This window comes from Rhopalosiphum padi, chromosome 4 (assembly GCF_020882245.1).
Source record: "Rhopalosiphum padi isolate XX-2018 chromosome 4, ASM2088224v1, whole genome shotgun sequence".
In the NCBI taxonomy this organism is placed as follows: domain Eukaryota; kingdom Metazoa; phylum Arthropoda; class Insecta; order Hemiptera; family Aphididae; genus Rhopalosiphum; species Rhopalosiphum padi.
In genome coordinates, this window is record NC_083600.1 from 52,872,225 (window position 1) to 53,016,403 (window position 144,179).

At 26.8% G+C, this 144,179-nt stretch overlaps 6 protein-coding genes and 1 non-coding gene across 7 annotated transcripts in view; 5 read left to right on the top strand and 2 right to left on the bottom strand.

Annotated features, from left to right (window-relative positions):
* Positions 1-13,932: 13,932 nt before the first annotated feature.
* LOC132929580 (atrial natriuretic peptide-converting enzyme-like) lies at positions 13,933-105,443 on the top strand. The gene is given in 21 exon segments (XM_060995030.1): positions 13,933-14,415; positions 18,866-18,957; positions 19,182-19,290; positions 52,911-53,339; positions 54,923-55,231; positions 65,052-65,172; positions 65,773-65,967; positions 66,803-66,919; positions 69,752-69,834; positions 70,364-70,502; positions 71,211-71,366; positions 76,062-76,178; positions 90,095-90,190; positions 90,354-90,498; positions 91,074-91,243; positions 92,308-92,494; positions 92,603-92,768; positions 93,485-93,608; positions 99,397-99,545; positions 101,667-101,744; positions 101,746-105,443. Coding segments are annotated over 20 exon segments (3,081 nt in total). The 5' UTR covers positions 13,933-14,415; positions 18,866-18,889; the 3' UTR covers positions 101,869-105,443.
* LOC132929455 (larval cuticle protein A3A-like) lies at positions 24,392-26,765 on the bottom strand. The gene is made up of 2 exons (XM_060994813.1): positions 26,681-26,765; positions 24,392-24,997 (listed from the first exon to the last, which is right to left on the bottom strand). Exons 1-2 carry the CDS (start codon positions 26,693-26,695, stop codon positions 24,578-24,580), a joined length of 435 nt encoding a protein of 144 aa, XP_060850796.1. The 5' UTR covers positions 26,696-26,765; the 3' UTR covers positions 24,392-24,577.
* LOC132929581 (testis-specific gene A8 protein-like) lies at positions 30,724-33,262 on the top strand. The gene is made up of 2 exons (XM_060995031.1): positions 30,724-31,465; positions 32,512-33,262. The coding sequence occupies exons 1-2, from the start codon at positions 31,451-31,453 to the stop codon at positions 33,136-33,138; spliced, it is 642 nt and encodes a 213-aa protein (XP_060851014.1). The 5' UTR covers positions 30,724-31,450; the 3' UTR covers positions 33,139-33,262.
* On the top strand, positions 38,997-41,074 carry LOC132929494 (calphotin-like). The gene is made up of 2 exons (XM_060994875.1): positions 38,997-39,397; positions 39,578-41,074. The coding sequence occupies exons 1-2, from the start codon at positions 39,383-39,385 to the stop codon at positions 40,979-40,981; spliced, it is 1,419 nt and encodes a 472-aa protein (XP_060850858.1). The 5' UTR covers positions 38,997-39,382; the 3' UTR covers positions 40,982-41,074.
* Positions 83,596-83,667, bottom strand: Trnah-gug (transfer RNA histidin (anticodon GUG)). The gene has a single exon. It is a non-coding gene; the product is annotated as a tRNA-His (tRNA).
* Positions 105,444-112,833: 7,390 nt separating the features above from the next.
* LOC132930041 (uncharacterized) lies at positions 112,834-121,331 on the top strand. The gene is made up of 12 exons (XM_060995697.1): positions 112,834-112,855; positions 113,025-113,066; positions 113,240-113,331; positions 114,140-114,191; positions 114,639-114,695; positions 114,873-114,911; positions 116,119-116,145; positions 118,940-118,978; positions 119,259-119,279; positions 119,915-119,950; positions 120,442-120,462; positions 121,300-121,331. The coding sequence occupies exons 3-12, from the start codon at positions 113,257-113,259 to the stop codon at positions 121,329-121,331; spliced, it is 399 nt and encodes a 132-aa protein (XP_060851680.1). The 5' UTR covers positions 112,834-112,855; positions 113,025-113,066; positions 113,240-113,256.
* Positions 121,332-135,572: 14,241 nt separating this feature from the next.
* The window catches only part of LOC132930042 (uncharacterized), a 9,058-nt gene continuing 451 nt past the window's right edge, over positions 135,573-144,179 (top strand). Inside the window, exons 1-13 of the mRNA XM_060995698.1 lie at positions 135,573-135,577; positions 136,751-136,777; positions 136,986-137,027; positions 137,234-137,319; positions 138,398-138,446; positions 138,916-138,969; positions 139,142-139,183; positions 140,404-140,433; positions 140,609-140,644; positions 141,975-142,004; positions 143,603-143,632; positions 143,800-143,835; positions 144,156-144,179. The exon at positions 144,156-144,179 is cut by the window's right edge and continues 15 nt beyond it. Coding sequence (XP_060851681.1) covers positions 137,018-137,027; positions 137,234-137,319; positions 138,398-138,446; positions 138,916-138,969; positions 139,142-139,183; positions 140,404-140,433; positions 140,609-140,644; positions 141,975-142,004; positions 143,603-143,632; positions 143,800-143,835; positions 144,156-144,179 — 427 coding nt within the window. The 5' untranslated portion in view covers positions 135,573-135,577; positions 136,751-136,777; positions 136,986-137,017. The remainder of the gene's footprint in view (positions 135,578-136,750; positions 136,778-136,985; positions 137,028-137,233; positions 137,320-138,397; positions 138,447-138,915; positions 138,970-139,141; positions 139,184-140,403; positions 140,434-140,608; positions 140,645-141,974; positions 142,005-143,602; positions 143,633-143,799; positions 143,836-144,155) is intronic.

The following is a 144,179-nucleotide window of genomic DNA, read 5'->3' on the forward strand; positions in this document are numbered from 1 at the left end:
ATAATTAAAAAGGTTGGGAACCGCTGTCTAACGGTGCTCGGTTAAACAATAATAATAATATATAAAAATGTACTATAACTTCTATTCCATCAAAAGTATTATTTATAAAAACTGTCTAACACATTTTCAAAATATGTCATTGCTAAACACGACTGCAATATAGAATATTTCAAATTGTTATTATTTTTTTTTAACGCTGTTTTATTTTAATTGGAAAAACGTTAATACAATTTGAAATAATAAGTGTTGTTTGATAAAAGAATAACACTTATTATACTATGCATAAATGTAGTATATCGTGCACAAATTTGAAAAGCTAAAAACATTTTTCATTTTAAGAGCATTTGAAGTTAAAAATTTGACAAAAATGGTCAAAATCGAGAAAATGTTTTAACTATTATTATTAAAAAAGTGAATATGATTTGAATTATGTCCAGATTTTCTTGTTCTAGATAATAATATATATCCGTAGAATACATGGTTAGAGTATTATTCAATCTGTTCGAGTATGATTTTATTTCATACTATTTTGAGAATAATTCAACTTTCAAACGTAATATTATTATCTATTACAGAAAAATGTATAAATAATAATTATACATTATGCATAGTATGTTATTATTTTTAACATGCTTCATATTTTAAGTATAAATAGCATAATACATGAAATTATTTTAACATTAACGAAATATTGCATTTTTGTTTGATTTATATTTAAGATGCATTGCTTATTTTAAACATTAAACGGAACCGTTTACGGCGTTGCCTTGGCAAGATACCTCCAATTTTTCATTTTGATAACTATTTATTTTATATTTTTTCCTTTCCATAATATTGTATTTGATTTATTTCAACCTCAACTATAGTTTTCAATTGTTTAATAATTTATTATTATTATTAAGCTGGGATAGTAAAATTTGCAAACCAGGCTATTAAAATGTTAACTGTATATAACTATACAAGCGCAAGTGATTTTATAATGGTTAGGTTTCAATGAATAATAAAATAGTTTTATGAATTTTTCAATTGTTTACGCAATATTACTAAAACCACTATAGTTCCATTTTTTTTATTTTTAAGTGAATTACAACATTATATCTATTATTAGTTAAACTAATAAAAAAAAAAAAGAATAAAATAAATTGTATAACAAAACATTTATTATTGTTTATAAAATATTGTACTAAGATTACTTTATTTTTCTATCAATCACATAACAATATTACATAACAAAATAACATAGTAATAAAAAGAAAATATATTTTACAATAAATATATCATTATTTTGGATTACTTTAATAATATATTTGTATGTATTTGTTCTAATTATTAAAACTCGAGAATTTTAAATCATTTACCTATATTTTGGTTGTTAATTTTCAGATTAAAATATTGCGTTGTTTGATACTTTGAAACTGTGCTAATTTACTCAGGGATTTATAATTGATACATAATATATATAAATATTTGTTTATGCATTTCATTGGTTAATTTATCACTGCTATAGTTTCTTAAACAATTTCCTTTTACTAAACTTTGTGAAACTATCAACGCGTTGAGAGATGTAAATAACATTATGTAACGTGTAAGTACATATTATATTATATTATATTATTATTTTGTATTTTCCAATTAAAAGCCAATGGATTTTCTATAATATGTATATTACCCGCATATAAATTAGTCTAACAACAGTTATCATGGAAAAACAATTTGAATTCAACAATAAAACGATTCAATTAAAATATATAATTATATTATATATTATAATCTATATAATTTTTTTTTCTGTTGGTAGGTATTCTTAATAATTAAAAAAATTGTATCGTATTGCAAATTTGTAACTTTTAGTTATATTATATATAACTAAATAACTATATTATATTATTATATTACTACTTATATTATTATCTACCTACTATCCGTAATAGAATTTCCAACATAGTTAGATTAACTTTAAGATATTTATACCACGAAATTAATAACACCATAATACAGTACAACCTATAAATTACCTATAATAGTATAATTAATTTAATATCGTAATAACTAATAATATAATATATGCGATGATTTTTAAAACAATATTAGCTTAAATAACCTACTATTTACCAATAGTAATATAAACTATGTATTGTAATATTATTTTATTAGAAATAAAGACTGACAAGTGACTATATTTTAATACATTTCATATACTAAAAAGTAAAAATACATGTATGTACACAAATTTCTTTAATCCTATCATAGAGTGTTTTTTATTTAAATTACAATTTACTATAAGTAACTAAGTAATTAATGAAACGTAATACCTACACGAATAAAACTGGTAATGTATTACATCGTTTTCCTGAACACTTATCCTAATGAGCGTCGCGATTACGAGATTCAAAAAATAACCGTTTAAATTTTATTATTATTATTTTACAACTTACTGTAATAGTGTTTGTTGAATTCATTAAAATATTTTCTTAACTTAGATTTTAGAAAATACGTAGACCTTTCATTGTATGTTTTCCGTCTTTAACTGTACAACAAATGAACATAAATTTAACACAACGAAACATTTTGACCTAACTCGGGTTGAATTAACAAGATGATAATATATACATATATTAAAGATTACGAATAAAATCCAGCTACGGCTAAGTATTTCATACATATACAACTTTATTGTAAATATGTAACTATATTCTAAATATATTAATAATTAATACATTTAAAATATAGTTTACATACCTACTTGAAATTAGGTTTGTTTTTATAAAATGTGATATATATGTTGCTGAGATAATGATAATTTAAAATACTGATATCTTAAAAAAAAAGTTATGTATTGATTTTATAGTATATCCAGTATTTTCGTTTGTCTGAAGAACTAAATGGTATTCCTTTCATTGTTCGTCCCTGGATTTAAACTTTCAGAAATAATATGACTTGTTTTAAGTTCCTCTTTATGTTCTTCAGATTATCTGCAATCATTAAATATTTGTTTAATTGTCTGAACGATTGACATTTGGAATCGTTGCTTTTATCTATTAGAAATCTGTTTGTTAGTCTTATATACCCAATTTTAGCTGGATTTAATTTAATTTTTTTTTTTAAATTTACAATTCTGACATTTAGTTTTCTGTTTTATCTCATTACCGATTTTTAAATCTATTATAATTTGTTTGTTTGACTGTTTCAATGTTTCATAATTTTTTTTCATAAAAAAAAGTGTTTTATTTAATTTATTATTTAATATTGATATCTAGATCAGTGTATATTCATAAATAATATTCCAGGTAAAATGGCTTATTTATTTTGTTCACTAACAATTCTGTTACCGACTATATAAATGCGCCCTATTTTTCAAAATCAATTGTTTTATTTTGTTATTTTGCTTCTTTAAGTCTATTTTTGATTTGAAATGCTACGTTGTTGGGATTTAATTTATTTTTTACATTGATTAATGAATTAAGTGAATCAGTTCAATTGGTAATATTTTGATTATACGATGTTTGTAATTAATTTTTTTAAATAGATATTCGAACCCATTGTAGTTTTGGATTTAAGAATACAATTTATTTTCACTAATAAGTAAACTATAATAATTACTCTATTTTAGTAAGTACTATTGGGTTGTAAAATCTGTTTTTGAGCAATATTTCGATTATAAAATATATATAAATATTATATATCATTATTCTAATTTATTAAATTTGCAAACTATATTTTTGTTATTTTTAAATCAACTAGCAACTTGTCCAGTATAGTATAGTTGATGTATATAAAAGAATTTTGAGTAATAATTAATCATAAAACATACACGACATTTTTAAAAAATGTAATAAGCTATCAATTTTTAGTTTTCTAATATTATTGTTAGTAAATACATACTATATATTATTTATTACAAATTAATTAATTTTATCATTTTGACTATAAACCATTTGAATTTTATACGAATTGCTTTCCGTAAATATATAAATTTAAATTCAGTAGCCTTCAGAAACAGAAAGTTTTTATATAAACAATAATAATGTTTATGAAGTTTTATCCAGAAATATTAATGCGTCCTTTAAAAGTTTTTCTGACTTAAGTGTTATAATACCTATTCAAAAACTACAGCGTTGAATTATATTCATTCAAATTTATAGTAAGTTTTTAGTTTGATAGTGAAAATTATCTAGATACAGTTTTGTATATTTATAAAAATTATAAAAATAAAAATGTTTTAAATAGCTCATAGATACTTTTAACTATATATCTTTATTATTTTTATATTGATTAATAGGATTATTTGTAATAATGATAAACAATTATACTGAGATTATGTGGACTTTAAACCAATTTTCAATAATTACCCACTAAGTATTATTATTTCAAGGCGTTAATTAAAGTGAGATCTAGGTAAACTTCTGCATATTGACTCCACTTCACGATAGTGAAAAATAACATTATTATATATTGTTACTAGTCTTACATACTTTACATACACTCAATATTGGAAAACTATGTAGAAAGTGGAAATGTTGAATACTGGTATGTTAAGTTTTGGTCAGGAAACAAATTTGCTTTGCAACAAATAGTAGTTGGTTTTATTGAATATTCCACTAGGAAATTAGTTCGATAGGTAAATAATAGTATGTTTTACAATAATTTATGTTATTTTTAAACCTAAGCAATCATAACTCTTGTATTTGATTTTCGTTCTATATTATAGTTTGTATACGACAGTGCATTGGACAATATTTCGTGACTATGGTAAAATACATTTTTATCACGATTTGTTTGCTCTATTAAAAATCAATAATACATTGTTATTCCTCTTGCATTGCATTTCAACAATATATAATAGAGTTATATTATATACTATAGATACATAAGGTAGATAATCAAATAAATCTGCAAAATTCAATTCATTGTTCAATTGTTCTCTCGAGGATACAATATTCAATGGCAACAAAATAGTACTAGATGAATTTATTATATTACATATATTCATAGGGTGAATCCGGAAAATATTGCAACAGTATGGTTATCAGGTAGAAAAGTATCAACTATGTTTAAAAATGTTTTGTCACGGCAAGATTTGACTAAATATACATTTGGTCAGGTGTAATTTTAAAACATCGAATTATTATGATAAATAATATCGACTTAATATAAATTAATAGCTAACGAATTTTTCCAATTTTGTTTTCCATGTACAGTAAAATCCCATTACAACGAACTCTAGGAGACCAAATTTTTTTTCGTTATAATGAAAATTTCGTTGTAACGAAAATTCGAATAAGTTTTTTATAAATTCTGCTTTTTGGCAGGGAACTTATATGACTTTCGTTATAACGGTATTTTTCGTTGTATTGGTATTCGTTTGTAACGAGAATTTACTGTATTATTAAATTAATGATGCATTTTATGCATAGCTAAATTTACTTTGTCGTGCATTAAAAGAATACAGTCTTATAAATTTATCTTTATTACGATTATTTATAAAGCCAGTAATTATACTGATTTCTAAGATGATTCTGTTTTATAACAAATATTGCTTTGAAGAATAGATTGAATATTTTTTGGTTTTATAGAGGATATATTTGAAGTGTATTGTACTTATATAGGTAGACACAATTTCTGTAATATAAAATTAGATATATCATATTATGACCAATGTACAAATAATGAGTTAGGTAGGTATTATTATTTTGAAAAAAACTTACAAACTATACATATGAATTCAAAATAAAAATGTAATATAGCTTTATATAGAATATATAGAACAGTAGAAAGTTGTAATCGATTGGTTATACCGTGTACATTAAAAAAAAGTTGAATTGAACAAAGCGCGAAGCACTGAAGTGGAAATGATAATTCCAATAACGAGCGTTGAGGATGTCAAGAAACAGATAATGTTTATGTTTTGAAAATATACAATTTTGTGAATTGAAATTGATCTAAAAAAAAAACATATTTAATTTAATCTATGTTGTGTACAATAACTGATTCATTCGGAAAACAATGTTTAATTGGTGATTTCAATCCAATTATAATATTTTCCAATTTTTACACCTCTTAAATTAATATAAGTATTTTAACATTTTTAATAAGTAATTGTTTTTAAATAAAATTGTATTACACAATATATCATGCAGATTTTATATTTACATTTTATACTTTACTATTAGTATTATTAATAATTATATGTCTTATAATAATTTTTGTTATATAAAATATTTCTAAGTTTTATTAAAAACACAGAATAGCTAATTACATATACATGAACATACGTATGAACTAAGAAGCACTAACTTAAAATATAACACAGATACTCTACTGGCGATGCTTAATACTGATGTTACACCATAGTACATTGTGATCCCTCAAACGATACTTATAAAAAGTAGAATAGGTGACGCTAAAATTATCCTTTATAGCTATCGAATGAAATATACACAGAAGTCAGAAAAATCTCAACAACCAATGTCCACGCCAATACACTATGATGTAGTATTGTCACTATACAAACGAGTACTCGTGTTCGCACTCGATTGCATAATATAGTATAATAAGATATTCCGATATTCGAGCATCCTAGTATTGTTATACGATTATCTATTTTTTACTATTAAATGAATTCACTTGTAATTTTATTTCCCCGTCTAACTCAATGATGGTTATTATCATCACTTTTGTTTTAGCTTTAAAACATAATAATTATTAGCGTAATATAATCCATATACATCGTATTTATTAATTATTATATGTATAAATTAGTATTATATTATATAACAATATTATTTAGTTCATAATATTTATTACATACTAATATTATTCAGATTTAAACAATTACTCAAGATCATAGTATTACGTAAGTGCTTGATAACGTAAATTACATTAGGGTGGCATCAGTACTTGGTAGAAACGGATGGTAATAATTTATTAATTTGTACACACTTTTTTTCACTTATTTTTTTAAACTCCATGAACAATAATAATTATATTAAATATTTTGCGTTAATAGAAGTATAAATGTAGAATTTAAATCATCTTCATAAACATAAACATTTTTAGATTTGTGTGAACAGTATAGGTGTATTTTGTTCATTTTTTGTTACTGTATGTAGGCAGTATCTTGTGACGATGAACGACGTCATTAAATTTTTACTTGTACATTGTACGAATTCCGTAATACGAATATTGTTATACTATTTAATTAATATACTATATTATACTGTATATTATATACTATATTATGATATAAAGCAAGGACATTATATTGTTATTATTAATAAAATTATAACACAGTAAGTATTCAACACTTAAATTAATTAAATTTTACCTGTTATACAACTTACTATACTTAAATATAAATTATGTAATAAATAACACTGAATTCAATTTTAATTGGTGTAAAATCGCATATGCATTTCACCTTCTTATCCAAAATGTTAATAAATTGTATTATTTATTTACATAACTAATCTTTTTTTACGTACATAATATTATGATAATTATAAATTAAAAAATTATTTTTATTTTACTTACAATCGTGTCGGTTTTTGCAATTCAGTTTTTAAATTAAGATTTCATAGGCTCTTTTTAGCTCAAGTCTGTCAAAATTATGGGTATAAACAAAAGAATTCTAAAATACAAAGTGTTATACATTATAACACTATATTTAGTATATATTATAAGTTATAACCTTTTTATAATTTGTTTATACAATCATATAATCGATATGATTGAGAACAATCGTCCGACGTCAACTGAAGTTGTTTTGCCAGCTAAGTATTTTAGGATCTTGATAAGAATAATTTATTTATAGATACCTAATATAATTATTGTATAGCCTACAAAATTTATTTTGATTTTTCTACTTGACAGTACTCATGCAATCATGCATTATACTCTACTTTTTTTAAATTTTCCCTTCAATATGCAATACATTTTGAATTTTGTAAAAATATGCAATAATTATTAAATATGCAGAAACATGCAAAAAATAAAATTCATTATTAGTTTCAAACTGTAATGATTCTTAAAGATTATTGACAAAAATCTAAAACCATAGTTTATTAACTATAAGTAAATAAATATACAATTGCATACAAATCTATGCTCTAGTTATAGTTTATACATTCTGTATAAGTTATATTTCAATAATGCTATAATAACTTTAAATTACTAAATAATATACTTCATTAGCATGTATTAAATGTTTCGATGTTTGACTGTTACAACCGTTACTTACAGTTTTTTTTTATGGGTAAAAAATTTCCTAAATTATAAGCAATAATGTAGAAATCCAAAATAGTTGGAATCATGTTTATAAATTTTTTTTTTTTTTATTAACAATGCGAAAAATGACGAAATACTTTAAATCATTAAAACATTCCATTATATTCTAATACTGAAGTCTTATAATTTGAACTGAAATGTAGCAACTATAAAATTTAAACAATTCCAAATAAAACTTAAAAATCTGTTGGAATTATTCATGTCAATGAGTTTTGAAAGTCTTGAAAGAAATTCAGAGATAAATACAAGAAAGTTAAAAAAAAAATACGGATACTTGATATTATATCACTGCTCAGTGCTCATATTGTATAATATCAAGATTACATTTCATAATTAAAAATGTATAAAGTCCAAGGGGTAAGGATTATAATGTTTGAAAAAAAAATATTTTGTTTAGTTTTATCGAAAAATAGTTATCGTACTACTTATTGAAAACGCTGAAAATTTTAGAGATCTTTAATTAAATATCATAACTTATTATAGAAAACATTAATATCTATGTAAGATGTCTAACCTATAGATAAAAAGTTTATGCAATAAACGTCAATACGTTAATAGACGTAGTCTTTACATGTATACAATAATGGAAACAAATCTGAAATGTATTACGAATAAAGAAGAATAAAATAGGCATATTTTATATTTTAATAAATATATTTTGAATAAAATATGAAATTATCGTGTCGAAACAATCAATATACTAAGAAAAATATGTTTTTATTTTAATAAATGTATTGGTTTATGGACAGACCTGTGGCCCTGTAAGATACAATATCTATGACATACATTTAAATGTATTAATTTCTAAACATTTTTGTCTTAAATGAAAGTGTTTAAAATTATTATTATTTTGTAATTCATTTTTATTTTAGGTGATAATAGCCATTGACTGTTGACTATAACTTTACAGATGAGGTTTTACTAAATAATAAACTGAATAGATTTTATGATGTTTAAATACTATTTTAAATAACAACAATAAAATAGTGCCAACCTTCAATCAAGGTAAAAAAAAAAAAAAACAGTAGTTTCTAATTAACTATTTTTTAAATGTTAATCCTAAAAAAGATCAATTCAACAAGTTTTAATGAATTTCAAAAGAACATTCACTAATTGTTAATTTAAAAAAGTTAATCTAAATAGTTAATTAAACAATTTAAATTAATAAATACTATTTATATATAAACTTGTGTACGTATGTAACTAAAACTTAACTATTATTAAAAAAAAAAAAACCATATAGTTAATATGTTTAAAGGCTTCATAAATTATAAGTAAAAGTTCGAAATAAATTAAAATTTTAGATCAAAATAATGTAAATATAACTCGATGGTTTACTTTAAAAACTGAAACAATTTACAGTTATAACGTAATTTTAATACAATTAGTGATGTTGGGATGGAATAATGAATAGTATTTATAAAGTTCTTAAAAATGTATCGACAATCCAAAGAGATTTTCAGAGAACCAAACGTTTATTCGTTGTAATTAAATAATGATTATAAATAAATTAAAATAAATAATAAATAATAATTGTAATTAAATTTAATAACATTGTATAAAATAGTTATAAAAGCGCTGTATGTGCTTAGACATAAGAGACGTTTGTTTCGTATATTTCAAATTTATAATAAAACCGATAAGATATGTGACAGATTATAGAACATCGATGACTTAATTATTTTTTATAATTGTGCAATCTATAATTTGAAAAAAATATTTAAAAATTTAAATAAGTTTGAACTTCTAAATTCATTTTATAAAATATTAATTCCTTACACATTTTTAAAAAGTCTCAATAAAATAACAAGCATTTTTTTAGAATTTAACTTGTAATATCTATTTAATATTATTTAAATAAGCTACCTACTATATACCTTATAAATTTATATTAACAAATAACAATATTAAGTACTAAAAATAGAATATATTGTTTAAAAATAATTGTTTTTTAAAGTTAAATTAGCTTACTTTGTCAAGGTTAAGATAAGACAATTATTATTAAAAAAAATTAAACAAGATTGAAATTTTAAACATAATTTTGTAAAAAAAAATGAAAAATATTTGTATGTATATTTATTTTAAAACTAAATCAAGGCTATACTTGTTCTCATTTCTATGTTGTTCCAAAGTACTAATTTGTTATTATATTGTACTTTCAAGCATTTGTTAAAATAATAAACTGTATTGTAGTGTTAGCAATGAATTGAATCTGATCAGTGTTAATTCAAAAATTTCAGTCTTAAGTTTTTACGGTTACGATATCAAACCAAATATCGGTGTTTTATACTTTTATTGAATCGAGACAAATTCTTTTTTTTAAATTTTTTTAATGCCAATTTATCACAGACATAAGTTTAATAAGTTATTAAATTATTAATTGATTTCATTTTAAAATTCAATACTTTTTTTTTAACTCAACATTCCATTTTAATAAATAAGCTTAACGAATTTTTGTTATATTTGTATATCTTAAATTGTAGTTGAAACAGTCCTACAGATATTGATATTAAATTCGTAATACAATACGGTATCTGTCCATAGTACGTATTGTACCTATAAGTTCAAGTTTAGGTTTGGGTCTTAAAAATACAGAAATAAATATTGCTTTTTATTGCGTGTAGTTTCTGTAATTTATACAATCTATACAATTGACCCAATGTAAGAAAACGTGATATTTCGGTTTCGGTGTAGTATTAAAACAAATTTTTTTGAACTAACCTACGTCATTTGAAAAAATTGCGTCTCTACGCTGCTGACCAATCATAACAACTGAACTTTAATTTACATTTATATTGTAGACGATCATAGTTATATCAAATAGTAAGTCATAATATTGTCATATATCTAGCGGTATTGGTATATTGTTCATGTGTATCCGTGCGTGTGTGTAACAAAAGGTCGGTATAATATAATGGGCTCTGATGGACCTACAATATAGTCAACTACGTCAGATGCTTATATTATACATCAACGGTATTCGTTTGGATTTTCGACGACGCTATATGCGCGAGTGTCGCAGCTGCAATGAATTGAGTTGTGTGTATTTCAGCGAGTCGACTGTTTCATTAGCTCTCATATACTGGACACGGAATATTTCGAACCTCGAATAATGCAATATTGCAAGTAATTAACTGTTCACATAAAATAAGCGAATGACAATACATTTAATTAAGTATAATATTATAAAAAATTTCGTTTTATCCATTTTATAGTATCATATCGCATTTAATACTACGGGTGCGGTAGGGGTGTCTGTGAGTAATATATCATATGACAGTAATACTAAAGGAACATACAAGTAGTCACTGATTTCCTTCATTGCGATATGAATTTGTATGACAATATTTTAAAGCTATCTGTTATAACTTATAACTCAATGTCAATTGAGAATATATATATACATTATACCCGGTAACTAGTGAGTGAAAGAGTGGAGAGACAAACTATATTGGTAGGTAATACTCTTTGCAGACGTAATGATTTAAAATAATAATAATAATAATACCCAAAAATATTTTATTACGAAATAAAAATAATATTTAAATACATATTAGATATAAGTTAAAGCAGTTAAAACAATAGAAGTTTCATCGGTATATGTATATATGATCACAGGGAACAAAAAATATAATGTATTTTTTATTTTTTTATTTTTTTATTTATAGGAACTGAAGTATTATCTGATAACGACATTACTATTTACTATATGTTTATTGTTTACCAAACATAGACACTTGTAATTACCTTTTCGCATTCGTTATACTCGTCATAGCTAATGTAAATATTATTATTTATTATGCAAGTGCTCGTGTGTTATGTTTATAAACAATTAATGAAGTATATCAGCCGTACTTCGTTATTAAATTTAATGAACTGATCGCCAAAATAAAATACATTTATAATATTATATTAATTTAGTGATAGTTATCCGAGTATAGCAACGAAAATATTTATAAATAAATCCTTGTTTTTTATACGAGACGGGACTGTGTCAAATTTGAAATCATAATATAATTTTATACATTTTTAAATGTAGTTTTTGTCTGTACGATTCGTTTACCTCCGACACGAAATACTCGTTATTACAGTCGAGAAATACCGAAATACACGGTACAGAAATTCCATATTATATTATTTTAAATTCGCAGATAAATGAGAATAATAATATAGCGGTCTATCCGGTTAGGGGTGACGGTCCTAAGTCCATTACGCCGACCGTTCCGCCGGGGTGTTACCTACTGGAACGCATGCGACATCGATGTATAATGAAATACGGTGGTGGAGGTGGCAAGGGGAAGGCCGAAATCAATTCCACGCGCGTAGACGATTGAAATCGGTTTTTTTTTCATTTCGATTCCGGATTGTGGACTATTCGGAAGTGAAAAAAAAAACGAAACTCCCGGAAATCAGCCGGTCTATGCCCACGGTAATATATTATTGAGCTATAGTGGCGAAGAGAAGTATATTTATAGACGTTTCGTGCACATCTTCTTATTGCCAGAGGTCATGGCTTGGATAATTCAATATAACGTTGCGTGGTGCAATGTTTTATTGTAAATATTATACTCCGTGCGTCATTCATTTAAAGGAACCAATGGCTATATGATATACTTACTTGCAACGAGCAGTGGTATATTTTTAGAATTGCACATGTATACTGCATTGTATTGCAGTATTTTCATTGAAAAATTGTCACCAAATAATGTTTGTATTATTATTTACAGTGTACATCGACCATGAAAAAAATCTTATCGAAAAAATCGTCTAATATCATAATATATTCCAATGAACGAACTCAATAATAGTTGTCAAGCTTACATAGAGCTGGCAGCAAAATATGGCTGAAACTTCAGTGGTTTAAAAAAATCAGAAAGAAACATTAATAAATTAAAAGTTTTGACTACACACGAATAAACTTCAACCGTTGAAAGAAAATGTCAGAATATATTCGGATTTATTTATGCCTATAGGGCTGTTTAATGTTCATTCTACGCACGCAAGTATATGCAGAGAAAACAAAACACGTAAAACATACTAATAATTGTACAGTTATACTTTATACCTACCTATACGCGAGATAATAATATATTATTAGTCAATGTTTATTTGTATATTTTAATGTGTTAAATATCGAAAAATACCATACGTAGATGTCACCAGATTTAAGTCCGTAAAATGTAATTTTATCTCGTTATTTTTTTTTTTTACCAATATTCATAACGAATAATCATAACACCCGACTACTGTGAAATAATACGTTAAATTTGTGCGTTATCCGCACTGAAAAATAATATTTTGAAAGATTATCTTGTCGACGAGCTCGCGCGGCGCGGCGCGTGTGTGAATTTAGAAGTGATGGTCGTCGTGGCCGCGTATAGTGTACGCGACGATGTGAAAATAAAAATAATAACAATATTTTAATACACAGTTGCGGGGGGCGGATTACGTCCGGACTTCCGTGCCAAGCACCGGCGGTGACGGCGGAACACGAACGCGTACGACCAAGACGCAGAGGACGCCGGCGACCGTTTTTCGGGGGGGGGGGGGGGGGTGCGCTATATGAGGCGCGCGCGCACCGTTGTCCACATCCCGCCGCCGTCGCCACCACCACCGCCACCGACGCCCGCCGTCGCCGTACGCTATACTATTACTACGTCCACCGTAACCTTCCACAGCCGGCGAGCGTACTATTATAGTGCGTCCCGTCGCCACATTGCCGCCGCCCGGCGGAGCCGAAGGCACTATCACCGTCGAGCGGGAAAACGGTCGGCCTTTTCGCGCGCTCCGCCGCCGGTGACGTGGCGGCGGGACGGAGAACCAGCTACCCCCTTCCACTCCCGACCTCTCCTCGCTACACCGAGTACAGCTATACGCGCCACCCTTCACCTCCCCGAACGGTGTCCTCATAAGCCACCCGCAAAGGACCACGGTGTCGAGCAGCTGCTGTCGAGCGCGCGATAGTGTGTCTCTCCAGCTCGCGGCACGCGGTCTCTTTCCGGTCACCGGTAGCACCCGGACGTCGAACATCATCTCCTCGTCAGTGAGCGTATACGCACACTCGTGTGTGTGTGTGTGTGTGTGAAAGAGAGAGAACTCGACACCTCGGCGTGGACACGCGCTCACCACCGGGTAAGTAACGTAGTAAAATGGTTTATTTTTATTTTTTTTTTAAATTTTTTACCACACTTACCATGTGATTTGAACGTCTCGTCGAGACATACCGTTATATTTTTGTCGTCGTTGTTGTTGCTGGAAGGTTATAAAAATACTCGAGATCTTTATACGTGTAGATAGAGTAATCCGAAAGACTGTTTTTCAAGTACTCGAATTTTAAAACGGTTTTGTCGTCTAAAAATTGTATCTAATACGTCAGGTTAATGTTGTTAATATTAAAACTCTAATAAATTATCGTTCACTTGGGCCTGAGCGCACGACCTTGTCATTTAATGAGTATAACCATTAAATATTTAAATTGAAGAGAGTTAAGACATTATTGTATAACAGACACTCTTGAAAAATTAATATGTTATACTTTTTTTTTAAATTCCTATACTCTAAATGTCTGTGTATTGCAGGTGGAACATTTTAAACGTCAGTTATAAATTGGTTTCCGTTGCTGGAAACTGTTCGTACATACTAAATTTTATTCTACGATATATAGTATATAATTAGTTATTACTTCATACGATTAATTTATATTATGTATTTTAATTTTACATAGAACGAATGAGAAAAATATATGCTCAAAAATATGATGATATAGCAGTCCTTAATATTCGTACCTACCATCGACTATGGTTGAATTGATGTTATACGCGGTATAGTTACTATTTTTAAAATAAATGATTGTAAAGGTACATGTACAATAAGTTTTTTATATTTCAATTGCGTATGATTTGATCATAGTAATGATCGAGTAAAAATTGTACTAAAAAAGTGATTTGTTTGTATTCACGCTTAATAGTCATTTCCATTCTTTAAAAGTAATAGTAAGTTAACATTTTGTTTGTTAATTTTTTCATAAGAACATGATCAGCGTAGGCATATTATATTCCGTTTCAAATGTACTAAAAAATATTTATACATATATAATGTCATATTACTCATATTATATATTTTTAATACTTATTTAACTCGTTGTAGTGTATACGTAAGAAATTAATTGGGCTGTAACTTCCACCACGAAAACTGGAACTGTTCAAAGCTGTTTTAACAATAGTTTTGTCTTACAATGTTAAATTCAATAATTATGTAATACTAATTATTTACTAATCATTTTGTTTGAAAGCTATATTGAATGAATATCTAGCAAATAGATAGAATTATTATTGTGTTGAAAACAATTGTCTTATAATTTATATTATTATATGCTTAAACTATTATAAGTTTAGGAATATACTCATTTGCATCGTACATGGTACACAATGATTTTACATTTGTACGTATGTTTTTAAATTAATTTCTAATATTCATATTATAATATACATAATATATATATATATATATACAATTCACTTTTGAGTACTCTTTAATTTTTGATCTAAAGTATAACGAATAGTAAGCAAAAAATGAACAGAACAATTCTAAAAATAATTTCATCAAACTTGTTTAAGAAATAAAATCTATTTTAATACAAAATTGAGTTTTTGCTTGTTTTAATACTTGTACCCTGAATTTATTTTTGTAAAATTATATAACGATATTAGAAAAACAATAATAGTAATAGCATAATTTTGTTGAATAATTCAGTCGATACTGTTTTATCTTGTAAATGAATTATTTTTAAAACAAGTTTACAATAAATGTATTATATTATATTTTTTTCAAAGAAAATTTAGAATACAATTTGTTATTAAACTTTACAGACACCGGACACAAAACAAATTATCAAAGTAATTTTAAATTATTTAAAATAAAATTCGTATTCTATAAATATATTGTGTGGAATTATAATCTTTTATCGGGTTTTTAATTTACTGGAAAATTTTTAATCTCTATTCGTGTATTATTACATGGAAATTGATTTTTTAGGTATGGGCTAGCGTCCAACGAACTGTAAAGCGCACATGTTCTATGGCGCTTTCACACATCATAAAAATCGTACGTGTTTGTAAATTCATACTTTCATATATTATAATATAATGCCGCTTAAAAATTTGAAGTAGGTATTCAAAGTCGAACAAAATCCATAAGAGATATAAAGCAAGTATACTCGGTAACGGTTAAGTTGTTAATAAGTATGTACAATGGATAAATTGCTATTTTATCACTATTCGTAAAAATACACTCAAAGTACAATAACGGCACTGAAATTCTAACTACTCGAAAGGCTTACTCCACATGCAGTTCAACGAATTTATTTAGGCCGTCGTCATTATTTTTCAACGAATTTAATTAAAACCTTAAAGTATAGTTTATAACTTACTTATAAAACAAGTGCTCAACGAACACACACTCATGCATACACCACACAGACGCACGCACAAATTGACTATTATAGACTTTTAAAATCTTCACGGTTTTGTATTATAAATGTGATTCCGATGGACTTTTTCACATTTTTTTCCGTAGACTTTTCGTTTATGCTTTTAACTAATCACGTGTTCATTATTTATATCCATAAATATTTATATAAACATTACAGACAACACAAGTTGAACAACAAAGTGATTATAAAATATTTTAAGCAATAATATAATATGTAATTAAAATATACGGAAAAAATAGCGAGAACCTGGAGAATTATTTATGGAAATACTTTAATAAGTTTCCGCGTTCCACTCATAATTTATTACACACGCTTCTTACGATTAAAAACCAACAGAACCCTTCAGCATTATAAAGTTTTATTATTTTCTTAGGTATTATAATAATAACACTTTTATTAGAATATTTAAAAGCTTAAACTGTTGTATTATAGCCAAAAAAGAAAATCAAATTATTTATCATGGGTTTGATATGTAAAATATTTGGTTTTTATAAATGAAGAGAATAATAAAAAAAAAACATTAGAAATAAATAAAACACAAATTAGTATTTTAATATTTTAGTAGAATTATAGATATATTTTCGATGAATTTGATACATTAGTTATTAAAAGACATAAATGTTTAGATATGCATTTATGTATAGGTCACACATTTTAGTAGCTAACTAATAATAATTAAAATGAGTTTTATAATTACGGGTATACCGATATGGAGGGATCACTAACTCCACTTGTTTTAGTGGAAATCTTCCATTTCCCATTTAATTGGTTTAAAATTATCCGTCTCTCTGAGATTTTTAAATATTATTGTAAATCTTATACTAAATTAAACTTTGAATACAAACTATAGGAATATAATATCTAACTAATATAGAACCTAATAAAATATTATTTTATTCTATTTCGTACAAAATCACCTTGAAATGTGTGTTTAATAATTGTATTAGGTTAGCTTTCATAATTTTATCAATTGCTTGCTTAAAGCAAGTACCTCCCTTAAAAAAAATTCTTTAATTCTTGTATTTGATCACCTTTTCACATATACACATAACATACATACATAATGTACAATGTATATGTTTGTATATCCGTGAAGTTCAGACCACGATGTTCAATAAAAATGTTGGGAATTATATTAAATATAGATTGTTTTTTAAATAAAAGTCCAATATATAATACCTAGTATGTGTTGTTGTTACTATTTTTTAATATTTGTATTAACAGTTTTCAACTATAAGATAAGAAACGAAAATATTGTAGTTCAATATATTTTTTTTAATATCTAGAGTTTAAAAATAAAGTATAAATACTATAATAAAGTCATTACTAATAAATAGGGTTTCCTTTCCATACTTAAAAAAAAACTTATAACTGGACTCAGTTATTAATTTTTTCTATCTCACAAAACTTACTCTAGTTGAAAAAGTAACTTTCTCCTCCTCAGCCATACATTTATTGTTTTAATATAGTGAAATATATATCATCCTTGTAAAAACGTCAAAATATTCAACTAAGTTGACTTCTACATTTTTATAATTTGATGTATAATAAGTTAATAACTATCATAATCAAACAAATATAATATAAATATGTATATATTTTGGATTGTGGACAGGGTGTGATTAACCACCTTTAATTTTATTCCTTTATACGATTCTGGTCATAATACAACTATATAATAATATAGTAAAACATTTGATTGACATAAATAATAATATTAATTTAACATTTAAACAATACAAGAACATTATCAAGAGATATATCATAAAATACGAATTTCAAACATGTTATTATATTTTAGTTTATTTAATCTGTTACCGCCTTTAATAACGTTTTGAAATGTCATTATTGAAAAACTATTTTACTCTCTTATTCTTCCTTAATTAAATCAAATAATAACATTTTTTGAAAAAGTGTTTTATGTACTTTTGGCTCAACAGATGCATATTTAATTTTAAAGTTTACTTTAAAGTTTAGAACCTTGACAGTTGGGAAATTTTACAGCGTATTAAAAAAAAAATGTTTTCTTGTAATTTTCTTAATCACAACATTGTACATCAAAAATATATAATAAAACATACTTTGTTTCAGTATTTGTATCAACCAACACTATTCATGGCGTCCACAAATACACCTCCCGAAATTCCACCGCGAAGACACAGCTCAACCGTTTCACCAAACAAGTAAATATCACTCATTTTTTAATACCTATAGTTTGTTTATTTTAAAAGTAATGTGTATAATATTTAATTATAATACACATTGGTAAGTAATAGATATTTTATTTTATTTTGCCATTGATTACAAGAACACATGGTTAAACATTGTATTAAATTGTACTTATCCAAAAACTATTTATTTTTTTTCACTTTAACACAAACGTATAACTTAAACTTGTTAATTTTAGGATTGTTAATCAAAATTCTGATGCAGAGTCTAAGGCAAAACCCCCTTCCTTTCTATCACGGAGACATTCATCTTGTATTGACGATAACATGGATAATGAAACTGACACTGTAAGTAGACTATTAGTTATATTATTATAATTTATTTCGTATAGATGGTTTGTAAAATGTATTATATATTTAAATTTTATAAAATAATATAATTATACGTAGTTTAGGTTATGATACGTATATTTATAGTTATTAAGTATACGAATTTTGTACTATTTAATAGTTATCCGTTTATTTGTTGTTAGAATTATTTAAGATACAATATATGATATAAACTCCTGAACATTTATCTAGAATGATATAATATTTTAATTTCTAGTTTATATAGAAAAATCCAAATATAACAAACGTAAAATTTATAACAGCCAAATTTTATGACTACGATTTTGTACGAAATGATTACATTTAAAAAAAAGTCAAATTTTGAAGTTTTAGTACTAGGAATTATATTTTAAAGAGTCTCTGTATAATTTATTTTTTATTTACTAATTATTGTTTTTGGGAAAATTAATGGACTCTTTGTGAAGATTTCATTCCCATCTATCGTTTTATAAATATGTCACTACTTTCACTGGTTTAAATTTAAATTTAAAAATATATACGAGTAAAATTACGATATAATTATTAAAAATATTTGAGAATAATTATAGTGGACGTTTATCAATTATTACTCACACGCAGGAATGATGGTCTTATATTCTTTAACGTCTTAAAATAAAAAAAACACATAGTGTTGTTCATAATGTACACGTTACTGATAAAGAAATCTACGACCATTTTCAATGTTAACTATAATTTTTTTTGATTCGACTTCAAAATATCGTATTATAGTTTGTATTCAGTATTATTTTATTTATCTCGAATGCGAGACGACGTGTCTCTATTTTTTACAAACACAATTTTGTTCTTACAGTTTCAGTCCGAATTACACCGCATTGTTTTTATGAGCTTATACACATATTATATATTATATTATACGGTTTAAATTTTCAATTTAGTGTATTTTTGTATCGTAATGATATATACAAAGATATACTCTATGGACAGATGCATACTATTTTTCATTTTTGTTTAGCGCCGATGGAGTTGTCTTTAAAAGTTAATACATCAGTTGTCTCGTCTGTAAATCACTGAATTTTTATTTGTTTTGTTATTTGTTATTTAATCATTTCGAAATAATTATTGTTTTACTATATATTATATTTAAAATAAAAGACTATACACGTAGGCACGTTACGGTAATTTCATCTAACTTATATTGCATAATTTATGACCATTATATTATTATTGTATGCTTATTGCATAACTTTATTTCTACTGAGTTTCAACCGAATAAAATTTGTGAGCCCATTTATAGTACTATAATAGATAGTAGGTACCATAAGCACTCCGATTTATAACTAAGATTTATGTTACCATAGAACTGCTTATTCAAAGTTTTCCTCGGTAGAAAATTTGGGTTAAGAAGCATTATGGTTATGACAGAGTTGTTTAAAGTGATTAAATCATTATATTTGTATATTTGTTTGTCATTGGGAAATAAATTATTTATTTTATGTATGGTATATATATATATAAATATATAGGAATTATTATTATTTTTATAATCACTAGATTTATAGTGTTAGCCAAATACATTTTTTCTAATAAACTGTTAACTACTATTATAGCTCAATAATTAAAAAAATTTGTTTGCTATAGTGAAGTATATAATATTATGTAGGTATTGTAGGTACAACAAATTAAGTAGCTATAACTATGGAAAAACATGAAATTATTATAGCCTAAAAATAATATATTATTTTATTTTATTAATACCGGCTTAGCCCAAAGTACAGTAACAGTTATGTCAATAATTATACATAAGTATACTTAAGTCAACGGAAGCGAAACGTAACCAGGTATATATATATTAGTGTAAGAACGAAGGATGGACGTTAGCAAGGTGCATCATGACGTGGTGAAATTGATTGTTCAAACTATAATATTAGTTATTATTGGTGCGTATATGGAGTGGTGGTAGGACGGGTCAGCCGTGGAAGGACTCGAAAGTTGACGAGGGAACGGAGCGTAGGTGCTTCAGCAGAATCGTCAATGAGGTTTCGTAGGTCAACTTTTCTGTTGGTTAGCGTTAACTCATTGTTGACTAATCTAATTATATAGAATAAGTAAAATATAGAAAGATGATTTGATTGCGATATTACTTAAGGGGATTGTGATTGGCTATGGAATAAAATATAGTGGTGAAAATGGATTAAATAATTTATGTTAGGTATTAGAATTTTCAAATTTTCGGATTTATTGGTAATTTTTTTTGAGCTAAGACCAGAAATATTAAAACCATAGGCCTATTGAAAATTGTCGGGTAGATAATAATTGATGAATTTTCTCTTAAAATTAGAGTTAGAGGTATTTTTTGAAGCATTAGAAATTATTATTTTCTTTGAACATGCAAATGATTGATTTTTTCCGATAGGTGGCTTTCGTCACATTTAATGCATCTTAACTAATAATTTTAGAAGTTATGAGTACATATATATGACTAATAATTAAAAAATTGTAGTGACCTACGATGATTTTTACTCGATTCTTAAGTTGAAACTTTAATGTTTAATAACAAAGTGTTATTGTAAATATCAATATTGCTATTTTGAAATATGAGGATCACAAAGAATAAAGGAAAAGTTTGTTATTATTATTTACATCGTAGACGTGCTCACGCCGGAATGACCTTCTTCAGGCAAAATAACGACAATATCGGTACTTCGAGTATCTACATGAAAATTTTTTTTTCACAATCCTTTTTAAATTTTTTGAATAAATAATTATTTGTTGTAAGTAATAGTAATAAAAATAAAGTAAGACTTGATATTATTTGGTTAGCACGAATTTCCATTCTAATATCTCCGATTAAAAAATTTTTATTTTTTATTTTTTGTTTTTTAGTGTACACTGTAACAGTCTAAGAACTTTGACGTTATGCCCAACGTTGGTATTTATAATATTAGACAAAAATATTATAAATATCTATGTATATTTTAAACTACCGATAAGACATTTTATAATAATCAACAAATTATGAACAATATTAAGTTTGCCTGTAAAAAAAAAAAAAAACATTTTCTTAACTCACTAGGAAATTTATTCTTAAATTATAATTTATAAACTGATAAACTGAAATAATTTAATTATAAATAAATAATCTCTTTAAAAATTATTTGAGTAAAATTGATTAATACTAATTGCATTATCGTGGTATTCAAAACTAAAAAGAAAATAAGTTGTTTTAAAAAAAAAAAACCATTTTAAAAATATTTCTCGTTTATATAATTTTGGAATAAGTACGTATATTTGTCTATCATTAATGTTTTTGTAACTACGCGTATGCTTATTTTAAATTAATAATCTAATATCATGAACAGGCGGCGCTTTAAATAGGCAATTTAGCAACATCACTGTTGTGTGGGTCTATTTAAAAAAAATTAATTTTGTATTTTTTTTTTTTAATGAAAATTTAAAAATCTAATATTGAATATTTAATTTTAGTATATCTTAAGTTCTTGAACTTGATATCTCTTCACCTTCACAGAGCTGCGTAAACAGAGTAATATATATTATATTATTGTGTAGTATGTGACATTGCGTTGGCGGTGTAGTGATCTTACGTATGTACAGTATTATAATATTATAACTATAGACTTGTCCAGAGTAGTTAGAGTTTAACATACCTATATTTACTGTAATAAATGTGGTTTAGAACGTTTGAAGCAAGTATATTATTCTGCAAGTTGATACAATATATTATTATATTATATAATGTATGCGCACGAGCTATGTACCTACCCGAAATTAAAATGAGTATTGTGTATTTAGTGCAAATATTACAACATAACTCGAGGCCTTGTAACATTACGTAAATATTCGTAAAACCGTTTGACGTTGAGTTCTACGTACCTACCTTAATATAAAATAAATAAATTACATGATATATTAATCAAAATTATTTCTCGTAGCGACCAACTACGGTGTAATATTTTTACTATACAATATATGTATGTAAGTATTTTTATTTTTAATCAGACCGCTGAAACCGTTTATTTAAATTAATTGTTGAATTTTCAGAAGTGTGGTACTAGAGAACTTTTGAATAAATAAAATAATATATTCATATTGAAAACCACGTGAACACGCAAACATCACTCAAATAACACGTGCAGTTTTTCAGAATAACTTGATCGATCGATAATGATATTATGTTTTTCTTTCGGCGAATAGATGAATGAAAGATTGTCAGAATTTAAACCTTCTCAAATTTAATTCATAGAAAAGGACTTATAATATGAACAATGTTATCGAAATGGTGACATTTTGGAAATAAACGATCGCCCATAGTCTACCTGTAGCCATATTATAAAATATATATGTTAATATATTGTATTATATTCTGTATGTGGTAGTGGTGTAACCGGATATCAAAACTTGATGTATTAGAAAAAACTCAACTAGAAAACGTATAGGTAAAGAAATATATATTTATATGATTTTACTATGCAGAGATGGATACGACAGGCAGAAAAATATATTTATGTCTGAATAATATGGGAATATTATAAGGATGCATATAATTATAATCTTATGTGGAACCTTATATTATATGTCTACTTACATTATAGTTATACTACGTGAATCATTATATCAATCACTATCTCTTACTCTGTACCTATCACTTACTCACTTTCTATAAATATATACATTAGGATTTAATAAGCATGATTTCCTGCATTTTTTCATTTCATAACGTATTTATTCAAATTATGTTTGAAATTTTTAAGTACTTAAAAAAATGTCATATGTGTGCAACCAAATATTGAATAAAATAAAAAGAAGTTCATACTTGCATAATTACATTAGAATATTAAGTATATTAACTTACGAATACATTGATTATTAATTTGTTTTCAATAAATCTATAATTATTTGGTTATAATTTATTATCGAATCTAAATCTGTTCTGAATCTATAAAATATATCATAGTTATTGTAAATTATGTTTTTTTTTTCTTGAAAATGACGTGATAATATGAATAAAATCCGTTTATGGATTCGAAAAAAATCATAATCATTCACAAATGGTATCAGATAAAACGAAAAAAGGCATACATTTAAATAGCAAACAACATATTATTGTGTATTTTTTAGAATAGTGAAAAAAAGACAAAAACAAATTATATAAAGTATTATTATTACACACAACTTACAATGTTAAAGTGATTAGGTATGATTTACTAAACTGCGACATAATATGGGTTAAGCACGATCTCTGAATGATAATAATATCAATAGACGTCTACCATTGTGGGTAACCTTCTGGAGGTCCATACGCCATTCCATCGTCGAAACGTGCGATTGGGGCGGTGGGTATAAGGGGTGTGCGTGGAATTGCAGGCCATGACTTTTGTGGCTCCGCTGCTACAGCCTCCGCTGACCTGTATTTAGCCTGGCCCTCCATACCGATCGGGTCTCTGTTAACCTGAGCCGTGAAACCAGTCAATGGATGCGATTGATAGTTGACTGTTCTGACCAAACCGTCGGAATCCAGCAGCCTGTAGTAGCCCGTCAGCTGATCGCCATTCTTTGTCTCCTGTTGGTCCTTAATGTCACCGGTCGACGGGTCATTCACACCGTACCCAAAGTTATATCCGGCTGACGCCATTTGAAGCATACATAAAACTATTAGCACTGCTAATAGGAGTGATGAAATCGTGACCTGGAAGTAAAAAAAACCAAAGCAATGAGGACTGGTGAGCCAAAATGACGTATTCATAGCTTAAGCGAAGCAATGCGCCAATACTGTAGATAGTATGGAATACTAATAATAGTGTCGTACAGAGTAAAATAATCTTTTAGATGACAACAATTAATGTATTGTATTATTATCGGTATGCTAGCATCAAAATGTTGCGGGTTCCAGTGAGATCAAATCCCAGCTTATCTTACCAGATACTTTGACATAATACAGTGTATATTGTAACTTAGGGTTACTTAATGTTAGTACTTCACAAACGCCGTTCTGATGATAAAATAATAGTAGTTAATAGTGCTAGACCCATCAGAAAATTAAGATACATACCCCTCTACACTTAAATCTGTATATATATATATTTTACGAGTACTAACTAGTTTACGATACTAACCTAATTATAGCCTACGGATAAAACTATATTCTGTAATAGATTAATTTTATGATAATTAGCATTACATCAACCACGATGGTCATTTATAAGTCATTATAATTGTAAGTACATTGTAAACATAAGTTAAGAATGTCTATTATTAAAATATTAAAAATTATTTTGGTTTAATTCTGTAATTATTATACGATTTAATATTAATATTTGAACCGTTGAATTCTATTTCTTAAAATGGTAAGAATTAACACCCATTATGTATTTAATTAGTTGTTGATAAATTTAAAATATTATATTTGTTATTAAATTTATCTTATTTATAGTACTTAAAATATTAATAGTTTTATTTATATGTTTTCGTTTCATTTTATTATGTCTATATTAAAATTATAATTCATTAGAGAAATTCAGTGTTCTTAGCGCCCCCCCCCCCCAAAAAAAAAAAAAATTAAAAAATAAGTAATTAAATACATTTATGGCTATGGCACTACTAATATATCACAAGTTTATAATAATCCAAGAGGAAAAAATTATTTAATCATTATTTGCATTAAATGCTATTTATTATTGATGTTATAATATAAAGCGATTGTCTCAAATATTTTTTAATTTTTTTTATGCCTACATCTTGGGGTATAACACACGGGCTTTGCACACCTGCAAGATCCTTATAATATAGTCATATTACGCAGTAGACGTAACACGTGATTTATTACATTATACTGCTACAAAAATTAAATGCGCTTGTTGAAATTGAAAAACGAGAATTTATTTTTGACACATTTCCGAGTTGACGCGTTGAAAAAGAATATTTTTATGTGTCATGGAGCGAAAGAGTCATTACCCTGCTGGGATTTAAAATACTAATAATAGTAATAATAATAAAAAAGCCATACAGACAAGAATATACAATGAAGCCGCATGGATCTTAATTCGTATTAAATTTTAGTATTCGTAAAATATTTAGCACGCAGTTGTTGAAATTGTAGTTGAAAACAATGTATTACTATTTGTAATATTTGAGTAAAAATTAACCACAAAAATAATCAAAATTATTGTTTTATTTATATTATTATGTTAGCTATATAAAAATTGCTCGTTATCCTTATTGATTTCTTTAAAATTTAAAAATATTCTAACTAATATTCTTCTTAATTTAACTTTATAATATTATGTAACAGTCGCTCATATAGAAATTATGGTATCTGTATAAATGTGTACTACAAATGTTAAATGTAAGGTAATATATAAAATGTACTTACTTTAATACACTGCATTTTGGAGAGATATTATTACAGACAATATTGTTATACGTGTTTGAACAGTTCAATTCATAATAATGAGTCGAATGTTGTGTTTGCAAGCATTTAAATAGTCATCTAGGATAGTACGTTTATTATGCCCGTGGTAGTTTAGTTACCCGAAAACAACAAACCTTGAAATTGACTTAACAATAAATAGTTATACTACTGTTTATAAATAACATAGGTATATTAGTATTAACTATTAATTGACAATGAATATATAATTTGTTGTGAATATGATTCATACATCTCTGCAACTGAGAATAATAAGCCTCATTATTTTATTGTTCAATACTCAATATATATATTATTAGTAGGTAAATTAAAAAATACATAAATAGTAAATATAACACATTAAAAACAAAAAAAATCGGACAAATAGGTAACCACCCACCTGTATATTGGATATTGAGTATATGTCTTTGAGTGGTAGATAGATCGGTGTAATTATATGTTAAATTACAATGATAAATCATTATATACAAAAAATGAATACTGATAAGCAGGGCTCAGAAGTTGTAGCACTAAAAATGTTACTTTTTAGCTTTTAAATATGTACTTAAAAACTTTTAAATATGCATTTGACTTGAAAAAAAATTAAATGTAATTATACAAATTGTTGGGCTCACAGACGTCAGGGACTGTCTGGACTGGTTGAATTATAAACTGTTAGCAAAATTGTTAAATTTTTTAAATATATTTGTAAAAATTTACTCATAATTAAATTATTTTATATATTTACCTTGGAAATTACACTGAATTAAATGTATTTAAAATGTTTTCTTATAGTTTCGAAAATATGTGAAAATATACCCTAAAATAGCACTATAAACCCTAAATTAGAAAAATAGAAATAAAACCAGTAAATATGAAAAAATTAAATTTCATGTATGTCATTGAAGAAGTGTGAAACATATTTATATCTCACTTTGAATGTTCTAGGATGAACCAACAAAAATATGCATTTTCTAGAACTTCCAAGCTCTGCTGATAAGAGATGTTTTATGAGCCTATATTGCTGCATTACTACAATAGTAATTCATTTTATTATTGATTATATTATTACTCTTCAACTTTATCTCGATATCTAATTAATGTAGAACGGTGTTATTCACGATGACGTTAAAATTTTTATTGGTGGTAAAAAAGAGTGAACAAGACATTATTATTTTAACTAGAATTAAAAATAAAAACATTGTTTATTGTAAAGCTAGGTACATTTTGTATGAGTTAATGAAGCTCAATTTTTGATATCATCAGGATATAATTGTTCACAAACAAAATAATAATTATTCACCAAACGGGTTTTTTTATTTTGTGATTATTCGGGAAAAGAAATTGAAACTTATTTACATGACGTATATTATTTAATATATAATATTATTGTTATTATACACTATTAAATATTAAAAATAATTACATTCATTTTAAGATTTTTTTGGCATGAACCTATTCATATCGTACTACATTATTTTTTTGACTTGTATATTAATAAAATAAAAATTATAAAAGTATAATCTATTTTCCTAATCTATTGGTATATAATATAATTATACATATCTATAACTATAAATTAAAGCACCTTTCTCCATATTTTTAATTTATGATGTACGAAGCCATTAAACTCGCATAATAATTATTCATTAGTTTGTTTTTCATGTTATAGTATAATGATATGACATATTGTAATATACTTTGATATTGATATTATTACCTATATTACAATATAATACACTCGCTGTGCAATTTCAAACGAAACATAACAAGTAAACATTTACTTAGGAAGGATTATAATAAAGTCTATACCAAAGAGAATACAATGTTTGTTCAGGTAAAAAGTATAAAGAGAAAACTACACTGATTTGGTTTTTATCTTTGATTTTATATCAAATCCAATCCCACCACAAATAAATTAACTTTTGTTAATATTAAATTACAAAACTATAAGTATATAACATTCATTATTTATTTTATGTCGCGTGAATAATTCACAGTATAAAGTAACAAATAGATTACAAATAGAAATTATACCATGGATCAACCATATAAATATATTTGTTTGTATTATATCTAACGCTATACAGCCTTTGAGAATAAAATATTAACAATATATAAATATATCAACAAATTTTATGACAAGTTCTACATTAAACAATACGGTATACACAATTATATAACAGATGATATAAATACATTAAAATTTATTAGATGAGATAATGATAAAATTATTATAAAGGCATAGAATGTTTTAAAAATGTTTTGTTTTATTATTATTCAATTATATTACATTATATTATAAGGAATTTTAATCTTTTTTTTATTTTTATACATTTCTAGCATTATAATATGATATACCGCTAAGTCATATTTATACATTTTTAATTTTTAAACAAAAAATGTTATTCAATAGTTATCAATCAAAAATAAACGAGTCTAAATCTAATGTTTATATATTATTGAATATATATATATATATATATATATTAGAAATTTACTATAATTACCTAGCATGATTTGATATTAATAGTTAGGAATCTAATAATGTTATAACGTCGTTACTGACAAAATAAACAATGAATATTTTAAATTATTATAAATTTAAAAACTATTTATTAGTCGTTAGGTAAACAAAAATACAACTTGAAAATATAATTATAATTCATAACCATTGTATTTTGAATACATTTATAATAAAAAAAACATTATATTAGTTTTATTAGATCATTGATAAGTTCGTCTCTTTTTAATGTCAATCATCGATATCTTAATTAGAAATTGATTTAATTTAAATATTCAAAAATTAACTTAATGATGTAACACAATGAAACTAATTGCTTGGCTAAAATTGTATTTTAAAATAAATTATTTGTTCATAGAATAATGTTCATATAAATCATGATTCTTTAATTTAATTTTATGAATTATATAGAAAACCGAAATATTCTAATAAAATTGATTAGGCGAAGTATCGCGTTTTTTAATGGATAGGCTATCAACGCAATGTATATTCCGCTTATTAACAATAACTTCAATTATCTATTTTTTTTTTCTAGTATTATTGTAGTATTTCTTAGGCTAGAAATGGACTGCAGTCGATCATTATATAAAATATTATTTTATTTGAATTAAAATTTATAATATATTGTATTTATAGTTTTTAATACAGTGAAATACAAAATTAGTACAACGAATACGCGTGACCTTGAACCAGAAGATTAAATGAAATATAAAATCGTTAAATCGTGTGAAATAGTGTAACTGGAAATTAATATAATACTATAGTACGTGTATATCGACATCAATACATGATTCCTGTATTATGATTTGTCAGAATTTTTTTTATTGTAATACAAAACTGCAGTTCCCGGATAAACCTTTGTAGTTTATAAATTATACGATTCTCTATTATCCGGATTTTTCTATATTAGAGGAATTTATATATAATTTATAAATAATAACCACAATAATATTTATAGTTAAATTTTAGGAATATAGTTATTTATACGTACGTAATACGTATATATTAATTTGTCGATATTTTTTTTTTCATACTTTGAAGAATTGTTTTTTTTTTTTTAATTTTCTCATTATACGAATTGTTTAAGACGTAAACATTTTACTAATAGGTAGGACAGGGTGAACGATTTCAATTTTAAAATTGTGTAGTGTATTTAAAAATTAAAAACGCATAATTTCACAATTTTATTCATAAACAATAATTTGAAGACCTTTTTTATCTCTAAAATATTATAATAAATAGAAAACAGTAGACTTATTGCCATTTAAAAATGTATTTTTATATCTTTATTGTTCAGGACACGTTTAAACGTACCAATTTAGTTAACAAAATCAACGAGTTATCACACATTTGAAAATAAGTTTCAATTCAATATATTGTATGTACAATATACTTCTATATTTTTCTATATCAATTTAAATAATATAATAGATGCAAAAATGCAGCGTACTATATTATATTGAACAATCGAATACAATAAGAAGTGAAATAAGTTTAATTAATATATTTAAAATAGCATATCGCAATCAAATGTCAGTGATTTGAATTTCTAATTTCAGTAAATGTTTAGCCGTAAATGTATTGTTGAAACTTCATCGACATTTACATTATTAAAATGTTATTATCATTATTCAGTAATTTAAAAAAATAGATATTGTAAATGGATACATCGTAAACAGTAAAATAAAAACTCGGTTTTAATTTAACTATTAAACCTTTGCATTTTATAGTAACTGTAAGTATCTATGTACTTATATGTAACCAAAAAATACATATAGGCATACTGTTAAATACTTTTGTTTGTCACTTTGTTTTGACTAATCGCTAATGTATGGTCGTTAATACGTATTTCTATAATAGAAACAACGCAGATCAATACATTTCGGTAGGACATTTTTTGAAACATGAATCATGACTGCTACAAATACGTTTTTATTATTTTGTTAAGATATGTTAAAAACATATATGCGTTATTTTAACCTTGATAAAAATATCACACTATTACTAAAAACTGTGAACAATATTGTTTTCACATATTAATATTATATTAATAACCCTAGGACAAACATTACGTAAACATTCATGAAGTTTTTTGAGTAGTATATAAGCACAGGACACTAGTGTTTTTTAATCATCCACCAACTTTAGTGTTTGAACTAGTTTATTATATTTCATTTTACGCACCTTTTGAACGTACAACGGCAACCACTATGAACCGTATTCAGGTAAGTGTATATTTTTAACATAAAAATGACTATGCTTTTATTCGTTAAAAAAAATAAAAAAACTTCTATTCCATAATAATTTTAACAACTCAGTGTTTAAACACGTGTAAAACAATGTTTTTCGAACGGGTCACTAAATCAATCCAAACCAAATCAAAATCGATTTAAACGTATTATAATATATTATTATATTCGTGTATACGAGGTCTAATCAAAAAGTATCGAGACTGTTAAAAAAAAAAAAAATATATATTAGATAAAGTTATTTACATTCAATCTCCTTCAAAGTATGCTCCTTCTGAGTCCATACATGTTCTCCAACGTTCCTGCCATTTTTGAAAACACCTGTGGAAGTCATTTTTAGAAACTCCTCGTAGCTGCTCCGTCGCATTTTGTTTTATTTCATCTACATCTTGAAAACGTTTACCCTTAAGCGCCATTTTTATTTTTGGGAATAAAAAAAAATCACATGGAGCTAGGTCTGGTGAATAGGGGGGTTGAGAAACAACTGGGATACCATGTTTAGCCAAAAACTGCTGCACAACATGGGCTGAATGGGCTGGTGCATTATCGTGATGCAATTTCCAACTACCAGACTCTTTAAACTCGGGTCTTTTTCTTCGTACAGCGTCTCGTAAAACAATTTTAATCTAATCTATGTCTAATATATTTTCCCAACATATAAAGTTAGATTAATATAGCACATGCAAGTTCATACTCAAACCGGTTTACGATTAATCGTATCAGTCTCGATACTTTTTGATTAGACCTCGTATTATGTATAAAGTATACAACGTGTCGTGTATAGGTATAGTGATGACTGATGGCATCGTGTTATACTCAATTCATTGTTTTTGTTTAATATTTTTTCCGCGCATACCCATATACCCCCCGACTCGAGCGGACAGCGTCTGTCCTAATTTTTTTGCTTTGCGTTATCCTCGTATATATCATTGAACGCGTCGTCCTCATTGCCATCACAGCGTAGTGTTTAATCGTATGTATCATATTTTATTATTATTATTATTATTATTATACTTGTGCAGATCTGTTTATTTGTGGCGTTGATCGCGAGCAGCTCGCTGCTGATTTCGGCCGACCCGGGTTCGAACTACGGATACGGCCAGACCGAGTACACGAACGGCCATCCTTCGTCCTCGTCTTCGTTCAAATCGAATACGGGCTCCGGTCAACCGATCGCTGGCCGTCCCAACACCGGTCAGACGCCGCCGTACGCCCCGCAGAACGCCAGACCCGCGTACGACAGGAATCAGAACGGCATGCAGGCAGACTACGTTCCCGCGGGCAGTGGCTCGTCGTCGTACCAGTACCGCAACCAGCAAGACAAACGGTCCATAGCACCGCAATACTATTCGGCTGCAGCGGATCCTCAACACTGTTCGGACGACGTGGACGACGCGACCGCCGCCCCCCTACTGCAAGCGCCGAAAAACATTTGGGCCCCGGCCGCAGCGCCGCCGCAATACTATTCGGCTCCAGCACCCCCGGAGCCACTCCAGTACAACAGTTTTTATATTTTGCGCGCCGCACCCGCAACGCCTCAGTACTATCCAGCCCGCCCGGTCCTAGCAGCGCCTCGATACTCATCATCAGCGGCCATACCTCAATACCATTCGGTGCAGACCGAGGCCGCCGACGAACCGTGTAATTAATAGAACGGAATCGATTGACAACATTTTGTACTTTTACGTTTATTTAGTGTTTTCCATAATACTATAATATATATAATTTTATATAAAAATCAAAATGTTTTAAAAATATACGCTTCACACGAAATCTGCAGTATTACTCGTTCCGCAAGAATTTTATTTTTGTCATTAAACGAGACTCTCGACCGCATAGGCCGATCACACGAGTATATGACATATATATATATATAATTATAATTATTATATACTTTGTAATAATTGAGTATATATAATATTATACAATATACGTACAAATAACTGTGACGATACAACGATTAAGCTAATTACTTTCCGCGGTATTGAGTATTTTTAATTACGCACAAACATAATAAATAATATTATTATTTAAGTATTGTAAATAAACAGTATGTTATTATATAAATTATTATGCGCGCTCGGTGGGAGTGTAATAATAATATAATATAATAGGCGGTTATCGGGCGGTAGGTGGAATTTTTTTCGATTCTCGTATTATTCGATAATATCCCGCTCTGTTTAAAATATAAAATACTTATTTCACCATAATAATTTTAATAATTTAATAAACAAATTACAAATTTAGAATACCTGCAGTGGTATTATTCTCCACCATTTTTTTCGTGATGACATTCTAATCAAAAAAAATGTTGTCAACAATTATTATCAGGTGGTGTCACATTAGTATATTATTGCGACACACAAGTTGAAATGAACCATGACATTTACAATCATACAATTTTATGGGTACATATTTTCCATCATAGATATCACGAAAATACTGTAGTTAACTACTCTGACTGAACATTGCCATTATAAACTACTAAATTTTATTAAAATATTTAGTTTTAAATTTTAAGTGGAGTGGTAAATATATTGGTTTTTAACGGTCGAATTGTTTTCGGTTTTTTTTTCGATATATGTATGATACATTTTTTTTATGAGAAAATAATAGTTTGGAAATTTAATATAAGTTACTAAATTTAAAATATATCGAAAATATACACAAGTTTCTTATAATATACGTGTTTAAAGACCAAATTTTAACTTTATTTATCATAAATAAAATGAAATCGAAAATAATATTATGTAAAATATTTTTCAAATTAAAATATATAATATATGATTTTTAATTTTAATGAATTATTCTAAGTTTTTAAAATTAATTACTAAGGATTTCTTATAAGTTCTTATATTAGAAAGCTAAAAATTTAATTATAATTTTTAACTATTAAAGACCACCTATATAATAAATTATTTCTAATAAAACAATAAAATACTATTTCATTACAAAATTCATTAAAAATATAGATCGTTTTCACTGAGAATCGTTTTTAGTGGTACATAGTATTACTATATATATATTTATTACTATATACGATGAATTATTATTCAATTCAAAATTAACATATCTATTACCTACTTAATGGCGAGACACACTTAACACCTAATACACGCCAGAGCGATTTCATCGGTTGTTTTCAAATATTCAGTCAGAGGTATAGTCTGCAAAAGTAGTACTTATTATATATTTATATAATTTTGTACAATCTATCAAAAATGAAATAAACTGTAATGTTTTAAACTTTAAAAATTAAAAAAAACTATAAGTAAGTACGCTTTAAACATATATTTTCTTATTAATTTAAATTTTTACAAATAACCATCCATTAACCAATTAGCTCATCAATGTAATGTCTCGCGACGACGCGTAATAAATCAAGATTTAGTAACATAATAGGTTTTTATAATTCTTCAATATTATACATATAAAACGGTTTCGAATAAATATTTAATGAATACTGGTATACTCGTATTTTCATTTAAAAATAGACATTTTATATTAAAATAGTTTTTATAATATATTATAATATTGACTAAACTTCTTGTTTGAAAAAGGGTGTATTATAATATTACTTCTATTCAATTATTAAAAATTATTATTCAATTTGATTTATTTTTAGTGCCTAAGGTATCCATGGCAATATAATCGGAGTTTTTTTTGTTAATATTGATAATTTTACATTGCATTATTATTCATATATAACATTATACTAATATATTTGTAGGACATTGTTTATTTATACAGTGATGATTGCAATGAACAAGAAATATTTGTTTATCGTCAGATTTGTGTATTTTGGTTATTGAAAATGTTATATCCAATACGATATGTCTGGGATAAATTTAAATTTCTTATTTACTTGTCACTTTAAGCAAGAATACTCGTTATATATTTTGCATCGTCCTTGATAACCCGAAATCACATAATATTATATTATTTATATAAAGTTTGTACGTGTTGTATAAACGTGAATGTTTATTGTATATTTGTATATTATACGCTTCAATATAACGACGACGACGTGTTGGTGGAAAGGCTTTGCAAAAATAAAAAATATCTAATAATTTACACGCATCATAAATGCTCGTCACGTTTTAATTTTGACATGGCCATTAATCATGGGATATCATATCTCAAATATGTATATATACCTACCTAAATAATATATAACTTTAGTAAAATACAATTTACTCTTCTGAAAACGTTAAGGTTTTTGTAAAAGAGTACGCCACTTGGTGAGTACGCCGCTGTTATTATTATAACACACCGCAATACTATACTACAATACACTTTACGGCAAACGCATATTATTTTGTCTGTATGTTATATACATCGGAATGCGCCAAAGCCTAATACATTAAATAATAATGTCTTACAATGGTCAAACATATACGTTCTTTCATCACTTTGTTGTTGAATAAGTTATTACAACGCAACGTAAAATATATCGTTCATGCTCAATGGTAGTAATATATTTGAAAGCAAAAGCCCAAAAACTAAAAAAAAATGCTTGTTAGTTTATTTCGACTCACAATATTTATTGATGTGTTGGTCAAATAATATATTGTTGAATGTATTCGACATTTTTCATGCCCTTGCTTCCAAAAACTTCATCATTGTCAACACAAAGCGGGTTTTTATTAATTTTATTCGCGCCATATTTTTATAAGCGATTCGACGTATTGATTCTCAATCGCATGTATGATTATAATGTTCCTGAATTCAATATATTATGATATTATTGATAAAATGATATTCATTGTTTTTAGAGCGCAGCTCTCAATACGGCGGTTGATATTTATTTTGTCAAACGTCGCTATCTCAAATTTTTCGTTATCTCGAACTACATTAAAATCCCCTTAAAACTACCATTACACTATTAATAGCGTTTGGCTCTCGATAACTCGAATTTAAATTATGTATAATTGTTTTTTGTTAAAATCTCAAGTACACAAATAATATTTTTATTACGGTAAAAATGAAAAATTAAGCAGTATATAGGTATATTCAGTTTAGTAATAATTGTGATTTAACGCGTTCGTAGTCAATATATTTTGTAGTCATCCGTACAAAATATAGTGAAATGGAAAATAAGCATAAATTACATATCCTTACAATTAATTTTTACATTCTTACAAAAACAAAAGTAATATCAAATAAGCGTTAATGACAGATTAAAAAAAATAAATAAAATAAATGTATTCATTATCGTAGTTTATTGATATATGTACGCCGTATTAGTACTTTAAGTATTCAAATAATGCATTTAAAGCATTCAAATTATTTACCAATTTTTTTAAAATTTTTTTAAATAATTTTAATGAAACTCGATATCTCGAAATTTTTGATACCTCAAACTTTTTCCTGTTTCCCTTGAGATTCGACGTAACGAGATTCAATTTTTATATTATTTGGTACGGCTAAACTTATAACAACCACAGAATAGGTTAAAACTATGATGCGACCACAATATTATATTGACATTAATAATGTTTATAAAGGTAGGATTAAGCGATAGGCAGTGATTTTAGGGACAGCGGGCTGTAATAAACGAACAATTTTGTACAAAAAACGATCGTGGATGATGATAAATGAAAAAACATTTTTCGTCTTTTTATCGGTGAGAGAAGGTATTGTGTATACGTTCTGCAGTATAATAATCACTTTTCACAGACATTTGGTCCTTATTGAAATAATATTATTATCATACTGCAGCATAGTCTCGGTTTTCTGTGAATAAAAATAAAAAATGCTATTTATCTAATCTCGCGTGTGAAGAATACTCGGGTATGTAACATAAGCCCGTTAATATTTACGATGCAGTGCGTGTGCAAGTTGACTTTGTGAATACGCTTTTCGTATGACCTCTAATCCACGGAAGCGGAAAACTATACGAATTACGAGCCATACGCGTCACGTGTGTTACATACTTACACAGAGTTACATAATATATTACAATAATGTAGTTTCGTATATACAGTCCGATCGGGACCGAAAAACGCGAAGGGCCGTACTCGTCTTACGCTATACCAACCTGTCCGGAGTGTATCAGCTTGTTGTGGAAAATTTAACGATTTGCACACACGATTAAACAAATAAAATTATAACGATAGAAATATAAAACACACTAGAAATTATCGCACACAAATGTTACACCCGTAAAGTCGTAAACACTGTATGCAGATTAAATTAATATTTATAAAATATACCGCGAGTTTGATAATATCAATATATATATTGTAATACGAGACAATTTAAAAAACAGCAAAATTAATATTAAAATCATGCAGATAAAATGATAAATGACAATATTCAGTTAACACCCACACGGTTTTTTTCGTCTTCGAATCATAAAAAAAAACCTTTATATTTTGTTCTCAGAGAGAACTAAAAAATTATAATCTAAATCTAACTGTCCGATGGGTTCGCTTCTATTTTGTAACTTTTATGGTTGACATAGGAGCATCGTCAATATTGTTATTTTAGATAAATAAATGACCGTTTTTGATTCATATGTACAGTGTACATTCACTAATGACTATTTACAACACATACGACATACCGTGTTAATATACGACTACAAACGTTTAAAAAGTTGTTCATCCGTTAGGTTAACTTTGTATAGCAAAACACTATATTTTCAGTCAACTATCCAATACAGTTATTATTTTTTTTTTTAAATCCTTACAATTAAAATTTTTTTATTAGTGAAATTTGGTTTCATTATAGTTTGTCTACAATGTTATTTACATAATTACATAATTTAATTTTTCAAACACATGTAATAGACTTTTTTTTTATCCGTCATACGTCGAGAATATACCTGAAAGTTAAGAATGCTTTTATGTCAACTATTATGCATTAGTTAACGATTATGGCGATTTCAAAGGTTACGACTTTATTTACCAAACTAAACATGAATAGAAAATATATTGCAATATATTTGTTAATCTAATTATATAAATTGTACATTTGTACATATCATATTATTACCTACGTACAATATTTAAATGTTTTATATATATATTATATTACATGAACTATTTAAAATAAGTAATGATTTGTGGTGTATCACTTATAAACAAAAATATAAATGTTATGATACGTTTTTGTTTTTTGATCTTTTTTAGAATCAATATAAGTACTTCATATTATTAGATATATACTATTCAAATAGTTTGTGTGTTTTAAATACAATTTACCAAGTATTTAATAATAATTATAATTGTAATAATGAGCATATTCAAATGTTAAATAGGTAGGCTACTGTAATTATTCAATAATGTGGTATTTTTGTGATTTTATAAAACTTTAAAAAAATAATATATGATGTCTTTATTTTGAATACCGGAATGTTATGAATTAATATCGGATAGTATATATAGAAGCATTTTTACTGATCCAAAAAGTAATGACACACACACACACACACACACACACACACACACACACACACACACACACACACACATTAAATAAAAACACATATATCGTTGTAAAACTTCTTAGAACGTACAAGCATATAAGAGCTTAATGTCATATTAAACAATGTTTAAATGTAATACGCTTCTGGTCATGACACTACCGACGCAATGTTGTTACAATTTCGTATCGTATCCGTAATTCTAATCGATTTCATTTGAACTACAAGGTCTAGGTTAGTGTTTTCCAAATCCCCACATAAAAACTATCGGAATGTTCGTCACAAAACGTCAGTATATAAGCACCGGTTTTTATCTTTTCTATCACACTCAACATTTGGTCTCGCAGCAGGTCGACGTGAGCATCAAAGTATTAAATAGTAATACTCTGATACTTCGTAAGTGTGTGTTGTAATTTGTATCTTTGTCCATTTCAATTGAAAAACTGACAACAACGACAGCCACTATGAATTGTGTTCAGGTAAGTGGATATAATTTAAGTGCAAGACCGATTTCTAACGATTTCATTACATCCCTTACACTCAATAAAGGGAAAAATAAAAACGTTTATCGGTCACACGCTGCCATCTCACTAGGCATCTTAGTAATAACGTTTCTATCATAATATTGTATTATGCATCCGTGTGTATTACTTATGCAGATCTGTTTGATGTTGGCCACGAGTTGCTTGATGCTGGTTTCGGCCAACACGGGATCATACAACTACGCATATGGCGTGAACGATCCGATCACCGGGGACCTGAAGGATCAACGCGAGACCAAAGTCTGCAACGAACAGGTATACGACGAAAACGTGTTGCGCACAGCTCAAATCAGCCGCGAACAATTAATTCCGGTGGCCAAGAACTTCGTATCCGAACCAATCATCTCAACGGTGTCTTCAGCACCGGTCATAAACACTGAGTATGTATCCGTGACTCCGTCACCGATCTTGCGCACCGCCGACTTCGAATCTTCCCGAATTTTGGCGGCCACCCCGATTTTGGAAACAAAAGTCGAGGCCGAACCACTGTCGTACGCGCCTCTTCCCAAGTACGCCGCCCCGGTCACAGTTACCGCCGCTCCGATGTTGGAAACGAGAATCGCGGCCGAACCACTGGTGTACGCTCCTCTTCCTAAGTTCGCACCTCTGCCGAAGTACGCTCCACGTCCCGAGTATTACGCCGCCAGCCCCGCACCTCTAGTCGCCACCAAGCTCCAGACTCCGATCGTACAGTACCAAGCAGCTCCGATCAAAATCATCAAGTCCGCCAAATCGTACGGCCGCCAGTCCACGTCGTTCTCGCACAGATCGTTCGTCAATCACCCACTGACTCCCGCTAAAATCGCCGCCCCCGTCGCACCTCTGTACTACTCGGCCGCCCCCGCAGCAACAGAATATTACGCGCCCGCCCCTGCAGCTCCGGAATACTACGCACCCGCCCCCAAGGCGCAAGTAGAGTATTACGCACCCGCACCCGCCCCCAAGGCACAAGTAGAGTATTACGCACCCGCACCCGCCCCCAAGGCACAAGTAGAGTATTACGCACCCGCACCCGCCCCCAAGGCACAAGTAGAGTATTACGCACCCGCACCCGCCCCCAAGGCACAAGTAGAGTATTACGCACCCGCACCCGCCGCCAAGGCACAAGTAGAGTATTACGCACCCGCACCCGTCGCCAAGGCACAAGAGTATTACGCACCCGCCCTGACCGCACCTGAATACTATTTGGCCGCCCCGAAGGCGCAGGAATACAACTCGGCCACTATCGCGCAGATCGCCCACCCGCTGCAGCAGGCCACCCGGACCCTGTACGTGGCGCCAACGCAGTACGCGGCAGCAGCGCCGTACGTGTACCGAAGTTCGTCGGGTCCCGCGACTTCGTACCAGTACGCCAACCACTGGAACAACCGCGATCAATCGGCCGCCGGTCAACAATCGCGCTACTCCGTGGCCAGCCCACAACAATATTCGGCCGGATACCAGCCCCAGTACGATTCCGCATCACAGTCACAGAACTCGGGCCAATATGACGCCGCGCAGGAACAACCGTGCGAAAAATAAACTCGGCCGTCGTCGTCAGCCCATAATATCTTATGATTTGTCGCTTGTGTGTTTTATATGACGTGATTATATAATAATGTTTATACTACTAAATAGCTGTTTTTTTAATTTTATCTCTCGTCCGTTATAATATATATATAATAATTATGTGTGTTTACATAAAGTCATAGGTACTACTATCAGAGGTCTATATTTCATCCGCCCCGAAGGTCATATTAATGCGAACCACCCGAGCTCGGTCTATTTATTTGCCTATAATATAATATCGTGTAGGTACATAATTCATATTATGTGTCATAGAAACTGTGCCGACACGTGGACCACCTTTATGTGAACTCAAAAAAAAAAAGAAAGAATTTTACTCGTTTGCAAACTGTACAGTCATGTAGATTAGAACGGCTGTATAATAATATAGTATTGACCAAAATGCTGATGAGTGAAATAGGAATATACGAGGCCCAATAAAATCTTTAGAACGATTTGTTCGTAATAGCGTTGTAGTAGTAAATATTATATTTTCCGAAATCACATATAGACTATTGTTTGACAGATTTACTCGATAGTAGTAAGAATGAAATAAGAAATACAATTTTTTTTTTTTTTTACACTAATATTATATTATACAAGTCCCAGGGGCAATCATTAAGTGTTTGTGGTATTAATCTAGAAAACCCATGTTTCTCACATGGTCAATTGTATGTTGCCTGTTCCCGTGTTGGAAAACCATCAGATTTGTTTATCTATGCGCCAGTTGTGCAGTACGATTAGATCGGTAATTAGCTTGGTTTTTAGCATTTCTGGTTCTTCTACCTAAATTGCTTCGTCTTATAGGAGGCATATCAAATATAAATTAAATATTAAAATAAAACAAAATTAGACATATTTATGGTATCCTAGCAACCACTTAGAAGAAATACAAACATCTTTTTACATTTTAAAATCTCGGTTTTCACCTGAAGTGACTTTTGCCCAGGCAACGCCGGGTGGGAAAAAAAAAATAAATTGTATATTAAAACCTTCCCTGAATCTAGACCTATTGATTAGTGAAAACTGTACTAAAATCCGTTGGGTACTTTTTGAGTTATGCGCTTACCAACACATTTTGCGATTCATTTTTATATATTATATTAAACGATTACATTAAAAATGTTTAATGGCGAACAATAAAAGTCTTCAGATTTTTTCACGGGCACGTGTACGGTAATGAGTAATGACAGTTAATATGTTACATTAAGTATATTTATTATTTGTATACTGTTCGGCGAAAACATTGAATGTTCATAAACATATTATATTATCGGTTTTACGTGTACAAATTATATTAGCTATTCGGCCATTATAATACAACCGTTGGGTATATATTATACACAAAACGTTTCGGCGAGTAACGTGCGGCGCGTAAATAATATTATCGCCCATATATTATGCACAATACACTTGACAGAAAAGGACCATTGGAAACAATTATTGGCGCCTATACCTATGTTTGTTTTACCGCCAAACAGAGTCACTGTATAGCCCGGTGCAGAACGACGATATAATGGATGCGTTTATGTATATATGCATATAGGTTTTATATCATCATTCGGCGTGTATATATAGAACCAATATTATGTTTCGCGAAATAGAAGAGAATGATCAATGATTCGTATTGCAAACACAGTGCGAAATTACACAGTATCGCGTTCAAGTGTATTATATTTTGTTTGTTGTTATTGTGGTAAGCGATAGTGTTGCAGACTGCAGTACCTGCCTACTACTTGTTATACATTTCTGTGGACAGTATAATAGTATCGTTTTCGTATATTGACACGTTAAATGTTTCGATTTCGAATCGTATATTATATTATGGTGGCTTAGTCAATATACTCATCGTTTGTTTAAGACTTTTTGTGTAAAAATAAAATATATATATTACTTAAAACAATTATAAAAATAGATTATACTTTAATTTACGTTCAAACATATTGTAAGAAAGCACATAATATTATAAATAATGGTATTATCATTATAATATCATTATTGTTTTTTTAATTGAAAAATCGTTTCCCATAATAATAATAAAAAATACCAGAATAATATTTTAATATGTGATATAACAAATAAATAAACTTGTAAAAATTAAAATTAATACGTTACAAAAATAATAGCTTTTATTACATATTATATAGTATATGTAAATAACAAAATAATAATACTATAGCACGGGATTTTTGTTGATTCTATTTTAAGATACAGTGATCGCCGTTTATTAGACTCACTTTGGAATCAGACCATTTGAGTTCATTAACCGAATGAGTCAATAAGGCGAATAATCCCCAAAAAACAATAATAATACTTGTTTACTTAAAAAATATTTATTTCAATTTAGCTATTATGTAACATTCTGTTTAAATAAAAATAAAATATTGTAATAACCTAAATTTTTCTACCATACTCAAATCACTGCGTTTGTTCATTGTAACACGAACAAAAATATGTCAACAAAAACACATACAAATGTCTTAAAAATATTATTACTACACTCGAGTTATGTAATTACTGAACAACATAATATGCAAAATAAAATTTTTTTGAGCTGACTTAAATTGACATTATTCGTTTGGGTAACATTATAATTTATAAGTTATAATCTATAACTAACCTTAAACCTACATTACGACATTTAATAGTTTATTGTCATTGGTTATATATGAATGTTTTATTTAATCCGCAATGCTATCAGTATTATTCGGCCAAAGTTATTGGACGCTACTAAGGAAGTGTTTGACGTTAACATTAGAATTTGATCTACGGCTCTTCGTTCCAGCGTACGGTTTCCGCTATTAGATCAAGAGTGAGCCATTGGCTATTGACGAATACGCGGCGTGTACAGAGAAATGATGGCGACGGGTCACTCTACCAAGAACTGTCGTCGTCCTCGTCGCTCACAGTTCGATTATTATTGACATTGAGGAACCGTGACATTTGCATAACCACCGCCATAAACCACAAAACATTGACGATACAAGTTAACAGAACGTTTTTGATATACAAGCGACTGACTCTTAGTTTTTAATCTGCACACCGAATAGCTCTATATGTTTCGTAGGCTACACGAATGCCAATCGTAATCAAGTCAAATACAAACTATATTAGGTATAGACGGTATAGTTGCATCGTAACATTTTTAAATACAATCATTTTTGGACTATGCTATTTTAAAATACATAATAATATTTAAAATATATATTATTTATACTGATAGGCATGTATACTTATTATACCTGCATATTTTTTCTAGTAATAAAAAATAAGATTACGATAGTCAATAATATATGAGTGGGTTTAAAATTAAAATTAACAATCTTCATGTTTCACTTATCAAAGATTTTTTTTTTTAGCAACTCAATGGCTCCATGAAAAATTTTGAGAACAACTGATATAGACATTTGAATATTATGCAATAATGATATTATTACGGTTGGTCGACGTTATCGATTTTCGTGGGCAAATCACTACGACCCGGCATAACAAACCTGTGACCCATATAACATTAGTTATAATATTAGTCGTATAATGTGTAACTTAAAATTTCTACGAAGTGTAACTATATTATATCATGATCAAGTATTATTTATGTTTTTTCATGTCATTATATCTAAAATATTATAGTCGACGAGCAGCCTAATAATCCTACGTTAAATCGCATCTTCGAAATTACATTTTCGTATATAGTTATTTATTTATTTGAATAAACAGCGTATATATGGTATAGAAACTCACCCAGGTGACGCCATTGCTATAATGATAAATGGGTTTAAACAGGATTGCAGTCGTTTCAACCACTCACCTGACAAAACTTTACTATAGGAACTTCGGTTTAACAGATTTAAATTTTGAAAACAAATCTTATTTTATTGAAAAATGGAGTAACGTGTAATTATTTTCACAGTATAAGAAAAAAATAAATTACATCTTAACACGATAAAAATTTCCTTGTATAATCAGCACACCATAGTTTTGAATTAATAATGCTAAAAAAAATTAAAAATATTACTAACTGCATGCCATGAATACTTGTACCTACCATCTATATATAAGCTATACATTATATTCAACGCATTAATTTTACTTATTTCAAAAATGTTAAAGATTGTCAAATATTACATTTATAATACACAATATAAATATATATATATGTATATATGTATATTGTTTTTGATATAAAATATTTTTGGTATTTTATATTTTTACAGAATCGCAATAACTGCAATATAATGTTATAATATGTTTAATTATTTACTACCATTTTTTTTTATAATTGATAAATAACCTGCGCATCTTATTCCCGATAAAATAATAATAATATTAACAATTATTGTTGAACACATAAAATACAAATTTAAAAAGCAAAGCTGAAACTTTACAGTGTGGCTTAGATACATGTATAATGTATATTTTTGTAATAACCAGTGATTATAATATATTACCTACGTAAATCACTAACTAGTCATTTCTATTTTGGGTGTCGATATAACAATATGCATGCATGTTGTATAATGTAACCTTATTTTTTATTATATAAATCATTTATATTATAATTTACATTTATTCGCTTACAAATATTAAAACTTAGTTCATAACATTTACATAAAAATAGATTATAGATACAGCAACCAATTTAAATTCCTATTGTTATTCTTTGTAATAGTAAATAGTCATTTGTCAATATAGTTAAATATTATATAGTTATTATTGCCAAATTCGTTCTACTTGATCATTTACATACATTATAGTACTTAATCTAAATTACAAATCATGTGTTTGTATTTTATATTCACGAATAGTAAAAAGTATAGATAAATAATCAAAATCCTTTTTTTTTTTTTGTTAATATATTTTTAGATTCTGAACGAAGTGAGGAATGTATTGATTTTACAATGATGTACCTATAATGTCATCACGTTTTGGAGTAGAAATAATGCTTTGATTTTTGACTTCAATCCCTTTTTAAAAATTTAAATATATCCTACTACTTATTATCCTAGACTGACAAATCATCTTTGTTCAGAATCGTTTTTCGTATATAATGATACCTGTTGTTGCATTCAAATTTAACACATCTATTATAGTGACCTACTCCCCATCTCAACTATACAGCAGAGCGATACCCACTTGCCCACCTTTTTTAAACAGTAATATTATAAAATATATTAGGTAAAACAATACACAATTTTTAACAAAAAAACAGCAAATACTTTTTTTTATTGTTATATATTATTTAAGTAGGTATACACCATATTATAATATTTAAAACTTAAATTTTAAAGAAAGCATCTAGAGGGTTATACAGTAATTACATTTCATCTAAAATCAGAAATGTCTACGATACGAAATTTCATAATTTGCTAGTCAAAGTATATTGACAAGCGAAATTATTTCCAACGTGACGTCTTATATGTATTAGGTTCCTATGTATATATTATAATAAAACGGATTTTGGTATAGTATAATAAAATACATACGTATATAGGTATTGTGCCATATTTTTATTTAACAAACGTTACATACAAAATAAATAATAAAGTATCAATAATATGCCAGTGTTTTGTATTCAGCGAGAGAGACGAGAACAAGCTATTAGTTTTCTAACGATCGCGCGCGTACACCCATTACACACAGGCTACAGGCCGCACGTGCACTATTAAATTATTATTAGCATTTTCCCTTTTATCACAGTAACTCGAATATCATTGTCTTGCACACGAATAAATGGTACGTGTTTCCGATTATATAGTATTTCAATTTTTACCACGTACTCAACCAAATAAATTGCATAGATGAATATAATCAGTGGTAGCGTGAATAGCTATTTTATGAAGCGTTCGGTTTCATACAAAAGTAGCAAAAACCCGCCTCGGGTATCTCAATGAACTCAGGCTCGTTTATAATTTACGAATATTTTATGAACTTTTAAAAATCTGAATTGTCTGGGAGTTAGTATTCCACATTAGTACTAGAACAATTGGTGGTCATCAAGTGTTTATTTTGAATAGTTACTTTATAGATAAAAAAGTTTATGCTAACACAGCATAATATGATAATTTATATTTATAGAAAAAATAAATTTACTCATGTACATTATCACTAGGGCTATTGCCAGTATTGAATAGGAATATAGGTTTATGTCATAGTCTTATAAATATCTAATGCTTTTGAAATATGTAAATTATAATTATTAAATCACTCTCATTAATAAGATAATCTTACTCGTAAAATTCAATCGATGTAGAATAAAACACAAGTTTATGGTATTTTTTAAGGAATCTTAATAGACAATAGATATAAAAACAAAATGTTATAGTTTTTAGTTTGTTTAAAAAAAAATATGTATTTATGAATAATGTAATTTCTGCGTATAATAAATTCCTTAAAACTTAAATGGTAAGCGATACATTTTTATGTAAACAAAAAAAACTAGTTTTGGTCTCAATTATCAATTACACTGAACAATATTATAATTTATTGGTATCTATAAATATAGTTGGGTACTTACTAACTAAGAATATAAAATTAATTTTAATAATTGAATGTATGGAATAATCTAATCTAATGGGTTTAAAACAAAATGCAACTTTTGTATAAAATAGTTATTTTTTTAATCACTGCAAAAATTCTTTAATTTTCCGTACATTGATGACTTCCGGGTGTCAATAACTGAATAATAATTATATAATTCGTAGGTAGAAGTTATCCTTAAAGTCCAAGTAATAAATTATATTACTAATAACGAATAAATATATTTATTATAATACATAAGATCTCTAATACATACCATCTAATAACACATGGTTTAAATTGTGTGAAGATCCATAAACTACACATTACAGCTGTCGTAGTAAAATTATATTGTTTTGGTGACGCCTACAATTGGTAGCGATAAAAATACAAAATGTTACTACCAATATAATAGGTACCAATGCCTGCAATATCATTATTTACATATATTCTGAGTTTGAATACGAATATGCAGATATTCCATCTGCTGTTTTCACGCATAATTCAGAAAAAAAGATTGTTTGAACAAAAATGTTTAACATACACAAAATAACTTTTGACTTTGATGAAAAAAACGCGTTTTTGATCTCGAATAACATCAAAAGCTGCGACTTTATAACACGTGATTCAAACGTCGTGATACTTTCATACTTTTTGACTTATTGTCAAATGAATCAAGAACAAATATTCGATAAAATAAAAATATACCCATCAATAAAATGTTCTATACCTACATTGACGAGAAATTCTCGATGCGTGTTCATAAAACTACCAAATCAAACCTAGCTATATTGGTTATTTTAACTTAAAAATGTGCATTTTTAAAACTGTTAACTATGGATAATGATTCAAATTTTAAACATTTCAGATAAGCAAATTGATCTATTTCTTTTTAGATATTCATACTATCAAATTGTTATGTATTATTAGACCTACGAAAATCTTTTTCAATGACTTAGACTATTGGTTATTTTGAAGACATATATAGATTGCAATTTTATGTAATTATAAAAATATAAATTATTCAGTAAAATACTTTTGGCAAGTAAATAAAAAAAAAAAATTATTATATCCCGATAAATTCCAGCCATTCTTATTATATTATAACCGACAATTAATTATTACCGTTAAAATCGATTAATTTGTCTGTTTGTAGCAAAACATATTATTTGATTTATTTATTTCAAGATTAGGACCTATACATGCTAAAGTAATAATGTCCGTCGGAATCGATCAGATCGGCAATAAAACTTAATATATATGCTTTATACAACCTTGCAAGTTCAAAAGTGGAGTGTAGAGAGCCAGTGTAATGGTTCTTATAATTATTTGGAACTATCGTATTCCGAAAATTAGTTCGATTAGAGTGGAACAATTAGAGTAGTCGACGGCGCTGTTCGAATAATTAACGACAAAAATAAAACTGGATTATAGATCCGTTTTTGCCGATGACTATTAATATAAGTCAACGGCAGAGGTTACAAAACAAATTTTCCACACTCGTGCCAAACACTGGATTTCCACGTTCAACTCACCGTCAGTACTACAGCCGTATTTTCAAAGTTACATTAACTGAGAATTGGAATGTACTTTGTTGAATAACCATCGTCGGCATCACCGTAGTCGTAGACTGGAAATAAGAATAATTTACACAATTATCGGGTCAGATTTTAAATTTTCTTTTTTTTTTCCTAAGAATCTTCACCACTATAAAAAGGGTTAAGTTATAATAGACATAATTAGAAAAATAATTTTGTTACACAGTTATTTTAATTGGTACGTACACATTAAAACTTTCCCTGTATAACATTTTTTCTATAATATAGTTTGTTAATATTTTAGAGATCTTAATCAATGATATATTTTTTTATAATTTTCGTAGATAGTGAAAACATTAAAAACCACAAAGAATATAATAAGAACATAGTGAAAATTGTCAAGTTCTTGGCTCGATGTTTTTAGGTTATTTGATATTGTTTTAGTTTGTAGTAAATTTAACACTGTATACTTTAAGTTAAAAAAAAAAATAAATTGAATAAATTACGATTACCAACTTAAAATAGATACAAAGTTACCCGTAAATGTAATACGTAGTTTTGATAAGTACCTACTCGAGTAAAAGTATTCAAATACTTTTTAAGTACCTACTCAAATACGTATTTTATATACTTTTTCTTTTTAGTTTATAAATTTTATATTTGTTTACATAAAAAAAAAATGAGAATAATATGTATATCAAAATGATCGTACATTATGTTTATTTTATGTAGTTTATACTAAATCTAATTTCTTTACCTTAAAAAATAAAACAGTTGAATAATTTATTATTTACACCAAATGATAAAGTGTAAAATGCAGAATGCTTAATAAAATTAATTTAAAACATGAAAATGAAAATAAAAAATAGGTTCTGTTGATTTTTAAGTTAAGGAAACATTTTAAAACAATTGAAAGTATCTATAATTACTTATTATTTAAATACGAATTTTAAATGCTTTTAGAAATAAGTATTTGTATTTGTACTTAAATACTTTTAAAAATTATACTTTACAAGACTATTGATAAATACTTGCGTATTTTTATAAAGAAACAGAATCATAATCAAAAATAAATTACATGAAATTATTTTTCACCTTTTCTGTTTGTATTTAAAAATTCCAAGTTTACGTATCTTATATCAAACATATGTATAAATTAGCGTCATTTTAAGATTATTTGCTATGGATTATTACAATAGTTTCAGTACTAATAAATGTAATAATTTTTAAATCAGTTTTTTACGTTTGAAATATTATAATTATATTATTAAAATCATGCGTTAAATGAGTGTTGTTATGTTGTTAATAGTATATGTAATTTGTGCAATGCAATGTAGTTTTATATCTTAGTACTTGTAAAAATTTAAGTATTGCTTCTATTAAATTAAAATAGATGAGTAATGTTTAAAAAAATAAAAACTTTTATAAAAAAAAAAGAGTTGATTTGTATATATTTGTCGAAAACTAATAGTTATAAAATATAAGCATTATAAAAAACAAACACCAATTTTGCATTTCCCCAAATAGATTAATTAATTTTAATTGCGAGGTTTGACTTCAGATCAACGCCAATATTTTGTAATAACATATTATTATTTGTAACTTCCTATTACTTTGGGCTTTATAAATATCGGGAAGTTCTATATAATGACTGGAAATGTACAGATTATCCGTTTATCCATAATATATAATGTATAATATATTAATTTTACTCCAATTATATGATATTATAATCGTAATATTATTCTATTAATATTGTGTATATAATATATAGTTAATATACATAAGCACATTAAATACAATGTAATGCATAATACTGCGTATAAAAAAAAATTAATTGTCGTAAAGTATAGGTATTTGAATACTTAATACTGAATACTATTATTATTACATTATTTTTTTCTCTTTTCATTAAAAACATTAATCAATAATATTATTAAAGAACAATATTTAGGCATTGAATGCACTTTTAAGTTATCTATCAATTGCAAAACATTAAACGAATTTTTAAAGAACCTAGCTAATTCATAATTAATTAGCGTAATTAAAACAATTTAGGTATGCATACAATCTATCTTAAATTAAAGATAATAAAAAAATTAAAAACCATGATTTTAAAGTGATTGATATATATTTTAATTACAAGTTTTTTTTTGAAACTATCAAACATGTATTTGAGGATTACGCTATTTAACCAATTTTATGTAATTTTGTTGAAAAATAAAGATATACTTGTATTATATTAGTTGATGATACGTATTTATCAAGAATTTCATCTTGATGTCAAGTAATATTTATAAAAAGTTGTTTAAAATTTAAAATCAAAAAGTTTTAAATATATATTAAAATTAAGAGGCTGTTTAGTTTTTCTTCATAGAGAAAATACAAGTTGGAAAAATATCAAAAGTTTTTTTTTTGTTTACAGTGTATGTACTATTGTATTTGCACGTTATTGTTCAGAAGATACAGATGAGGTATTATATTATAAATTATAATATATTTTTTACCTGCTTTAAATAACAAAAATATATTTTTTATAAACAATTACTTTTTAAATTCTTAGCTAATGCGAAAATACCTATATTTATTTATTTATTTATTTATTTATTATTTTGAAATCACGTTTGTAAAAGTTGTTGGTTATATGGTTTATTTAAGTTTATCTTAATAAAACTGAGTTTAATATAATTTTAAATTATATAATAATATATAAAAATGTATTATATTTAATGTATTGAAAAAATAATATTATAACATTTATAACTTAGGTACATCAGTCACCAAAAATACTTCGCTGTTACTTATAAAAACATTTATAACCATTAAGATTAATAGCACACGCGTTAAGTACTTAACACTTAACTTATTAAACAAATAAAATATAATTTAAACTGAAAAGATGTAAAAATAAATATTACGTTCGAAACACATCATGTATAAACATTGAATTATATTATTGACTAATTCCGTATTAACTTATATAACTATATAAGTAGGTACAATTTCGGTAGAAAAAGAATTTCAAATAAAAATAATAACAAATGAAATGAACAGCGTTTTATATGTTATTGTATGCATTCTACTTTTCAATTTTATAAATGTGACATTTCGATTGTAAATGCATCTATAGTATAAAGACAGAATTTTAAATATATAAATAATATACGTGGAAAAATTTATTTGTAGCTTTTTTTCTAATATGATTTAGTATAATAATAATTGATAAAAAAAATACAAATTATTGGTACTTAAATCTAACATAATGGGATGCTGTGATGTTGGGTATAAGTATACACATAATATAAATATGCATTATAAGAAAAATGGTCAAATATACGAGTACTATAAATATACCGCCGATCGCTGGTATACGCCTTTTAAGATACCAAAAGAAAACGTAAATAATTCCAACGTATTTTTCAACGCTATAAAATAAACGGTTAACTGATTAAATTTCTCTATATAGACTATACAATATCGTAATTGAAATTTGATAAAATCTAAAACGTGTGATTTTATACTTTAAATTAATACTTGAGAGATTTGATTTTTGTCATTTGGCGTTCTTATATACGTTGAGTTCTTGTGCGATAATATTGCTCTTGAAATTAAAATTGTCACCTTTAAATATTAATTTATATTTTTACTCATCTCATAATGTATAGAACACGATCAATAACACTACAATATAAAAATAAAAACGAAGTCTTTATACAATGTGGGTACAAATCGAAAAATACTCCACGTCGTATAATCTCTTTACTGTTAATATAAGCCACACTGACTGACGTTTCGCTTTAATTTTGCCGGAATGCGTCCTTAAACACGTTAAACTTTTTTTTTTTTTGCAGACGTTGTACTCGATCACTCCACCGACAGGGGTGCCTTTGATTCCAGCAAGACGAAATCCGGGACCGCCAGTGATAGGTCCCCGGCCGGCCCAATACAAGTTGCCACCACCGCCGCGTGCGACAAACATCTGCGCTGGCGATTTACCGACCGACCGGCAGACCATCAGAGGGTACATCGAAGACCATCCCAAAGACGTGGTCGTTGTCCAACAACAGCCGCAGCAGCCACAACAACCACAACAACCACAGCCACCACAGCCACCTCAGCAGCCACAACAGCAACCGCAACCGCAGCAACAACCGCAACTACGCGCCAGAAGATTCAAAGTACCGCCACCCATCAAATGCATTTCTGAGCCGCTGGACGGTAGTAGCCGCGAGAGTTACGAGATGATGACACCAGCTATGACTATGTCACCTAATAGACAGGTGAGGTGATATGGTGGTAGTAGTATTTTGATTAACTTTACATTTGTCTATGAAGTAGGTACTTCCACAGTACTTATATATTTATAGCATTATTTAGGAAGGTTATTCTAAAAAGTCAGAACACTGCCTATATTGTAAGTCTTCTATTATATTGTCGGAAATATAGGTGCTTCTCTGAAAATTCATGTCTTGTTCCATTACATTTCAATAAATAAATGTTGAATAAAAATAAGGCTTGAACAATTTGTTACTTATAGATAGATACTGGATAGGTTAAGTAAAAGTTTCTAGGTTTGTATAATATTTTGATTTGACAATCGGATAATCATAACCTTTTCTTTTTTTTTATCATCTATCGGTGTAACATAGTTATCTAGGTTCTAGGGAAAGTAATCATAATATGTCAAAAGCTCTCTAAAATCTATTTTGGTTATAATTTCTTTAATACTAAAAGACTAATTTATTAAAACACTAAATATAGCATTAAAATGTTTTTATTTAATGCTATTAGATCAAAATCATAATTGGTATATTATAGATAGCACATTTGAATAGTATCAGATAGTCGGTACCCATGATAGACTAGATCGAAAAAGAGATTTAAAATTAACTATAAAAATACAATTTTAATTAAAAACAAGTCTTACTTTATTTCAATCGATTACTTTAAATTTTATATTTTAACTGGAAATATAATATAATATAGGTACGTAATAGAATATAATATGTTTCTAAAAATTATTAAATAACTAATAAAGAAATGTACACCTATTACTATAAAAACTACTAATTAAATATATCTTTGGAGGCCTGAAAATTATTTTTTAACATTTATAGAAATAAACTCGGTTATCTTCAAAAAACACAGCAGGCGAAAAGCTTTCCAAGTTAATTACAATTTTCAAGGATAAGCTCATAATCTTTAACAATTTATATTTGTTGGTTAGAATAGTTTTCAGTGAAATACTAATTTTTTAATTTAAAATAATTAATAAATACAGTTTTTTTAATTTTATTTAACATTATTTTTGACAGATATGTTTACATTTATAACCAAGTTTTTAATGGTTTAGTTTGTAAATGTAATATATGTAAATACTTGGACTATGACTATTAAAATAATCTCTATCTATAAATTATGTGACGTGGTAATCACAAAAATAAATCGTATAACGGGTAGTCAGTCGAGTAAAAGTTTTTTCATTTTTATATTATACAATAGGCAGTATATTATATTATGTGTATTGAACATATACGAATATTGTATTCAAAATTCAAATATAATTCAATGTATTTTACTTTTCCGATGATAGTACATAATAAATATATAATGAATCTTGAAAAGCGTATAATAAGGTGTATGTGCTATCTGTGGGGAATCGGTCAAATTCCTGACATAGACGATCATGCAAGCTCAAGCCATTCTAAAACATTAAGTTATACTTGTATTTATAATCTATAATATTATAATGCTAATAAAACGCGATTTTTAACAATTCTATAATCTTATATCGTGTTGCTGTTGGTCAATATTTACGTTCATATAATAATATCAATATACCGTGGTATAATAACGTTCACAGGACAGCGGTCATTGGAGTGACTCGTTCAGCGTCAACTCGTCGCCCGGTTACTCGACCAAGAGCATGGAAACGCCATTGTTGTCATCACACGCCAAAATGATACCGTCCAGGTCGAACAAGAAACGTTTCATACTAGACAGGTACGTGGTATGCGATCAATGGAATGGCCGTGCTAGGTTTTCGCCAGCCAACAGCGGTCCGATCAGCTCCAGCAGCACGGCCGAGCTGACCAAGAGCCATTCGACACCAGCCAGCCTGCAAGCAGTCGTCGAGTTCAATGAAAACTCACCTAACTCGCTGCAACACCGGGTAAATATAGAAAATCATTATTTTAAAATTCGGTTCGCTCCGAATCGAGTTCGTTTATACTATTGTCGTATGTTATCTAAGTCCCGCGAGAAAAAAAACGCTATAGGTGTATTAAAAAATAAATCTGAACATTGCAGAATTTTATAGCGAAATGCCGAAATCGTGAACTTGCTTGGCTAAGTTTTGGGATAAGAGAACCTGTGCTGTAGGCCTGTATAAGACGAATAATTGGAAACTTTTTTTTAATTAATTTGTTTCACAATTAAGAAGTATTGTTTTCTGTTGTTCATAAAAAAATGTATAAATTCATAACAACACTGTTCGTATAATTGTTCTTATCCCTCTTGTTTGAAAAAAAAAAAACATCCGGTTAAGCTGTTTCATTAAAATGATTATTATTGAGCAGGGTGGATGAACGGGGAAAAAATTACACGGCATATTATGTACTTGTATAAATAATCCTATATGATTACCTATATACGTATTTATTGAACTGTAAATATCATTTTTAACTGACATATAATATTTATAAGTGTTTGGTTTTAATTATAGGTACACAAGTGCAATTAAAATGATTATCTTTTATAATGTACATTTTAACATAACCTAACTATGAAGTTAAAAGAGTTTTTCGTATAAACTTTAGTTCCAAATTACTATATTATCCGTGTTTGATATCCAATTTGTGTAAGCTGCATCTCTTTAGGTTAATGAATCTCCAAAATATTTCATCTACCAAATAAAATCTACAGAAAAAAATTAATCACATTGAAATACATCAACGGTTACTGATAACTTTATGAGCATGATACGATTAGGAATAATATTATGCTATAGCTTATAATTATTATGCCATGACATATTTTTATGTTTAAACTTTATGAATCTACAATGTTAAGATTGATATTTTAATTTTTTATCATTTGGAATTTGGACAGGAATGAAAAATAAGTTGAATAAGTTGATATAAAATTTAACTTTAAAGCAAAATTTATATTTTTCAGTTTAACTAAACTAGTAACCCTTAATGGGCATACGTATAAATACATATTGTTTCAACTCTCAAATCTGCTAACATTTAGGGCAATCTATAATATAATATTTACAATTTTTGTTGAAAATCAAACATATTTTTGTGACCAATATGTAGTAATATTATAAATGGATTTATAGATAAATAAAAATTATAAAATATAAATCCTATCAAAAATAATCTTATTATATAATATATAATATTATCATCATATGAGTATGGACAATTATATTATGTTCCTTACCTCCACAAAACTAATAGTAAAATCAATGGCCAACGACGTCCAGTAAGCTTCATTGCTTTAGATGATGTGATGAGTGATGGAGTAAGAGAACTATATTTTAAATACATTTTACAAGAATTTTTAAGTAAAATGTAGCCATAAAATATAAAAAAAAATTCTTTATATTACAATATTACGGTGTACGAGTTTCGTTTTTGGATATTTGATATTTTATTATATTATATTCTGAGAAAAATAATAATTTGATAAATACGAGTTAGAAACTAAAAATCAAGACAATTACAGTATATGTATGTATATTTATATATAATCAAGATTTAAGTCTATATGAAGGATAATATTTTAAAACATACATCATATTATAGATATTGTTACTAATATTATTATAATTTATAACTAACAGAATCCCTCGTGATTTTAGGGTACAAAGGTCGTAAAGGACCGACAGATCAATTTTTCAAGTTAATTGATATTAATGTGTATCGACCATATTATATAGTTAAACGAAGTTTGATGGCAAAATAATTATTTTCGCTTACATAGACAATATTATAGTCATAAATCGTCTAAATGTTTAAAACTCGTTGACCGCCATGGGTTTTTTGTCATGTTACTCATAACCGCCATGAGATTCTATACGAGATCTCACAAAGAATACTATTATTGATTACTGAGATTCCATATGGGATCTCAGTAAAATTGATTTTTAGTGAGATCTCGATTAGGGTATCAATAATCGGTATTTTTTCATCAGATTTGAAAAGTACAGTGTTGCCACTTTCAGAATATATAACAAGTTTGTAAATATCATTATTGGTTTTTTTTTTATCATTTTTTGTTTAAATCGTCAAAACTGTATCTAAGTATATCTACCAAAAACGTCGTGGCGGTGAGGAAAAAGTTGGAGAGATCTCATTTTAGATCTCATGGCGGTCAATGTGTTATTAGTGAAAAGTCAACCATCAAGTTTTAACAAATTATGAAATATTGAAAAATATTTGATACACTTGTATGTGTGGTTTGCTCACATTTAAGTCTATATTTATCGGTATAAAATAAAAATAAATAACATTAAAATGTCTGTGTGTCTGGGCTAACTTTCAACATAACTAAACCGATTTTGACCGTTTTTTTTTTACAGACAGTTAGAATGATCTATACATTCGTTTCAAAAAAATTAATTCTTATTGGGCATAATCTATTTGCGATAAAATAAAAATATACGTTTTTATTAATAGTACTTTTACACCAAATTTATCTGCGTGTATATTTTGTGGTAATAATGGTTTATAATAATTAACAATTGTATTAATTTTATTTTTTTGTTTCAAAATCAAAGTAAATAATACGTTTTTCTTTATCAAATAATAGACAAAAATACATATTATTGTATATGATTTTTATTTTGCGCAAATCGGTATTACCTAGTGATCAACTCTAATTTTTTATTCAGGAATTTAAACCCTTTACAACTGTGCCATGCATATGAATTTGGTTTTTAAAATACAGAAATTAATGTATTTATTTATTTATGGACCTCTGGTTGCCATTGGTTAAAGGTTATGCAGTAAAAAACAGAGTTTTTTAAATTTAATTCGGTTGCCAAGGACAAGAAAATATCCTTTTAAAAATATTATTTTGTTCGTTTATTAATCGTTTTATCCACGGATTAAGTAGGATAGTATAGCTTAGTATTATAATAATCATGAAGATTTATGCGGCATTTGTTTTAGAAAGCGTGTCATGCATTAAATGCAGCATAGGCGGTGACATTTATAGTATCATGTATATATACGGATGATTTTGTTATTTATTCCGAAGAAGTTTGCGCTGGATCGATACAAACAATATGGCCATCTTATATATAAGTTATCTTATCATAGTCATAAAAGGTCTTTAAACAAATTTGTTTTAAATCTTTATTTGATTAGTTTGAATGGATATTTAGAACGATTATACTGTAGTTAACTCACGAGTACGTATATAGAGCGTTATAATACTGTGGCGAAATAAAAATATGTGTGGTTAAATATTTTGTAATTTATAATATATTGATCTCGAAAAATGTAAAATATATATTACAAAATAGTTTAAAAAAAATGCAACAGACAATATATTATTTTCAATTGTTTTCGGGTTTGCTGATGTTTAATTAAATTCGTTCAAAAACAAAAATCATAGACTTTTAACTGAAGAAGAGTTTTTATTTGATAGAAAAATATCAAATCCGCGTATAATAAAGTACCTATGCAATATAATTTCATATGTTTATTAATAACAACGATATATTTTCTCCACTCTATGTTTGTGTTCGGACTTCGAAATAATTATAGGTAGACAATAATAATTGCTTTACTGATTATAGTTATAGTTAGGCTTATGATTTTGGTTTACGGCGATATTGCGTTATTGTGCGCATTTCGTATTTGAAAAACGTTTTGTAATTTGTACGTATGTGTAACATACAATACATATAATAATATAATGTATGGACTACGTGTGTATATAAGGTAAATTCAAATTAATTTGGCATTCTATTTGACTACTAAACTGGACGGGAAGTGTTTCTGTTTCCAAAATATCTGCAAACATAACTTTACCAATGTAATTTTAGACGTGTTATTGGGCATTTCGGATTTCTGTCACAGAGCTAAGTACGATCCGTCGCCAAATTGTATTGTGTATAGTAGCAAACTGCTACGACGCGCGTTAATGAATAAAATAGTAATACCTCCTATGACTTCCCTTATGCAGGCTGACTTCTCGAAAGAACTGCAGATTGTTCTCTCCCGAATGCGTCTCTGGTGTACACATTGCATTAATATTATACATGTCATACCCAACGATAATGTTCGAATAAAACGCAATAATGTGGACGGAATTTACGACGTAATATTATTAATTGGACGCAATGGATGACAGCCGTAAAATGTGTACGACGATTCGGTAACGTGCCGACTATATAATATAGTTTGTGTGCGCAACAAGTGGCCGTGCGTATCACATAGTACACCGCATTTCACGTATTGCTGTTATTATTTCCCGAAGATCAAACAGGAGAAATAAGCTTTATTCTGAAAGCATATTATTATATTATTCTGCGGATTTCGCTTGTAAGAGCCTTTCGTCTTCTATAAAACGGATCGATAGACGCGTCATACAGTGCATAAGTACGAAAAGTGTTGTAAATGTTATAATATCGATACCACCGCCGGTGCGGCATACGCGCGGGCATTATATCACGATATTATTATTAATATTCTCTACGCATTTCAAGGTTGATAGTATTTAACATAATATCATAATATTATGCACATCAAACACGTGTTGTATAAATTGTATCACAGCAATGTCGGCAGCGGTTTTCGGAAGATCTGTAGAAAATTATATTAGTAATGATCGTTGATTTTTATTAATATAATGTTGATGTCCCGTTGCTTTTATAACGATTTCTTCGGTGTTTCCTAGTCGCGACACTATAAACTATGGACGATACCGGGAATATACAAGGGGGATGTGGGAACTCAAATCCACCCATATAGACTTTTTTTTTATTATAACATTGTATGAAATATTTTTTTTTAAAACACTTAAAACACTATTTAATGACTATTCGTTTGTTTTGAATAAATATGTATGCGCCATTAAATTAGATTTTTCATTGCAATCATGAGCTAAATCCACTTTATGTTATGATAAAACGTGATAGCTGCAATTGCGAAAGATAATAACATAAAAAGTATATACCTAACTGACTTGAGTTTCTATTAGACCATTGGATTTAGAGAGCTGCTTGAGTATCTTTATTTAGCATAATCAACAATTATTCCTGACACCTTTTTTGTGGGGGGAGGGGGGGGCTTAATAAGTATATACTTATTACCTACAGCTCTTTTCTAAAAATCTCGTATTTTTCCTTAACAGAGGTTACTTAAGGTTTTTTTCCATTTATGGACGGAATTCTTCCATACAATAATCATGTATATGACACTGATACGTAAGTATTTGTATACGATATTGAATATTTATTATATGCATAATTAGTAGGTATTTATTAATTTATAATGGAGTATACGTGTCTTATTAGGAACATATAATTCTTTCCCAAAACGGTACTTATAATGTCAAAAGGTCAGCGATTTTATTTTAATGTATACCAAGCTACAAATATTACAATATTAATTATAAATTTATAACACGTTCAAATTTAAACCAGATATTGATTCATTTATCGACGTTAAGGAGCCAAAGTCATCGACTGGAATATCAGTTAATTATATTTAATCATAATAATAATTCTAGTATATATACCTTATAATAATAATAATAGCAATTCGTATTCGAGTTACTAAAACGTTACGATTTACCATCATCCAATGAAAGTTTTGGTTATTATTTTTGCTTCCGCGTGCAATATTTTATTTTTCCATCACCACATTATCGCGATTTACTAAGTATTCCAACTCTGAATACACTCGCTTGCGGCAAACGTTTTAATTACTTACGTTTCCTTGTTGTTTGCACGTAACGTCTAACGCTACATTATTGTGTGTACAGCACTGAATAATGTGTGCACACACTATATTATAATATAGTTTAAATTATTTTATCGTTCTGTGATTGTATGTCTAAATATTTGTAATACTAAGTACAATAGTGTTATTAATTATATATTGTAGGCGACATAAGAGCTTTATGATTTGAATGCACACCAGTCCGATTTAAATATGTTTGAGTCACACGCAAGGTCGGTTTAAGGATCAAGTATCAATTCGCCACGAGATATCATACACTTAGTAGGCCTTTCTAACTTTAACTTTACTACATTTTTACGGTCTTATTAGGTAAAACTGTACAATTTAAATTATACAAAAAATAAATATATTAAAGACTGTTAAAGAATAACCAAGTAATAATATATTATACACATATATAATGTGTATAAAATTATCATACTACAGTATTTTTTTTATTTTTTTTTTATTTAAATTAATATCAACAGATTAATGGGCCTCACTGAGAAAAAAACTCGTGTGGAGGCCCATGGGTTATCTTAGATTACAAATAATTATTAATGTTTTAAGGTACATGTTACATTTTTAAAATACAGATAATGAGTTTTTCATAAATAAATCACATTAAATCACTAAAATAAGTGGTGAATTAGAATGTTACATACAATTTTTAGTTTTACACACATATTCATATCGTAACCAGTGGTTAATTTTTTTTTTGAATATGGGTAACGGTAATATAACCATATCATTGGGCATCAAGTTAAGTATCTGTTTGCCCAAAAAATAATAAACTTTTCGGCAACTAGTTTTAGAGGGCCAATCTAAGGAAAAATTACTAGCTGCATACCTGGTGTTCACCCCATGGTTTATAGAATCCAATTGATTATGTTTTCTCAGATATATGGTGATTGTTTTTAGGTATAAGAGTTCTATATTGAGGACATTAAAGTCTTCGAATAGTTTTTCGGTTGGAAATCTCCAATTTTTTTTGTATGCGACCCTGAGTATAGTGTTTTGGCATTTCTGGAGCGTTAGAAGGGCGTTGTTGTAGGCACCACCCCATCCGATTATGCCATACGATATTATTGACTCGAATAGTGTTAGGTATATAGTTCTGATGTCTTTGAAAGGCAATATTTCACGTAATTCTTTCATTATGTATATCATTTTTTTTAGTTTATTTGTGACGGATGTAATCTGGTTTATCCATTTCATATCAGAGCACATTTCTATGCCTAAATACTTACAGTTTTTGACAATACTAACCGAGTTACAATCACAGCTATCTAATGTATTACAGTTCGATTCGTGGATTTTTATATTGTGTATGGGTGGTAAAGTTTGCTCAGACAGTGAGTGGAGTAAGATGGTTGATTTATTGAGATTTAGAAATAAACTGTTATCGCTCAACCAATTATGGATAGATTTAAGATCGACTTCAATGTTTTTTAATACTTCATAATACAAAATTAGTATTGGTTACTAAAGAATTATAACTTAGATTTTTTCCTAGTTTTTTCTTTTGAAAATTAGTGTAAAGCTTTATTAAAATTGATAATTTACAAAAAATATATTTTTGAGTATAATTTAATTAACGATTTAAATTTTTTTTTTTAAATCTGACTTGTTCTATATTTATGAAAACTGGGATAGTTAAATATATAATCCAAGAGTGATTAAAATATTGAAAATGCATCCTGCATTGATTTTTCATAAAACCATTTAAAAAAATTCAATGCGCGGCTTTCATCAAAATGATACTTTACTTAACTCCAATTTTAATTTACAAACTTCATTATATTGTTATAAATATTAATCGGAATATGAATTTAATATTTTTTATCATTCAGTAATGTTTTAAAGTGAAAGAGTAAGAATATTTTTGTTTTATAATTAAATATCTATTAAAACAATTTTATTTTTTTAAATTCATTAAAAATAATAATATTTTTAGGTTAAATATGGGCCGCCAAAATGAATGGGCTGCGGGATAGTGCCTCTCCTATCATCTCTTAAACCGGGCTTGGTCACGTAGTATAAAATAATATAAAAGTATAACTATTACCTATTGCTTATACTACATTATAATACTGGGTAGTTTTTCGTCCAAAAATTCCATAACGTTTCTAAGATTATGAAAATTAATTTAAGACAAAAATGGCAAAAATTAATTTTATTTGTTTTTATAAACATTTTTTTTTTTTTTATTAGTGATTTAAATAATTATAATATAATACTGTTTATTTAGCTATAAAATTATATTTATAAATAGTTCAGAAAAATTAGAATCCCTGGTTTGAAAAAATCCCTTTATATAATAATTTATATTATAATGCTTTCCAGATAATACATGAAAAATATTATATTAAATTATAAAATAGATATCTTTGTGTATTTTAACAAATAATCGTTAACGTTTCTCAAAATTATAATCCTTACTTGGTTACTATATTAAAGGCATACAGTAAATGTTAAAGGTCGTAGTTTAGTTTAATATTATTATTATTATTAATGACATAAATCGGGTATTAAAACCACAAATAATATTAGATTTTCAGATATTCGTAATTCAGGTTATTCATTGGAGCAAAAGTAATACAATCTCGTGGATTTATATCGGAAACGCTCACTAAGCCGATATTTTGATTACATTTCTTTGAAAAAACGTAAATTTTTATGTATATTTTTTTCTGGTTGTTTTAAAATTATGCGCAAATGACAAACATTTAATAGGAAATTACGTTTTTATTTTCTGTAAAACAAAACAGATTTTTAAATAGTCTATAATATATTAAAAAATTGTAATTTAGTCAGTTTGTTCACTTTTAGCATATTATATAGGTATATAATAATATACTCGCAGTCAATACTCGTACCATTATAATTTATAATACGGCTCAGACCATTCAAAATTGTATTAGTTAATATTTATTAATTATTCTTAGTTATATTTATTTAAAATATTATAATATCACTCATACGTTATATATTTATTTACCATAAGTAGAGCTAAGGACTTTATGCCCTAAAATCCTTAAAATATGCATTTAAAAAAAGTATATTTGTAATAAATAATAATAATAAGATTTGTAGATATGATACATAAATAGATAGATTCGATTATATAGATTAATTTGATTAATTATCTGAGATAATTATTTTCCTTTATTAGATTTGTTTTTATCTTGCATTTAGTTGTAGTCTAAAACAAAAATTTTTATATTTGTACAAATAAATTTAGATTATAAGCAAAGAAATAAATGTATTGATTTAAAAAAATTAAATTTTTTTTGTTGAGTACATGATAACTATAGTCGGAAAAAGCTTCAATTTTCAAATTTGAGGGTCGTATTAAATTTAAAAAAATTGGATTTTTCTTATACTTTAAAAAGGTCAAAATTAAAAATTTTTTATACTTTTTTTATAATCGGAAAAAACAAACAAAAATTAAGGAAAAACCAGAATTTTTTAGTAAATCCAATATTATAATAATTAAAATAATTGGTTTGTAATCATAGTTACCAAAACTTTTATATATTATTAATTACATAGAATGGAATTTTAAAAATATGTATACTGATTTTTAGATATTAGCTTCCTATTACTATAAACGTATTCATACTGTTTTACAGTAAGGTGGTATATTGACTCAAAAGTTAATAACAATAATATAATAATATAGTTATAGTATATAGTATAAATTAAATATATTTAAAATAAACATATCATGAAGTATACTTAATAACAAGAATTAACGAGAAAATATGTAAGTTGAAAGACCGCTTTCGCTCAAAATAATTTTTCGTATACAATAATAGATCATTGAATTCAAATTTAATTCACGCTAATGCTAAATCACTCGTTAGCTAATGTACAGCGGAGCTGTACCCATTTTTTTAAACTTTTTTATTGATATAATTAACCAAAACTATTGTAAACTGTGACTTAGATTTATGTAAAATATAGAAATAAGAATAATAATTATCTATAGTAATAACATTAAATGTGTACAATATTATTTCACAGGTATTGGGGACCGAAGCCATAGATGTTACTGAAGTATTCATTCGGCTGCAAAGGCGACAAGTGGTGTACAACATCGCCATACTGATATTTATTACAGTGCTTTTGATATTTTTCGTACGAGGTAACCTTAAAATAACATAAAAATATATAATTATGCTGAACTGATTTTATTGAGGTTTTAAATATTTTTTTAGTTCACTCGTTACTTAACATTTATAGGAACAGAGAATTATAAATTACATGCATCAAATGTAGGATAAATATATTCAGAAAAATGTGCTAATTATGTAATTACGTAATAATTAAAAACAAAAAATTTAATCGTGAAAACAACCCACTCCAAACAATAACATAAATTCTAATCAGGTATTCGAAAAATTAGGTATAAAAGTATTTATAGTTAGCTTAGTTTAGATTCAGGTTTTTCATAATTTCACAGTTATTTTTTTTTTTTTTACGAGCAAAGCTGGATTTTACAGATAATATAATATATAAATATTTATTCGGACCACTTACTATAATTTACTAAATGTACTATCGATGTTGGACACAATTAATACAGTCCTGTCTTGGCAAAAGCCGGATTACCTACAACGATGTTACTTGAGCGGGTACAGCGGACACTTTTCGTTTTTCCGGTTCCGGCTTTTGCCCGCGACTTGAATAACATAACATATCATTACAGTGTAGGTACGTCCTAATGATTTTCGTGTTTCCATAGTGGGGTTGCCCAGCAGTGGTGGTGGTCAAATGTCCGTAAGCAAAACGGCGTCGACTATAATGCGGAACTCAAACGCCGCGGCCTCCGCAGTAGACTACATCAATGGCAGCAGTTCGCCATTCAAGACCATTTCCGTTGACGCTGACCTTTCGTCGGTGCACGCTGCCACCACCGACCCGTCGTCAAACATGACAGGTGAAAAATAGTATAAAATCTGTTTCACAAAATTATTATATTTACATATATCTACCACAGTCACGTATATTGTACACCACAGTGTAAAGTATAATAAACATAGCAAGGTCAGCTATCCTCCTACGCAATATGCGCATTCCCGGTTTCCCGCCGTCTAAAATTATTTTCCACCACTTTAGAACCCGAAATCACTTTAATGACAATTCGTCGTTTCTGTTTTCTATGATCCTGAACGTTAAAAATCATTCATATTCTATGTAAACATATTTTAGTTTATTTATTTTTATTTTTATTTATTCTTCAAAAAGATAATGGTCCCTCACTGAACATGTTCGTGTGGGGACCCATGAGTTCACAGTTTAAATAAATCCAATAATTAATAAATATAAAATTAAAAGATTGCAATTTGCAATAAATATTTTCACATAATTAAAATATCAGTATAGATTAGTACATATCTTTTCTTTGTTTATATAATATAATATTATAATGTAGTATTGTATAAACATTTGTCTGATAACGCACTAACACAGCTCAATTTATTAATATAATAGTATCGCACCATAAGTTGAACGTCATCGTCGATAATATCGAATTGACATTTTTCATTTTTAATAACCCAACGAGACGAGCTTTTCCGTGAATTATTATAACTACTGTGTAATATATATGTATTTATTAAGTGCACTACAACACTATACCTACTTGTGTATGTGTAAATATAATTTACAAACGTTATGCTTCCTAGTTCCGAGGTTTCCACATGGATATCGGTGATATAGGGGGCACGATGTCAACAATAATCATTTTTACTTTACGTGTTATTTATTTTCAGCATCGATTCCGAAAAAAAATTACGTTCCCATCATCCTGCCGAATCCGCCGGCGGTTGATGATATGTACGACGTTGCCATTTTCAATCCTATGTATCCCATCGTCAGTTATCCAAAAAGTAATTAAACTAAAAAAAAAATATAATATGTCTCGTGCACAAATGCACACTGTATAGTGTATATATACACAGTATAATGTAGTTGTATAATAACAAGATATTTTATATTCACTCGGATGTGCATGCAATTTTGTAATTGAAAATATAATATATATATACATATATTATAATTATTTACGTTTGCGAGTTTGGTTTGGATTTTTCGGATTTGTATCATATCATACACATATTATTATACACGCAGTCGCCGGGTATATGGTGGCAAGGCAATGTTGTATCAAAGTTTCCGTTTTCATTATATCACAGATTCGTATAATACCTTTTGGGATTTAATACGCCGATCGATTGAAAACCACCGGTCGGGTATTATAATAATATGGTATGTAGATAAAATAAAATCAAACAAACCGCTGTGTAATGTACGTTTATGTACAATATATCAATATGGTGGGTATGTATATAAGCAACATAATCACAAAAAAATATGTTCGCGAAAACCGTAAGGCAACGTCCCTGTCGAACAATAATTTTATTTATTAACGAATCGTAAACGTTGTTGCAATAATAATGATATTCTCTCGGCACAATTAATTTCGCATAACATCGGTTGAACAATAGTTTCGTTAGGTCATAAGAGGGCAAACGTCGAACACAAAAGATTTGTTTTCGATAAATTCCGTAACGCCAGTCGCGCGTTCCGGTATTGTATAAATATAAATTATATTCGTGATAATAAATAATGCATAAAATGTTGTAATTATAAATTATGATATTGAATATTATTTTCTGTTTCTAATTTAACTATGATCTCGTGCACTGCAAAAGATTCAACGACCTAACATCGAAAAGTATTTTTTTCGTATCTACATTTTACATAACAAATAAATTATCAGGTGCCTGCTACTTAAAAATAATAATCTTACGTGCCGATGAAATTAGTCCGTAATAATAACGATTATAATGTCATTAGCATTAGAAACTTAGGGTTTTCACACTTCGGTATGGTATATAATATATTATTATTATAATATAATTATAATTTATATCATACAGAATGATTCGCCAAACATGTCCTTCCTTTTCTAATTGAGTAACATAGTTATTCAAAATCTGATTGTTAGAATTTTTAAGTACCTATGTCCTATACCTACAAAGAATATATTTTTAAATGTTTGAGATTTTTTTGTACTACTTAAGGAGTGTCCCATAGAAATACAAACTTCTGTTTTTTTAAATGAGAACATCTGTTTTAAACAGTTAATTATTTTAAAAAAATCGGTAAATTTGTGTAGAAAAAGAATAGTTTTTAAGTTATTTAACTTTTTGTACTAAGGATAATAGAATCACAATAATAAGTTTGAAATATATTTTAATTTATTAATTTATATTAATTTATCAGTATATTTTATAATTTATAAGAATGGTTCAACTAGAACACGACTAATTTATATTTTTGTAAAACCAGTTTTAGGATTTTTATCCTTATAAGTATAAACATTTTAATTAATGAAAATCTACTAGTTTAAATTTCGAATTAGGTATATCAAAATTATTAAAATATGATTTACTAAATAATTTACAGTGAAGAAAAATGGTTTACACTTGAAAACCGATTTGTACTGCCATAAGATATTCCATAAGTAGTAAAACAAATATTAATGAAAACGTGGTCTTTAAAATCTTATACTTAAAAAAAAAATTAAAAAAATTGAATTTGAATAAATTAATTATTAAATAAAAAAATGGGGAAGGCAATATATTAATTTATTGATGAATCTCCATATACACTATAAGGCGTCGGTATAAAATAAAACAATTAGCAGAAAATAATATGCTCTGTATAATAGTTATTCATAAAACGATATTATACGAATGTAAACGATTTCGAAAAATCCAAACTCAACTTTTGTTTTCCTTTATTTTAGTAAAATAATATAGGTACCTATATTAAATTGTAGTTGTTTATTTAAATAATATATTTAAACGCAAACTTATTGTCATGACTCGTGATAATATTAGTATTGTCCGTGTGCAGCGTGTTTCAGTCTTTAAAAACATTGTCGTCATAATATCGCTGCCACTAAAATATAATTTACGATCTACTATTATGACCCATTACCTATAATATCATAATATTCACTAAAAAAAAATACAACGTCACGTGCCAAACTGTAAAAAACCCAACTGTATGGTAATACTTTTATTCAGTAGGTACTTGTATCCAAGACTGAGGCTAATTTTAATGAGTTAAAAATTAGTTAATTATAATCAAGTTACTGGACGGGTTACATTTCTTTCATATTATTTATAACATTTTAATATTTAACCCTCGTGAAAATTTTAATAAAGTTTTTAGTGCAAAACACAGTTATTTTTCGTTTAGTACATTTTTTTATTTCACAGAATTAGAAATAAATTATATTATAATACAATTAATGTTTTAAATTTTGTTATTATAATATACAAAAAAAAAAAAAATATATTATGTATATTATTTACCTTCCTTTTCGTAAAAAATATATCAATTACGTATAGCAGATTTTAATTAAGTCTTATTCCACTTGTCAATAAATATAAGTAAATAAAGAATAATTAAATACCGATTAATAGCTATAATTAATAACAGCTTTTCTTGCCAATTCTGTGTACCGACGGTAAATGTTTAAAAATACGCTGTACACGGTTTTACATTATATACTGTCATATTATGTTATCATTATGATTATTATGATATAATAGTAATTTAAATATATTATGTTATGTAGAATAATGAATTGTTCACACACACGTTGTATTTTATTTTTGTCACTAATGCACAATTTTACTGCACAGGCACTTGCCTACCGTCTTTTTGTCAAAACGTCACATCCACCTTACCACAGTACCTGTACACTATACCTTACAAGACAGAATACGTAATTATTATTACAAGTTATTGATATCAGATACCACTCGAAAGAGAACATATAAATAATATTGTGTGTGTGTGTGTGTGTGTGTGTGTGTGTGTGTGTGTGTGTGTGTCGTATGTGTATGCAATGTAATCAATGGCGGTGAAACCATAACAAACAGCTATCAGTTTTGGTCGTAATTCAATGAATCTTTGTATACAATTTTCAAAAGTATAAGACATGTATCAAATTGTTAACGATTTCATTGAAACACTGTCTGCTTTATGACGACTTACATTCAGTATCTATTATAGTTAGTTCGTATATTAGCTTCCAGTTTAAAACTGGTATATAAAAGTTATCGTCGTTTCAATTGTGGTTCCGGACCCCGTTGGAAATAATATAATAATATTCTTAGACCGACACCGGTTAATTTATGTATATTTAAATATTATATAATGTTCTCTTTCGATTCTAGTTACGATTGGATTGTACTTTGATGTTAAAATAAATATACACTAATTAACTAAACTTACTTCTATGGTGTAAAAAGGATCCCAGAGAGTTGATAGCACTGGAGTCTGTTGTAAATGTCCGTTGCTACGAGTTGACAGCACTGTACTTTTGTGCGCTTCTAGCGTCCAAAGGCTGTGGAGACCGCAAATTGAAGCCTTGTCAGTCGCTTTGTAAAGGTAAACAAATGTATATAGTATATACTAACAATTACCATACCTACTGTGGTTCCTTTGTACAGACAAAACTTATCATCTAAATCGATTTTCTGATTAAAAAAAACGATAATAATAATTTTTCAGGTTATTTTTTTTTATTCTTTTAATAACAAACCATATTAATTATATTAAATTTTAACTGTTTATGTTTTTTAAAATCAAAATAATTCCTTCATTAAATATAAAGCCCATTTTTATTTTAAAAAGTCGATGAATTTTTGGCCAAGCGTGAAATGAGCTGAATACTATAATAGGTACTCATTTCAGTTTTAGATACTCCCCAAAATATTGGTATTATAAATAAGAAAAAATTAGGTATGATTCAATATTTTAAATAAAATGTTTGCTTCAAAATTTAAAAACGAAGAAAGTATTAATCAAGTCACATTTATTAAAAAAAAAAAAAAAATTAAATGAACAATAAATAATAAGAAAAAGTTTAGAAGTGTATCGCAAAAATGTATAGCATTTAAACACCCTAGATAGGAACTAAAAATAATCGATCACAATAAGTACATTTAAAAAATCGCCACGTCTTTTTTTAAATTATAGCATAATTGTCTATACGTTTCCCGAGTTTTTACCATAAACTGTAACGGAAAGCTGAAAATTTTGTACAACAATATTAGCCACGAATATATTATTAATTGTCCAATTTTCAAACCACAGAGACAATTCGGAGCTGTGGTTTCTTTTTTGACATATTCGAAGCGTACCACGAACACCGGGACTGTACGCAGTTCCCAAACGACAGCAACAACCCGAACACGTTTTGCATCGGACACCGGGAAGTACTCAACGTCAGAAAAATGAAGCTCAGAGGACGTGAGTAACAAAACGTTTACTGTATTAATAATTTTACTATATTATATTAATATATTATATATTATTATTACTATACCTATGACATGCAGATTTACGCGAATGTTTTCTAACGCGAGTTAGGGTAAAGGTTATAATATAAGATTTATGATACACGAATGCTCTGCAGAGAAGCTAGAATACTGTCTACAAGTGTAACTAATGTTGAAGGGTTAAAAGTCCATTATTCTAGTTTTTTCTGTTTAAAAAAAAAATGGATTCTGATTTCGATATTAAGAAGACGTCATAAATTACAATTTAATAGTGCTCATAATTCATTTAAAAATTAAATTATTGTAACAAACCAACGAGAAAATGCTGATAATAATATATTTTGATACTAGATTACTCTAATATCTATGCTAAAAACAAAAACTGAAACTGCTGAATCTAAATATTGGTATGTTATTTGTTAGTAAGAGACAACACATATAAATATGACCTCTATTAATTTTTAAGACTACGAAAAAAAACAATTCCAATATAATTTTTAATGAATGCCAATAAAATCCATACATTTTAAACGTACATATAATATTATATGAAAGAAGAGTGATAAAAATCAAAATATAAAGCTATACTAATAATGTATACTAATACTTTTTATATTGTAGTTTATGAAAAAAAAAAAATGTCTAAGTACTAATTAATGTTTGCTTACTATTTTTTTCCAATAATTATCAAGATAACTAAATTATCTGGCTGTTAATTTATAAATTATCTTAAACTACCTAAACTAACTAGTTTGATGATGAAAGTAATTTTGTTGATTATTTTTAGACTTACAATTTTCAATATAATATCATATGATATGTAAGCGCGTACATAAAACAATTAGTATTATGTCGATAAATGTGTAGGAAAAAACGATAATTATCTCACTTGATTTTCAATAAAGGTATGATATTATTTACTATACAGTGTACTTAAACCATTAATCTGACAAAATACACCACGACGAATTGGAACGTTTAGGAATTAATTATAGGTACCTGTGCAACTACTACTGTGGTGTTGTATAAATAATTATGGAAACGGTAAGTTAACAATTCATTATATTGAAATTCGGATCTCCTCCGTTAAGGAATAGTTTTCCTACTTTAATTAATGTCGTACGAACCATTAATGTCGTAAGGCCATTTCACGCGGAAGTCCTTTCCTTCACCCGAACTTCCGAATCGGTACAAAATGAAGTGTAAACGCCACTCGCTTGCTGGCGAGGAGTGAGGGCTGTGTCGTTATCGAAATATAAGACAATACGTGCAAGATAAATTAGTTTAATATTATAATAATGTCAGCCCCATGTGTAATGCTAGAACTAAAATAATTTATGATAGCAGAAATATTTAATTATGAATTATTGTTTATAATCGATTAAAAACGTTCGTAATTTCTTCTTGCAGCAAAACTATTAAAATACCTACATATTCTTGAAAACATTTTGATTTTTTTGTATTAAATATTTTTTTTAATGAAAAACAAACAGCTCACTTTACTTTAATTGTAAATTTTATAGTAAAAATATTTTTACTCGACAATTTTAATCGTTCTTATTGTTATAAAAACAAACAATTCGTCCATTTATTTAATGGATTTTATGCTGCAAAATGTTTCTGTTCTCGCCGAGCGCTTTTGCTGCTCTGTAAGTTTAATTCCATCTGTTGTGTTCTCTTAATGTCCGTTTTGATATATTGAGAGGGAAATCAACATCCGTCGATTTCTATTATTTTTCTAAACCTGAAAAACAATATAATTATGCCACAAACACGTATTTTGAACGTTACATTTCAACACCAAGTAGGTAACTTATATACCTACAGCGTATACGAAATAAATTGCAAACGTCTGATCGAATTCTTAGGTTTTAAATTGAATGCGGTTACTAATTTTAAACATAATTATTCATTAGGTGAGAAGTTTGCAACTTATTTAACTATTTAACATGATTATCGGGATGTTTGTGTGTTTGAGATTTTTTATTCAAATACTTCATTATGATGGCGATTTTGTTAAAATAAAAATGAATTTAATTGGATAAAAAACAATGTAATTATAAAATAAAAAAGTGTAAAATATTTAAAAAAAAAAAACAATGTTGATTTGCCTACACTATGGGTGGAAAATTTCCAGGAATATAATCCGAACATATAGAAATTCACAGGAATCATACTGTGGAAACTGATAAACAAATTACAATTTACACATCGTAAGGTTCAATAATGGTTTATTTTATTTAAATATTCTAGTTATTTGCTAAATTTCAATTTAAAAAAGCACATATACCCACTGTTTAAAAATATAACAACTAAAAATTAGTTTTCGATCGGGATATAACATATTATAATGTACCTGCAGTGGTAAAATCGATGGGTTCTATTAAATTTATCCGGTTTTTATTACACTTGATATAAAAAAAATAAAATAAATGAACAATTATTATCGTAGGTACTAAATAACAATTTAATCCAATAAAACTTTTAAAACCGTTAATAATAATTCAATTTAAATACATGAAGTTTATAAAATAAATCAACCTTTTTTTTGTTTCTTTATTATTTTAAACACACAAAATTTCACTGTTAAAAAAAAATTGACTAAACCGGACGATACCACAAAAAGTTATTTAAATTATTAAATATATGTAATGCAATACGAATTTATAATAATGATTTATATTTCATAGAAATATATGGAAATTCTGATCTAGTTTTTCCAGACATCAGAGCGTCTAGACACTAGAGATTATACTCTAGTCCATATTTTATCCACACCTAAAATATACTAAACATCATCTATGGCAACTAGCAAATAGATAAAATACTTGAAACTATATGACTGAAAAATATATACTATAGTTATATATAACGTGAATAATTGCTTGATATTATCCTGATTTTACAAAAAGTAATAAGTGTAATAATCAACAAAACATTTACATATAATTATTTTTAAATTTTCCTTATTTCTCTCAAAATCTAAAAGCTATTTAAAAATATTTAATTAGTATTTGAGTAGATAGTATAAATAGTCATAATATACGTTCTTATGTAAAAAAATATATACATCAATTCAATTGAGGAACATGACTGTTTATAATAAAAAAAAAAAGAATTACATACTGAAAAATAATTTACATTTTTAATAGTTTTTGGTTCCAGGAAGTCCCAAGTACGAGAATATGTTTTTTTTTTTTCATTCCCGGGAGTTTTCTGTACAAACGACAGTTGTAGTTATGGTTATTATTAAATAAAAAGTTGTTAATAATGCTAGATTAAAAGCACTTATGTTTTCATTATGTCACAAAAATAAATATTATTTTAAAATCTATTTGTTATTTAGCTTTTTATAAAGATTTTTCACTTACAAAATTACCGATTTTGATTTATGTTACTATTATATTTAAAGTTGATGAAAGTTTTAAAACTCTATATTTTGTTATACAAATAAATTAAGTTCTAAACTATATTATAATAATGCCTTAATCGTCAAAATATAAATTATTACAATACAAATATATAATCAATTGATTTAACTTTTTACTTTTGAAATTATTTCTTATTTTAATAATATAATTCGTATCTATTACATATTTATGTGTAAAATACAAGTTATAATGAACCTAACATTTTATATTCAAGTATAGTATAAAATGCTGATGAAATTATGGTAATTTTGATAAAACAAATTTAACGATAATCTATTGTTAATTTTACAAGTACACTTTCGAGGTAATCTAAATTAATATATACTTCGTTAAGATGCTATAAATATTCATTTTAAACGAGATCAACGCTTTAACTTATAAATATAAATATTATATAATTACCTATTGTGATTATGTTATGGCCATGTGGGTCATCAATTTTGTGATGGACATAGATTTATTATTTGTTGCCGGTTATTTGACATTTTGCCCCTGACTAATAAAATCTGAAATTTGACTCAACTAAATATAATTAATGTTAATCGATGCAGATTTGAGTACTTGTTGATAATACATTACTTAAAACATTATAGTGAAGCAATGTGTCGTATATTTTCCAGAGAAATGTATTCATTTATTTAATATTAATCTTTATCGTACTTAAATAAAAAATAACACGGTTAGAACAAATAACATACGTTGAAATTAAAATGTGTATAGTTTATTTAATGTGCATTATGCTTGATGTTAGACTTATATCATTTAGACTTAAATGGTATTATACTTTTAATAATGTGAAGTATATAATGTTTTGTTGTGCAGTATACACTGAAACATTTTGTTTTAAGTGAATACTTTACGAATATCATTCGACGCACCCAAAACACATTTTCATTTAACTATTTAAATACGTTTACCAAATTAATTTTCATTATGCATAGTTTATATTGTGTAAACAAAACGAACAACTAGTTATATAATAATATTATGCTTCTTATAGCACGATGTTAACAAAACGTTTGCATCGTTGAATGTATTATTATAATTTATAGAAAATTCACTTTGATTTTTATGGATATTTCTCACTTAATTTCAGGTTAGCTTAACTTTTACATGCAAACATTTTTAAGTATAAAATCAAAGATTATTAGATTATTTACTAAAAATGATTGTTGATTATGTTTTGCTTATTAAATGAATGTTATCTATAGAAATATATTATGTTATGTTTTCAGTGTGTCATGAAGGTTTTAGGTGTGACAAAAAAAGATGTATTCCAATGGATTGGAAGTGTGATGGACATTTTGACTGTGAAGATCACACCGACGAATTGAAGTGTTCACAATGCCCAGGTATGTAACTTTAAACGGATTTTTAAAAATGTATTAACTATCATGAAACCTATAAATATCGGGCATCCAGTTCTTCGTTATTTCCTAAGTATAGAAAATACATATTATTGACAATTTAATTAGGTAATAAACATAATTATAATATATCTATGATTTTTTTTTATGGTATAAAAAGTATGATTGTAGCCTTGTAAACAAAAATAATAATAATAATAATAATAATAATAACTAATAAGCTTTAAAAAGAAATGTATACTTGCTATATTATATTTAACCCAACCTATATTTTTCAGATTCATAAATAATTAATATATTAAAAATTCAAAATTTCAAAGCTAATTATGTAGGATAAATACTTATAATCATATTTCAAGCAATTCTGTTTAAAGAGTATGGTCTAAATAACAATAAATTAACCATTTATTAATGGGTTATTAAAATAATTTGACATTAATTTAATTTAAAGTTTATTTATTTTTGATCGACCTTGTTTTGATCTCAGTTTGAAAAGTTTCTATACTTGGATTATAATCTGAACTAAAATTTTAAGAAAATTGTATTAATCGTAAAAATAAATTTTAATTTTAAGTGAACAATATGTATCACTAGAGGTAATAATTTATTAATAGCGATCACTCTTGGAATAGTTGAAAATTAGCACTACAGATAATATGTGTACAATAATTAATATTGTATCACCAATGCAGAGTTTGTGCTAATGTGCAGTTGTGCATAAAATGTGCAATTTTTTATTGAAATGTGCCGTTTTCATTTAAATGTTGTGCAATTCTTAACTATTTCAGACTAATTTGTCAAAAAAAATGTTTTTTTCATGAATAAAAAAATACAAAAAAAATAATTTAGATTACTTATTTAATTACTTTTTATAAAAAATATTAATAAAAAAAAATTTGTATACATTTATTCAAACACTTAATTAGACAGCAAATATAGGTAGATACACGCATAAATAGCATACATTATACAGTTCAATAGCTGCAGGTATATGCGCTGCAGATACTCGTAAAACAATCTTAGTGGAAAGAAAACTTATTAAATATGTAAAGTTTTCTGGCTATAATGAAATAGTGGTGAGATTTTGTTTTGGCGAGAGAAAAAAAGAATCAATATATTAATCCGATGAAAAAGTTTTTCGCGCACAAATCGCAAACACCGGTGACCGAGACGATGAAATTATACCATACCCTACGAAAGTCTATATATATATATACTATATATAGGTATACTATATCAATAGCTATAGCCATTTGAACTAAGTCGTTTTATACGCACATAAATATACAGATATATATAATATGGTCGTAACCGTGGTTATACGACCGGCGCGTGTCTTGGACAGTGGCAGAGTTGTGTGCTTAGCTCGACGTACGATTTTTCCCGTGCCAAATGTTCCGGCAAATGTCCCGATGTACACCAAACACGATGGACGACGGTCGTATGCACACGGTAGTTAGCCACGGTCAGCCGACGTTTTATACCACCGACTTTTGTGCGATCGACCATATTATAGCATACATAATAATAATAATAATAATAAAAATAATAATGATGTATCAGTAAGTCAAAGTTATTGTCGAATCTATCGACTGCGATCAGACATTTTAATATAATATCATAGTTACCGTATTTGCGTTACCGTATACCTTATGCGATAGCCGTGTAATATTTCTGTTGTATAATTTATACTATACGGTTTATAGTCTACGAAACACAAAACTTCACTTTAAACAAATGTTATAAATTTTTTTAAGAACGTATTGAACAGACTATAGGTACTTTTACAATAAATAGTTGTCCAAAGTTTCATTATTATTACGGTATCGTTAAAAGGCCTTCAAATTATTCCGTAGTCGGAAGAGATATCACACTTCTAACCGAACCCAATGAGGTTTGTTCAATAATATAACTTACAAAATGATCATACATTATTATTATATACTATGCGATTTCACGCGTGTTATTATTATAATAATAATTATTAATAATAATGGTATATAGTCGGGTGGGTTTTTGATGAGTCCTGTTGAATCCTTTGTATCAATGTGCAATAAACATTTTAATTAAACCCTTTATCCACCCGTTCTCTACACGTCACGGCTGAATCTGATTGTGCGATAGATTGTGTATTATACATAATACACGGTCCTGCAGAGGCGAAAAAACAGCGAGAAACGAATATTAGGCTAATATTATTAGCTACGGTTGATTGATGAGAGATGAGACACGACAGAATATGATGATATTTATTATGTATGATTTATATTATATTATTTATCACATGATGTTTGCGTCAATAAAACTCACTCGTAGGTATTATTGAAAATTACGACTGTCCGGAAAATATATCATCGAAGTTTCTCCGTTACACGTGTATGTCTACCATACATTGTGCGTGCCCAATATTGTTATATATTCATATTAATCATTACGTTACGAATAATATACTTATATTAATACGTAATATTACGATTTCTGTGGTTGTATTATCATGCCAGTCGTTTAAACACTGTAGCCCGTAGGTATACTATACCTAATACGCGTAGAATACGTGTTTTAGACGAGTGTGTGGTAATAATTGACTTAGGTAGATACTCGTTAGTTATTACCTAAATAATTGTGTAATGTCGATTTGCATTCCAAAAACAAGTAAAATAGTATAATACTAAAGCCCGCAATAACATTCCGTGGTATGAGAGTATTTCGATTTAGCCACGCGCGTTTTGGAGTACAATAATAATAATAATTACTGTTGTAATAGAAAGCCAATAACATTGCATTACGTTATTACTTATTATGTTCAAAAGAATGAACATTAACTTTATTTTTTTTTTATATTTTACAATTAGTATTCAAATTGTTTTGTACTGAATTAATTATAGAAGAATTATAACTAGCTTTTTATATTACATATTTTAAAATGCTTAACTCGGAATAATTCATACCAACGTAGTATATAAAATATTATAAGTAAAAGTGGCAAGACATGTCAGCAATTAAATATATATTATAATATCATAGTACTTATCTGAAAAAAATTAACTACATTTTACTTTTATACTGGTTGTAACTTGTAGACTTGTAGTTAATTTCATAATATAATGTTTTACAAAACAGTTGTTATAGATAATATTATTTTATATTTTCATTTTTGTAGTATACATTGCTACTCTAGTCATTTTAGTAATCTATCCAATAAAAAAAAACTTTGTTACAGTCATCGACATTTAAACTTTTGATCAATCAGAGTGATGTTAGCTATTGGTTTTAAGATGATTTGGACTTTATTTGTTTCGAAGAACACTATCTTGAGTATGTACGTTGAAAGTTTTTTTAAACTTTAATAATAAATCCTTATCTTAAGAGTTCATATTTTCAAATTCTATTAAATTGTCGAGAAAATTGCTGGTAACAGGGTAAAAACAATATAAAACTTCCGGGGAATTTGCTTATAAATTCGTTAACATTTCAAGATTGAAAACGATTTTTATTTGAGTATTATTGATACAAAACTTTCATGTGAAGTTTTACATTTGATTGCAAATTCACCGCCCAATAAAATGTAATTTTAAAAAAAAAACTGCAACAGATTTCTTTAATTTTACTAAACGTGACGAATGAAATTTGGTAGTAATGTCGACTGTATATTTATTTTTTATTTGAATTTTGAATGTAAATCAATGACCAATAAAATGTCATGTTTAAATCATTGATTGAAACTTAATCTAGAGTATATTTATTATAATATTTGTACAATTTATACTGCTCTTTATATACTAAACATAACTAAAAGTTGAAACATGTAGTATTATCTATAAACTATGTTCATAAGGTATTGGGTCACATATGAAGTATTCATTGACTCAATAATAAAACAAAACTAAAAATATTTGAATCATTTGAAAGAAAAATTATTGTAATATTTCATATTTATAGTTAATAGTTATTAATGTTAAATTAATTAACGTTCAATTTTGTTATAATAATAATAATAATATTATTATTTATAAGTACCCGTGTAAATTAGTTCATGTTAAATATTTAAATACTGATAAATATATAAATTACTTAAATAAAAAAAGAAGTTAAAGATAAATCTCAAATATTTTCAAAACGTTTAACATTTTATATTAACCCTAAAAATAATCAATGCTTATAAAAATATATGCTAACTCCAAAAATAGTTAATTCAAGAATAAAAATAAGATAATTATGCATTTTTAAAATTAAATATCTACCACAATATTATGACCAATTTAAAAGTATTTTTAACAATTTGATGTTGTAATGAACCCATAACAATTATTATAGTATAGTTTTCTCGAAAAAGAATTAATTAAAGTGGTCCCAGAAAACCAGAACAATTAGTATTTTCCTTTTTCCCATTTTAATTGACTTATTATACAATATTGTCAATATTGATGTGTAACAAATTATAACAGCAGCTGTTAATGCAGTGATGAGTGAATAGCTTGGTGATATGCCAATATGTATATATAATAATAATTACTGAGAACATATTATAATTAATATAATGTATAGTTATAGCGCCCAATGTCTGTACTTACTATTATAACGACTAACCTAACTGTTTATAAATACTTTTATATTATTGTCCATACTATAGTTTCGGATTTGAGCTGAGTGAGTGGCGTTTCTTGATTTTGAAGTCATTTGAATACAAAGTGTTAATAAATAATATTGAATTGTTTCTACATACGTAGGTAATATACTTATAATAGGTATACATATTATGCGAGTTTTTCATAAACGTCCGTAACGATTAATGCCGAACAAAAACAGCATTACACAACTTAACGATTAAACAATATTATCCTAGTCGCCACTTCATTAAAATACGCAACATTACACAATACATTGCTATACTATACTAGTCCATTCTTAAAACTCAATATTTGTATTTATTTTTTATCGATTGATGTAATTTTAAGTACGGTATGTACAATGCCATTAAAGGGTTATACCGGATTTGCGCATAATTTCAACATAATATTATATTACCCACGGGATACAACTTGAGCTTACCCGAGGTAGCTTGAGTGACGTCAGACTGTCAGGGACTAAATTATTTGATAATTTTTTTTTTCCCTATACTTAAGCTGAGTGATAAACGGTTTGACAAAATTCTAAATAATTGGTTTTTTTTTTTACTTTATGCGTATCTAGTATCAACGTAGGAAATTATTATAAAGTAATACAATGAATAAAATGAATAAACTTTGTATTTATTATTTATTTGTATTGTCTAAGACATTATTAATTGTAATTAATATGAAATATTTTATCATTTTAAATTTAGTTTATAATGAAAATAGATTGTAGCCACGTTGTAATTAAATTGCGCGATTTAGATAAAATTCGACCACCCTGCACTAACAGAATAGATACTCTTTATTCTTTAACACGTTTGTATATTTTGTTTTTGAATATATACGCATGCAAATGCATTAACATAATAGCTAGGTTAACATAAATTATATTTGTCTCCATTAGTAAGTTTAATATATTTTGTATTTTATATATCATTTTTATTATCATCTGTATTAAAAAATTGATCAACTTTATTTGATTATATTTTAACTGGACATCCGGTAACATAATATTATATATTTTGCGTGTGCGTGCAATTGCATAGTAACATTGATCTTATTCCACCCGGGTAATATTGACTTTACCCCTAAAGTGGGATTACCTAGAATATCATAGTATAGATACGAAATATATTATAACATTTTGCATACACGAAATACATGAAGGTACTTACTACTTACCATGTAGATGAAAACAACCATCATCTTCATAATTCCTTTTCGCTTAAATAAACGTTTAATATACGCCGGAAACGGTTTCGGGGTTGGGTTGAAACACTTTGGGTAAAAAATGACTCGCAAAAAATCAAAAACAGTACGGCGAGATAAAAAAAAATCTCATAAAAAGATATGATTTTATATAGATGCGTATCTATATTACATAACATTATGTATTATCGGGTAATGTGCTACTTATACTCACCATTGTAACCAGGTGGCCTATTATGGTAAGAGACTTTTAAGACTTAAGAGACGATTACCACTGAATTTTTATGAGGACCATTCACTCTCCTGATCCCTTGAAGGAATTTGAGGCGAGTATAATTATATTATGTGCCTGTTTGCATTTGACCAAAGGTTTTATATTCCTATAAAAATAATTTACGTCTGAAAGAATATTATTGATATGGTGTATGTAGGGGGAGCCGAGGAGGGTGTTTTAATAAGCACTAATTTAGTAATTTTGTTTACAAAATATGGATGCTGTGTAGATGACATTTTACATTGTACATTTGTACATACAATTTATTATCGATTGGAGTGATGTGCACCTGTAATAATTAATGGGTACTGGCCACTGGTAATATATGTATTTTTCAACAACACCCGAATCCGACAATTTTTAAGTCCACCATGACACCATGGCCTGCACTGCTACAGATCGTACAAGCAGCATTAGTACCTATTCGTTAAAAACCTATTTGTGTATGTTTTTTTGGACTTAGGTATATAAAATTAACGGGATCTCTGGAAAATTAATTTATTATATAAACTTCCTTATCGGGAGCAGTTTTGTCTGCACGCGGCACGGAAGCAACCACGCAAGTTCATTATCGTTTCGCCAGCGGATATACGTATACCATGGTATACGATAATAGTACTATGTTACGATAATACTATTATAGACAATATTACAAATTGCGATTCACTGTATTAATAATAATGATCCATCGATCATGATCACAATAATGCAATGGGTCTTTTGGGAATCACTTCCACACCGTTAAAATATGTTATCTATACCGACTATGCCATGTATATATGACGACCAGTCGTATTTAGTATTTAATAATGGAAAGATTTGACTTTGTCCTACTCTAAACTTTTTCGAAAGAATTGTTAAGAATAATATATAATTCTAAATAATATTATATAATAATAATAATAATAATAATAATACATTAACAATATTTGAATATATTATGTCAAAAAAAAAATTGTATGGCTAAATACATTTTTTGAAAATTATAATTTAAAATATGATGGTTTTTTTTTAAGTATTGTAAATTTGTAATATATATTTTATATTTTTATAATACTGAAACGATGAGGCTTTGAAATTGGAATACTATTTCATCCCCTTACACTCCCCATTAAATATGTTTGCATACATATGGACCTGGAAACAACTAAATACATTCTAAATTTATATTTGTTAATTTATTTATTAAATAACTACTTTAATTACTCCGTTGAAAATTTAAAATATTACGTAATACCGTTTTTGTACCTCAAACTGTGTGGATATCAAAATCAAAAATATTAGGAAAAAAATCAAAAAAATTTTGTGCCGTGACCAGGATTCGAACCTGGGTTATTGCGGCCACAACGCAAGGTCCTAACCACTAGACGATCACGGCCTGGTGCTAATTGTAGTTTAAAAATACACGTATTATACACTATATTTTATTATTTAACGATCTAGTTTAGTAGTTTTTATAAATACAAGATATTATAATAATATATTAATATTGCATATATTGCAAAAATGTTAAGATATATTATTATTATTAAAATATAAAATGGCAATAAAATTGTTTTTGGTTTTGGAACTAACTTAATAACTCAGTAGGTAGGTAACTGCATAAGTACTACTAAGTTATGACTTATGACAATATTTTTCAGGAAAACTTATGTTGCTAAGTATATTATAACCTAACATTACATATAGCTTTAAAGTTTGAAAGCTTAATTTATTGTTTAACCACTTTAGCCTAATTTAAACTGAATATAATAAACAAACTCTGGTTAATAAGTTTAATTTTAATAATTGTTTGATCATAAATATTCATTAGTTTTAAGTATATTTATTTTGATATAACATATACTATAGGTACTATGTATCAGTGGAGTACCCTGCAGGATTTTCAATGGGTATGGGTAGGGTATAGCTAAATGTGCAGGCGGATTAGGCAATAACTGCGTACCATAACAAATCTTTTTTCATTAAAAGTTTTTCAAGTTTTATATTACCTAATATATTTTTATTTTTTACACTTGATACAAAAAAATATTGTATAATTAGTAAGTATGTACTTTTTATATTATGTACATTAACATAATTTGTAATAGCGTTCAACTTTAGTAATACTTTTTATTTTTTATATTAGTGTAGGTAATTATAATATAGTTGATGATCCAATTATCTAATTATATTCTTTTGAGTGAAATTTTGAAAAATAATTCAATAAAAATATATCCATAAAGTATGTTTTAACTAGGTACTCATCATTGTTTCAAACAGGGTTAGATCTGAAGCTTGTTTAAGGGGGGGCAAGTAGGGATATTTTTGAGTGATATATAAAGAACAATAAAGACTTGACCGTTATTTAAGCAATTTATGAAAAAATAATTTGCAAAGATAATATTCTATATTATACATAATAAATATTAAATCATTTATAAATTAACTTACAAAAAAAAAACATAAAAGGGTTGATAATCGCCATGTCACACCTCCTCATAAATTTACCCCTAGTTTCTAAAACAATTAACATTTTTGAAAATATTTTTTTTTATAAAACTTGAATTTTTAATCATACAATACAAGTCATTGTTAATTGTTATACTTCATGTATAAATTGATCAAAATAATGAATGCAATATATTCTATATAGATTATAGGTAGATATTATAGGTATAGACAGATTTAATATTATAATAGATTTTAATAATAAAACATAAAATGAAAATAATAACACATTTAAATTTAATATATCTTAATAAGGAAGAGACATCACATACGGCTATGGCGTCCTATAGACGGCAATCGTTACATATATTTAAAAACAATCTACAGTTGTACTCACAGCTTATGTGAACGTGGTGTCATATATGACTCCTAAATATTTTAATGCATGTAAACTGCTTATAAATATATATATATTATACTATAAACATGATTATCGATTTAAATAAAAAAAAAAAAACGCATAAAAACGCCGTTCTTCCAAAGAATGAAAGAATGTCAACAATTCCGAGTGAAAAATCCCTGACGCACCTACATATAAAAGATACCGAGATAGGTCACGCCTTTCCTACTGGAGTCGACAAATTAAAGTTAAACAATATCAGATTATTTTTATATTATTTCTGCGTCACAATCGATTATTATTAAAAAATGCACATAATTTAATTATTAAATAATTTATATTTTACATTTATATATGTATATATTTATTATTTATATTATGCGTCTAGAAATGGCTTTCGAATTCGGAGTAATTCTACGCAGTATATTTGCAAACACTACGACGTAGGTACAATATTGTTTATATCAATTATTATTTAAAAAATAATTAAAAAATGTTATTCAATTATAATGTCTTTAATATATTATAAAAAGAGTCTTTATCTATATACATATATATATATTATGCATATAATATGCAATATATTCAACTATTAATGTAATTCTTTTACACTATTAATTGAATAATAAAATAACATAACATAGATGGTAAATGTTATATTTACTCAGAATATAATAATTATTATATTATAATATTATTAAGCGTGCATTATGGGGGCTGCGCCATAGGATGCAACAATTAATATAAAACTACGGGAGTACTAAAATCGTGGATGATATACAAAATAATATGTCGGTATTAGAAATTCCTAAATATGTACTTAACCTTTCTTTTTTTCGTCGGCGGTAGTTAACTATATGCCGTATTTTTCTAATAAATAGTTAATAGACTACGTCAATAAGCATACAAATTCACACTTATTGTACAAAATATTTAATATACATTATTTGGATATTCTTTGGAATATATACTTCCAGCTATATACATATAAACATTATTTCCGCGGAGTGTACCTATCATTATTTATTATTTATATTGTAAGCATAACTATTCGATAGATGTGTAGTTCCTTTGTATATATATTATAATATTGTATAAATAAATTGTTGCATGGAGTGGGCTATATAATAACAGTATAAATAATAATAATAATTTCGGTGTATATATACTGTTAGAGCGCCCCAATGAAGAGATGGAATGGAATGTATAAATGCGATGTAATTTATGTTATATATTATTACGATATACACGAATTGTATCAAAATCGCAGTCTACTATATTGCGGTAATTCATATTATAATACAAGTACACGACCGTTCAAAATAATCATCATTCTATGCTATAAGTATTTTAATAATTCAATTTTTGTTCGGAACCTGAAAAAATACGCAATCATACATATTATTATACGTATTACGTATATTCTCTATTTTATTGTAAACTAATGAAGCATAAGAGCAAAAATAACTGTATATTAAAATCAAGCGAAAAGCAAGCTTAAGATTCAGTCACCGTTCTAAAGAAGTCTAAACCACGTAAAATGTATTGATTCTATAAAATAATCTAAAAATATGTTAATAGTTTATGAATATGAAGATTTAAACTTTAAACATAATATTATATAATTTACTATAGTCGTAGTGTATGGTTAAAAAATAATTAAATTATATTATGTAGAGGTAGGTATTGTTTATCAGACTTCAAAAAGTTACTCTTTCGATTTTTAAGTTTCGATAGAACTAATAATGTAATAATACAATATTGACATCAGAAAACTAAAACTTATTTTCTCTGCAAGAAAAATTATTAAACGTCATCAGAAGTTTTTTTACAGTCCCGCGATTATTAATAATATTTTATAAACACGGGTTGGTTAAGTTTATTATCCGTCAGTTCACTATAAAATACATGCTAAACTTTAATAATTCGTCTGCGGCTACAAAGTTTCGACCTTTGGATTTTCGGGTAAATTTTCAAATACTTTGAGTAATTTATTATTACATACCAAACCAATTTTCCAGCAATACTGTATATTATTAAAATATTATAATCGTAAACACAGACGATCCAATAATAAGCATACCAACTATAATAATTGAAAAAAAAAATTTTAATACGGGATATTATTATTATCGTTTCACGTTAAATTAATTTCTCCGTAGTCTGCTAGTAAAAGATAGGGATATTGGACACGATGTAATTACACCTCCATATTATATTGCCTCTGAAACGCGTATCAAATCAATCTGCTTCGGCCGTTTGACTGACGGCCATTAATACAGGTATTTGTTACGAACGTCGTTTGCATTCAATTGTGACGAATCCGACGAAACAATACTATACAGACTTAACATAAACGATTTGGTGTTCACACAATATTATGGCAAGCTGGTGTACAAACACGTCATTTTATTTCCATTTGGACTTGATTGATATATTTAATAGTTTAATACTGGTACGGGTATATAGTATAGGTAGCATTACGGACGATTTTTCAGTTCTATCGTGCGAGTATTAGATATAGCTGTACATTTTGTTTCGCATCGCTTGCAATACATTGATACAGTCCACTTTTTTTGTGTGGCTCGCGTAGACGCGTTAAGATTAGGATAATAAACTTTGCATAATATAACATTTAAATCGGGACGTTTAAATGTTTTCGAAATAACGTGTCACAACTACTTTTAATTTTAGCTGTACTTTGATGTTATCGCTGTAGCCTGTAGTGGTCTGCAATGGTTATATTGTATTATTAAACAATGTTTGCATGTATATTATGTTATGACTTTTGTAAGCTAATAACAATTTGCTTAATTTATATTTTTACGAATCTTAAAAATATAAATTATAACAATTTTAAAATCCAGTGAATCAGAAAGTTAGACTAATAAGTAGGGCCACTGTGGGTGTACTATTGTTTTATTGCGTACCTATATATTATATATTATTTTTTTTTTATATTTATTTAACCAATAGCCATATAAGTTAGTATTGTTATTTTGTTATATTTCAAATAATGATGAATACCAATCGGATTATTTTACTAATGCTTTTCAACGATATCAGTTTTGAGATAATATTTTAAACAGTTGAATCGATAACTAATAAAGTAGGTATGTATAACCTATATGAATATATATAGGTAAGCGCATGCTTTGTAAATAAACCAGATAATCCCTAACTTTCAAATTCAAAATATACACACATATATATTGAATAAAACTTATATCATTGTTTCAGTCAAAGTATTGAATTATAGTATTATTATTATGATTTGTTATTATACTTATTATACTGTACCTATACACATAAACATTTATATATATGTATATAATATATGTGTATTACACACACACACATAGCCTATATATATATTAAATATTTAAATAGTCAGCTGTAATGGAATAAATTTATTTTGACGGCAACAGAGACGAGATAAAAAAGCGCATCACAACCGTATCGCGTTTAACGTCCTGGAAGAATGTATATACACTACACTATAATATTATAGGGATGGAACGATCCCACTTCACGGAGAAAAACTTGTAAATTGTAGAATGTAGGTACCATCTGCCTGCTCCAACACCTTTTATATTTTTCGACTATTTTATTCACTTATCGGCCGTATATATGTGATGTGTATATAAATACATATTAAATTATATATATATTAGGTATAAATACTATCATCGTACGAATTCGGTGCGCATACTGGTATACGCGTCGTGACTGCGGTCAATTGAATATATTATTATTATAATAATATATGTAGGTAACTAACAAAGTTTTTAATGTGTTCATAATCAAAGTTTTACGTCATGGATAATAATAATAATAATAAATTGAATAATGATTATAAACTATCAGAAATTAATAAAGATTTGGTAATATTTTAATACTATACGTGTTAGAAATTATCATCCAAAACTTTATCAATCATATTATCTCGCAAAAATTTTTAATTATTAAAAGATGAATTTATCGTCCTAAACGTAAAATTTTTTTTCATTCTGTCGTCATGGCCGTCTAAATTCGAAATAATTGCACTGTAGACTGCAGTACAACATAATATTTTGTTCTTAATATAGATTATAGATGATATTATATGTTTTACAATTTGTTTATTTTTTACGAGAGTATAATTAATACTTATTTATGACCAATTAATTCCTAATACCATTTTATTCAGAGGATATATTAATATAAAATGTCGTTCACGTAGTACCTACTATTCTATAAAACTCTATTTAGTAAAGGGCTGACATCATCAATGTGAGTATTGTTCAAATTATTCCTTTCTATACATGTATTAGGAAGTTCCAAGAATCGCATCTTTGATTACTTTATGCACTAACTTTATTATCGTATCATATTAGGTATATATTATACTATAATATAATATATTCACACGTGCATATTGAACGTGTGCTACTAAATTTAATTGTATAAGTCTATTATTATTATACATGAATAAAATTAGCATTTACAAAGTACTTGCTATTATAATCATGTTGTTGAGTTTAATAGTCATAAAAATTAAAAACACTGTTTATCAGCACGTGTAATTTCTTACAGGAGATGTCAATGGTTAAACGTGGTATATATAAATACCTTTTTAATTTGCGATAAATTCACTAATTATTAACCTCAAATACAAAACAGTACAAAACATTGCCAATAAACAAGACTGTCACGTATTATGTAACTAATATATTATGGTTTATACATAATACCATTCTTGGCTTTTTGTGCAAACTTGATTTTACGTTTTTGTATTATGAAAACACAAATCATTTAAACTATAGCACATTACGTTTTAAATGCTGAAATGTTGTGGCATCGTCGATTATATATGTTGGCCTTAGAATGAATGATTTGTCATATTAAACGTGTGAAAATTTGAAAGAAAAAAAACTCATATTTTAACTAAAGTACTATAAACCTAACTAATTTTCAACATTCATGTTTTTTGTAGATCAATTATTTTGTGGCGCTGGGAAATGTATAGCTGTAGAGCACATTTGCAACGGCGTATTCGACTGTGAATGGGGACAAGACGAACGGAATTGCGGTAAATTATTATTTTAAATAATATTCCCTGTCCCGGGAGGAAAGAAAACACATAAGCACACGCACGCACGTACACACGCGTGTGCATAATATTTTGAAATGTCACAAAAACGAGAAAACCGAGTTTTCGTGTGTATATTTATGTGCTCAATGTGTGTGTACAGTGCGACTTAGTGGCGAGATGGGAGTAATCGGCGAAGGGATGTTGGAGCTTTATTCGCCGAACACGACATCTTGGCGACCCGCGTGCATTCAGAGCTGGGATTCAGAACTGTCGGCCACCATAATTTGCAACATACTTGGATACAAGTAATATCTATATAATTTACCACCCCTCCCTCCAATTACGGATTGTATATCGAGTATATAAATCGCATACAATCTCAACATGTCCACTAAAATAAATTAATAATATATTATATAATATATATATAATCAATTGATTTCATATTGCTCTACAATAATATAATTACGATAAAAAGTAAAAATATACGATTTTTGGGTATTTTATCTTGCAAAGGTTGATTCATTTCTTTTTTGTCTGGTAATTGTCTGATTACTGACAAATGTAGTGTGGGTTGTGATTTAAATGATAATAATAACATATAATAAAATTACAATATTTTTTAGTGAACTATTTTAAGTATAGAAATAATTAGAGTTGAAATGCTAAGTAAAAGTTTCATATCATTATGATAATTTATAACATCTATATGCAGTGTGCATAATATGTTTATAGTATAAATTATTATCATATTATGCATTTGTATAACATATAATATATTTGGCCCGGTTTATCGCACAAATAGCCCTTGCGATAGCGATATTCCTGATTCGAATAAACAACTCGTTATTTGCATCGTCAATTATATTATAAATTACAGACTATCTTCTAGAAGCATGCTCGGCGAAAACAACAAGCTTTTGGCCTCCGTTAAGTACAACCAATCAAAAGAGTACTACGACGAAAACAAAATGACTGTGTACAGGGAAATCCGATACTGTCCGGATACGTTTTTGTATCCGTCTATAAGTCTCTTGTGCTCTAATTTTGGTAAGTTTTTGAATTTTTAATTAGGTTTAAATTTATAGATTGCATGACAAAATATAAATTATATAAAATATAGTATTGCTACATTATTATAGAAGGTGGATAAAAATATAACAATATAGTAAATAATAATACCAAAGGGGATATTACTTATTAGATAGGTATATACTATATACTGTATTAGTGTGATTCATCAAGTATGCTCAATCCCGGTTTCCTTAGTTAATACCTAAATTTTGATTTTCTGAATTTGTAAATACCTACTTAAAGACCATTAATTATTTACAATTTTATTCTCTAGAAAATAACCGCGAGTATAATGTACCTACATTAGTCCAAGTATTTTATCTCTTTTATATGCTATGTAAGACTATAATCAAGATATGAAAATTATTATCTTTAGTATATAACGTTTGAAAACTTAGAAATTACTTGATTGAAATTATATCTAGATTTTAGATCGGTCAAAAAATTTAAAAACTCATCTGATTAAAAATTAATAATATAAAAGGGAAGTTTTTGTTAAAAAACAAAGAAGTTTATATCTTCGCAGAACATTATTTAACTGGTATAACAAAATCCAAGAACATTAAAATAATCTATATACTTAAGTAGATTTCAAAATTTCAAAATCAGAATTTGAAAAACATCAATATTATTAAAGGAAAAAGAGTGTTATGAATCACGTTGTGTACTGTTATACCTATATACTTCAAATCTATTTCTATTTCATGTTGCTTTTATATAATTTAAATTGAATTTTAAGAGCAATCAATCGTATATTTAATTCCAGGACAGCGGTAAAGATATGGTGGTTTTGGAAAAATTGTAAAAGCGGGTTGATATTTTATTTTTTTCATGTTGTATAAAACTGAATTTTTTCATATTTTTGGTTTAAATAATATTATATCACGCAAGATTAACCATATTATAGTAACATTGATGTTTAAAAACTCCCCCTCCCATATGCATTTTCAAATTCACTACTGACAATATTCCAATCAGCTTTTTTATTCCCGATAAAAAGAACCAACGCCTCGTCAATTTGTAATTGTATAATATCACAGAGTGCGGTGTAAGGCGGAGACCGCAAACCATATTCCGCAAGACGAGGATTGTGGGCGGCAGACCATCACTGCCTGGCGACTGGCCGTTTTTGGCCGCGATCCTCGGCGGTCCGGATGAAATATTCTACTGTGCCGGAGTGTTGATATCCGAACAGTGGGTTCTAACGGCAGCTCACTGCACTGGAGGGTAAAAAAATTATGAAATTAAATATGACGATATTTTGCTCGTAATGAAAACGATGACGATACAGATAATAAAATCACGGTGTGGTAATCGGTTTGTGTGCATTTTCAGGAGGAAAATCTTGGGTGACCTTTCAGAGTGGACCATACAGCTGGGCATGACGAGGAGACATTCTCATTCGTTTTTTGGGAGAAAAGTGAAAGTGGAAAAAATTATCAGACATGAAAAGTACAACAACGGGCCCGTTCAGCACGATCATGATATCGCACTTTTCAAGGTACCTAACCTGCCTATGTTCGTATTATATTGTGGTAATGTAATATTATATATTATCGTTTTCATCGAGTGAACTGCGCCGACAATTGTATCGACCATAAACAATATCATATTAGTTGGTAAAATATTACCCCGCAGTCAAGAGTAGGCCGTAAAAACGACCATTTTGCAACGCGTGTATCGATAATATTTTTTTTTATATAAAAAATGCACTGTTTCATCGTATTTGTCACCATCGATAACAGCTTTATATAATATTTTTTAAATACAATTTGGGAATGAATATCCTTAGATTTATTATAATCACATTGTTATCATATACTATATAATAATACGACAGTAAAATGTATATTTTATTTAATTGTTGTTTATTTAGTAGTTTAAGTCGTTTATAGTAACGTATTTTAAAAAAATTGGTATAGTCAATTTATAGAGTTAATTAATCTATAAGTATCAAGGTGTTTAGAGGAATATAATATCAAGTGGGTGACTAGTGATGGCTGAGTGGGTGAGTGAATGCGAATGTACGAGGACAAACACTGCAGCGTGAATGAGACTTCTATGAGACAGCCATACATTATCTTAAAGTTGTGTAGAGACATATTAATGAAATATTGTCGTTAGATGGCCGACATGTTAGTATAGGTTCACGATTCGTCAGTAAAATAGGTATGTTATTCAATAATCTAACGGTCAGACAAACGTTTTTCTTTTCAGCTCAGCGAAAAGTTAACGTTCCACGAGTTTTTACTTCCGGTGTGCTTACCACCGCCAAATATGGTTTTGAAAGCAAATATCAGCTGTACAGTCATCGGATGGGGCAGACGCAATGGTCTCGAAGGTAAGACCAATAGGTTTCCTATACGAAATAGTATTAGTATGATCATATTAACAATTTAAACTCATCGTCATAAATTTGCTTTATTGTGCAGTATAAATTATTTACTTTTATATTAATTAATAACATAACATAACACACTTACATTATTTCGATAATAGTGTATATTATTATTATGTATACAATAATATGCACGTATACTCAATACTACAATAGTTGTTACGGAAAAAATACATTATTTACTCGAAACATGTAATTCGTATGCATTATAAATTATAAATAAGCACATTTTGGCCAGTCAAAAATTAAGTACAAAATATTAATTTTTATTTTCTATTAAAATAAAATACCTACTTTGTAACTTTGTAAGTATTTTCAATATCGACAAATCAATATTGTTAGTCTTTTGTACTGTCAGCGTTTAGGGAGTTAAATATGGTGGTTCTAGCTAGATAGTTGACGAAAAAAGTTGTTAGCTAATATCGAATATTTTTGAGTATAAAATTAATAAGTATTATTTATTGTTTGAAATATTTTCTCTAGACGTATTTTAAATTTGATTTGAATATAAACAAGTAATTTATATATTTATCGAAAACCAATGACGGAATAATGTACTTATATAAAATTAAATTTTAAAATTTACTGCATATATTAAAAAAAAAACTAAAACTAAATAGGTAGTCACAAATAGTATATAAATACTAGAACAAAAATATATATCATTTCACTTCTTTTTTTTTTTAAGTGTTATAACTTTATCATTTAGATTAAATTCATATGGTTTTGAGGACAACTTAACAGCATAAATAACTTAAGAATGAACTGAATGTTTGTATTTTTATCTTAAATCTATCAAAGTTTTCTATTATAGTATATATTTTGGCATCTAAAAATTGAACTATGAACGTAAATTATGAATAAAATACACGGTAAACTATGAACTCTGACGAATAAAAAACCAAAAATCAAAATTTAAATTTGAAATTTATACCATGAAATTAAAGTGACTATAATGTCAGTTTATTCGTAGCTATACGTATTATAGGTATAGTTCATATTATATTATTATCATACAATTTAAATGATTAATATTTTATTATTATAACAGCGCGTGGTCAGACTTTTCATTCAATATACTATCATGGTATAATAAGTGTTTGTTGCTGGTGATTTATTACATACCCACCATAGAATTTTTTATACCGATTTATTGTATATAAAAGATTGGATTAGAATAGAATCAAATCTAATTTATGGTTTAACGCGATTCGACGATTTAAATGTATAAAAAAACTCTTCCGCGATGAGGTTGTCAATGACGGATTATTCATTCCCTTTCACCTGCACTCGAATTTAAACGTCGCGTCGGGTTATGCCTTTTATCTTTTCAACTGCATGTTTGAAAGTTTTGGGACCAACGGCTATTGTTCGGTGGCAGATCAATAAATTTTTACTCGGTTTTTTTTTTTCAGCCACGCACGAATATAGTTATAGTAAAACCGCACTCTGCCACCATCGCCCCCTTGACCTACCGGAGCACACGTTCCAAAATTTCCGTAGTACTAAAAATCACGTGTTTTCATAAATTACGGATCATAAATTTAACTTTTACCGATGGAATTCAGATTATTGCCGTACAATATATTATTTATGCACACGTATATTTTCGAGTTTTTTTGTTTCCGAGATTAAACGTTTAGTTTTCTGGTATAAATGAACCAGAATTTTAGTGCGTTTCATAAACGTGTGTATATCATAATGTTTTCGTTTTAAAATATGAGAATAGACTTTACAAGGCTACGATTTCAAAGAATATATTATTTATTTTTTGTTATAAATAAATGTGTTTCGATACTAAAAGTTATTATTGTTCAACGGAGTAATAATGTTTAAATATAATATTTATTTAGTAAAATATAATAAAAAAGAAACCATAAAATGGTTACTAAAATAGAATACAACAGACTATAAAAGTTTTCGTTTCTTAATAAAAACAAGAATAAAGTCACGTTTATTACCATTATATAATGTAACATAGTACCTAATATACAATTTAGTAAACAAAATAATTTGCAACACAATTATAAACTATTACATTTGTAGACTATTCATCGTGTAAATAAAAATTTATTGCAATCCAAAAACTACTTAAATATAATTCATAATAATCGAAAAACCATACTTAGACTAAATCCGGTTTAATAACCTAATAAAGGGTTGAATATGCTGTGATAATAAATTCGAAAGCAATGATATAAAATATAAATCATCAAATTAAAAAAAAATTAGTTTTTTTATCCTGGTTGTAATGCTTAAAAACTGCACATACTTATATTACTCCAAAACCACACTTTCTTTCATTTTTAAAAAAAGTGATCAACAGAATATTAATTTTATGCAGTATATTGAGAGTATACTATCATAGTACATATTCTAATTTTTTTAATCATATTCTATGCGCTAGGTTACGATATAAATATTATCTAATTAACGCAAAATTTACATTTATAGCTTTAAAATAAAAATTTTCCATTTAATAAAACACCCATCTTGTTGAATTTTTAGTGGTTTATAAAAATATCGAATTATTTTAATTAGAATAACTTTATTACAACAATTATTTCTCTAATAAACATTACTTTTTACTTTAACTTTTTATGTATAGCACTCTAGAAATTATGTTTCCTAACATTTTCATAGAACAGGAAATATATTTTCAACACTAAACATATTTATTTTGATTTTGCTGATCCAATCTACTTGAAAAATAACTGAGTTATTTTTAGATTAGGTACTGTTCATTTCTCGATCAACCAAAACACTATTCATTTATTTGAGATGATATGTAATTACGACATAGTCTGATGGTTACTTTTGGGTAGTACCTAAATATTATTAAGTAAACTGTACCATTCAAGGCGTAATTGAAGTCTAAATATTATACTTATACCTATCTTATCATACCTGTGAGTTGTTAGGTTATTCGAATTTAGTAAGCCAGTATTTTAATTTAGTATACGGTGTAATGATGATATTTAATTTTAATCTAAGTCAATAAACCAGCACAATTTAAAATAAAAAAAAATACAATTCATAGAAAATCATAACTACTTATTTAAAATTGTATTAACATTCACTAATTTGTAACTTTATTTTAGCATTCGAGTTTTGTGCGTATGTACCTATTTTCCTTGTTATTATTCTTAAATAAATTACTTCTATTATCGATTGGTATATGTAAATTCAAGTATATTTTTCCGTTCTATTCACCAGTGTACGTCATATTACGAGTATATAAACCAATTTTAATTGTATTTTAAAATTTAAAAACGGTATCAAAGCTTACAAAGTAGTATTAATAATATTTATTATTAAAATTTGACGGGATATAAATATTAAATATAGCGGAAAATCTAGAATGTAGTGGAGTTAGATTCTCTCTTTCGACATTTGTTTAACGAGGTAGATTTAAACCTAACTGAATATATTAAAATAACTTTTAGCAAAGAATTATAGTAAAGAGTAGTTACCTAAATTTGTATTATAATAATTTGTATGGATATAATTTACTTTTAAAATAACAAAACAACATGAAACTCTTCAACGCTATTAGATAAAACGGATAATAGTGTAAAACAAGCTTGATAAAAATCTATTTATCATGTTTCTTTTTTTTTTTTACGAAACACAAACTAGGGAGTCTCTAGATAGAGTGATTTTAGTTTTCGTATACTTAAATATTACATTGTTTTTCCATCGTTAAGTTGGAAAGTTTAAAGAAAAAATATAACAATTTCAAATTCCTGAAAACTTATACACACACAACATTATTATATTTACAAAGGAGATAGGGTATGGGACTGGTAAAATAAACATGTATTTTTCATTTCAAACATGTGTCATCTGTTTTGAGGCTTAAATTATATTAAAAAACGAGTGTAAAACAAGTTTTTCAGAGTGATATTTGAACTCATTTATTTTTGTGAAAAATCTTTGTTTTTTAAAAACTGTATTCATTAATTTACTTATCGATTATAGTTTTAACAAATATTAGTTATTTGTTTTAGTTCTAAATATACTTGTTAAATAATAATTTATTTTATTAAAAAAAAAGTTTTTACTAAAAAAATAGTTAAAACTACTATATTATATTGTTGAAAAGTAATGCTTTTAAACCATTTTTTTTTTTTGTAATATTTATAGTCTTAGAATTTATAGGTTTACATAGGTAACATTTATTCACCAAAAATTCGTTTCAAAAATCCATTTTAACTATAATAGAATATTTAAAAATAACCTTCTGTAAACTACTAAACTATATTTTAAAGTTATTTTACATGCTGAATACAATATAATTATACAGTCACCTTTTTATTTGTATTTTTATTAACTGATTTTCCTTTTTATAGTATAGAAATATACCATTCATATAATAGGTATACTATATATTATGAAATAATTAATTTTCATAATATGTTAATAATGAAGTATGTATTAATAGATATAACACACGTAACAATAATTATCTTTTTTTATTTTATCAAACAATCGAATAAGCTTACAAAAAGTTAATTTGACAAGTTATTGTTCTGCAATGTAATACTCGCTCCATAGTTTTTTACAATATAATAAATGCAATTTAAAGCGTTGTAGTGTTTCAGTGTTTATACTGTACATTGTTGAGTGTTGACCTAAATTATTATTTCTTTTTTCTTTAGTATTTCATCGTATTGTATTATAAATACATTTTTATACAGTAAAATCAAGAATGTTGACTTATGATTTAAATATATAATAAGTGTAAAATGTTTGAAGCAGACCAACACTTTACACCACCTTTACTTTTTACTAAGAAAACTACGATCTCAAAATAAAATTACTCTCGTTATTTCTAGTCAAATTAAATTTCCTTTCTTTGATTTTCTTCTACGCCAGCAGTAGGTATCTACTATTTCTAGTGTAGTTCATAAACACGAAAATAAAATAAAAACAATAAATATATAATCGTCTATTTTTCATCTCAAAATAATTGTAAAGTGAGGTACCATGGGATGAGGGGAATTTACTTTTTTTAGAAAGTCAAATTTATATAGAATATTTGAGCTAGTATTACAAATTTACAAACATAGGGAACATATAAATATATAATAGACACTCCGCTTCACCGCCAAACCTCGTTTATAATGTTCAGAATGTATAAATGGACAAATGGTGCATTGGTACCTATAAGTATTCATTAAAATCAAAACATATATATACATATATATATATATATATCAGTGGCGGATCCAAGGAAGGGGTAAAAGGGTAAATACCCCCTTCTTGAGCTTATTATATTTAAATTTTATAAATTTATAAAAGTATAAAAATGTTGTCATTGATACTAGTTTGTAAGAATAAATTCTAATTAGTGAATATTAATAAGTAAATAATAAGTAATTAATTTTTATATTAGTAAGTATGTTATTAAATAGGTATGAATAGTATCTGATGGATATATTTTAATTACACCCTTTCTCCTTGATGAATTTCTGGATCCACCCCTGATATATATATACATATAGTTCACTAGTGCACATCAACAATTTTATGAAGAATTCCGAATTATGGAACAAATAATTGATTTATGTTTCGTTTTTAATTGTGCCGCATACTCGCATAGTATAGTTAATAATTATTTTTTGTAGTACTCAAGTATAATATAGAAACGTTTTCTTTCTGTAAAACGCTAAAGACCTGATTTGTGTGATATATTTCAATAATAAATAATTATTTTTATTTTTCATAGGAGCCGATTATGAACCGACAGTAAATGAAGTTCAAGTTCCCGTACTGGATAGAGATTTGTGTAACACGTGGCTAAAACAGAAGGACGTTAACATTACGGAGGGGATGATATGCGCCGGGTACGAGCAGGGTGGCAAAGATGCATGTCAGGTGATTATCGTTAAACAGTGGAAAACATAGTTGTTCTATCGGATTCACTGAAAAGGCGAAAACTTATTTATTTATAATTGGAACATTTTTCGAGTTATTATTTTTATTGTCTGTACCACGTACTACGAAACACTATTCTGGTTTGTCGGCGATTGTCAGGACTTAGTTTTTTTACACAATTTATTCGAATAACTAGAGTACATGAAGTTATTACAATAATATGTATGCAACGTACGTTAGGTACATAGAAAATAATACTGGATACTTATTTTATCAAACAACACTCATCATTTTAACGTTTCTAACGTTTTTGAAAATATTTTTTCAACATAATTTCCTGGTGAAATAAAACAACATTTTATTAAAAAATTATATTTGTATTCTTATATTTTTTAAGTTTTTTACTTTTTTAAACTACAACATATTATATTGGAAAAAAACCAAAATATTTTTCTACGTTTTTCTTGTATATAAAACTAAAATACTTTATCATAATACCATAGAATTATGATAATACTGATTAGATTGTTAACTTTTTGGGTTTAAAGTCACTAAAAACTAGATGGTTAGTAATTGATTTCTCTTCAATCTTGAAGGTATTGAATATCCTGAATTATTGCAAAAATTGACCTTAGAGTACTCTTCTTTAATTTCAGAATTAATCCATCTTTTGCAGCTATAACTTTTCAAAAAAATAATTATTTTACTAATGGTCTGGTCCTGCTCCTGGTGTGTCATTTGTAAATAATATGCAATCAAATTCATAATTTTAATTAATTTTTTTTCTATTGTTGTTCTATGCTAAAAACTTGTATTTATAATTAGTATTTGATACCTTTGTTACTCTATTAACTATAATGTTATTTTTCACTTATATACAGTTTTTTCACCCATTGAGATGTTATATATTTATTTATTGATTTTAATTAATAAATATATTATATTATTATTCTAAAGCAAAATATTTTTTTGATTATTTTGATATATAGAAATCTAAATTTGGAAGAGTATTATATGAGTTATAACTTATAACTTCAAACTTTAAGGTATTTAAAGTGTCGACAAGCGGATTTTTAGTGGACAATCATTTTGTGGAGTATTCCCGTGCCATTCTACTTCGCTCATCAAAACTTCAAGTGGTTATAACTGTTTTTAAGTTATAATTCATTAATTATAAGTCCGAATTTAGATTTTGTATGCATAGAAATACCCCGAAAAATATTATATTTCAGAATATGAGTTTAAAAACGTATCTTGTCATTCAAAAAAGTAAAAATATTGTTTATTTCAACTGGAAATTATGTAAAAATATATTTTGAAATAATAAGTGTTGTTCGATAAAATTAATTGCCATATATTATGCATTCCCCGATTGAGATCTAAGCCATATTTACAGACTGTTATAGTGTAGGTATGCAAATATTAAGAAACTACAATTATTACACAGATTTAAATGATTATTTATGTAAATGCTACAAGTAGGCACTGTATAAAACAGTATATTATAATATATAAATATGATTTCTATTGTTTTTTTTCCTGTTATCATGCTTCTACAATTTTGACTATTGCCGCATTAAGGTAGAAATTAAATTTGATAAGTTATAATCTAATCTATTCAACACTCTGTCTATACATTAGGTTTTTATCCTAATGTATACAGTTTACGAATTAATTACCAAAACAATTTGAATTATGACTGATATAAATATTTCTTTTAGAAATTTACCTATCAATTTGTACTTGTTTTCCTATAATAGTATACATTGTATACTATACAATATACCCATTATAGTAACCATATGACGATCTTATGACTAAATTACACTGAAAAAAACATAAAAATTGTAAGATCGTAATGGTTGTCGAGTGTTAAAATGAGCTGAATGAGTAATAACAAGTATATAATATAGATCGTAACACTCAAAGAACGCAATTATTACTGATGAGTAATGACCAATATACCGTTCCTCGCGCTCGATTCGATTATCGTGCCTAACTGTGTGTCTATACAAAGGATATAGATTGATTACTAGTATAATATTGATATGTCGACCGTAGTCGTGCACAAAATAAGTGGAATGGCAACGGATGTATAGTATACATGTGATTTCTCAACAGGGCGACTCGGGAGGTCCACTACTGTGTCCGATGGAAGGATATAGAGACCGGTGGTTCGTGGGTGGCATCGTCAGCTGGGGGCGTGGAGTGCGCGACACCCAGCCTGCCTGGTGTGTACGTCAACGTGCCCATGTACACGGAATGGATCAAAAATAACATACGTACCGACCAGCTGTTTTCGTCGGCAGACGACGAGTATTGAACGTGATTTTTTGCGAGTATAGCGCGATCGATATTCATCCGTTCGTCGTCACATCCTATGTCCCTTATCACCAAACCTACACTTCAAGCTACAATTTTCCGCATTGTTATCTGCAGTGGTTGTCGTCTTTGGGTTTCCCTTAATGGCAAATAAAATATTAACGAAAAACAGTACAGTACATTGATACAGATTTCAATATTATGTTTTACAACGACCTTTTGTGATTTTGATCAGTCGATCGGTTCGATTGAAAAATGTGTAATAACAACATTATCTTTTAAAATTTTCATAATGATATGTATGATGTCTGCCGTAATATGATAAACGATTTATATATTTTGTAAGGCGTTGCGAAAACCTCGTGATTTATATCATATTTATTCCGTTTCTATACAATTCAAACGCTGTAGGTATTTAGTCTAATATTTAAAATAAATTCTTCTTGAAACTATAAGTGCCTATACATTCAAAAATTTTAAGGTATATTCGAAATGTTTGCGTTGTTTTTTGAGTGCGATACGATAGTTTCATACTGTAAACTATGGCGGTCGATAGCTGAATATGATACACGAAAACATAATTTCGACATTTTTCAAACGGTACATTTTCTCATTAACATTAACGGAGCTTATAATATTTGAACTTTGTGATTTGCGCTGCTAATACCCATGTAGCACGAAACATTCGTTGATACGATATTTCCGCACGTATCATCACTGTCGGTACATCATATTAGTTTAAATATCCGACAAATTACTTAAAACTAAAACTTTTATAGGAAGTGTACAACACTGTATACGTTTAAACAATATGGCACGTACAATCATAGTTATCCGTCCAAGAATATAACTCCTGATTTATCTTATAATTTTATTTCGCTTGGAACTTTTATTAAAATTAACGGTAAATATAATATCGTGTAGTTATACCCAAATACTGTCCGATTTCTTGAAAACCAAAATATTTATAATTATGACCTAATCTACTCACATCTATCCAAATGGGTAATAATTTTGTTTTATTTAGATTTACTATTAGAAGTGCCACTCGTTTTATTTTATTAAACGATATAATTATAATACAATACGCTCGAAATATGAAATGAGTAGAAAATAGTCACATATTATATTAGGTAATTTATTATGATCGCAAAGAGTTTAATTTATTTTTTTTACCGAAAATCTTAACTATAATATTATTACCTATAAAACGTTAGCTTGCAATTTTCGGCAAAACTATTAATTTTCTATTCACATACCAGATATAACTGTTATTGTGTCATTAGCCACAACTTCCATATAACGTTGAATTAAAAAAAAAAAAAAAATCAAAATTGCTCATTGATGAACATATTCAGACAAAAACACACAGACACACACAGACACACACAGACACACACACACACACAGACACACACAGACACACACACACACACACACACACACACACACACACACACACACACACACACACACACACACACACACACACACACACACACACACACACACACACACACACACACATTGTTTAGAATATTATTGTTATTGTAATAAACTTCAAGTTGTCGTGTGGCAAAAACGTAAAGCGATAAACAATCTTATGCGAAAGTCCTACTCGGAGCGCATTGTAATCTTCATGGCAACGGTATTTAAAACAATAAATATAATATTTTATATTAATCCAAGACAAAAAGTGAGATTTTTTTTGTATATGTATTAAATTTAAGGAACACTTATAAAATTGTATTAATATTAATAACAAAAATAGGCTAAGAAATAGTTGTGTGTAGAAAGATATAATATTGGCCAGTCAGCTATTTTTGTAAAAATAAATAGGTACAACTAAAAAAAGAAAAAAAAGAATTACATTGATTTGATATATTTTATATCATATTAAATATATTAAATTACATAGATTATTACTAATGAACTTTCCAAATACAAAGATAACAACGCAGGAAACCTCCTAAAGTAATTTCCATTTAAAACGATTAGAGTTAGATCATTTTTGGTGAATATATTTTCTGATAAAATAACAGAAACTATTCAATCAGTTGAACTCAATTAGCACAATATTTTGAAGTTTGATATTGATCAATGTAAAAGTTAATTCTATATGCTAGGCTTATTATAGCCATTCTTGTGTAATATGCCACTTGTAAATTAGTTGGATAAGTATTACAATTTGTGAAAAACTACTATTACTTTAGCTCAAGCTTTAAATGTGATTAGTTTTCAAATAGTTGAAATAAATATAAACAAGATTATGATATGATAAGCAAACATATTAAGCAGTAAAATACACGTAAATATTGTAAAAATAAAAACATGTTTGACATATGACAATATACTATATAAATTAGATATAATTATTAATACTTACGTGCAACTATGGAAGTTTCTGTTCTATTGTAGCTTAGAAATCGTATACGATCATTACTGTGGTTGTACAACGTACAATAGTATAATATTATATTATATAATGAAATCTTAAGGGCGTTTATTGATATTTTCTATGTACATTGTTTATGAGGCGTTTGGAATATGATTGACGAATATTGATATATTTTATGATAAATGTTTTGATGATTGGAAAATATAAATACTTATTTTTCTATTATGGATGTCCTGATGGACAGTAGTTTTCAATGCTAATGAACCATGGCATGGGACTTAAAAACTTTGTAAAAAAAAAAATGTGATTATCAGAATGGCAAATTAATAATGTACCAAATTGTTATTTTTGACTACTAGTGTCGTGTTATATTGATTTTGTACCAAAACAAATATTTATATACATAACAAATGTACGCTAAAATGGATGCAATTTTATGTAAGTGATAGGAAATTTCATAGTTACCAAAAATATTGAACTATAATTATGGGGTGAGGTATGAGAATGTTCTGAATAATTTTTCAAAAATATCTTGTTTTTGTTCCAATAATATTGTGTGCGGTTTGAACCATTTTATGTGATCTATCATATAATATAATATTTTAGATTACATTAAACGATATATTGTATAAGGTATAAATTAAGCGAATTGTATTATATTATAAATGTCCATACATCGACCTGACGCATATACAATGTTAGAAACAATTATTAAAAATTCGTCACATTATTGAACATTTTCATACTCATCCCGAGTGTTATTATTATAATTTAATAAAATTTATTAGGTATAGTACTTATTATAATATTGTAATTGTGTGAAGAATTAAATATATAATTTTATACGTAAAAAAATATATTAATCTTAAATTGTTACCAACAAGACGAATGGCAAAACAAAGTTATTTTTATTATTGAATTTTTTTCTGTTTCTTTATTTCTTGTGTGTGCATTTTACTTTTTTGGTTGTATTTTGAAAAGAAATTCTATGAATTATAGTTTTAACGATGTTACCGTATATTATACCCTAATGACTTAAAGTAGATAGATATATAAATAAATGTTATGGAAAAGGAAATTAGTATATTAAGAAAAAATTAAGTTAAATATAATAACGTATATTTGTGTAAACTAGAATAAGCAACGAATTGTTTAGTAAAGAAAACTATAAAGCTTGATGTTGAATTTTTTTATTTCATTCCTACATACCTTAATATTATAATGTATATTATTTGATTTAAGAAAGAATTTTTATTTTTTCAGCTCATAATATTTAGATGTAATACATAGGTGGTGCTACATTGAGGCAAGTGTGGGCAAGTGCTTCAATATTTTATTTTTCCACTCAATTGCCTCCTCTATATTATTTTAATTTTATGCATATGTAAGTAAATAAAGAAATTGTAAATCATTATTAATATATAAGATAGTATTAATTACTTTAAAGAGTTTTTAGACTTGATAAGTTATATTTTAAGTTTGACTGTTAGGTATATTCAAATTAAATATGGTTTTTTGCACATTTAGAAATAAAAATATTCAATAAAGTTAATACTAACTGCATACTTTCTAAAATTGCAAAATATAAAAAGTAATTTGAAGTTTTTACTGTACATTTATGATAATAATATAGTATAGGTATATTATTTGATTATTTATTTACAAACATAACATATTATACCCAAAACATTTTTAGTAACACTTTTCTGAAAATATAGTATAAAGTCAATTATGCTTAGTAAATATATCCAATAAGTACATATAGCAAGTGGTCAGTTCTTAGAATGAATGTCTTGTGGATGGTATTACACGTGCTTGAAATAATTATCTATCAATATTATTCTGCTAGAATCAGTTTAATATAATATTATAATACGTGGTTGGCGTAAACTTTAGAATGCGAGATTTGGTCGGTTTTATACTGAACAGAATACTATATTAATGTCGAATAAAAAGAGTAACACAGAGAAACCTCCATTAACGGACATCTCTAAATAGCAGATATTTTTTTGGGGAACGAGGACATTTTCACTACTTTTCTTTCGGAAAACCTCTCAATATCGGACACTATTATGGTATTTTTAACTTTTGATTTTAATCATTTTTATCGTAAATTTTCAGAATTAGAAAATGCATTCACATATAAAATGAAACACAAAATACGAAACAATCTAAATAGTAACTGATTTTTTTAATATGTTAGTTAGAATTTTTATATTATCAATTTTTTTTTATCTTTTTATTTACCTTCCCATTTTTAAAAATAGATTAAAATTAAAAATAATAAAAATAGTTTTAATTTCTTATGTACTTATGAATATGTAGGTATAAATAACTAAATAAATGAATCAATTTTTTATTTCTCTAATATAATATTTTTTCCTTCTAAATAGCAGAAAAATACTACAACGAATGTGGGTGTCCAGTATTTAGAGGTTTCTCTGTAAATAGTTCAGTTAGGTTAGGTTCAGTTTTTTTTTGTACTATTAAAAAATTTTTTTTTTTTTGATGTTTTTGTACAAATATGTTTCCTGTGTTCAAATACTATCTGCATAAAGCTAATCCGCAGAAGAAAAATGTGAGAAATAAAACTTGTGACAACACTTGTATGGTTTCTAGAATAAACGTTACGTATATATATATTATTTTGTCATTGATTTATGGTTTTTATTTGTTAATTTTTCCTCAGATGACTTTATAAACAATAAAATTGTACCCACAGTTTTTAATATATAAGTCATCGTTTATGATAATTCTGTATTTGGATTGAATATTATATATTATAATATAACGCGATTTCGAAAAAAAATTAAATTTCATACGCTCATAACATATTTTTTTCTTTATTGACGTTAGATTTTTTTTTTACAGTTATTTGAAGAAAAAATTTTGGAGAACCTTGTATTGGATTTTTTTAACCTTGCGTATAAATCAAAAAATGTATGAATTTTTAATTTCAAAATTCCTTGCAAATTTCCGCGATATTGACATATTCCGAAAACATTTAAACTTAAAATGCTTATAAACAAAAATTGTGACTGACGATTTTTGATTTTTTTTTACTACAATAAGTCCAACTTATAATAAACATTGTAATATATTTTAAAGATTTTTTGGAATGCCATTGTGCAAAAAAATTGGCAGAAGTTTTCAAAAGTATCAGGAAAACCCCTAAAAAAGTACTAGGATTTTTCCCAACTCTTTTAAAAACTACTGGAAACTTTTTTGCTTTTGACCCTCTCAAAGTATCAACTAGATGAATTTTCCTTTTCAAAGAAGTGATGAATGTACTGATTTTACAATGATGTATGTTTAGTTTATTTTTGTGTCTGTCATCAGATATTGGAGTAGTATAAATGTATTGATTTTTGACTTCAGCCCCGTTTTTAAAATTAAAGTGAATCAAGTAGGTACTTTTTTTTTGGGGGGGGGGTCAAAAGAAAAAAAGTTGCAAGTAATATTCAAAAACATCAGGTAAACGCCTAAAAAAGTAACGGAAAATCTAGAATTTTCACACATGACCACTTTTCGACAAAATAATCATTGTAAATATTTGAAATTTTCACCAAATGTTTATATTACTGTTATCTATTTACGATTAAATTTTCAAAATATTTTAAATTTTTTTAGCTATTTATAGACAATTGAATATTTCTAAGTTTATTTTTGAATTGCCTATAAAAAAAATTTGACATTCTAAAAAATCTTAAAAATTAAATACAACGATTTATAATAATTTTTTCTTATTGTAGTAAAAAAAAATTAAAAACCGTTTATCACAATTTTTGTATATAAGCATTTAAAGTTTGTTTCGAAATATATCAAAATCGCGAATATTTACAAGGAATTTCGAAATTCAAAATTCATAACATTTATGTGATTAATAATTTATATCAAAGGTTAAACTTTCACTAGTAGCTGAGAAAAATAAATTGCAATTTCAATATAGGTAATAATATAATATATCCTAGACTGACAAATTATCTCTGTTCAAAATCGTTTTTCGTATACAATGATTCCTGTTATTGTATTCAAATTTAACACATCCATTAAGGTGACCTACTCTCCACCTCTACTATTTAGTATATAGCAGAGTAACACCTAGTTGTCCGCCATTTTTTTTTTTATTGTTTTTGTACAAATATATTTCCTGTGTTCAGAAACTATCTGCTAAGAGCTAATACACAGAAGGAAAATATGAGAAAAAAACTTGTGACAAAACTTGTTTGGTTTCTTGAGTACACGTTACGTATTTATTTTATTATTGATTTATAGTTTTTATTTGTTTATTTTTTGTCAAATGGCTTTTTTTTATTTTTTAAATATTCAATCTGCTTACAAAATAAAACAAAAAGTAATAATGGTAACATAGAAAAAAAAGTATATACAAATACGAATCTTTACTTTATAAACAATAAAATCGTACCCACAGTTTTTAATATAGGTCGGCGTTTATGATAATTCGGTATTTAGATTGGATATTATACAGAGTGATTCTTTTATCAAACAACTCTCATTATTTCAAAAAATTTTTTTTAATTGATTGGTTTTATGCTTTTCTTAAACTATGTAAAGTTTTTATTTTTTTCACGCTTATATTATTATTAGTGAAACCACTATCGACTTTTGATTTTCAAATGGCAACCTATATTTAAAATGTCATTAAATAGTAGGGTATTTTTTTAATGAATTTTAACGTTCAAATTATGATTTTTCGTTAATTCGTTAGTGAGGTACAGCTTTTTAAAGGTGGACGGTTTTCGGTTTTTATAATACTTCTTATTTCTGAAGAGCAGCAGTCACATAATAAATAATAATAATAGGTACATATTTACATAATAACTCTGACTGTGATCGGTCTACTGTATCCCTACGGAATGAAGTATTAGACTCTAAAAGTGAAAAACCGTATCCGTAATCTGACTAGATGTTGGTAATGTGTATCCCTATTTGTTGCGATATTATAAAAACGGAAACAAATTATAATTTCTGGATGAAGTTATGATTTATTTTACAGTGATAACTGTTTTTTTTGTGTCTGCCATCACATTTTGGAGTAGTGATAGTGCTTTGATTTTTGACTTCAGCCCCGTCTCGAAAAGGAAAGTGAACCTAATTGGTATTTGATTGGGGGGGGGGGGGGGGAGTAAAGATGTCTAGTAGTTTTTAAAAACGTCAGGAAAAATCATTAAAAAGTAACGTAAAAACGGAAATGTTTGCGCATAATCAGTTTACTTTGCTGTAACTCAAAAACGAATCATTGTAAATATTTGAAATTTTCACCAAATGTTTATATTACCTACTGTTATCTATTAACGATTAATTTTAAAATTATTTTGACTTTTTAAAGCTATTTATAGACAATTGAAATTTTCGATTTTTCCAAGTTTTTTTTCTTGAAATGCTATTATTATATTTACTAAGTTATGATTAAATCATTAAAAGACGTTTTAGATGGTTTGTCCGTTACTATTTTAAGATTTTTCCTAACGCTTTTGAAAACTACTGGAAAATTTTTACTTTTGACCTTTATATAGATCACTAGTTAGATCAAAACTAGACTACGGTTCAATCTGCTATAGAAATTCTAATGGTAATATATCCAATTATCCAAAATAGTTGACCTAGTCCATAACACTGGTATAAGATGTGCAACTGGAGCCTTCAGATGTAACCCTATCTTCAGTCTATTAGCCATCACTATCTAGATATCACATATCTAGAATTTTGTTAACTTCAGATAACTCAACAATTCACTATTTAAATAATAACCAATCTCCATCTCTATAATATATGATTTAAACACGGATCTCAGAAAACTATTAGTCTAAAAACTTCGTAAAGAAATGTTCGACAACAATGTCTCCCCTAACACAATCGTTCAATATGAAATTGCCTTACCCCCACCCCACCCAAGTTAGGTTTAATACTTATAACGGCAATTGAATATCCCCCATAAACGAAGTCATATGCTTCTATAAGTATATGATAACAAATTTATCAATAAAAACTACAGAAAATTCCCTTTTAGTCCACTTAGGAATCACATACAATTTTTAGTGGTAATAAAAGTGATAAAAAACTGTTAAGATTCTCAGTAAATTTAACGTGTTCCAATCTCCTTTATGTGTTACTCATAGGCTAAATCAAAAATATCCATATATTAAATCTTTGGAATAAACTGCCTATTAATAATTTTTCTGAAATGTCATGGATAAATAATTCATTTTAAAAAATTGAGTTTAAGCTCAATACATTTTATATTTTGATTTTACTCCAACATATGTGTACCACTTGAGACTTAACATTATATTTTTTCATTTGGATTTAAAAAAAAATGTTTTTGAAACAAATACATAAAATATTTAATTATTTGTTTTAATGCATAATATACTCCAAAGTAAATAGGAACTGTTTTAGCAGTATTTATGATATAAAAATGCTATTGTAGAGTGCAGTCATTTTAGATTTACCCTTCGAAACTAAAAGTTATACTCGTTCTTTGTAGTTGTCTAAACAAAAACTATGATTTCGATTAAAGTTTTAATAATATTAACTATGGTAATTATTGTGAGCTATTGTATTGTTAATGAAGCCGACATAAAAAAACATACAAAAGGTAACATATAACAATTATATTTTATTAGTTATATTAAGATATGATAGGTATTCATATTAATTAATAAACATATAATTTATAATATAATATTGGATATAATAAATGTGATAGTCTAATTACTTATAACGATTAATAACACACATGTCAGAATATAAAAATTGTAATGGAACACAAGATTGAAGTATAAATAACTTTTGTTACACTTGAATTCAATTACGTTAAACACTTAATTTTAATGTGCAATATTTTTTTTTACATGGTCTGATATAACTCGGAAAAATTTACAATAAAAAAAAAAGATATGACATTTACACTGATTAAGACACATAATTTATTATATAATAATATATATTATATGTGATAGTCTAATCCAGTGGTACTCAAACATTTTTTCGTACCACTTAGGTATATTATCAATCAGTCATTTACCACTAATAACTATAAATAGAAAGATCCAAATTACAAATTGTACAGTTAAATACATTTATTTTAAATAATAAGGCAGTAAAATACTACAACTACATTAAAATTATTTTTATTTATTAGTTTTTTAAAATAAAATATGAATTAAATAATTAAATAATTGAATCGGTCTATTATCCAACAACAGCACTCCACGTACTACCATGTCTTTCGCGTACCACTAGTGGTACACTTACCCCACAGTTTGAGAACCGATGGTCTAATTCCTTAATGACTCAGAATATAATTTTTGTAAAAAACTATTTTTATGTTCAAATGTTAATACACATTCTTAAAATATATACGTATTATAAATAATCAAAGCCACCTTCTATGACTCAAAATATGCACTCAATAATAACAAGAATCAGTCGTCAGATATTAAACGCGAATCGATTGCAAGGAATAGTATCACAAATCTGTTATTGTCAAGGAAAACCTATTTATTATATAAAAACAACATAAATTAATATACTGTACTGAAGACCGTATGACGCCCGCGTGAAATTCTAACCGATTATTACAATCACGTACACATACATAATACACACACCTGCCTAACTTTGAATTATATTATAATTTTTAGTATATAGTCGTCTATACTCTATAGTATAGGACAGTACTTATAAATAATAACGTATTTAAGCGTAAATCAATGTGTTCTTATTCTGTGTTATTACCGTTAACATAATTAACTAATATCCATTTAGCTGTATTCATTTACGTTTTTTTTTTAAATTCGAAATGAGCTCTTAAACACTGTGTACCTAAGTATTTTGAATTATCTAAGACGGTTCCTGCATGTGTACACTCCAACTCACACATAAAATATAATATAGAACACGTAGCAAGAAACTGACAAATTACATAGTATACTTTATGTTTATACACATATTATGGTTCTCGCATTCACATACCTAGTCATACACCGAACTTATGTGTGTGTGTACATATCGTACATAGACTGCAGAATATATCATAATATGTAATATAAACAAATATTAGTTATACCTACGTTAAAATTACATATATTTCACAAAATCTATAAATGATTAGTCCCACGAAAAATCATAAAGTATTTAAAATTATACTACATATAATATTAAATAATTAAAAACATCAAACGATCAATTTCATGAAGAATACTTGAATTTAATTGCAGATATTTCATAGCTTACTATGATAAAGTGGTTTCATTATACCTATTTTTTTTTGAAATAGTTTTATAATATTAGTAACTTTATCTTGTATTTAAGTTTAAGTATTGATATTAATTAAATTATAATCGATATTTGTATGTCATATTTACGTGCTATGAAATGGAAGACTCGTTATGTTTAAATAACAAATAATTTATTTTCATTTTTTAGAATGCATTGGTAAGATACTTTATATCAGTAAATTATTGTTAATACATTTTACAATGTGTGTTTGTATATTATTACCATGATAATATTAAAATAATACCATATTAACTAACAGGATATTTAAAATATGTTGGATTTAAATGTAAGTAAACGTTTATGGTATCAATATGTATTGTCAGATTAAATTTTGATACATTTTTTATACATTTAATCAGAAAAAATAATAAATCTGTATAATAAATATTACATAGGTATTTACATTTTATATCTATTGATAATTAACATTAATATTTTTCAATACATTTATGTAGATGACGAAATATTTGTAAATATTTGTTTTGCGAGGAAATTTTGTAAGTAATTTAGAGTTGTATAATGTATATGTTAATAAGATGTCAGATTCCTAAAATATACAGTTACATCATTGATTAACAACGTTCATATCGTACAGATTGTAGGGTATGTGTATAGTATGTGTATAGTAAATATAATATGACAAATTTGTTTCTCGATAATTATCATGAAGTATTAGGACAAGAAAATATGATCTTCAAAGACTATATGGATCTGGTGTTATTGGAAAAGATAAAAAGTGAGAGCACAGAACCATTATTGATAGTGAGTTTTGTAAATTTATTTTTAATGTAATACACAATACATATTATCAACTAAACTTTTTCATATATATTAAAATTATTTATTCATCAAAAAAACAATTTTAAATTTAATATTATTAAAAATATAAATTAACATTTAAACATTTAAATAAAAAAAGAATTCAATTAACACCAAATCAACATTTTCAAAATTGTATTTAATTTTTTTTTTAATTTTCAATCTTTTTTTTTAAAATATTTGGTCGTACCAAACGAATAATAATGCATGCAGAGTATTGATTCTTTGTTTTAAGAGGACGTAGAACTCGCATCATTTTAAAATGTACAGTTTCAAAAAGATCATGAATTACTTAAAATTGATAATACGAGTATCAATAAAAGGCTACGTGGGGCCCTGGATAATAATCTAACCTTTAAATTGTATAATAGGTCAGTTCACCCTTATATCAAAACTAACAGCACAATATTGAAACTGGTGAACGAAAATGTTCTATGTCTCACGTGTGTAAGACGGAGACCACACATTCTGGTACTACGTCCTCTTAATGCTGTTTAGAAGAAAATGAAAACATCTCTATCCTATATTAAGTATGACTTTCAACACAATCTTAATATTTTATTCTTCAATGTGTTTCTTTAATATGGACGATGTTTGAAAAAAATCTTTTTTTTTTTGTTATATAATATGGCATAATTTAAAACTACCTATTTAGATAGTTTTCAGTTGTATTGAAATTTCCGAATTTTAATATTTTATACATTTCATTACAAGGATCACTGAATACATGTATGTTTAATACTATTTCTAGCCGAAATTAGTTAACGATGACAAATCATTAATACAAGATATCCATATTAGAAGTATGTTATTTGATACAGTTATATAATTGATTGACAAGTCTTCTTTCACATGTATAAACCAAAATGTAAAACTATTTAAACAATCGAGGTTTTGGTGTTTAAAAAAAACACTATTTATAACCACTACTATTGAAGCCATGCCCAACTTGCAGTTTTTCAAATAATTTTTAAAAACCCATAATATTTAGACGATGTAAATAGGTATATTTAAAATATTATATATTGATATTTTGTACTCGCACAAGACATAACATGTCAATAAACAGGTTTAAGTATAAAAGATGTATAAATAATATCCAGATAACTGAAAGTCCTAATATTGTTATTTGTTATTCGTATTATAGTAAGATAACATTGAATTTGACACATATTTGTAGGAACACTGCACAAAAAGGGAATTATAATTTATAGATTATAATATTTATCAAATCATAAAATTTCTTACAGCGTATATACAGTTATTTTATAAGGAAAATGTTATCGCCCCTGGAATCCAAGTAGAGAGTAAGTAATATTTTTAAATGTAGGTACCTGTTTTTATAAGTATTTATGCAAAAAGTTTATAGAATTTCTCCTAAATTTTTTGAACTTATAATTGTGTTTGTATTCTTATGTTCATAATGTATTAAGTGAAAAAAAAAAACGCAACCAAATACCTATTATTTTAAATATTTATTTCAGCTGAACTATTGACTCCAAAAGGATATTGTATAAAATTAAGTGAGTAACAGTTTAAACATGTACATAATATAATTTCAAATTGTATAAATATAAAATTTTTCAGTATTATATTTTTACCAAATTATGGTATGGATACCATAATCGTTTCTAAAATCGGGATGTAATCACTAAACTACTTATATATTATACACTTGTGATAAATTTAATTTTTCTAATCTATCCGTTTGAAAAATAAACGAAGGTATATTTATTTACTCGAATTATGTCCTCAAGATGATGGCTATCTATTCTCAAATAATCTACTAGCCTACTTCGTATATTTTCTACATCACGGTTCAATACTTATAAAGGCAATAAAATACGCCTCCCCCGCCCAAAAAAAAAAAACGAAGTCACATGCTTCTGTAAATATATTATAACAAATTCCCAGTAGTTTTCAAATGCGTCAGGAAAAACCCAAAAAAGTAACGGAAAAACGGGACTGCTTACGCATGACCAGTTTTCGACGAAAACGATTTTTTTATTTTGCTGTAACTCAAAAGCGAGTCAATGTAAATACTTTAAATTTTCACCAAATGTTTATATTAGCGTTATCTACTTACGATTAAATTTTCAAAATATTTTGATTTTTTCTTAGCTATTTGCAGTCAATAGAAACTTTCGATTTTTATAATTTTTTTTTTATGCCTATAAAACATAAATGCCCACAATTTTTGTTTATAAGCATTTAAATTTCAAATGTTTACAAAATATGTAAAAATCGCGAATATTTGCAAGGAATTTTAAAATTGAAAATTTATAAAATTTAAGTGATTTATACTTAAGGTTAAAAACCCAATACAATGTTTTCCATAAGTTTTCCTTCAAATAGCTGTAAAAAAAACTCTAGTGTCAATATAGAAAACATTTTGTAAGCGAATGAAATTTTATTTTTTACGAAATCGAGTAAAATAACGATATAATAGAATTAAAATATAGGTTATTATATATTTATATAATATATCCTAGAGTCTAGGACCTAGACTAACAAATCATCTCCGTTCAGAATCGTTTTTCGTATACAATGATACCTGTCATTGCATTCAAATTTAACTCATCCTTTATAGTGACCTATTCTCCATCTCAACTATACAGCAGAGCGATACCCTTTTGCCCACCTTTTTTTGAAATTATTTTAAAATTATTTATTTAATTGGGACCTTATCTTAATCTAACCTAACTTCAGAATTAATTTTTTCTGTTTTAGAAAAAAGAAAATTGTCGATTCCTGATGGTATGTATTGTCATATTACATATTTTATTTTTAATTGGATTAGATCTAAAATATACTATTAATTTTATTGAATCTTATAATATGATAATTTTAATTTATCTCTTGTTTATTATTATGTATAAATTCTATAAATTCTTAAAAATTATAGAATATTTTTGTCATCATTTTTTATTTTATTATTAAAATACTGATGTGGCTATTACAAATATTTATAGATGTGAATTTGTATTATACTTGTATAAGACAGTATAATACAAGATATTAAACACATGGTATAAAATTATTTTATACAGGCACTATAAAAAAAAAACTCTTACTTAACCAGTAAGCCAGTAATACCTATGTTTATTAATTAATATTTTTGAAGACTAAATAATTTAGTTTATATTATACTCGGAACTTTTTTTTTACTGAATTTCTGTTACAAAAATTAAAAATGTGAAACCAGAAGTTTGTAAATATATTTATATGCTGGTTGAACGATAGATTAGGTTACTCAAACCCTTATTTATTTTGAAATTTGCTAGGAAAAATTATTTGATATTTTAATAATATAATTTAGTATGAAATAAAAATTATAATTACAATTTTTTAAATTTAAATTATTTCTATACGCTATATAGATATGTGATATATAGACTTATTATGGTACACCATAATTGGTAGCATGACTAAATATTAATTTGGTGAATTTGGTTTAAAATAATAATTATTGTATTATATTGTGTTTTTTAAATGTTTTCTGACCTTTTAGCCATTTTTTAATTAACCCATTTAAAACGATTCATATTTCACAATTAATTATGGTTTTATAACCTGAATTCAATTTCCGATAATTTAACTCGGATAATTAGAACTCCCGGGTTCTATACGGTATAATACTGGTATAATACTGTCACGGCTACGGTGGCAGGTGCTCAGTGAGTCCACGGTGAGCTGGTCAGTATAAAAGAACAACACGAATTTCACTATTTGTACGATGTATTTTTATTGATGATAAACAACGATACACAATAGCTAGTTGATAAATGTCACTGTGCCAGATGTTGACGTATTAAAGAGAATACACAATTATGCATTACGCAGTCTTACGACTAGGCGACGTCGTCGCCGTTGTCAGTAAGATGGTTCACGCAGGGCCGGATCTAGGAAGGAGGGGGGGGGGAAGTCGGGGATTTATCCCCGGGCGTATAATTTTCGTGGCGTATTTTAAAGGTTTTAAATTTTAAAATTAACGTTGAAATAAAAGTCATAACTGCAAAATAATATTTTAAAAGAAATGTGTAATAATGGGTATGTGAATAAAATAATATATTTTTATTTTTAATTTTAACATATATTAACAATATAGCCTGTATTAGTTTATTTTATACATTTATGCTGAATTCCATTTTAATTTTGACACTGCAACAGTTAAAAGCCGTCAGTGCTCAGTCATTAGTACTCAGGTTAGTACAACCAAAATTAAAAATATTGCTAGTTTTATTAATCTGTATGTTGTCAATAGTTTATTTGTTAAGAACATTTGTGAATATCTAGTATTTGTTATGGAACTTTATTACATCACAGCCTGCAGGGCACCTTTTTTTTGGAATTTTTATTTTGGTTTTTGTCTTATATGTTTTATTTGGTTATACATGTTTTGCAGTGTTGAGTAGTAACGTAACAGAAATAACGCGTTAGAGTAACTATGTCTAGAGTCGACGGTGTCGTGTCGTCGTTGCCCGTGGTGGCAGTTGATAAGGCGTAGACCGGTGTCTACGGTTTTCTACAAAAAAAAAAAAAAATACCGTATCTTAACATCTCTACAAATATCAGTACAAGAGGTTTTCAGATCAAATTAAAAAAAAAATAAAATAAAATACGCACACTGTAATGCACATAATTTTAACATATAATATAGTTATATATAGAGATGTACTATAATGCATAATAACCATAATATGTGGTCTATACTTTTATAGTCTTCTTGCATACTCTGAAAGAAAGGTTTTGCTATACATATTGTGGTGATAAATGTAAAATGTGTTGTGTATCCGTTTGTCGTACGTTAAATACGGTATAGTAAATTTATTTACATCAATTTTCAGAGTCGTAGCTGGGCTTTGCGAGACTGGCTTAAGCTAAGGGCACATAAAAAAACAGCGCAAAAGCCAAAATAAAATATGCCTATGTAATTATTACATTATTAATAATGTAAATTATATTAAAATTAGGGACCATTCAATAATGCATAATATAGGAATATATTTATTATACAAATATTACAAAGTGCTTAAGTGATTATATAATAATGATTAGCAATAATATCATCCGTACTGTCACCAGGTTTTTACCTCACATATAGGTAAAAATAATTTCACTCACCCAAATAGTACAAATGATAGTCGCCCAAACGGACTATTATTTTTTTTGTACGGGCGACGAAGTGCACGGAGGCAGCTAGTAATATGTATAATTTAAATTGTTGACGAGCAAACCTCATCTGAACTCACCTATGTATATGGTAGATATTTATTGTAAATATTAAGTAGATATTCGCATAAATTATTAAATAGGTAATCAATTTACTTTCAAATTTATGATGATAATTCATAAGGACTGTGCACACCAGATAAAAGAAAGGCTACAGAGCCAAGAATATTGGGCACATTTATATTTGTCTATATCCACTCATTACAGATAATTTTTTTTAACTATTTGTTGAATTGAAAACTTATCTTAATTATATAAATAAAACAATAAGATGATTTTGAAATGACACTAAACTCAGAACTAATTTATTCTATTTTAGAACAACGAAAACCGAAAAAGCCGAAGGGTATAAATATTGGTATGTATTGTCATATTAAATGTATTTTAAATTGGATTAGATCTTTAAAATTAATCATTCAATTTAAGGAATTCTATAATATGATAATTTGTATTGATCTTTCATGTACTATCTACTAATTCTATTATTTATTAAAAATCACTGAAAATTATTATTATTATTTTTTTTTTTATTCAAAAAATGTACCTGTTACAAATATCAACATTATTTAAAAAAAAAAATACAATAAATAGAATATTTATATTTTTTTGTACTTTTATGTTTATTATTCAAATCATAGGGTCCAAAACGATATCTCCCGGTATGTATTTCAAAGGCGTGGTATCATAATTTGTCGGCTGGAGAAAAATTAAAAAAATATTCGCTTTCCTTCATTAATTTATTATTTAATCTTTTTCTTTTTTTTGGTATTATCATATTGGTGTTTTATTATACATTGTTTTAAAAATAATTTAGTAACTTAGATATAAGTAAATTGTGTAATACTGTAATTATATAACAAAAAAAAATAAATAAATAATAATACTATAATAAAGATTAATTGAATTTAAGTATACTCCACAGTCAGGCTATCCAATTTCATTTTAAGATCTTCAAAAAGCTAAATTTTTTACGTTACAAAATCTAACACAATCAATTGCATTTTATAAAATATGTTTCTATTTATCCTTTTCATTTTTGATATCGATTTCCAATATAGGTCGACTCTATTAATACTTGAAAATTACAAAACATTTTTTTCATTATTTTTTTTTATTGAAATAATGATGTACCTGTTACAAATATCAAAAACATTTTTAAAAAAAAATCCAAAAAAAAAAATATTTTTTTTTTGTACTTCTGCGTTTACTGTTCACATCAAAAACGTGCGCACAGGGCTTGAAACAGAAAATTTTAAAATGCCATTAAATTCAGAACTAATTTGTTGTATTTTAGAAGGAGAATCACAACGTCCGCTTGATACAATTGCCGGTATGTATTTTCATAATAAGTTTGTTTTAAATTGGATCAGATATTTAAAACGAATCATTCAAAATATGGAATTCTATAATATGATAAAACTTGTGTTGAAATTTCATAATATATTATCTATTAATTCTACGATATATTGTAAAAGAATGTATCGCATTATCTTATGCTTAAATTATTATTAAATCTTAAATAACCAAAAAAAAATAGGGGGGCAAAGTACATTTCGATAAGGCTAAGCCTACCTGATTCCCCCCCCTTAATTGCACCAATGGGTGTTGATGTTGAAAATATCAGCAACATTTTAAATAAAGCTTCTGGACTTCAATTCGATAATATTTATAAGTTATTATAACTTATTATTATATTGACTATTATATTAAATTGTATTAAACATAAAGTATATAAACTATTTCATAATTTTATTATGACGATTTTCATTTTACCAAATATGTAACAGAAAATAATTTATAAATTCTAAAATATATTCATAGCAATGTACACTAACAACAGAGGTAAGACCACATATTATTTCTTTATCATTACTAGCTATGTTAATTGTAAATATGTATATAAAAAAATACATTACTTTAATAGCTAATAATTGTATTATAAATTTAAAACTCATTTTAACAAGTTTAATGAACCATTTATAATAATATTTTTGAATAGTTTTGAAAACAAAACTTTTTTAGTAGATATTATAGAATAAATAAATAAAAAATTATTTATTATATAGATATAGATATAGAGATTTTTGTTCGACTTTAGTCTAAGTTAGTAACTGGAATCGTATTATTAGCAAAGTTTATAAGTACTTAAAAAGAAAATCATTTAAAAGATTATTGAATGAGCCGTAATTAAAATCCGATTCGTAGTATTTAAATAACTTTTTTAATCATCAAATTACTATTTAAATTTATAATTGCACAGGTGTTATAGGTAAGTTAATAATGTTAATATATTATTATAGTATATCTTACTTAATTTAAAATAAAACTATATTCAATCGGATAATATACATATGTAATATAAAGCTATTTGATCAACTTAAAAGAATAAAATAATACATTTTTTAGCATGGCCCCTAAGATAAACATTTAACATTATCAACACTTTTGCTATGTTTAATTTTGAACCTTATCTATTTTTAAAAACTGACTTTTTTTAAATAATAAATAATAACACTCACTCAAATCTTCACAGTTCTTACATATTTATTAATTTATTGTAACAATGATATAATAGCTATTGAAAGGAAAAATTATAATTTAGTTGTTAATATAGTTGAATTAAATACGTCTATAAAAAAGTAACTATTTGTTTAATTTGTATTTTTTTTCTACTTTAAGCATGTGAACGTAAGACAACTATTTTAATATAAATTATTTGTTTAACCTAACCTGTTATTTTATGATGACCATGTCACCATAATGAAAATACTACATTATAAAGTATTCTCTTTAAATTTAATCATTATTTATTTGTTGTATTTTTAAATTCTTATGATAATATTATTAATTAAGTAATTAAAATCTTAAAGAATAAACAATTTAAATTGTATAACGTTTTGCATTTTAAACGTAATATTATATTATATTATATTTAATTTTAGTGTAATGAATATATTATATAGTACGACAATTATATAGTATAACAATAAATTATCGTTACTGCAGTTATAATTTATTGAAACAGCATATAATTGTATTGGTATTTTCATTAATGTAGAAAAATTATAAATTTTTAAACAGTTCTTATTCTGTACAAACATAGTTACGACAGTAAGTATATTATAATTATTTGATGATAACCACAAACTTGAACAGTAATCACAGATATCTTAATATGACTTTTAGATCTAAAGCGGATCAAAATATTGTTTTTTCTTTCTTTCTTTTTTATTTATATAAGAAAAATTTAGTAATAATATTAACTTAAATAGTTCTCAGCAACAACGCTTCTTGGTCGATTAAAAAAAACCCTTTTTGTTATAGTAATAACATTTTTATTATTTAACAGATAATGCATTCGGAAATTTAATTAAATCATATGATTTTTGTAAGAAAACTAATATAATATACTTTATTAATTGATTTAATTAAGCTGATGACATTTTACTTAGATATTACCAATAGAGATTAAATTATGAAGAAAATAAATAATTCAAATATATTTTATTTTTTGAAACGTAAATCATTTAAAGTTTTCAAATATTTAAAATACGTTTATGCTGCATTTATCCTTCGATGATCACTACCGTGCTAATGGGTATCGAGCCCACAACATTTTTATGTCTTAACAATAAAAGGAAAAACAAAAAAAAAACAGTTTAAATAATGTGAAAAATAAATTATTTAGAATAAATCACAGCAGTTTCCAGTTATTTTGTATTTGTATTTGATGTATACCACTAGCACTGCTCTTTTAGCATAACAATTATGTACACTAAACATTGTATATAAAGCAATTTAAAAAGTAAATTAAAAAATTAGTTAAATGAGATAGATATTGTACAAGCATATTCAAAACTGTACCAATATAAAACAGTGTAAATTGGTTTAGACCAGGTATGTCAAACCTAAAATATCAATTGTGCCAAAAATATTGAATACCTTGGAACGCGGGTGACACATAAAAATTCAACGAAATAAAAATATTTTATACAGATTTTTCAATTTTATTCTTTACGTTTTTTACTATTATTTTATTTTTTTTTTTTTGTTCATTGTGGGCCACATGTTTTATATACCTGATTTAGACTATTCATGTGTCTACATATTGTAAATAACGCTTGACACGCATTAAAAACGATATTTATTAGTAAGTAAAACCTAACCTTGGTTTTATATCTGAGGGTACGATTTACATCATGGTTACTAATATAGGATTTTATTTTAGATTAAGTTATACTGTATATTGATAGTTTGTACTTTACATTTTAAGAAGCGCTTAAATTTTTTTAGTATAAAAATATATTAATATTAATTAACAATATCATGGTTTTTTCTGTAGATTTGAAAAACCACAAAAAAACATGTAAAAAAGGAGGTAAAAATCAAGTATAAATTAAATCATATATTTTAGTAGCAAAAAATAATTATAAAAGCAAAACTTAATACTTCAGTTATTGTTTAAAAATAATCTCACATCACGGAAAAATTGAAATATATTCAAAAAATGCAATGGGCTATAACAGATAATGTTCTTTACGTCATAAAGTTTGGCAACGGATTATTTCACTCTAATATAAAATCAAGCAACACACAATTTATACTGTTTAACGATAGTTTGCCATGTTCTGATTCGTCCTGAGAGAAAATTAATACAAAGTATTGACATTTGACAGTATTAACGAAAAAAAAAATTTTATATTGTCAATAATATTTAACTGATTAAAAATAAACAATAGATATAACAAATTGCCAAGGTTGTATTACAAACATATTTAAATTGGAGTACAAATGGTGTCTAATATTATCCAATGTCATAGCAGGTGCTCAAAAGGTTGTTGGTAATAAATTATTTCAATTTATAGCAAGTAATACAAAATTTGAAATTCTATTTTAGTTTAAAGTAACACATTTAACAATGTATTTTATAATAAAATTTTATAATTAACTTGAAAATCTTGACGGAAAACTATTTTGTCTTGCGTTCTTTAGCACAGCTCTTTTTCTTAAATTTTTTTTTTTTTTGTGTGTGCGCTGTACAGTGTACACTCTATGTAGTCGTGAAAATAATCAAAGTAGAAATTGTTATTAAAACCTGTTAGTTATGGAATATTTATTTTTACGTTTTTTGGAATGTGTATTTTTCGATAAATTATTTATTTCAAACACTTATTATTTGTATAGACTTGTATCGTGTCATTCATTAGCTTATATACAAATGTATTTTACTTATATGTATTTACGCATCAATAAACTATTAATATGTAATATTACAGTATATTTAACAAAATGTCTTAAAATTATATTTTGTTTTTTTTTTTTTTAGAATCCATACTTCATCCATGGGATGGTAAATTATTTTGTGTAACATTTTCACTACCTCTTGTATCATTAATCCTGTTGCTCCTGCAGAGTAGTATGGCATATGTATTTTTACGAATTGTCATGTGTATTTTTTTTTTTGTAAACTATTTATTGTGCACCTTTATGATTTATGTAGACAATCATATCATACATTATATTGAAAACATATTATGATAGTATATTAAACGTTGTTACCAATATTTACTTTATGAAAGCCATAATCGTATATTATAAATGGATAAATGAGTAGTTTATAAATCTGTACATAATCTCGTTAGTTTTATTTTTTTCAATATAATCAAAAATATTTTGATTTTATGTACCTATAGGCTATAATAGTATGTGGATTTGAACGACGACCTTATTATTTTTAAAGAGTGTGGCTATGACCATCACCGGTGTACCAGATAATATATTATTCAAAAATAAAGAGCCGTCGCCATCAATCGAAGTTATTCTCTGTCTATTAACTCTGCTTAAATAGAACTTTCGTCTACCTAGCTATAAAATATATTTCAAATACTTTTATACATTCATAGTTTTACAAATAATTATATTCATGTACATTATGTATAAAATAATTCATAAATATAACGCAGACTATTATCATTTATATCCTTGTTACCTTCACCTTCAATGACTACCACGAAAAAAGGTCGTATCAATATTTAATATACACACATATGCAACATCGTAAAATTAAAGTATAATTTCTTGTCTTAATCAAAGAATCCGAAAAAATTAATTTTTTTTAAATAGTTTCACAAATATGAAATAATGTGGTACATATTTTTTTTAGTGTATGCGATGAGCTACTACGAGTATCATATAGAACTTATCAATAAATATAATAATGAAGGTACGTATTCTAGTGAACGCTAATTAATTGAGTGAGCGCGAATCGTCACCTATCTATTTTTTATATTATGCGTGATCGAATAGCTGTTTAATTATATTATAATATTTATAGGCGCAAATCGCCAAATTTTTATTATTATATAGTGCAGGCGCCAATCACCTTACTTTTTATAATATTTATCTTTATTTTTTATATATCAATTTATATTATAGTATTAGAAAAACAGCTGACCGGTAAAAAGTCGCGTAGTGAGTATTTAAACTACTTTATTATTGAGCCAGAAGAGCCATAAACCTAATATTGTTTATTAAATTTATGTACAGCTGTAATAGTTGCATATTATCATATTTTTATATTGTTGGTCTAGGAAGACCGTATTGTTTTATATTTCTATTATTGCTATTTGGCTGTTATGTATTCTATTATATCATGCATATTACTACTTTAAGTTACCACTCAATTACCTGTTGATTAATTTAAGTCCACATACATACATACATACATACATACATACATACATACATACATACATACATACATACATACATACATACATACATACATACATATGTATACACACTTATATACAATACATATACATATATTACACAATACGCTTTACATAGCTCGACAGAATTTGCCCGACGATCCTGACCACTGATGCTGCCGGTCCGTTTAGATAGAATTGGAGAAAGAAAACTCGCGTAATATGTGGAATCGGTAGGTCACTATAACGACGAGTCGATGAAACACCATTATAAGATCGAGGATATCACCTAATACATTATGTCTCTATATTAACCGTACACAATTTGTTGCAATGGCGCGAAGCCTTGAACACTGAAATACAATTATTGTTGCTGTAATACAAGAAGTTATAATTGTCAATATCACGAGAAAAAACAGGTCACTCTAATTTAAGAAATTTAGGTTCTATATGTGCCTCACATCTACAAATACAACAGACCACAAAATAATTTTATTTAAAAAATTCATACCTACATAATGCTAAATATTTATATATTTTGAATGTACCTATTAAAAGTTCTATAAATAATAATAAAAAAACATTATGTAATATAGGTTATTATTTTTGTTTGTAGCCCTATCAAGTTATAATACTAAAGCTTGGTGTGAAAGTTTAATCCCACCATTGTTGCAACAAATAGATAAAGAATTAGAGGATGAAATGGAAGAATTGAATCACATAGCTGAGACCGGTACCTTTGAACTAATTGATGTTTTATAGATGACAAGTGATGAAGATAAAAAACCAAAATACAATAAGAAACATGTTAATTTTTTCTAATAATCATAGAATTGTCATTTAATTAATTATCTTGTATTTTTAAATAAATAACATTTAAAATTAGTGGAACCCGTATTATCTATATTTTTAGTATTTACTCGTATGTTCCAAGTGCTTATCATTTATAAATTATTTAACTATTTTTTATTTTATTTTTTTTTTTGTTATGGGATGGGTGAAGACTGAAGAGTCGGGTATATAAAATATATGGTAAAATATATGTTTGTTTTAAAATCACTCATTACAATTAAACTTAAATGAAATTTAAATTGACTTAAAATTTGACATAAATCGAAATAAAATACTGGTTCTACTGCCTAATAAGTTTTACAATAGCATCTTTGTAATGGATGTATGAAGGTCCAAGTTGAGTATTCTGTGGAACCTCAGTTTCTACAGATAAATACCATCCTGCATTGAATACTATAAATTATCCAAATATTGAAATATCAAATTTTCCTATTTGTGTTCGTCTCCAGATGAATTAGGTACTTACCCTGAGAGAAAAAACATAAAAAGCTCATCCACTCGTGGGTACGTACGCACAAAAGTATTCCTAGTGATGGAGGGGGGGACTCTTTGTCATGATATACGAGATTGTTCACGATTCACGTGTATATATACTATATATAGCAATGACAACCGCTATGCGAATGTACGATATGAGTCGAAACTTATGACTATGGAGATTTATTGGTCAGAAGAAAGCGTGCTCTCGTTGTTTGTGTGCATCCGTGTTCTGATTTAATACATTTTATTTATAACTTGTGTATTGATACGCTTTTTTAATATGATTGTTGAGTACATGAGTCATAAGGCCATGTTTCTTATTGTATTCACTATATTTCATGATTGTGAATGTTATTTATTAGTTTATTTTCACGTGTTCTTAAAATAACATTTTTACATTTTTTTATTTTATGTATTTAAAAAAAATGTAGATTCAATCCAAGTTTAAATGTCTTGAGCTCTGCGGACAAGTCTCAACTCACGAACGATTGCTGATTAGAGGTCTCAATAACAATCATTATGCACTGTAAACGATATCTCCATAGCATGGTGTTTTTCTTGTTGTACTATTTGTCATAAATTATAAAAATGATTACTATATTTTCAATATAGTTTTCAATTTATTTCTTACAAAGGTTATTATATGCCTTCCCCGATTCGTATTACATCCGGTGTTCCACAAGGATCCCACTTAGCTTCGATATTATTCAGTATATTTATAAATTATATTAATTTTTATCATTGCTCCAAGCTAATGTTTGCGGACGATGTTAAATTGTTTTGTACAATTAATTCACTAAAAGATGCTGATTTGCTCCAATCTGATTTGAATATCAGATAATGACTTTCTTTAGAGCTAGATCAACTACTAACAATAATTATTTTATATATAGTGAAATTCTTCTTCGTTCCACGGGTCCTATAAAAGATCTTGGTTTTTATCAAATCCAAAATTAAAGTTTGACTGTCACATTACCATGATTATAAATAAATCGTATCAAGTATTAGGTTTTCTTAATCGTGATTGTGCAGACTTTACCGATAAATGTTCTTTAAAATCAATTTACTGTTTGTTCATTAGTACGTTCTGTTTGTGAATACGGTTCAGTTATATGGTCTGCCTATCAGTTAGGTAATAAATCTAAGTTGGAAAAAGCATATCAAAAATGCGTACGCTCCATCTCAATTAAATGCTCCATTCCAAGAGAACCTCACACTTCTTACAGTCAATTGTTATCTATATTAAACATTGAGACGTATAAGTCTTGCGCATTATTCGATGAATAAATATTATCAGTCTTAGATATTGTATTTCATTCCTTATCATGAAGCATGTTGTTCACGCCACTCGAATTATGATTGCATTCGTATTTAGTAATATAGTAAACTAAAAGGAGATTGTGTCATATTCTTATTACATTGGGCCGAAGGCCAATAAAATACGTTGCAAATGCATAGAACTCGGGGCACAGTTGGTCGGCATTCTGACTGCCGATCGTCGTACAAGGCGCTGCAACGCAGGCAGGCTTGACGTCGGGGGCGTACATAAGAGTTATCAACCTCCCGTCAACTGTGCTGGCCATTTCTATGTATTATGTAGAGTGAGGGTCTGACTGGTGATGCGCACCGGTTGCAAGCATGCTCAATCGAACTTATTCTTGATGACCCGCGTGTATTCGGCAACAAAACATCGCTAATCATATTGTAATAGTGCTTGCTACGCACATAATTACCCCAAGGCACTGAGATAAGATATACTATCTTATCTTATCTATCTCAGTGACCCAAAGCCTTGAGTAAATCTGGGCATTACGTACACGCACGCAAAGGATAGTAGTGGGCGCGGCTACATGGGCAGTACCACCAATCACAGACGACTATTGGCGTTCCTGCGCAACATAGCGACGCAGTGGGCGCGAACGTTCCTTTAGTGCACATTACAAAAAGAGTCAGTGTACTCACAGCTCTACTATAGCAATCACCCCAGCAAACCTAACACTACAGTCCACTCAACTTTCTACTAGCCGCCAGAACACATTTTTTTTTTTAACACTGTGCAACGTTTTGATTTGAATTATAAATTAAAAACAATTATTTTGATAGTAATTATTATATATTTTGCTCCATTTTTCAGGTAACAGGATGTACCTATTTAACTATTTAGGTAAAGGATAGGCGGTGATGTGTGGTGTTTCGTTGCCTGGTTGCAAAGAAATTCAATTGATTTGTCACATAATAGAGAATATACGTTGATAACCTTGTATTATAATTTTCTGTGTAGGTAATGGAAAATCGAACTGTCGAACCGACAATAAATGTTGTTTGTACTTTATATTTTTAGAATTTTAACATAAAATATTAAATTTTACTCAATGTATTTAAACCTTGTTGTAATACAAAAGAATGCTGAGATCAGATTTTAATTCGATAAAAATGTAAATAGTTCGGTGCAATTCAAGTTCGCAACACTTTGACAATGTACGGTTAAAGTGCAGGTTGACACCAAAAAACCAAGTTCAACCTATCATAATTATTTGGCCTCAAAAGGATCTAATTTTCTTAAGATCATATCTATATTATTAGGTTTAATACACTAAATTTTATCGGTTATAGTTATTTGCACGGTGACATGTCCCACATGGAAAACGTTACTTGTTCGCTGCTGTAGAGTAAACTTATAGTCTGCAAGACTGCAAGATTATCTCCGCAAGTGAAAATAAATAATAAAAACAAAAAGTAAACTTTATTTAACCATATAAATTTAATTTTCTTCGAAACATATTATATTCCACAATCGTTTCTTTCGATTATGGTGGGATCATTTCAAAATAAATATAAAAAGGCACATATTTTATAAATCTGATTTTTCGCAATAAATGGAACAAGACTACGAAATGTGACAAATGCGATATTATTGTTATATACAATTTTGGTTTTTTTGTTAACTTTAATACGATAGCGAAAACCTTTTACATTATTTTTTGCAAAAGTTGTTCTAGTATATGCACTAGTTTTTCTTTGATAAATTTAGTTCGGTGATAACACCTGCAGTCTCTCTCCTATCGTATTGCATCCATAGATTGAATAAATTAATAGGATATACTATATGTTTCCTATACAATTAAAATATTCAGTAAAATACATTGAGCACGCGCACGCTTTCTAATTTATTTCAATACGTTGACAAATTCAATTAAAACTTAAAAGATTTGTAACATTAGTGTACCATATTGTGTTACTATTCGTATGTAATTATGTTATGCACATTTTGTGTCAACAATATTATTTACCAATTGTTGTTTATATTGATAAAGTCAATGTGTAACATTTTGTAACCTATTTCTTTAAATTTTCCGTTTTATTACAACATTTTAAATAAATGATAGAACATCGATTTTTTATTATATCGTACTGAATGTTTTAACTGACTCAAGCCAGCAAATACTTTTTAAAATTACAAGTGTTCTCTTTGGTAGACCAGACAAACACACTATAACGTTCGATATCAATAATATCGTACAAATTGGCGATTTGTTATTGCCCAACTCTATTATATATGTACATTTTATATTATAAATCATTTAATTATGTTTTTTCCGGTTGCTTCACAATAAAGAAGTCTTACGAATTCTTCACAATGTATAAGCATAAAAGCAAAATGACTCATGCAAAAACATTCAGTGTTCTGATTATAAACGATCGTTATTTAATGAAATTGATATGTCGTCATTAAACTATATTATACAATTTTGATTAATTTAATTTTTTTTTTATATATCGGTTTAAAACATATACCTACGTATTTAATTTACTTTGGTTTCTACACACCGGAATCGAGTTACACTGGTAGCTATAGCCGTTATGGTCGAAGAAAACACATTTTTATTATACAACAACAAACATAAAATATACTATACTGAAAAGTCCAGGGCTTAAATTTTAAAAAAAAATTATCGTTTTTCTGATTTTGGTTATTTTAACGTTATAAAATTTTAATGTTTAACGTTACTGCACGTTCAAACGTTATTTGATTTTATTTCCGTTTAATATTATTATATTTTTAGAAGTTATTTAACATTATAACTTATAAATATATAAAAATTGTTTTATTTTTTTTAAATTACATTTAATTTGTAGTATAATTAATCACAAAGTAATATAAGAACTACAAAACTTATAGAATTTGTTGAAGAGGTTATTAGATTAATTAAAAAAAAAAAAATCGAATAACGTTATTAAATTGCTTACGTTATAAATACGTTTTTTTGTGTATTGTTAATCTTTAATATAATGATTAATGATATAATAATATGTTAAATACGTTATTAATTTTTTTTTCGTTATAACGTTACAAATAACGTTTTGAAGCTTTGCGCACACACATACACATACATTTCTTACTTAACTCTAAAATGTAAGGATAAGGGGTTTTATATCATTAAATTATAGTTAATATATTTTACAATTTATTTATACGTAGATATTTCATAACTATGATAAAGTGGCTTTATTACATTATATACTTTTATAATACAGTGTTCACGGTCAATTAACCTATTACACTCAAAACGGCTAGACCAGATTCACACATATACTAACACACAGCAAAAAAATTGGTTAGGTTAGGTATTCGACTTACACAAAGGTTAATTGGGTTATTTGAAAATTAAATAAATAGAAAATATATGTATAGTATACATTGAAAAAACGCGTTAAGTTTATGATATAAATTATAAATCGATACCGGGTTATTTTGTCCTTATTGTGGAGAAAAATCAAATTATCTTTTCACGATAAACCAAACGCAAATGCTATTAGTTTGATAGGTAGTGACATAGCATACGAATAGGCGTTATCGTGTTCAGTGTATGCTTTAGGTACGTTGTAATTAACAGTGATTATATTTTTAAATATTCCGTGTACGAATTTTTATGTGACTTCATTGTTATTTTGTTCGTATTTCAATAAAAAAAAACCGTTATTTGAGTATGGTAGAAAGTAGGTAATTAGGTTAATAAAATATTTTATTTTTATTTAAAACTTTGGTATTAACTACCAATTGTCCTTCTCCTACTCTAATTCCCTGGACCGATTTTTGTCCCTTATTAAAATACCATATTTATAATTTATGGCGCAACCAATGGAACGGACTAGCCCCCAATTATGCCTCTTGGTACAAAAATATCTCACCATCTATCCCCTCTCACCCTTGGTTTCACAACCTCAAATTAAATCGTAAAATAATTACCTCTTTTTCACGTCTAAGATTTGGACACACCTTACTACCTTCTCACTCTTATAAACTTTCTCTCAATGACTCTCCTTTATGTATGTTCCACGTTCACGATCCCATGATTTGCGATATCTCACATATACTTTTTCACTGTCCCTCTCTGGTTCCCCAACGCAATACCCTCTTCACCCTAATCCACTCCTTTAATGTCAAACTCGACACTCAATCCATTCTCTCTTCACCAAATGTACCAATTATTACCTCACTTATATCCTTCATCAACCAGACTGGTTTAAAAATTTAATTTATTTGTAATATTATTTTTGTTGTTAATATTGTTTTCTATGTAATATTTATAATCATAATTGTCGAAGCTAATTGTTTACAAAGTTTCTTTTAATAAAAAAAAAAAAAAAAACTACCAATTAATAATATTACTGAAATGCCATGAATAAATAATTCAATTTAAAAAATTGAGTTTAAGCTCAATACATTTTATATTTTGATTTTACTCCAACATATGTGTACCACTTGAGACTTAACATTATATTTTTTCATTTGGGTTTTAAAACAAATGTTTTTGAAACAAATACATAAAATATTTAATTATTTGTTTTAATGCATAATATGATCCAAAGTAAATAGGCACTGTTTGGGCAGTGTTTATGATATAAAAGTGCTATGTAGAGTGCAGTCATTTTAGATTTACCCTTTGAAACTAAAAGTTATACTCGTTCTTTGTAGTTGTCTAAACAAAAACTATGATTTCGTTTAAAGTTTTAATAATATTAACTGTGGTAATTGTTATGAGCTATTGTCGTAAGGTTGATGATGCCAAAATCAAACAAAATACAGGAGGTAACAAATAACAATTATTTATTAGTATAATATGGCATTTATATTAATTAAGAAACATAATTAAAAAAATAAAAAAATAAAAAAATAAAATATAAAATATATATTATAAATGTGATGGTCTATAATTCCTTAATGACTCACAATTTATATATTATAATACATTTTAATAACATTTTTATGTTCAAATGTTAACACACATTTTTAAAATATGTACGTATTATTTTAGTTTGTTTAACCTAATAATATACTTTTCATTGGAAACTGGGTAATTTCCGGCAAATCAGGATTGACATAGAGTGGCCAAGCAATAAGTCATTGGAGGTTGAAATACAATAATAGGAATAAGAATTGATATTCTTATTCTAATATAGAACGCCTGTGGTTATCTTGAATGACTTTTCTAACATTTTCGTAAGACGATTTACTGACACGAAGTGTTACACTTAGATCAATTAACTGCACTACCGTCTATGATGGGTTCGGACAATTCGTTGAATATAATTATTCAAGAATTTCAATCCGAATTTTTCAGATAAATAATCAAAGCCACCTTCTATGACTCAAAATATGCACTCAATAATGACAAGAATCAGTATCACAAATCTGAAATCTGTTATTGTCGAGGAAAACATATTTATTATATGAAAACAAACATAAATTAATATACTGTACTGAAGACCGTATAACGCCCGCGCGCAATTCTAACCGATTATTACAATCACGTACATACACATATTATACACACCTGCCTAACTTTGAGTTATATTATAATTTACTGTTAGAATAATTAACTAATATCCATTTAGCTGTTTTTCTTTTACGTTTTTTTTTTTTTTTTTTAAATTCGAAATGAGCTCCTAAATATTGTGTTCCTAAGTCTTCTGAATTATCGAAGACTGTTCCTGTGTACACTCCAACTCGCACACAAATATAATATTGCACACGTAGCAACAAACTGACATATTATACACAGTATACTTCATGTTTACACATATAATATGGTGCTCGAATTCATACACTTACACCGAACTTGTGTGTGTGTGTGTGTGTGTGTGTGTGTGCATATGGTACATATAGACTGCAGAATATACCATATTATGTAATATAAACAAATATTAGTTACACCTGCGTTAAAATTGCATAGATTTTATTAATTCATAGATTTAAAAATTTATAAAATATATTAGTGATTAGTCTCACGACAAATCATGAAGTATGTAAAATTATACTATACATATAATAAACAATTAAAAACATTAAACGATCAATTTCTTGAAGAATACTTTTTTTTTTTTTTAATGACGTATGGAATGGTCTTAATATCATTAAATTATAGTTAATAAATTTTACAATTTATTTATACATAGATATTTCATAACTATTATAAAGTGACTATATTACAGTGTGTGCCTACTTAGCATATACGTATATAAAAGTATTTTTACGTAATTAACTGTTATTCAATTTTTAAATATTCTGTGTGCAAATTTTTATTTGTTTTTTATTTTGTTCGTATTACAATAAAAAAAGCCGTGATTTGAGTTTGGTAGAAAAATTACGTACTTAGGTTATTAAAATATTTTATTTTTATTTAAAATTAATGTTAAGTAGCTTAAATCTCAATAAATATTTTTTAAGAAAGCATGTTTTTTTTAAATTATTTTTCTCCGTTGTTTCGGCATTCGCATTATTGACTCATTCGGTTAATGGACTCTATGGTATGGTCCCAAAGTCAGTCTAATAAGTGGCCACCACTGTACTTACAACTTTATCTTCTATTAAAATTTATATTTATATATTGATATTAATTAAATTATAATCTATAATAATATGCTATATTTACGTTATACAGGGTGGTTCTTTTATTATTTGACACTCATTATTTGGTCAAGTATTGACTTTTTTCATCTGTTTTTTCAAAATATTATTTTGTTCCATGCGTTTCTCAAACCACATGAATTTTTTTATATTTTTCACTATTTTTTAGTGAAACCACTATCAACTTTTGATTTTCAAATGCAAACTATATTTAAAATGTACTAAAGTAATAAGACTTTTTTTTATGAATTTAAACTTTCAAATTATTGTTTTCCATTAATTTTTAAGGGAGATATACGAGAGTCGTAGCTTTTAAAAGTTGGATAGTTTTCAATTTTTATAGTAGATACTTTTTGTTTCTAAAGACCAGTGTTCACATGACTAAAAGATAATAATAGGAGGTATATATTATGTTCATATGTAATTAATTCCGCCGATTGTCATTTGTTCATCACTGTTGATAATTTTGACCTTATTTTATATACCTAAGACAGTTGGGAATCGTTCGATTTTTTGGCTACACCTCATTTGCACATCAGCCGTTTAAAAGGTTTATAAATTCGTTATTGGCTAATAGTTGACGACGCAGTGATGGACTTTGTACCTGCAGTTACCAACACATCACAGCCGTAATAACCTGTAAAACGAACCGCTAAAAACCCCAAATCAGCCAACTTTAGCAGTTAGTTAAATAAAAAATAATAATTTTAATGTTTAAATTAAAAAAATATATACAGCCCTACTATTTTATGACATTTTAAAACATAGTTTACCATTTGAAAATCAAAAGTTGATAACGATTTCACTATTAAATATAAGTATGAAAAAAAAATATTTATATAGTTTTAGAAAAGCACAAAACTAAAAATTTTGAAAAAAAAATTAAAAAATTCATTACTTTTTGAAATAATGAATGTTAAATGATAAAAAAAATCACACTGTATAAAATCAATGGCTCATCATTTTTAAATAACAAATAATTTATTTTTATTTTTAGAATGCGTTGGTAAGAGAATTTATTTCAATAAATTATTGTTAATACATCTTAAAATTTGTGTTTGCATAGCATTACCGTGTTAAAGTTACTTAAACTTTTTATACCAGTCATACCTTTATGGGGTAGCCATAAAACCCCAGAAAGTAATCTTACGGACCTTATAAATACGAAAAGAGTATGTAAAGTCTCAGACCATGAAAATCCGGAGTAACATATTTTTTTATTTATTATGATGAACATATAATTCCAGAATTTGAAAATATTTTGACAACATTGTCATTGACTGTAGAAATCCGTGAACTAACTAAGAGTAAATTTTCAAACAATATTCTCCCGGAAATAAAAATACGTAGACCATATTATTATAGTCCCACACCATAAAAACAAGGAATAAATTAACTAATCGTATGGTCTCTGACTATATTCCCTCGGGAAAAAAAAATATATTATCTGTAGAAATTCAGATTCGTGATAAGTGCAATCTATTGGTTACTTTATATATTTTTTTTATTTATGGTAAAATAAATTACGATAATATTCAGTTCCATTTATTTGGCACGTTCTACTGTGTCACCAACCAAACTCGTGTCTCATACTGATTGCGATCACGATTCGCGATATAAAGTTTTGAGTGATTTTATTTCATCTTATCTTGTAAAATATATTTTCCTGTTTATATTTTATACCGAACAAAGTGTCCGCGATCGATTTCCACTAATTTTTTTTAACCGTACAAATTGTCAAACAATAGATAGTACAAAGTGTCCATTTACTGTATTAACATTTACTGTATAATTTCCAGTATTTTTCTAAATTTATCGTAAAGTTAGATTAGGCAAAAATAATGAAATTTATGTAAGGTACAACAAATTTAAAGTTAAAATTAGACGAAATTAGATATTCAAACAAAAATTGTAAATTTTTGTTATTTGGATATAATTTAAAAATAATTTTCAAGGGTACTTGAAACATCTAATTTATATTATAAAATTGTTTACACCAAATGTCATTTTCAAATACTAAGATTTCGCAAAAAAATATTACCACCAAACCGTCTCACTAATACAACAAATTAAATAAATTGCTAAAATAACATAAATATTTCAAAAAATATAATTTTTGAAAATAAATTGTACGTTTACTAACATTAGGATATGTTTAATTTTGGAAAATTACTAACAGACAATTTAAAACTAGTTGGGTTTAAACGTAAGTATACGTTTATGGTATCAATATGTGTTGTCAGAATCATATTTAATAATTGTTGTGTACATTTAATCAGATAAAATAAGTAAAACTATTTTATAATTATTATATATTTCAATATTTGCATTTTATACATATTATTAATACGATTTTGGAATACATGAATCTGTGTATATGATATAAACTTCTGAAGTATTCTATACTTATGTAGATGCTGATGAATTTGTAAATTATATTTTTGCAATGAAATTTAGTAAGTAATTTAGAATAGTAATTATTTATCTGCTAATAATAAGGTGTAAGATACCTAAAAAATATTAAAATGTATAAATAATATACTGTTACATAATTGATTATTAAACTACATATCATATTACGTGTATAATATGTGTAATGTGTATGCGATGTCCATACTAATTGAAATATTTACAAATTTTTCTTAAAATGTGTTGTAACTAGATGTAACTAATGAAAACTCAGATAATAAAATAGGCACATTTGAAGAATATATGGATATGAAATTGAAAAAAAAAAATAATATAAAAGTGAGTTTTATCCATTTATTTTTAATGAAATGCACAATACATGTCAACAAAATGTTTTCATATAAATTAAAAATATTTATTCTTCAAAAACACATTTTTAAAATAAATTACTGTATTTAAAAATATAAATGAATAATATTTCAAATTAATTTAAATAAAAAATTAATATTATTTTGTATATATCATTCCATCCTTTTTTTAAAACTGTGTAGTGTATACTAAACAAATAATTCTTGAAGAGCATTGATGTTTTAGTTTTTGTAAACAAAAATTAAAACATGCCTATAGAGATATATTAAGTATTAAACATTACTTTCAACACAATTTATTGTAATTTTTTTTTCTTCAACATGTGTCATTGAAACGGATGTTATTTGGCAATATCTATTTAATTATTGTTCGTTCTACAAATTATTTATAGACATTTGTTTTCAACACGAACAGATATCGTTTTAATTTAGTTATATCTTAACTTAAAATATGGATCCGGTTTTTATTTTAACCAACTTTATTTGTAATTTGTTTTTAAAATAACATACATTTGACATATTCAATTATTAAATGAATACCTATCTAAAACCTAATAAAAACATTATATTTAGTTTTATTATTCTGTGTGTCAATTTATTATATATACATCCAATACAAGAAAATATAAAAATGCTTTTACTTAATTTAATTTAAATAATTTAAGCATACACTAATTGTTTGCAAGTTTATTTATATAAAAACAGTTTAATCGTGCATTATTAATCACATACATTATCGACAATTTTCACACAATAAAATGTTAAACAATAGGAGATGTTATTTTTTTAGGTAAGTATCTGAGTAGGATGTGGGCCACAAGGTGATTTTAACGCACACTCCACTATGTTTAATTTATCATTTTCGTGTTATTCTTTGAAATATTATATCATGACTATTACGGAGAAAAAATATATGATATATATATTTTTTTAATCATATTGCATAATATAAAAACAATTAGATAGTTTTCAATTGTATTGGCATTTCTGCATTTTAATATTTTATTACACGAATCACTAATCACCAATATATTTAATCATGTTTCTAGCCAGACGATATCGATCAGACAATATCACTGACAGATGAAGAGATTAGAAGTATGTTAATTAATGCATTTTTGTAATTGCTATACACCTGTCGTCATTGTTTACATGTGTTAACCAAAATTTCAAATAACTTTAAATATTTGGGATTTTGATAGTTAAAAAAAATACTATTTATAACAAATATTGAACAATACCCAAACTGCAGTTTGTCAAACATTTTTAAGAACTCATAATATATGGACGATATTTAAAAAAATAATATATTGTTTTTTTATACTCAAATAGTTGTTTAATAAACAGTTTTAAGTACATATTACTAATAATTACTAATATTATGCTAATAAATAATGAACAGATTTTCTTATCCAGATAATGGAAACACCTAACATTATTATTTGTCATTGATTAAATGATCCGTATTATAAGATAACGTAAAATTTGACAGATTTGTATGAACACTGCCGAAAAAAAGAATTATTTATAGATTACAATATTTATTAAATCTTAAAATTTCCAACAGCTCTTATACTTTCTTTCTATGGTGAAATCAGATCGCATTCTGGATTTTCTCTGTGTAAGTATTATTATTAATTATATCTATTTTTGTAAGCATTTTTACAAATAGTTTATAGAATTTCTTCTAAATGTTTTGAACTTGTAATTGTGTTTCTATTTTTATGTTCATAATGTATCAAGTAAAAAAGAAAGCGCAACCGAATACGTATTGTTTTAAATATTTATTTCAGCTACACTAATGACTCCAAAAGAATTTTGTGTACATGATAATAGTAAGTAATAGTTTAAACATGTACATAATGTAATTTAAAATTGTATAAATATAAAAATGTTCAGTATAATATTTTTTACCAAATTATGGTATGGATAGTATTGTCTCACGTGATGTAAATGGATTACCATTAATTTATATATTTTAAGCTATAACAATATACGTAATGGAGGAAACTTCTAAGTTTAGTATTTTTTTAGATTACAGGAAAAAAGAGATGTAATCGTTAAAAGAAAGATTGTTATTTTTCTTTTAAACAACACATTTTATCAAATTATACGAAATTCAAACGTTGTAAATGAAATTGTATAATCTACTTTCAATATTTTTTTTACTGGATAGGTACTGCTTTTAAAAAACAATCACTTTTACACATTATACTTTATACTTAGCTCCAAAACTTGGTATCAAATTAATTATATAAAAAATAATATAGAATAGAAACCCGTCATTGTAGATCTAACGCATGCTACATGCCTCTCAGAATCAAAATCCAAATAATTCGAAAGAGTAACTATCTTTGATAAGTGTTATAAAAAGTTTATTATTTACAATATTTATAACTATATTATAATTTATAATCTGAACAAACTATTTTAGTTTAAATAAATCTGCTTAAATTGTATGACTGTATAACTAATAAAAAATAAATTTGATACGTTTTAAAAATCTAATAATTAAATATTCAATTATTTTCTATTTCTACTTGAAAAAAAATATACATTTATGGTGGAATAATAATATATTTTATGTTTTTGACAAATTTAGAAATTTAGAAATGTTTAATATTAAGTCATTTAAATAACAAGATTGCAAGATTGCATTATATAGCTTTTAACAATAGAGTTTATAATTGATTTATTTATCTAAAAGTTATTATAGCTTACAAGTATTGATTATTCTATTCAATTTTACTGAACATAAAATATAAAATATTTCATAATTTAATTAGGACGTTTTTAAATATACCAATTTTGTAACATAAAATAATGTTTTAAAATATTGTTTTTGATGCGATATGTGTTTATATTTAAAGAAATACATAGAAAACGCATCAACAAAAATTAACTTCCAAGCAAAAAAGGCAAATTTTTTACTTTTTTTGGAGCTATAAGTGTTTTTAACTATTTTTTGAATTGAGAACTTATCTTAATTTTATAAAATAATTAATAAGATTATTTAAAATGACACTGAATTCAGAACTAATGTATTGTATTTTAGAAAAACAAATAACTGTGAAACAGACGTCGGGTATTGTAAAATTAACTTTAAAAAAAAAGACTAATTTTTTACCTTTTTTGGATCGATCTATAAGTGTTTTTAACTATTTGTTTAATTGACAACTTATCTTGATTTTATTAAATCAATTATAAGATGACATTATTTAAAATTACATTGACTTCATATTTAATTTATTGTGTTTTAGAAAATATACAAAAAATACAAATTTCAATTCCTGTTGGTAAGTAATGTTATATTACATTTATTTTGAATTGGATTAAATCTCTAAAATAAACTATTCATTTTTTAATCTTATAATATGACATTTATATTATCCATTAATTCCATTAATTTTTGAACATATTTTTTAAATTTTTTACAATGTTTTTTTTTTTGTGTTGGTCATCACGTTTTGGAGAAGTATAATAGCGCTTTGATTTTTAACTTCTACCACGTTTTTAAAAGGAAAATTCATCTAGTTGATATTTTGGGAGGGTACACTTGTGATAAATTTAATTTATTTTAATCTATCCATTTGAAAAATAAACCTTGGTATTTACTTTATTTATTATTTTAAATTATGTCCTCAGGATGATAGCCATTTATTCTCAAATAATCTACTAGCCTACTTCGTATATTTTCTACATCGCGGTTTAATAATAAAGGCAATTAAATACCCCCAAAAAACGAAGTCACATGTTTCTGTAAGTATATTATTTCAAATTTCCAGCAGTTTTCTAAATCGTCAGTAAAAGCCTAACAAAATAACGGGAAAACGGGAATTTTTACGCATAACTAGTTTTTGATAAAATCGATTTTTTTATTTTGCTGTGACTTAAAAACGAATCGTTGTAAATACTTAAAATTTTCGCCAGATGTTTATATTTGTGTTATGTACTAGCGATTAAATTCTCAGAATATTTTGACTTTTTTTTTGCTGTTTGCAGACAATTGAAATTTTCGATTTTTCTAAATACATTTTTTTTCTTGATATATCGATAAAAATATTTTGGCTTTCCAAAAAATCTTTAAAATTTAATACAAGGTTTATCATAAGTTCCTCTTATTGTAGTAAAAAAAAATCAAAAATTATTAGTCACAATTTTCGTTTATAACCATTTAAATTTCAATGTTTTCCATAAGTTTTCCTTCAAATAACTGTAAAAAAAACTTCAGCGTCAATACAGAAAACATTTTGAGAGCGTATGAAATTTAATTTTTTACGAAATCGCGTTCAATAAAGATATATTACAATTTAAATATAGGTAATTTTATATTTATATAATATATATATCCTAGAGTTTAGGACCTAGACTGACAAATCATCTCCGTTCAGAACCGTTTTTCGTATACAATGATACCTGTTATTGCATTCAAATTTAACACATCCTTTATAGTGACCTATTCTACATCTCAACTATACAGCAGAGCGATACCCATTTGCCCACATTTTTTTGAAATTATTTTAAAATTATTTGTTTAATTGAGAACTTATCTTAGTTAGAAAATCAACTATAAGATGAAATTATTTAAAATGACACTAACTTCAGAATTAATTTATTGTGTTTTAGAAAAAGTAGAATTGCTGAGTAATTTTGACGGTATTTATTGTTATTATCATATTTTATTTTGAATTGGATTAAATCTCTAAAATCATCTATTCATATTATTGAATCCTATAATATGATAATTTAAATTTATCTTTTGTATATTATTATGTATAAATTCCATAAATTCTTAAAAGTTATAGAATATTTGTTTTCATCATTTTTTTTAATTATTTAAATACTGATGTGGCTATTACAAATATTTATAGATGTGAGTTTATATTAAACTGTATTATAGAAGATATTAAACACATGGAATAAAATTATTTTATACTGTCAGTACAAAAAAAATTCTTACTTAACTAGTAATACCTATATTTTTTAATTAATATTTTTAAAGACTTAATAATTTATTTTATATAAATATTTTTTTTTTTACTAAATTTCTGATATTAAATAATTTATTAAGTACTTAGTAGTTAGGACTTACAAAAAGTAAAAAATGTGAAACCAGAAGTTAGTATAAATGTTTATAATATGCTGGTTGAAAAATAGGATTAGATTATTCTAATGAATGAATTCATAACAATTTTACCAGCCTTGAGATTAGAACAAAAAGGATAAAGGTTCGGTTATACCAAATAAAAAGTTTTAAGCACATTTTTGATATATTTATGATTATAATTCATCCAATAATAATGTGTGAATCTTACTTTAAAAGTCAGTTCGATATACTTTAATCACCAGAACTAAATCTATTGTTTGCAATTGATAATGTGTTGTCTTTGAAATAAAATCTTAAAAATATGAGAAATTAAAATAAAGAAATTAAAAATATTTTTAGACAAGCCGTTGCTTTGTATAAAAGCATGGAATAATTCGAGGAATTTTTCTCAGAACTATAGAGAACTTTTTTTTCAAATAAATTAGAAAAAATGAAGACATCGATTTATTTTGAATAACTTGACAATTTATAATTATAATAATATTTCAATATTTTTTTGAAAATGATAATTGTAAAAACTAATCTTGGAAGCACGATGAAACAAGAACAATTAAATTTGTTACTTTTACAATTGCATGATCAAGAATGGCGTAGGTATGGGTTCTTTCATCAATGCGTTTAATATATTAAAAAACAGATAAATATACTGTAAAGTATACAATATATACACTGATAAATAATAATTAATAAATATCTTATAATATGCAAACATGATTAATGTATTCTCTAAAAAATATAATATTAATTAATAACATGTATATTTATAATAGTTATACTATAGTTTATGCATATAATAATATATGTATATAATTTAAATTGTTGACGGGCATACCTCGAACGTCCAAGTCTGAACTCGTTTATGTATATAGTAGATATTTTTTGTAAATTTTAAGTAAATACATGCATAAATAATTAAATAGGTAATCAATTTACTAACACATTTATGAGGATACTTCATGAAAACTGTCACGCAACAAGATAAAAGAGACGAGAATATTAGGCACATTTATATTTGTCTATATTCACTCATTACGGATTATTTCTTTTCAACTATTTGTTGAATTGAGAACTTATCTTAATTTTATAAAATAATTAATAATATTACTTAAAATGACACTAAATTCAGAACTAATTTATTGTATTTTAGAAAATGAAGAAGTTACGGAATCGTCTAATGGTATTGTAAAATTAACTTCCAAAAAAAAGACTAATTTTTTACCTTTTTTGGATCTACAAGTGTTTTTAACTATTTGTTTAATTGAAAACTTATCTTGATTTTATAAAACCAACAATAAGATGATTTTAAAATTACACTCAATTCAGAATTAATTTATTGTATTTTAGCACAAAAGGAAACAAAACAGCCGAATCGCTGCGACAGTACGTATTTCTATATTAAATTTAATTAAAATTGGATTAGATCTTTAATATTAATCATTAAATTTAAGGAATTCTATAATGTGATAATTTTAATTTATTTCTTATATGGATTATGTATAAATTCTATAAATTCTTAAAAATTATAGAATATTTTGGTCATATTTTTTTTTTTTACCAATAAATATTAAAATACTGATGTGGCTATTACAAATATCTAGAGATGTGAGATTGTATTATACTTGTATAAAACTGTATTATACAAGATATTAAACACATGGTATAAAATTACACTCATTCAGAATTAATTTATTGTATTTTAGCGGAAGATGAAATAACACAGAAGA

Excerpts from the sequence above, each read along its gene's own strand:
- LOC132930041 (XM_060995697.1), top strand. The coding sequence starts at position 113,257 with ATGATCTTCAAAGACTATATGGATCTGGTGTTATTGGAAAAGATAAAA. Across the intron at positions 113,332-114,139 it reads GCACAGAACCATTATTGATA|CCGAAATTAGTTAACGATGA; the intron begins GTGAGTTTTGTA and ends TACTATTTCTAG. Across the intron at positions 119,280-119,914 it reads GTCCAAAACGATATCTCCCG|AAGGAGAATCACAACGTCCG; the intron begins GTATGTATTTCA and ends GTTGTATTTTAG.